Raw genomic sequence first — 121,896 nt, forward strand, 5'->3', positions numbered from 1 at the left:
AAGGTTTATATATTATGGCCTATTATAAATAATAGGCCATGTTGCCTACTTTTAATTTAAATACTTTTCTTTCTTTTTCATTTTTTTTTTTGATTTGCAGGACATTTCTTGCCAAGTTGCTAATTACCTTTTCAGTCCACGTTTTAGAGAGAAAAAAATAATAAATTATAATAAAATAATAAAATAGAGAGAAATTGCACAAATTCAGCAAAATAAAAAGTGAGGAGGGGAACATGGGTCCCCGGCAGCACTCACCGTTGATGACATGTTCCGGGGATATGGTCTTTTTGTCGGACTTGTTGCATATTTCATTGGCCTCTGAGGATATGAGATGGATGAACTCCGTGCAGCAGTTCACCACCAGCTCCCTGGCGTCGTTAGCCACCCGGACATTAGGCAAAGTTTCTTTAATCATCTTGTTGATAGCAGCTCTGGGGATGGTCAGGTCGTCGTCGTTTCCAGAGGAGGAAGCCATCGTGGCAGACAAATTATACCACAAAAAATAATAACTCTGGTTCTTGAATAAGTGGTGAAACGTTAGAAACAAGCGGTGTTCTCCAGTTAAAGTTTAACGCACCGCCAGAGTCAACGCAACACCAAAACCATCAACACACAAAAAAAGACGTTTCCTCAAAGTTAGCCGGTTGCTTGCTAACACAGCTAACAGCGACTTTTACGCTTTAAAACAAAGTTTCTGCAGACTGCCGCTGTTACACTGGATGTGACAGACAATTAAGGCGCCAATAAACGCAAAAAAAACCTCAAATTAAAAAGCACAAAGACGTCAATACTGTAAAAAGTAGCCGTGGTCCCCGTCGCGAGCAAACCGCAGCACAGAGTGCGAGGCAGAGAGCATGGCTAAAGCTAAGCTAACAATGAAAAGCCATTTGTAAGCACAGAGTCAGCGCGGTACACGCGGCGGGAAGAACAGAGGCGCCGCAAAACTGCAATTTACTCTTTCCAACATCGGCCAAAAGAGCCAAACACGTCAACCGAGCTTAAATCCAGCAGAAGTTCATTTAGGATTTTTGTGTTCTGAGCGACATTAGCTTAAATTCGTCCGGATACAGCGTCAAACAAAGACCCGGATGTGCGGTGTAAACCCAGAGGTGCTTGAAGGCGCCTGGTCGGTGATTACCGCCACCTGCAGGCCACTGGCAGAACTACACACTTCTGTCTCATTGCTCTCCATTACTTATAATGATATAACTTAATAATAATAATAATAATAAAAATAACTTATAATGACCGACATATTCAGATTCTAACATATGGGAATACGAAGTTTGCTCTTGAAGCGGAGAACAAAGAAAAATGAAAATTTGAGTATTTCATTCACAAGCGTCGTTTTGTCACCTTTTCTCAAGACCTCACACATATTTATTGTTTTTCCTAAATGAAATAAAACTCTTTACATGCAAAATAAAATGGGCCCTACATCTATATGAATATGTATGTGCCCCAGTACCCATACTTACATAACACACACACACACACACACACACACACACACACACACACACACACACACACACACACATCAAATATATATCTAAATAAGATACTAATAATTACAGTAATATACAATTCTAGAAAATAAAAAAATATAAAAATAAAATACAAAATAAAATTCTTAAGAATAAATAAATTAAACTATTAATTTTACTCTCTCATATCTATCTATCTATCTATCTATCTATCTATCTATCTATCTATCTCTCTCTCTCTCTCTCTCTCTCTCTCTATATATATATATATATATATAATATATATATATATAATTAAGTATATGCATGTGTAAAATTATAATTATGTGTAGAGGGTAAGTTAGATACGTCTGGATAACTCACACTGCTCTGAGTCAATTAACTAAATGTTCCACCCTGTTAACTCTATAATATAAACCACTCAGCATGTATGAACCATGTATTGACCAATACTTTTTCCTGACTGTTAATGTCACTACTCTATTTCACTGCAACTATAATGCAAAAAAGAAAAAGTAAAATCTACATTTTATTATATAAATTATAAAGCGAAAATGTTGCTGTGTAACAGGAATGACCCATTTATATTCTTAATTTATATATATATTTTACATTCTCCAGTTCTGTTGTCAGCCTACATATTAAAAACTCATCCTGATGAAGCGGTTTCTCTGAAAAAGTCCATCTGGTGTGAGGCTCAGAACAAACACCTGAATCCCAGATTAGGCCATGCCTAAATATCTCACATAATCCAGCATCACAAACACAACATGACTCATGCAACTGATCCACAAAGTCAGACGAAAAGACAGAAAGCTTCTTAATGTTTAGAGTGTCTTTAAATATTTCCAGTGGAAATTAATTAGGAAAACTAAAGATTGATATAAAAAAAATCTTGTTTAATGTTATGTACTCATTTAAAGAGAAGTTGTATATGTAAATCAAAGAGGAAGACAATACGCAGTACTTAAAAAACGATAATTTTATTATACTATATTATTTTACACACTAGTCACTTCTCTATTATTTTACCTATTTGTTTTATTTAATTTATTTAGTTTTCTTTTTTACTCTTTCTCATGTGTAGCTCCTGTTGTTCCACGTCGTATTACTTTTAAACTGTTATTTTTTATTATCATGGTCTACATTTTTTTGTAAAGAACTTGGTAATTTTGTTTTGAAAAGAGGTAATTAAAAAAATCAAATTCAAGAAAGAGCGTCTTAAGATATTAATATCCCCTCTCAGTGAAGCAGTGTAAGTATCTGAATGTGTCCTCTGCTGCTGTGACCTTGTCGCTGCCCTTCATAGTTTTGCTTACGACTTAAATATTGTGTAATAAAAGGCTTTGAGGCTTAACGAGTTAAGACAGTTATGGTAGACGGCTGAATGTAGCAGCGTGTGGTTTCAAATCTGCAGCTCACCAAAAAAGAGATTGCATGGATTATGTATGACTTTCATATGTTTATTCTGTCGCTATAATCATCGTTTCAGCTTTTTGTTACAAAGACACCTTACAGCTAAAAGTTCAATCAAAATTCAAATGAAATAAAATAAAAATGACAGGATGGATGAACGTATCTTCCCACGGGCGAGACTCTGTTAGTTGCTCTTGTCCTTATCCAAGGTGAAGCTCTTTCGACTTCTCCAGCGCAGAAGTTTGATGAAGTTCAGGCTGGCGTTGAAGACTTTGTCGTGCTCAAACACCATTTTGTAAAATGTATCGATAGGGAGGTCACCGTTGGGGTCAGCGTATTTAAGCGTGGTCATCGGGGTGTAAAGCGTGTTGGTCTGATGACGGAAAGGAGGATTTTCCATGGTCATGATCTTGAAGGTGTGCTGAGAGGAAAAACACAGAGCAAACATAAACCACACAGATAACGTGCACTGATTCAGCTCATGCCGTGCTTTAACCCTTTAAGAACATATCAAGACTTTAGTTAAAAACAAATCTGAAAATTTGTACAAAAACAAAACAAAAAACCCTAAACAAACAACCAAACCAAACCAAACCAAACCAAACCAAACCAAAACAAAACAAACAACCAAACCAAACCAAACCAAACCAAAACAAAACAAACAAACCAAACCAAACCAAAACAAAACAAAACAAAACAAAACAAAACAAACCAAAACAAACCAAAACAAAACAAAACAAAACAAAACAAACCAAAACAAAACAAAACAAAACAAAACAAAACAAAACAAAACAAAACAAAACAAAACAAAACAAAAGAGGAAAGTAAAATAAATTAATAAACAAACAAACAAGGAAATGACCTTAAAAACTGCTTGATGCTCCAGGTGTCAGAGGGTTACACACAAAGCACTAGATCTCTGGTTCCCAACCTGGGGGTCCCTACCCACACTATGGGTCGCCAGAGCTTTACGGGGGTCACAAGGCCTTCTTGATTTAGGAGGTGTAGGAAAACGTAATTTTTATAAACATACTGTATACCAAATCTCAGTTGTGATTCCGAATAAAACGTTCATTTTCAAAGTTTGTTATTCATGAACCATTCTGGGAGCTAAAAGAAAAAATGCTGCTGAAAACATGACGAAAACATCGCACTGTACCATTCAACGAGAACTGGGAAAACAACGAGATTCAAGAGCTCAAGAGCATGTTATATGTCACACTGGAGGAAAATACAGTTGCATCACAAGCCGCGTCTCTTTAGATTTTGGCGATATCGGCCCATTGTCTAAAATCACACACTGGAGAAGTCTGACGCTGCTGTTTGATTCTGTGTAAAAACGAAAAGGAACCAAAAAGAAGGGACTTCGTGACGGCTTTATAGCAAAATCTCTGTAAAAAAATGTCTAAAAGGATTGGTTTAGATGAACAGATACCTCTGCTATGTCCTCAGCAGTCTGCCCGAGGGTTTCAAAGATCTGCCCGTAGTTCTTCAGGTAGATGTTCTGAAACATGTCAGCAGTGATTTTGTCTGCTCTGCTGAGATCCGTCTTCATGCCCTCCTCAAAGACTTTACGCTCAAACTCTGTGATCACTGGACCGGGCTCTATCAGGCTGATACTGAGGGAAGAAAAGAAGACAAGCACATCACAAACCAGCAGTTAGGCCTGTTTTATAAAAGTCCCTGGATTTAAACATATAGGTTATTCAAATTTTACTGTACTTTTCATTTTACGTTATGTTCCAGTGTTGTTTATGCATTGTGTCTTTTCAAAATACACTTCTGGCCCTCTGGCGGTGAAAAATAACACTGCAACTGTTTCTGTTCGGCCATGTTCTCAACATAAAACCGTCTAGGTATCTGGCTTCTGCGGCAGGTGCCATGTCTCTGCGAATGGCTGTGTTGTTTCCCTGGTGACTCCGTCAACACAAGCACATGGCCGGATGATAATGCACATCAGTGGACATGGAAGGGGACTTTTGGCGTTGGGATCTTATGGCAAAAGCACTGCAAAAGCGCCGGAATTTGACGACTTCGAAATGAGAACGGGCTGGAAAGTTTGTGGGACACATTCACCCCCCGATAGCTCAACCTAAAGGTTAGCGCTGCCCTCAGGTGTTGCATGTAGGCGCACCTTGTGACGTCCGTCTGTCCACTGGAGTATCATAACAACGCCACTGGTTCTGTCCAGCTGCGTTCCAGTTGGACGTGGAAGGCAATGTTTGGCATCACGCACGTACACAGAAAGCACTCACAGCAGATGTAGAGGAGAACAGGCTGGTCCATATTACAAACTGACGCCATTCACCTATGTATTATACCACCATGAAAGGCGTCTGTTGGCGTCGGTGTTTGACGCCACACTCACTGACTGAGCGGCTGTAACAGAAAGCTACAGAGCGATACTTAAATATACTGTATTTATCTGGCACCACCCTGTACAGCTATTTCCTTTTAGATTCAGTTACTAGATGATGCTGTTAGGACTTGCCCCGGACCAGAGTGTGCTGTGGATATTTCTGGATTGACATACTGTAGCTGGCATATTTCCCTCTCAGTGGTGAGACAGTGGTGTGTATGACTGTGTGATGGAGGGGTGCAGATGTTGCAGACATAGATAAGTACAGGTTTGCAGGTATTTTCATGTTTGTTCTGAGGAGGAATGTTGCTTCTCTCACTGATCTCAGTTTTGTGAGCGCAGTTTGACTCTGAGCACCAAATGAAAGAGCAGAAAGTGCAGAAGTCTGTGTGTTCTGCAGAAATAAACCTTACTTGAGATTAAACCTCAGGGCTTGTACTGCTAGGCTTTCACAAAAGCCTTCCACTGCAAATTTAGATGCTGCATAGACATCGTTGAATAAAATTCCTGAAAAATAGAGCAAGAGACTGTTAGGACGATGTTTTATCACCATAAATAATTACTTTCATGTTGAGCAGATGTAACTATCCTCACCCTGAATGCCCATAACGCTGCTGATGACAATGATATGGCCTTTTTTCCTCCTCTTCATGTCAGGTAGGATTTCCTTCAGCAAACGCACAAGCCCAAAGAAGTTGGTGTCCATGACGGTCTTCATCTCATCGATAGACTGACACTCGATTGGTCCAATTAGACCCATCCCAGCATTACTGACTGTGACAGGAAGTCAGGCAAGGCGAGAAATGTCATCAGAGCATGTTCAGCAGTGATACTCAACATATGGCCAGCAGGCCAAATCTGGTTCTAATTGACAGTAGAAATAAACAGATTAAAAGTTGGAGTTGTTTTACTTTTAATTTGGTGCAGCATTAAAATAGTCAAAAAAAGTGCCAGTGGAGGATCCCCCGCACTCCCAACAGAGGTCCTAGCTAAGACCCTAAAGTCCAACAATCCTAGAAACATCCTAAAATCTGAGAGATGTTCTAAAATCCTAAAAACGTCCTAAAATACTTCAAATATCCTAAAATCTGAGAAGTGTCCTAAAATCCAAGAAAACGTCCTAAAATTCAGGAAATGTTGAAATCCTGGAAATATCCTTAAGTCCTCGAAATGTCCTAAAATACTTCAAATATCCTAAAATTCTAGAAATGTTAAAATCATAGAAACATTCTGAAGTCCTAGAAATGTCCTAAAATTGTGGAAAAGCCTTAAAATCCTAGAAATGTCCTAAAATCGTGCAAATGTCCTTAAATCCTAGAAACATTCTTAATTCTGATGAATGTCCAAACATAGAAATTTCGTTAAATCTGAAAAATGTCCTAAAATTCTAGAAACGTCAAACTAAATGGTGGACTCACTGAGAATGTCCACCCTGCGCTCTGGCAGACTGTCCACACAGGCTTTGATGGAGTCCTCATCACATACGTCCAGCCGTTTGATCTCCAGAGTCCTGCCCAGAGTCCGACCTGCGGCCTCCACCAGCGCCTCACCCTTACTGAGGTTCCTCATGGTGGCGTAGACTACAACAAACACAATTAGAATTTAAGTTTTCCAAAAGACATCAGACACCTAATTTGGCTTTGTGAAAAAGTGCACCTATCGTCACAAATCGCCATATTTTCTAACTTATGTGGTGGCACTTCAGATCAGCCCAGTCACAGCAGAGGAAAATGTTGGAAAATGTTTACGTTTTTGCGATCCACAATACATTTGGGTGTTTCTAAAATGACGCACTATGAGGCCGACTTTGTTTTCCGGATGTGGGGGGGGTTGTGGATGTTGTGACACCCACTTCAGACGCCTGCCGGGCAGCAGATCACTGTTTGAGACTAATCGTTGTGTTTCCAGCAGCTTTCAAGTCACCAAACATGGATGTTTTTAGAGACCCGTGGCTGTCTTTCCTCCAGGCATAGAGCCATGGAAAGTCTTCTTTTTTAGAGAGACATTGCTGCGTTGTCTGCAGGGACAGTGCCACACAAAGCAGGTATTTTCACTCTTTTAAACCTTGATTGACAAAAGTTTTATTGTGCTGCATTTAGACGCCTTTCAAAAGCATTTAAACTTCTAAAACATATGCAAATTGGTTGTATGGTTATGGAATTGGTTGAATGTTTTTCAAAAACATGAGGCAAAAGTAGATCAGCAGTATGGCAAGGAATGTCCCGTAAAATGCAGAAAATTAGTAAAAGACTACAAAAGAGAGAGGTAGAGATTATTAGAAAAACAAATGGGGAAAATGTCAAAAAAACATAGTTCTAGTTATTATAAATTATATATTTACAATTATTAAATTGTATTACAGAATGAATATATGTTTAATTTTAATTTTTATTACTACAGATTTTTTTTTTTTTGCACTTTTTTTAACCAGGTCATTTCCTCATTTTTGTGTTGTTCACTACATTTTTCCTATGTTTTTGAATGAAATCAGGCTGATTTGCTGAGGTTGTAAAAGGGTTACATTGCCTTTTTTCTTTTCCTAACCATAACTAAGTGTTTTCGCTTCTAAACTTAACTGCACATTAACCACAAAGTTTCAGTGTATCTGCTGCATAGTAATATCCATACATACATGATAAAAACCACGGAGCATAAAGAAATAAGAATGGTGTGCCGTTTTATAAAGTTTTCATCATTTTCATACAGTCCCTTTGCTTTTAAATCACTGATGTGAAATACAGACACTTTGAAATTTATTACATTAATTTAAAGTATTTTAAAAAAACTTTTACCCATGAACCTTTTCTTCTCATCTTTTGCGATGCGGGCAGCCAAGGCGAGGCCGATACCAGAGGAGCAGCCCGTGATGAGTACCACCTTCTGGGTCATCGTGCCAGGTTAGTGTTGGTCCTGCAGCTCCTGCAGCTCCTGCAGCTCCTGCAGCACAGAGTGAAGGAGGACGAGAAGAGGGGAGGTGACGGGGGACGTGGAGGGCCCTTTTAAAGGCCGCTCCTTAATCCACAAGTCTGCAACTCAGCAGAAGCTGTGTGCACATGGCCTGCAGATTACCATCAAGCACGGTGCTGATGCCTGGAGGGGATTTAGGTAACAAGTTTATTGCTGCAGTGAGTCCTGAAGACTCGATTCAAAGAGTTGACAGAAAAAAACCAAACCACATCTTCTCAGAAATGTTCAAAAAAGGTCATATTTTTATTGAAATCTCTCAACTGAAGTTTATTTTTGCAAACTGGGCTGTAAAACGGGAAATGTTCCATAAAAATATATATTTCTTTTGTTACAAATTGAATACATTCATGAGACTTAAAATGCTAGCATCTGCGGAGCCCTAAAAGTGTCAAAAACGGATGTTTCTTTTTTGCTTTCCTTGTATGCACACGTTAATTATCTGTGGGAACAAGTTACCTTTTTTGCACACACAAGCTAACCTGTGATGCCGTGGAAAATTATCTCCATCTGTGGAACTTCAGGGGCTCTGTAAGTTTCTTATTCAAGTCAAATATACATTTTCAAAAATTCCTTTAAGGCCACACTGAACTTGAGAAATAGTGCATCGTGGTTTTTATAACTGGATTGTAAACAGTTTATCATTTCACTGCAAAAAGAAATATGTTTGTGAGACTTAAAATGCATATATGTGTATGGAGCCACTAAAGTGCCAAAAGTTTTTTTAATTTTTTAAAATGTTTTACGCACAAGTTTATTATCTGTGGAAACATGTTACTTATCACACAAGCTAGCCTGTTACCTTGCAGATAATTATCTCTGATAACTAGTGTGCACAACATAAAAGAAATATCACCTTATGAGGTTTTAGGGGCTCCGTAAATACTTCAACCATATCATATGTCTTCAAAATGGACTTAAAGGGATAGTTCAGATTTTTTAAAGTGGGGTTATGTTGGTTACTTTGACGGTCTGTTATGTACAGTAGATGTCAGTCGGCACGCACCCAGTTTGGAGAAGCAGCTTGCAGTCTAACACAGAAGCTAAGCAATGTACTGCAAACATTAACGGCTTCAGCTTCCCCTTTATGCTCAAAGCCACCAGACTCCTTTGAGAAAAACTAATTTTGTTTTGCTGAAAACAGGAGCAGCTGGTCCACCGCTGACTCAATCACTAAGTCAGTTTGTGTTATTATGTGGATTTGGTGAATCTGAAAAAAACATTTTAAACACCAAACTCACACAATAACACAAACAAATTAAATGATTGAGGCAGCAAAAGACCAGCAGCGTCTGTGTTCAGCAATTTTAAATCACTGCTTTTCTCAATGGAGTCTGGCTCTGAAGAGAACGACATAACTGCGTCATTCTCCTGTTGGAAATCACGGTCTGACATTAAGGTAAAGCAGTGAAATTGCTCTCAATATAGCAAACATTTAAACAGATTTTGTTTTAGGTGTGACTTGTTTTTCGTGGCTGAAATGTGTTTTGTTGCTGAGCCAATTCACAACAGTACATTGCTTAACCTCTATGTTGGACTCCTGCTTCTCCAGACTGGGAGTGTGCAGACTGACATTTACTGTTTGTAACACGCTGTCTATGTATAAGTACTTCATACAACGGCACCTTAAACAACTGAACTGTCCCTTTAAAGCCACACTAAACTTGAGAGAAATAGTGCATCATGTGTTTTTTTGGGTTTTTTTTACAGGACGGAAAACAGTTTATCATTTTAAAAACATGAGACAGAATAAAAAGCTGCAGAGAAACTTCCAGACACTTTCCCAACAAAGGTTTGATTCGATATGTTTTAATTTTTGTGAGTGCAGAATCATAAAACTATTTTTGCCGTAATTTAAATTGTGTTTTAAAAAGTGTTTTATATTTTAAAAAAATACCCTCCTGAGATGGTAAGCACACCAGAGTTGCAGTATGGGATGTGAAATCTTTATTGCAGCTCCAAGCTAACGTCCACCAAGGCAGAACTTTAAAATCTGAAGCTGATAAAACGTTAAAGGTAATAATCCAGTGATGCATGATAAGTAATGAATCTTTGCAGGTGTTTTTGGGTGAAGGTTTTCTGGCACCACAAAAAACCTTAAGCTCATTTGCCTTATTTCTATTCAGTTGACCAATAATTGGGGTCCCAGGCATGGAACCAGCCGGTGAAGGAGCTTGGCTCATCCCCCTGCGTAACGGCGATGATGGGCATACCGAAACGGCCGCTGGGGTCGCTGAGCACATATTTATCGGCTGAAAGAAAAAAGGAACACATTTGTAAACAAAGTCACCTTTGTAATTCTCCCCCTCATGTTTTTACAGCTGTTTGTCTTACAAATCTCCCATGATCCACATCTCTCCTCCTTATTGGCATCCTTTCCGTTCCAAAGGAAGAGCTGGTGACAGAAATAACCAAAGGGATTTAGCAAAAAGGCAGCCATAATAAAATCTTAATATATTTTATATTTTAGCTGTTTTTAATATTTTTAATCTATCTACTTTTTTTTGGGATATATATTATTGTTTATTATTGTTAAAATGTATAAATATATATATATATATATATATATATATATATATAATATATATATATATATATATACATTTTATGATCTTTCTTTTATTTTTACAAATTTATTATTATTATTATTATTATTATTATTATTATTATTATTATTATTATTATTATTATTATCATTACCACCATTATTAAACATTATCATCATCATCATCATTATTATTATTAATTAATAATTAATTAATAAGTATTTGAAATTTCTATTTCTATTTTTGTTTGTCAAAGCGATTACTGATTACAGTTGTGAAGTCTTTTGTATATGTTAAATTGAAAAATGAAATAGAAAGTTCCAGTAAAAATAAATAAGTAAATAAATACATCTAAATGGGCTGCACACCTGCTCTCCGGTATCAAGAATCATGACATCATCAGGTGCCAGATCTGCCTGTGTGATATCACCGGGCACCTCTTCTCCTAAATATTTTGAGAGAGTACATGTTTACCAAAAAAAAAAATCCAAAAACACAACAACAACAATAACAACAACAACCACAACAACAACAACAGCAACAAAAACATTCATTTAGATGAAAACTTAACGATACTCACATGTCACTGTGCCAGTCTTATTTGAGCAGCCAAACAGGTCGTGGTTGCCAGACGGCGTTCCTCAGGGCTTTGTGTTTGCATTGGAATCTGTCTTCTTCCCAACCCAGATCGCTTTCCCGAAAATATCATCTGGCGACAAAGAAAAAAAGACTGCTTTCTTTACAGGGGACAATATTTACTTTTATACAACCTTGGTGCAGAGAACTAACCTTTCGGAATAAAAGTTTTGAGCAGCGATCTTAGTGTAGGAGCTTGATGATAATCCGTGTGAATACGGCGAGTCATTCATTATGTGCCAAAACTTACCAACGTTGCACTATTCGCGGAATCAATGCTGGACTCGTAGTCCGATGGCCACTAACAAACCTAGTTAGTCTCCTGCAGAGATCTTTTGGAACAATACTGACTGTAGTAAAACAGACCAAGTCTTCGCAGGATTGTTACTGAGGATAATTAATTAATAAGTATTTGAAATTTCTATTTCTATTTTTGTTTGTCAAAGCGATTACTGATTACAGTTGTGAAGTCTTTTGTATATGTTAAATTGAAAAATGAAATAGAAAGTTCCAGTAAAAATAAATAAGTAAATAAATACATCTAAATGGGCTGCACACCTGCTCTCCGGTATCAAGAATCATGACATCATCAGGTGCCAGATCTGCCTGTGTGATATCACCGGGCACCTCTTCTACCTAAATATTGAGAAGTACATGTTTACAAAAAAAAATCCAAAAACAAACAACAACAATAACAACAACAACAACAACAACAACAACAACAAAACATTCATTTAGATGAAAACTTAGATACTCACATTCACTGTGCCAGTCTTATTTGAGCAGCCAAACAGTCGTGGTTGCCAGACGGCGTTCCTCAGGGCTTTGTTGCATTGGTATCTCTTCTTCCCACCCAGCGCTTTCCAGAAATCATCTGGCGACAAAGAAAAAGACTGCTTTCTTACAGGAAATATTTGACTTTTTTTAACTTGGTGCAGACTAACTTGGAATAATGTTTGAGCGCAGCTTGTGAGGAGATGGATGATAATCAGTGATGGCGAGTCATTCATTTTGCCAAAATTACCACGTTCACTTTCATCAATGCTGACTGGAGTCAGAGGCCATAAAAACCTGTGTCTCCTGCAGAGTCTTTTGGCATTCTGACTGTATTAAACAGCCAAGTCTTAGCAGGAGTTACTGAGGTTTTTTGCACAATGGGAATGAAGCTGAAGCAAACTGCTCGTGTCGGCTAACTGCACTCGCAAACTTCACATTCCTGCCATCAACTAGCAGCATGATCCAACAGGCGAGACCTTACAGGTACTTTGCAAAAAATCAGGGCTGCATCTTTTTGGGGGAAACAAAACATTAGATCAAATCAACTGTCATGCAGCACAGCACGAGATTTTACACACAGCGTATTTTGTTTAATGCTTCGGAAGGTTTTTTTTAACATGATTTAAACAATAGCCAAAGTAATTTTGATTCAAAACTTTTAAAAAACATTCTGTTAATTCCAAAGCTTTTCCAGGCCTGGAACTTTTTTCAGGACTTTCGTGACCATTTCCACTGCGGGAACTCGGGGGTAGTTTTTCAGGGGTCTCGTATGTTGTTGCGTGTCTCCATCGCAAGAACCCTCCCCCAAAGGACAAATCTCGAGAACAAGCACCATTTTCAACGCTGCAATCATGTGATGCCTGAATAACCTGAATAACGACTTTCCCACCGGAAAAATTCACATGAACGGCTTCTCATGTTGTAAAAAACAAATAAAGTCAATGTTTGGTCAATGGTAAGAATCGTCTTTTATCAATTTATGTACTGAATATCAATTTTTGATCACATGCTAAGAATACTAAAGTATTTATGTTAACTGCTCTCCGTGTATCGTGACCTAAAGTAGTTAGAAATTCGTTTTTTAGCATAAACCCTGATAATAAGTCAGATAAATCTCTTTTTAAGCTATATTTAAGTATCTTTGAAATCATGGCTCATTGTATCCGTTGCTTTTGCTCTTCCTTGTCATGAAAAAACGGCTGTCAATCTTTTATTTAAACGCTTTAAAGCTTTGATGTCGTTCCCACATAATGACCTCAAAGCACATGAACACAACGAAGTCTGAAGAACGAATTCCCAACTCGGAAACTACGACCTTCTGACATCACACGCAGCATAAAACCCAGCAGAAGAAGAATGAGGAGGATTACATCATCTCCAGAGTACAGTGGGTAGCAGGATCCTACGCTGCGATGGAGACACAGAGGCTGAGAGGATCGACAACGAGGCCGCTCCTGTAAACGTTCCCGCCTCCTACATGTTACAACGAGCTCCCGCAGTGGAAACACACCTAGTGAGAATGTGTTACCAAGCAGAGGCCAATGCTCCTTTTCTTCAGCACTCACCTGACTCTTCGTTCTCATTCATCACTTTCAGTTTTCCAGCACATTTTTGGGTACATTGTTGGGTGACGCTGATACGTTCAACGACATCCTGAGCTGCAGCCTTCTCTTCAGAAGTCGCTCCCTTCCCGTTCCACTGGTACATGGAGTCACCGTTCTTCAGCACAAACACGTCGTTGGTGTTCAGTGAGGTGGCATCGGGCTCCACCTGGGTGAGCGAGACACAACAGAGAGACAGAACGGCGTGAATCGTTTATTATGAAGCGTCAGTTTGTGCACGTTCAGTGTCATAAATGAGGCTGACCTCAACAGCCCGCGTGGCTCCGGTGCTGCCCTGGCGGATGTGGAAGAGACGTGTGTTGGCAGGCTCTTCATCCTTGTCATCACTCTTGCGGCTTGTCCCACCCAGGTAAACCATCAAAGGTTTGCCATTAAACAAACTCATAAGATGATTTGGTTCTTGACCCTGAGTGACACGAACCTGCAAAGACACAGCAGTGGTTTATCCGACATGTACGACACGCACAGCGGTGAGAAGAATCTGAATAATACCAGTATACCAATACCATAGCAATACCATTCTTCCACCAAATATCTTACCTGGGTAGCAGCTCCACCCAGGCTGGAATCGTCCAGCTCGATGGCGAGAATGGCTGAAGCGCCCAGTTCATCACTGGAGCACTTCTGCCCTTGCCTAAAGACAGGAAAGCCGAAATGCGTTCATTACTCATTCAGGCTAAATCATTGCTGATATTCACGAAAAAAGAGCAAAAATGAACGAAAAGTGACAAACAAAAAGCAACAAATAAAAAGCAATGAATGAAAAGCAACGCTGGTTTACCAACAAGCTTAAAGTGATAGTTGTGGATTTTTGAAGTGGGACTATACGAAATACTTATGTGCAGTCAGTGTATTTCATACAGTAGCTGACGGTCGGCGCGCTCCCGGTTTGCAGAAACAAAGCCTAGAACATCCTAAAGTTTGGCAAACGTCCTAAAACGCTGGAAACGTCCTCAAATCCTAGAAATTTCCTACAATCCTTGACACCTCCTAAAATCCGAGAAACTTCCTAACATTTGACAAACCCTAGAAACATCAATTAATTCTAGAAATGCCCAAAAATCATAGAAATGTCCTAAAACCATAGAAATGTCCTAAAATCCAAGAAACTCCCTAAAATTTGCATCATCCTACAATCCTAGAGACGTCCATAAATCTTAGAAATGTCCTTAAGTCTTAGAAATGTACTAAAATCTCTGAAATGCCCTTAAATCCTAGAAATTTCCTAAAATCCAACAAATATGCTAAAATGCTAGAAACGTGTATGGGGCTGATGGCTCCTGTCATTTTGCAAAAGTTGAGTCAAGTTGAGTATTTGAGTCAAGTTGAGTATTTCTGGCCCTCGTGGTTACATTGCAGTATTTTCGGCGGCCTGTTCAGCTGCAGGTCTCTCGCTCAGTTTGTTGCTCTCACCAGATGTAGATGATATGCTTCTCTCTGCCTCCGTCATTGTAGGAGTACTGCACCAGGTAACAGTCACCTCCGTAAAACTGTCCGTAGGTTTGCGGGTCCACAGGCTTTTTATCATTTCCTTCCACGCGCCAAATCTACAGACACACACCGTTGTCACATCTACAGGTTTGATATCAGATAACGTCAGTAAACAGCACGAGAGCGGTCAGGATAGTGAAACATACCTGGACTTTCCCGGAGCCGTCGTCCACCATGCCGTGCTGGGCAGCCATGGTTTTGTCGTGGAGTTTGGAGACGTCGAAGGGAATCTTCTCCACCTTGGCGATTTTATTAATAGTGTGAACCTCTCCCAGGCCGACAGTCTCGTCCTTGTCCATCCAGTCAAGGAAAAACTGCTTAAACAGAGACGTCTCGCCCCACTGTGGCAAAATGTTGATCTGTAATAGGAGTAGAAGAGTATGTTCATAAACAGGATTACAAGATAGAAAGAATGAACTTTTACCACATTGCCTACTCCCCCCACTAGTGACCACAAACTTATTCTAAAACTGGTTTTTATATCATTTTGAATAATAAAAAAAAACAAGTGGATGCCTCTGGGTAACATACCCATGTTTTGCTGTTTACACATCCTTAATTATGTTGCAATCCTTTAAAACAAGAACCAGGGGCCCAGAAAAACCAGCAATACTATATTTATATTGTAACATGACATGATGACTCCCTTTTTCGGGACCTTCCTCGCGTGGTTGGGCTCCATTAACTCTCTCCAAAACAAGGTCTGAGAATGTCTTTTTCTGTAATTTTTGAAGTCTTGTAATAGATTCACATAAATGGATGAGTAAAGTTATTTATTTATATTGTTTAATGTGCTTAAATTGAAAATGAATTAACAGAAAATCACTTAAATGCAAAGGTTGCCTTGAAACACCTTTTTGGTTTTGTGTATTTTGGTTTATAGCATAACAGTCATCATAATTTTCTTTTTATCTCTGAAAATTAACCTAGAGAAGTTTAATAATTTTGAATTTTTTTTTTCCATACAGTATCGCATATAATTTTATTAGGATTTAAAATGTCTTTAAATTATGTTTTTCTATTTTATTTTAGTAACTAGCATCGTAAAGCGTACCATAGCGGGTCAATGGTGGTTTTTTAGTCTAAAATTTGTTTAAATCATTTATCTATTGATTTTATTTTTTATTTCTTATCTCTTTACTCTTTCATTGTAAATTTGTATCTTTTATTATGGTTTTTTTTTTGTTGCTCTGTAAATCACCCTCTTGTATAAAATGTGTCGTCAAAATAAAGCCGCCTTGCCTTACCTGAGTATTTGGGGAGTAACTCCTTATTTCGATGAACTTTTCTGCAGTGCACAGTGCTACTTTGCGTTCTTCTTCATTTGCATCTTGACCTGCAGTTCGGGGTGCAGCACAGTGGTCAGAGACTACAAACTTTGATCTGATTAATTAATTTGTCATATTTTCCCAGAAAAAAAGGGTGAATGCAAAAAAAAAAAGGGGTAATGGAAATGGATAGATGTCACGGTGTAGTACCTTTCCAAACAAATATCTTTTCGTCTCCTTTGTTGTCCAAGATGTAGCATTCAGACGAGGAGAGCATGTCTTGTTTGAACGGGGTTTTTTCAGCCACCAAAGTTGTCTCCATGGAGCCAGAAGCATCCGAAATCTGTGAGGTGGAGAGATGATCAAAACATCTACGTGGGATCATTTGAGTCCTTTAGATACTGTAACATTCATCCACAGTAATTCATTTAAAAGCTGTATATCTGATGTACATACCAAAAACAGCGAGGCCTCGTTCTTGCTTTTCACATCTGCGATATGATCGCAGCTTGCTGGTGGGAGGTCCGGTTTGGGTCCGAGCACCTGTGAATAAAAACAGGCTCGTGGACTGCAACATGGCGCTTATGAAACAATAAAATAGTCCACAGCTTCATAATATCTTTTTTGACATAAAAACATTTGTGGTCCAAATTAGATGTTGGGATCTATGCTGAATGTGACGTCTAAATAAAAAAAGAGTCTGATTAGTTCATGAATTCGCTCATACCGTTTTTAAGGATTATTTTTTTTTGTCTCTAATTTCTCTAATTTGATAGGACAGCTCAGACGAGAAAGGGAGAAAGAGTGGGATGACATCCAGCAAAGAGCCAAGGCCAGACTCAAACTTGCGGCTGCTGCAACAAGGACGTAGCCTCTGTATATGGGGTGCCCGCTCTACCAACTGAGCTACTGAGTACCCCCTTCACCACTTTCATCGTCCATCCACTCGAGTTGTAACAATTTTCAAAACTATCTTTATATAGTTATCGTTAACGTTCTTAGTGTGGGTGGCCCTTTAAGCTGTTCGCATTTAAAAGTTAGGAAGAAAAAATAAAAAATAAAAAAATAAACTTTTTTTCATAGCACCTTTCCTGCAAGAAATGCAGCCTGACACGCTTTACGAGAAAAAAAGTGCTTCACATAAAAAGACATAGAAGACAAAAACGAAATAAAACCTGCATGTAAAACTAACATAAGATCAGAATAGAAATCTTCACATGGATAAAACCCACTTTAAAATACTAGTAAAAGTACTGAAATACGATAAAAACTGAATGTACAACATAAGATGGGAGATAAAATAAATAAAATGAAACCCTAAAAAAAGCTCACTCCAATGACTTCCTCCGGCTCTGAGCCTTCGTCAATCATCTCGACAGTGGAACGCCCGTTTCTCTCATTGTCGCGGATAGCTTTGGCCACCTCGTTGGCTTTCAGGCGCTCAAAGTGATTGCTCTGACTGCCGGCCCAGTTGTAGATGGTCTGACATTTCACATCAACAGAGAAACAGAAAGTTACGGTGAAACACTGCAGCACCTGAAACCCTGTGCTGATTCACTCTAACATGTTGTGTTGGTCCATCTTCTGAGTCACCTTTCCGAAATCAATGATGAAGCAGTCGCCGTTATTGAAGCCGCTCCAGGACATGTCCACCTCCGTGGCTCTGATCATCCGACGACCTTTGACGTGCAGCAGACGTTTGACGTTCATATCGTTGGTCACCACGTGTGAGAAGCCTGAGGCCACTCCACCTTTCTTCAAAACGAGTACAACCAAAAAATAATCCTTAGAGCTTTTGCATAAAACCACAACTGCATGGTATGGAGATTTCATTTATCAAAGAGATTGTTTTAAGGTTTAAGATTGTTAAAGGGAAAAACAAAGCTGAACTTTACTCTCGATGTCTTTGATCAATGTTACTTTGTAAATATTGTTATATTCATGAACAATCATGAAATCCTTCCTACTTTACGACATGTTTTTTAATACGTTTTTGTTAATATTGTCATGTTTTATGTGTTTGCTCACTTTAGAAAATGTTATTCACAGAAACTTTCTCTTCCCCATCAAAAATGAAGAGGTGGTGAGAGAGGTGAGAGGTGACGCTGGTAATTATTCACATGACTCGTGTATTCATCACACCTGCGAACACTTGTGTGTCACTTGCTCTGAATAATATCACAGTAAAGTTCTTCGGTGTGCGGAGTTAAAATCTGTTTTTTTATTTATCAAGAGTTAACTGAAAAGACTGACATCACTCTCGTGTCAGACGGTAGTGTCAATGGTCTCATCTAACTCTTATTTTTGTGTTTGTACAACAATGAATTATCTTGCATGTCTTACATACAGAGCACTGTCTCGCTGCACTAGAGCCAAAGACTATTTGGTCCTCGAATATCATTACGTTAGTACTGACTGATCTGGAAATCAGCTTTTAAATATGAATCCCCACACAAGTGGAACAGCTCTTAAAATTAGACGCCCAAATTGCTTATAATCAATATACATTTCTTCATAAAGACTGACATAAAGCACAGTGAATGCGTGTTTTCTTTGGGTGATGCTTCCCTGTGTGTTGATGTTTTGGAGTATTTATGCAGTGGCTATTGTGTGTTTTTGCTTTTAATGTGTACTTGAGTATCTGCCACATTCCTCACGTTTTGTGTTGATGCATATTGTCGTGTGCTTTTGTTGTTTTTATATGTAAAGTAATGAGGGCATCCTTGTGAGAGAGAGCATGCTCTCAATCGTCCTTCCCTGTTTAAATAAAGATTAAATAAATTATAAAATAGTATGTGTATTTGAATAAAATTGTGGAAAGAGTACAAACATCACTCGGTACAAGAAGATGCACAAAAGCATTATTTTACAGAGCCATAAAAATGTAGTCAAATCTTTGTCTATTGATGCAGTTTGACATCAGTTGCTTGTATATATGCATGCTTAATATGTTTAAATTATACATATGCACGTGTGTGTGTGTATCCACAGAGACGTATATATGGATGTGTGTGTGTATGATTGTATGTATGTAAGTGCGTGAATGTAATTATGCAAGTGAATGTATACACACACGTTAGAGATGAATTTCATGAATAATTTAGGGAGTAACTGAAAAGGGTTGGGACATAATACATTTATACCTCTGATTCCTTTTCGAACATGTAAGATTTTATTTTTGTTAACTATTGTGTATGGATCATCATCCATTTCAGTTACTGTTATTTATTATTAAAATTTTAAAAAATGCTTGAACATTTTAATTTATGGCATGAGTCTAGAATAAATCTTTCACTTTCTTAAGTGACTGCTGGACAATATTGAACTTTTTCATAATATTCTAATTTTTTGAGATGCACCTGTAAGGTGCAATCATGAAAAGGGGGGGGGGGGGGCAGAGTCATCCCGCCTCTGAGACGGGATCAGAGGTAGTAACAAGCGCCGAAACGAGGTCTGTGTAAAATGTAAAGCCGGAAAGATGTGACCATAGGTGTGTTGAGTGTGACGTTTTGGTTACATTTCATGTTGACTACCCTGAAAACAACACGTGCGTGTATCATGTTTTACCTTGTACGTGACGCCTGTTCGCTTGAAGTATCCCATAAAGGATTTTGACTCATGGTCTTGATGCTCAGTGTGCTGCACTGCCTTTCCGTTCAGGCGGTCATCCAGCTGTACCATGTAGATGGCAGCAGACCCTCGTTCATCCTGGGAAGTTTCCTTACCTGTGACATAACAGATAACAATGAAGAGAATTAGATCTCACACGCCTCTGTGCGTTTGGAGGTGGGCACCAGAAGTTCTTCAGGCCAAAAACATGTTTTATGAGGTGACCTTGACCTTCGACTGTCAGAATCGAATCAGTTTATTCTTGATTCCAAATGTGCGTTTGTGCCAAATTTGAGGAAACTTCCTCATGGCCATCTTCAGATGCTGTGTTAGCAACAACAAGACAGATGCAAGCTCACCGTGACCTTGACCTTTGAACACCAAATTCAAATCAGCTCACTTGGTGGCTTTCCATTAACCCTCAACTTGCGCGAAGTTGAAATTGTAAATTGGAAACATGGCAATTTTGGCGATTTTTACGTTCACATGAGGTTGTATTTCGGGCAACTTGGCAGCTTTTTTCACTTTTATAGGTCTCATAAAATTCACGAGCATGATGCGGCAGGCACTAGAAGAGGTGTTATTGCATCACATAACTCTATCAGCTCCCAGAAATCCCTCACATGTGGACGCTCCAAAGTATGAGGGGCTCGCCTTTCCATTATGGCTCCAAAACACACCCATGTTGTCTTCGACTGGAAATAATAACAGCTAGTGTGGTCGCTGTGGTAGAAATAGACCTGCTAATGTTTTGAACACCATCACCATGGTTACTGGAAGTTGCGTAACATCACTCTGTGGAAACGCAATCAGCTCACAATTGTGTTTTATCACCATTTCAAAAACGTCGCCTAAGCTTTGCACAAATCTGCAACGGAAAGATGGTGTCCATACAACACTAAACAGAGTACAGACATACAAATTATGAATTAGTCAGAGCTTGTTTTGAGGTGTCAGCAGATGATCTAAGTCCATTACCAAACCACACGTGAACGTTGTAGGAAAAACCAGATGTGGTGTGAAGCACTAAGTAAGAGTCTCCGGTGTAGAATTGTCCATGGAGTTGAGGAGGGACGGGTGTCAATTCCATTTGCTCTATCCGCCACACCTGCAGGCCGGGCTCCTTCCCCGCATGCTCGAGCTCCTCGTGGTACACCATAATGCTCAGGACCTGAGGGGAGACACGCCTTCAGTAACGAGTAACCATCGGGCCACAGCAACGACAGTAAACACAGGACTGTAACCGTTTCATACAGGGCTGCAAGAATAAATCCATTTATCCACTGACAGAAAATAAACTGAAGAAAAGGTATTTTTTCAAGCATACATGTAAACCAATCTCCAGATCCAGCTTCTCTAATGTGAGATTTTTTTCTTTTTTTATGTCATCAGAAAATTATTACCTCTGGGTTTTGGACAATCAGTTAGAAAAAACAAACCTTGATTCATGCCTTGATGTTTTTAGGAAAATTACTGCCCATCCCAAAGCATTCAAAAGATGTGCTTGCTCTATTCTGTTTCCATTAAAAGTCCTGCATTTACTTTGCAGCATTTGTTGCTTAACCTGTAATACAGGCATCATTTGATTAAACAAAAGAGGCGTGTTGACATATAGAGGTGAAAAATCACCTGATGCACCAGGAAGTGTCATCTACACTTACTGCCAAACTGCAATCTAAAGTGTCAGTTTGGTATTTTGGGGCAAGAGAAGCCACACCCCACAGCTACAGACAAAACCATGAATCTTGTTCTGCAGTGTGTGATTATTATCCCACGGCAAGATGGATCATTTGGGAAAAATGAAGGTGATTTTGACAGGGACTATAACCCCTAATGCGTACATATGTTTTAAAGGTTTTGTTTTTGTGGTGGTTGATTGATTGATGGTGTGGTATTACTATGCATCCATATCTTATATAGTTGTCAGAGTACATCCGTGTAAAGCAATGCCTATTTTGCAGAATCAGGTAAAGAGTTCATGTTAAAGGGATGGTTCAATTTTTTTTTTAAGTGCGGTTGTATAATGTACTTATCCGTATACAATATATTTTATATAGTACGTGTCTGTCTGCACGCCCCCAGTTTGGAGAGACACGCTGCAGTCTCTCACAGAAGCTACAAAACATATTTAAGCCATGTAAAAAAAAAAGTCCTCCCAAGTGAAAAAACATCAGCCTGTCTAAGAGTATGCTATATTGAAAGTATTTTTCAAAGCTGTTTTGGATCTCAGGCAGTGATTTTAAACAGCAGGACGGAGCTGTTAAATTGCTGTCCTTTTAGCCAGACTCCATTGAGAAAAACAGCAATTTAACGTTATTGAACACATGAGCTGCTGGTCTGCTGATGCCTCAAACAGTTATTATATTGGTGTTACTATGTGACTTTGGCATTTAAAAAGGCTAGTTTAGATTCACCAAAGTCACTCCATAACACAAAATAAGTAACTGATCAAAGCAGCAGTAGACCAGCAGCTCTTGTGTTCAAAGAGCTAAATTTATTGTTTTTTCAATGGAGTCTTGTGGCTTTGACAAGAGCACAGATGGGAAACGGGCTGTGTGACGGAGAGGTAAAGCAGTGAAAATACTCTCAATATAATGTGCACTGAAACTGATATTGACTTTTTTAAGGTGGAACTTTTTATCCACGGCATTACATTGCTTAGCTTATGTGTCGGACCCCTACCTGCTTCTCCAAACTGGGGGCGCGCAGTCTGACATCTACTGTACACTGATTATGGAAAAGTAACCCATACAACAAAACTTAAAAAAAAAAAAAAAAAATCAAAACTATTCCTTAAATATGAATGTCTTGCTAGGATTTCATAATGAATAAGTAGCAACAAGTAGCAACAACTATTTAAACTGAATGCAATCTAAATAGCTATAGACAGTTTTTAAAGTATTCCATAACATTTTGCAGAAACATACAGATTACAAATAATTTTCCATTACCTGGTGAGGACAGAAGGTAGATGCTGAGAGTGAGGAAGCTGCTGCACTGCTGCTCTTCCAGGGTGCCGCCCAGCTTCTCTGCACGCAGCTCTGCTTTTATCCTGGAGGGACATCCGCTTTGTGAAGAAGAGGCGTGCCCAGTCACATCCCAGCCTAACCCAGTCTGCAAAAGGCCAAAAGGCCTACACAAATGGTGGCAGTGGACCAACACCCAAAGCTGGGGAACATTCCTGTAAGATATGTATATTATGTTATATATATATATATATATATATATATGTGTGTGTGTGTGTGTGTGTGTGTATATATATATATATATATATATATATATATATATATATATATATATATATATAGATAGATAGATAGATAGATAGATATATGTATATGTTATTTTTAAAAAGATCCATCCAAACTCTGCATGCAGCTGCCATAAATGCACAAAGGTTAATACAGCGTACTGTAGGAGTATTTTTTTATGACCTACAACAAGAAAATCAGGGTTCTTCTTCTCATCGTACAACTCTCAGGAGAAAAAAAGCTCAAAAGGTAGATCAACTTTCCAGAGGATATGAACTTAAATATTAATGCAACTACATCTGACCTGTGTCAGCACTTTGCTGTCTTGCAGAGAAACACCTGAAAAATGCAGGCGACGAACCTGTCTGTCTGCAGCCAGTTAGATTAGCTTAGCATAAAGACTGAAAACTATGTAATTGCAGGGACAGCAGGAAGAAAAACTGGTATTTAGAGCAGCAAAGAAAGCTACCTTTAACTCTTTGAAACCTGAGCTGATTTCTTTCAAAAACATGGGAAGGACGCAATGAACAAAGAAAGGCAAAATGAAATGTAATGATAATTATAAATAGTTTTCCCATAGCTTTTGCTCTTTAAATCTACTATTTTTTTATTAATCAAATTAAAAAATAATAATAATTGAGTGACCATTTAAAAAACAAACAAATAAGGAAATGACATGGATAAAGTGCTTTAAAAATTATGATAATTTTGCAACATTATTTTAAATATATAATAATATTTAATTATAAATAATTTCCCCCTAGCTTTTTCTTTTATACCTGGATATTTTTTCAGCGTTAAAATAAATTCAAATGAATGATTCTAAGAATTTTGCACTTTAATTTTTAAAAATATACTGAAGATAATTATAAATAGTTACCTTTTTATGTTTTTCCCTGGGTATTTTTCAGCTCTTAAAAATAATTTTCTAGTCTCTTTATTTTTTTTATTTATAAATTGGCCTACATTTCCTACAAAGTTGCTCACTTCCTTTTTTGAATACTTGGTTTACTAGGTTTGAATACTTGTGAAACGTGTCTGAAAGCAGCACAAGAAAAGTGATGAATCACAAAAACATAAGCCAAATCCAGACGAAGAGAAGACTGTTCCAGTTACCAAAAAAAAACCCCACCAACATGCATCACCAACATGGTGCGAGGAGCATAAAAAATGCACCTTATATGGTCTGATGAGTCATCCAGCTCAGCCTGCATGAGTCTCAAATGAGGACTAAACTTGTGCACTTTGATACACACTCTTCTTGTCCAGTCGGCTTTGCTTTGCTGGGTTTTTTTTGTGTGTTTTGGTGCGATTGTGTGGCGCTGGCCTGTCTGACCACTCTGACTCCCGTGAGGCAGCTTGACAGGAAGTGAAGGCATAAATCTCTCCTGTGAGCTCGGGCCGTCGCCTCAGGTTAGGGCTGGGTCCATCGCTCCTACTGTCAGAGCTGAATCAGCACATTCTGCCTCGTTGTGGAGCGTACGCACAACTCACACAGTCTGGGACACACACACAGGCCTCCACAAGACTCAACACAACTGCACACACAGTCCTAACAAAGAGTCTGCCAACAGGCTGCTTGTTCAAACTTGACTGAAGCACACTTCATGTTGCATAACTGTGAAGGATCATAACCAGCAGGGACAAAAAATTTCATATGAAGAAGCTGTGAAACATATGGCTCCATCGCACGTCTGATAACGGGGCGTCTCCCTCATTGAACGGAGTGTGTGATATGTGCTGGTACTTGCACAAGTGCGTCAAAACGGCCTGCAGATGCTTCTCACAAGTTTTAACTGCTTGCACTTGTTTAACCCTTTGAAACCTTAACAAAATGTCCTGATTACTGTCAAAAATACAGAAACGAGGCAAAGAGCAAGGAAAGAAGAAATGACCCAAAAAATTGCAAGAAATTACTAATAAGTACAAAAAAAACCCTGAATTTTATTTTAAAAACAAAAACTAAGTACAACAAAAAAACAAAAACAAAATTTAATTTTTCTTGTGTTTTTTTTTTGTTTTAAAACTATTTTATAATTGCTTTTGATCAATGTTAAGAGATTCTATGTACTTATTGACAGTTTTTTTTAAGCCCCTTAAAGGGGTTTTCTGAGTTTCCACTGCATGTCTCCTTTTCTTAAAATGTATAACAATGTCATTTTTAATATGTGCTAAATAAATCAAATCCATTCAAATGGCCTGGAAAACAGCCTTTAAATTACAAAGATTCATATGAAATTATGATAATCATCAATCAATCAATCATCATTTTTTTAAGGAAATTGCACTAATTTGTTTAGAGCTCAAATGGTTAAATACCCCTAAAAGGCGCCAGAAAACAGCACAAGATGAAGTGATTCAGGTTTCAAAGGGTTAAAAGCACATGAAGATCTTTTACAGCCTTCAGACAGATTTCACTTATCACTTCTTGTCATGATCATTGCTAATTAAGCAGTCAGTTTGATTGAGTCAGTTGATTGTAACATAATCACAGGCTGACCACAGCGTTGTTACAGACGTAATGTTTCAACCTACAAATGTAACGTTTCTGTAGTTTGCAGAAACGTTCAATGCTACATTTCCTCTGGTGATTGTGTTGCATAACTGCCTGTGCAATAACTGAAATACAGGTTCAGACAAATAAAACCATCAAAAGCTGCAAGGCTGCTTTTGATCAGAGGAATACTGTTGAGCAATATTCTGGGATTATCTGCAATCCCCCACAGAGCCCCTTAAAACAACCTGCCCTTCATTTTACAAGGTTTTCTTTTAATGTATGTGGGATTTATCCAGAATACAATAACCTGACTGGAATACTGTTTAATACTGCAAAGACAAAGGTATTTGGGTTTCAGCGTCCTGCAGCTGGACTGCAGGTCAGAAGTCGGGCTCTCTGTGTGCAGGTGAGTGTGATGGACTCGCTCAGGATGCTGCATCTGTCCGTCCTGGAGTGGAGGCAATGTGTGGTACACAGTATATTTGTGAAAGTCTTATATTTTTGTATTTTATACACTTTATACACTCAGCACATTATCCACATTTTAATAGAATATTCACATATTAGTGCTTATTGTTGTATTTCTTACATTTATATTTTCACAAACTTTCATTCTCACCATACTATAAATACTTTATTTTGAAATATTCACATACTGTGCTAATTATTTACTACGATTGTGTTTTTATATACTCGTGCTTGTACTTATTTCTACTTGCGATTATTCTCTATGCTGGCATCAGGGCGACTGTAGCGAGTCACCGGGATCAATAAAGTATTTCTGACTCCATATATATATATTCCAGACTAAGATAAAGGCATTTTGCAAATATCATAAAAAGAAATGGAGTTATGCAATGCAGTAAAATAACGTGAAAGCCTCAGCTGTTGTAAATCACTGATGAATGGTGCAATAATGAATTCAACATTTCAGCCAACGATCCTGGAACACCTGAGTACAACTGTTCAAGGCATTAAGATGAGTTAAATAGTCACGCAGAGTGCTACTGGGATCTGAGTACTCTGTGTACTCTCTGTGTACTCTGTGTACTCTGTGTACTCTCTGTGCTCTGAAGAGTGAGATCAAATCTGAGAAAATGAGCTCTGAGTCAGTAAGAAGGATGTTGTCTCAGTTTGCGGCTGTAGAGAGGAACAGAAAGCCGAGGTTACAGACTTTAGGGATGGGATTTATGCATATACTGCAGAGGGAAGGTGTGATGAAAAAAAAGGGGAAAGTTCAGTACAATGTTTTTGAAGATCGACCCAAAGGGGCAAAAGGGCAACACAGAGCAGCTGCGTCTGATTTGCATTACTGTCAGTCAGTGAAACTTATTTCCAGAAAATAAATTCAGTATTGGAATATCCTGCAACATATCGATGAACTTTTTCTTTGTCTTTTGATTTTCTTAATGCCTAATGCAATGTTTTCCAAATTTCTACAACATTTATGCATGGGTATAAATTGCGATTATGTCAAATAAATTATGGTTTGGTTGTGTAACTGAACCACCTAGGTGTCAGGACATGCTTAACCCTTTGAAACCTGGAGAGACATCACGTTTCTTGAGCTGCTTCCAGATGAAGTATTTAACCTTTGAACCCTGAGAAAATAGGTTTAATTTTGTTCGAAAACAAGGAAAAAAAAGGCAATGACCAACTTGGAAAGAAATGTTCAAAAATTTGCAAGGAATTAGTAGATTAACAAAATTAATAATTTTTAAAAATATTGGCAAAATACCCAGAGGGACTGGTAAAACTGTCTGGACATCTTTGCCATCGGGTTTATTTTTGTTCAAAAACAGTTTTCAGTGGAAATACCTCTACTAAAGAAACAGTTTTTAGGATCTATAAATATTTCCAAATCCAGAGACAATGAAGTCATGTCACCTCATTAATTGGTATGTTGCCCGTTTCTGTTTTGGCGCCAGTGAACGTTGCCTAACTGTCACAACAAGGACATCTGTCGACGCTCCATGATGTGTGTTTCTTTCTGCACATCGCAGCTTACACACACACACCTCAGACCTTTCATTAAACGTTCTGCAGTCGTGCCACCACAGCTTGCATAATCTCACTGTGGCTTCATTATGTAATAACGCATGCAAACACATAACATAATGATATGGCAGCCGAAAAAACGGGTGTGAGGAGGAGCTCACAATGCTCGTGGTGAACGTATAGGTGGTGCTGTAAAAAAGGCAAGCAGACTAACCTGTTTTCTCTCCCCGTTTCTTTTACTTGAAATTTATTGAGGTTGGATCGCAGCCATCAACCCTCATGAAACCTGGAATGACATCAGTTTTTTTGTGTTGTGTTCAACACGCCTTTCACATGCATGCGAACCTTTGAGACCTGAACTGATTTGACTTCTTTTAAAAAGCTACTTGGCAACAGATGTCCTACAAACTGCAAGAAAGAGAGAGTGGGGGAGAAATTATTGGAAGTTCATAAAAATAAAAAATTAGGAAACATTTTCTTTCAACTGTATTATTATTGTTATTATTATATATTTTATACATTTATTTTATTTAATTTACTGAATTTCAGGAAATTTCTTTGTCACTTGTAACTTGCATCTCTTTGTGGTTGTTTTGTGTGTTTTCGTAGTTATTTATTTCTCTTTATGGTAATTTTGAATCTTTAATGTCATTTTTTGTCTCCTTGTGGTTGTTTTGCCTATGTTTTTGAGTGGCGTTCAATAATCCATACACCAATGAGCATCTCAGACATCACAAGCTCACCACGGTCATCGTATAATCTTCATAATGTATCAATTATCGCTGACAGAGGAGAAGTGTGATTGTGTTTGGAGATGAAAGACAAGAACATTTGATTCAAAATCAAAGACAGGAAAAGTAAAGCTGAACATAATGAGTTTATATGACGCTGGCCTGTAATGGTGATATAACTGTAGTTAAATGTGCATGTCGGGGTCAGCGAATGAGATCCTCCCACGGCCTCGCAGCATGTGACGCTGTGTGAAACAAACTGTGCTGCTAAATTAAGAGCGATCACGTCTCAGCCACAGGGGAGGCTCAGATACAGCGTTCAGATGACTCACCGCAGTAACAGGCATCAGGCTGTTGATCCCAGAGGGGGTCCAAACACTGACTTCTCTCTCATCTGGGGAGAAATATACAAAAAAGACACACTAATGTGTTTTTCTCCGAATCTTCAGACCAGTCTGTAACACACCACTTAAAGCTCAAATCTCAGGTGGATTTATTCATGAAGTTCTGACAACAAATTATCAAACTGTTCATTTAAAAGATAAATCAGTGTATGTCAGTGCTGCAAATATATGAACCCGCTAAAACCTGGTTCAACGACCGTTTTCTTGTGCTGCATTAAAACACATTTGACAAGCAATTAAACATTTTGAAACCAGAGAAAATTGGTTTGATTCCTGTCAAAAACATTGTTAAAGAGCATTTCACTTTTAGTCACTTTTCCCATGGCATTTCCTTTGTTTTTACCTTTTTCTTGTGAAGATTTTTTTGATAATTTTCAGGTAATTTTCTCATAACTTCTTTTCTAATTTCTTCCTAATTTTAGGGTCACTTCTTCTTAAGTTGCTCATTTCCTAATTTCCTTTTTTTTTTCAAAGAAATCAAGCAACTTGCTCTAGTTTCAAAGGGTTCATCACATGCATCTTCTCTTGATATATCCACACACAAATTTAGATATAACTGTCCAAGAAATAATTCATACAACATGACAGTAATCAGTGGCTAAGAATTTATTACAATTATGATGACTAAGATAATGAATTTACAGATTTACATCACAAAAGACAACTGACATGTTATTATTTACAGGTAATAATTCATGAAATTAAACTTAGCTCGGAGTCTTAGCATCTACTAACATTTTACAGAGCTGTGCTGATCAGTGCGTCATTTCATGCTGCATTTCTGTTGGTTGGTTGGTAGACGCAGGCCGTAACAACAGTCACACAGAGATGGATGTCTCTCGTCAAAAACAGCCCAAATTGGCACAGTGGTTTTAGATGCATTGTGTCTTTTCAAAATAAACTTCTGTTTTCAGAAGTTTTTCTGTTATCAAAAAACAAAAGGGAAAAATATCCAAAAAACTACATTTGTAATTCTCATTATTATTAAGAAAAGTTTTTTTTGCACTTTCTTGATGTCAAGATTTGTTTTTTCATTCTGGTTGTTATTTGTTTAGTTTTCAGTGTTTGTTTTTAAGTCACTTGCCGCCCTCTTCCCATGAATTTGAAATAAACTGAGCCCATTTTAAAGGATAAATAAGAGCAGCGTGAAAACTGTGAAGAAAAGGAAGCTACTTTAAGTGTCTGCTGGAGGCGGGGTGTGAAATACCACAAATAAAGTCTTCTCCGTTAAGTCTCTGGATGCCACACAGTGGCTTCGAGTTAAGATGCTTAAGTCTCTTTCTTCTACGTAGGCCTATGGGTGCGGTCTTTTCCGTTAATTCTGCACGTCTGTTGGCAGGATGCAGGGCGTCAGATCAGTTGGTGAATTGAAGCTTGAAAAAGGTCGAAACCTTCACCTGAGTCCCGCCGCCAGCTTCTCCATCGCAACCTTTCTCTCCTCTGCTTTTTGCTGCGAGCGGCGCAGTTTGTTTCTCAGCTCCTGGAGGTGGTCCAGCGTGCCGTCCAGCTCACCTTTCACCGTCTTCATCTGGCTCTCCAGCATCTGTGTGTGATGGAGGGAGTTTCTCCTGTATCGTCGGCTGGAGCGCACCTTCTCCTCCAGGTCCTCCACTGCAACGAGCATCCAGAAAACAACTCAGCCACAGATTTAACACACAGGAGCCTTTAAAATAAGAATATTTGTGATACTGACCCATGTTGTCCTGGTAGCCCATGCTCTCTGAACCAGACTCCGGCTTGTTGTCCATTAGGTTCTTGGTCTGCTGCAGCATCTTCTCCATTTTGGAAAGTTCGGCGGCCTTGGTGTCGCTGTCCCGGCGGACTTTCAGTAAATCCTGCTCCCTCTGAGTCAGCTCACTGTTATATTTACTCATTTTACTCAAGTCTTACTTAAGTCTAAACAGCAACAACAGCACCACAGCAACGAGCGACACGACAGCCAACAACCTCAGTGAGCATAAGACTCACACCTCCAAGCCCGATGTGCAATAATGTTCCGCTCTGAAGCGCCTCTTCCTCCTGCAGCTCATGAAACGCTGGTTTGTTTGCAAATGAAATGGACCGCTGGGGATAATTGTCTCTTTATAGTTTCTTGTAACCTCAGCACATGTCTGCTAGTCATCTGAAAACAGTCCGTTCTCCGTTCACGCCATTACAATCAGAACAGTCATAAGACCGGCCTCACAGAGCCCTGCAGCGAAACTGATCATTTTTAAATTCACTCTGCAGAAACTACATTTCTAAGAACATAGCGAGCTCGTTCCTTTGGATGGTTTAAAACCAATAAAATCATTTTTATTCACAGCTTAAGGAAGAACTTTCAAAAACATGAATAATCTGAAACCAATTAGTGCACGTTATCTCTTTCACATCTCTTTATGTTTGCAGGATGTTTGATGACCCACTGACCAGCAAATGAGACCAGTGCAGCAGTTTATGCAAGATTTCATCGTTGTCGAGTGTTTGTACAGACCCGTTTATTCACAGTTACTGCACAGCTTGTGCCTCTAACGTTTGTCTCTTTACTAAAACTAATTAGTACATCTGTGATCTCACAGAGGGCCCTTTCAAAGCGGCATTTTCCGGACGCGCAGTGAGTCTGGAGCTCTGGACGGTTTGGGGTTTTGGTGACTGGCTGTGAGCTGCAGTGGGAGCAGAGGAGCAGCAGGGGGGGCGCCACCGGCCACCCAGCTGTGTTTCGCAATTATGGTGTCAAGATTTAGTGCACAGAGAGAGAACACAGCCTGCGTATAGTGAAAAGGTTGCTTGTAATCCCATAAATGTCTTACTATGCTGAAATTTGTGCAAATACATTTAAAACAAATCTATGATTAAACTTCAGAAAAGAGCTCTTCAGATATTACATTGAGCTGGCTATTATGATTCCACAAATTTATTTTTAGAAGCTCCTACATCTTAAAAAATTAGAGACATTGTGTATTTAAAAACATTGGAAATACTTTTTTGAGCCTTTCGGTCTGTGTCAATTTTTTTAATAAAGAGAAATAAATTATAATTTAAGTGGGTTGTTCATTTTGAAACATGTAAAGTGAGAATGAATGTAAAATATAGAAGTATTTCAGTTTTGGGAGTTAAATTTTGGACTGGACTCAGTGCTGAGTTGAAACAGTACGTAGATATAGATAGAGACGGTGTATAGTTACAGTGTAGAGCTCTATGTGAAGTCTAATTTAAAGAAAGGGCAGAGATGGCTGTGTGCAGTTACGCTCAGGGACGAGTGTGTCCTCTGGAGAGCGGCAGGTTTAACGCCGCTCCGGAGGACACACTCTTCATGTTGTGTGACCTCGGTGATGCTGAGAATGAGGTTCCTTTTTTGTTTTGTTGCCCTGTTCATGGATGACATGAGAATTGTACTTTTTACTAAAATGTCATGAGTTTATGCTGACTTCCTTTGGTTGGATGATTAGAAAAAACTTGAGTTGTGCTTCAGGAAGGGAACTTTTTTTGTTGCAAATTTTCTTGCTCGATTCTGGAAAAAAGGCAGAATATCTTGTTTTTAAGACTGAGATGTAAAATATATATTTTTCTATCCTCGTAATAAATGATATGTGATGAATTATTTGACTGCTGCAATGGCGGTTTTGGTGTCTTATAAACCCATAAGGGGTTGGGCACAATGTGTGCATGACACTCAATCAATCAATCATATTGATATAGATATTGATATAGAGGACTACAGTTTAGAGTATGGTTGTTTTTTTTTGGTTGGTTTTTTAGTAATTCGGTCATTTGTTTCTTTGGTGTTGCTGTTATTCTCCTTTGGTTGGTTTAGGATGGGCAAAAATAAAGTTAGGCTTCAGCCTCTTCCTTTTTCGGTTAGTAATTGAGAAAATTTGTGTCAAGTAATCTGTTTCTCATGCATGAGAAATGTAATGTGCATGTGTGCATGTTACCAAAATAAATTACTCATTCATTCATTCATGCTGCAGACTGGAAAATGTAAACTGTGGTGTCCAAAGACTGTCTTTTCTTTAGGTCCCTCTCTGCACACACACACACACACACACACACACACACACACACACCCCTCTCTGGTACAAAGCAGAGCTAAACAGAAGCTACTGACTGCAGTGATTGGATATACATGATTTGTGATAAAATACACAAACGCCACGCTCTTAGTTCTGGACTTCCTGTGTTATTATTTTTGCCTGCATGAAGGTCACTCACCTCCCGGGCTTCTTTGGCTTCTTTTGCCGCTCCTGCAGCGTGACCCTCTCGGTCTACGCCTCCCTCCTCCAGGCTGCCTGCACGCAGAGACACAAACATCATTTTAAAAACATAACATGAATCTTATGAAACTTTGGATGTCACATCTGAGGAGAATCAGGAAGAACCACGTGTCTCTGCTCTCATCAGTCGATCTCGCTTTCTTCACACACACCAACTGAGCCTCTGTTCTTATGTGGCTCTATTACAAAACAGTCAGATATTATAAGATCATCCCTTAGCCTCAGTCACATGTTTCCATATTTCAACACATAAGCAGTGCCATTTTTAAACAGAGAAGGAGAAACAGATCTTTTTCCTTCGGGCTGATCCAGTTTTAGGCACGAACCATAAAAGGCTGCTGTGTCAGACATTTCATGCACTTCTCTACAATGACTCTCTTGTTTGCAGAAATCTCTGTTCGTACACATGACAAAAGAGTGCATGTAGCATTTATCACATTTGACCCTTCTCTTCAGTATCCAGAGGCCTGACCATCACACTATTACCGCCGCCGCCGCCGCTGCAGTGTGTCCTGCTACCAGACAAGGCGAGGTCCAAAATCACAGCTATTCAAACATCAAACAAGTTACATAAATCCTAAACAGAAGATTAACCTCAGACTTGTTGTTGTCCCTAAAGATTAGAGAACTACAAACGAAGAATTTAGTTCAAGGGTAGATGACATCTTGTAATTTCTAACTCGGCTCCGACAAAAAGTCTAAAACACACTGTGGAAACTAAATGTTTACATTCAGACTGTTAAAAAATGTTCGGTTGAAACACATTCAAACTGCAGTTTTTGATCCCAAAACCATCAAAGTATAAAAACTATAATATTATAATATTTCTGGGTGTCATTCTGGACTTTTGACTTAAAAGTTTGAATATTTTCTACCTGATGACGTCTCTTTTACCAAATTTGGCATATGGAGAAAATACATGCTATTTCCACTTGGTGCACTGTCACAATCAATGTAGCTGCTGATCGCTGACGCATCCCAGGCTGTGATCATAATAATTAAAAAATAAATCAACTTTGCATGTAGTATTTTGAAAATAATTCATTTTTTTGTGTTCGTTTGTTTTTCATCTAAAAACATAGTGGCGTCATGACAAAAACCTGGCATTTAAAGCATTTAAATTCTGATAATCAATGAATATTTGATATTAATTATTCAGACTGATGTTTATGTATACTGACATTATGCATCCTGCATTTTTTGTTCTTTAAGTTTAATTTCATCTTTACCATAATATTGTCTTGCTTATGTTTGGCGTTCTGTTCTTCTGTTGCCTCAGAGTATCCAATTTTCTTTTTGTTTTTTTTTTTGCTTTAGCTTTGCTCGTCGAAACACTTTAAAGTCTGTTTCAAAGGTGCTGTATAAATAAAGCTTTTACAGATCTGCTTCAGTTCTGGTGTCCTGAATCCATCACATTAGAGGGAGGAAAGTGGGACATAAAAGGGTCACTCTAAATAATATTTCGCCGTCTCATCCCACAGACTCATCATGAAAACATTAGTCATCACATTTACATAAAACACACTCGAAGCGAAGCTCACCATCTGTTATGCAGAACAGCATATTTTCAGAAAAGCTGCTCCCTAAACAAATTTGTCTTTCCATATGTGGTGTGTAAAATATTTGGAGGAAACTGTCGACTTTTAAATAATCAAATCTACGTGGAGAGCATAGGAAGCAAACACAGGCAGGAAAACACAGCACGAAACCACAAACTGACAGAGAGAAAGACACACACAGAAAACTAATCACAGAAAAAAGACACCGCTGGACAAGGACACAGGGAGGGACACACAGGGACTGGCTGACAGTGAAGACAACGAGGACGTGGTGGGTTAACACAGAGCAAACAAGGCTGATAAAAGACAGGAGTGCAGGGACAACCGCGAGACAAAGAAGGACAAACGAGACTGACAGAGCAGCAGTGTGTGAAAAAAGGCCAGAAAAAGACAAAGCTGGAAAACGAGACGAGTCATGATACATGAGGAGAGTGGCCTTCAGAATAAAACAGGAAACAAGCTTCAGAATAAAACAGGAAACAAGCTATAATAAGCAGACACCCGAACAATTCACAGAATATAAGAGCAGAGTTTCGTGTGTGTGTGTGTGCTAGTGTGTGTGTGTGTGTGTGTGTGTGTGTGTGTGTGCGTGCGTGCATGTGTGCGTGTGTGTGCGTGTGTGTGTGTCAGACAACCCAGCCAGCAATTTTTCTGTTATAAAAACGTTCTGTGAATGATACAATGAAATGTGTTTGCAATGTTTTCGGAATGTTCTTCTTAAAGTTCGGGTAACACTCAATAAACGCCATAAAAACGTTAAAAAATGTTTGGTGTGTGTGTGTGTGTGTGTGTGTGTGTGTGTGTGTGTGTGTATGTGTCTATAACATGTTCTGAATGTTGCTTTGAAAATGTTCTTTCTTTGTTCTCAGAACATTTTAAGATCTGTCACCTCTCAACGTCACCAAAACATCCTCAGATTGTTGCAGTTAAATGTTATGTCTAAGTCAGCATTTAACCTTAAAGGAACATTATTTGAAATTATAAATATCCTTAAAATGTTCTTTGAACATAAACTAACATAACAAACCCATAACAAACCAATGTTGTGGGAACGTTCCCTGCCCGCTGGGTTACTAATTTTTATGCAGTTTGTGGGAAATTTCTCATTAACTTGCTCGTTATCTTTCCTCCCATGTTTTTTAAAGAGATAGTATTCATTTTCTCGGGTTTCATTAAAAGTGTGTGAAAGAAAGCTGACGTCGATCCAGGTGTTAAAGGGTTAAAGGTTGTAAAAGAGGCTTTTCCTCAAGTGTAATTTTTTTTTGTAATTTTTTTGTTTATGTTTGGAAAAAAACAATAATTTCCAAAATTCTGACCACTTTCTTTTTTATTAGCATGTACTTGTAATGGTAATAAGTACGTTTAATATCATAAAAATTCTTTTGATACTTGATATTTTACTTTATTTTCTACAAAAGTCATTTTCTGGTAAGAAATCTGTACTCAAGTGTGGCCTTCAGGTGCTTCATCGAGCACTGACTGTAATACAGGAGTGTCACCATGAGGGGGGAGGCTAACCTCAGATATTTATAACGACTCAAAGCAGATTTAATGAAACAATATTTCTCTTTTTTTAATATCTTTTTTCAAAATTGCACACCTGCTCCAGGATCGTCCTCGTGATCTCTGTTAATGATGATCACTGCGCAGGTGCAAAATGTTCCAGATCAGACATGTCCAACTGGTGGGCTAAGAGACAGATGTGTCCCGTCGTTGGTTACCATGGTTACTTAATAAGTTGTGATGGATGTTAATGGGATGACGAGGTAATGAGCAGGTGTGGGCCGCAATGCTAAACACAGATTATTGTGGTTAATGAAAGGTAAACCGGATTTAGACAGAGACATCTCTGCAGACGTCTCTGTGTTCATTCATCTGAGGCTGTTTGTGAAGACGGTTTTCATGATGTTAGACACAAGAAACGACAAAACAACAAATTCTCTCCTATTTTTGCTCATATCAAGGATTTGTCTTTCTCATCTTTGCTTTTCTCGTAGGTAAGAGAAAATTTTACGAGTGGTAATATGGTAAAACAATTTGATTTCATAGTCCACAAATTGTTGTCCAGCACAAGGAAAAATAAACTTTATATTTAAGGAATGTTTAAAAAAATGTAGTAATATCTTTGAATTAAATTTAAATAATATTTTAGATTGATTACAATGATTGTAATACTTTAATTCAGTGCTAAAGAGATACTACAATACTTGGTACATTGATCCCAATTACTGTAATTTCAGTTACTGTGCTGAATGTAACTAAGTACCTTTACTTAAGTATTTACTTTTACTTACTTTTACATTACTTGAGTATTATAATCTCATGCCACTTTCTACTTCTACTCCACTACACCTGAGAGGGAAATAATTTACTTTTCACTTCACTGCAGTAACTTCTTTAAAAAAATAGGATTTTTGCACACAATTCTACAATTTCATTTAGCAGACGCTTTTATCCAAAGCGACGTACAACACAAGCCAGAATTTAGACTTAAGGAAAAAAACCCTTAGTAAGTGCAAAAAGTGCTTCAGGTGTGATTGGTCACAGGTATTGCCGTCTAGTGGCAGCAGGAGTTCCCCCCTCCCCCCCCCCTTTTTTTTTTTTTGAAACCAAAGTAATAACCAGTAGCGATCTCAGCATCTGAGATTCAACAATCTCAGTATCATTACTTACGATGACAGTCAACATCACACAACTTTGTCAGTGCTAGATAATCATTAAGTGCTGGGTTTTGGACCATCTGACTTAATTTACCCCAAAGGGCAAAGCGGAGAAGTCAGGCTAAGTGCCGAGGTGTTCTCGGAACAAGAGTTTTCAATTGTCTCTTAAAAGTAGAAAGGGACTCAGCAGAACGCACAGAGTTTGGAAGTTTGTTCCACCATTTGGGAACAACAGAAGAGAAGAACACACAAACCCAAATATATTAAAATATACAAGTACAGTTTTATCGTGTAAGTTGTTTTACATGCAAACAAAACATTTCATGGTACCAGCTTCTCATATAAAGTGTATGTATGATGATTTGCTGCTTTTCTTTTAATTATTTGGATTATTTTGACTTTTTAAATGCGTTTAAACCTTTTTCCGTGTGTACTTTTACTTTTAATATTTGAAATCACATTTACTTCAGTTTCACTACTGCAGACGACATTTTTGTTGTCTTGTCTCTTGTTCGTGAGTCTTTGCACACGGCACCAAACCTGCCCTTATATGGTGTTTAGGGGGCGTTACCTGTGCTCACAGGTGACTCGTGATCAGTGGGATTCAGCACTGAACACACCGGTTCAGAGCAGATTTGGATGGTTAAGAAGATTTGCTGCATCCGGAGTTGACTTCTCTTCTATGGTTTAAAATTAAAAGAAAATAAAAGAGAAATTTGAGAGAATGTTGCTGTTTGACGCCCAGTGTGCATAATAATCTCTCCCGGTCTAAATCAGGCACCAAAGAGGACGACATCTGAAGCCCGTCTGTCTCAGTGTTTCTCTGCCAGCTTCTCTGAGCGCTCCAGTGGTGCCGCCGCCTTCGTCTCTGCAACAGCAAGGTTGCTGTTTGTTTGTTCTCGTATGGAAATAGAATTTTTTTATCTGCCCACTCAAAGTGCCTCAAGGTAATCGGCATTACATAATCGCAGGAAATACCTTATCTGCATCCAGTTTGTGTCCTCTAGGCTCCTGTAACTCTCCTCCAAACTCTCAGCTCCTCTGCCAGCAAATCCAATATCGCAGCCATTGATGCCAGCTTTGTTCCTGTCTTTTCTAAATGTTCTCTCTGTGCAGAATCACAGCGCAGCCGTGCCCGCTCTGTTGAATTTCTTTAGTCCTGTGCAATCAAATCTGTCTTTTCTAACTGTGAGGACAAATTGCATTTGTGTTTTCACACTTGCTAGTGCTTTTCTTTTTTTTCTTGAAATGCAATCACAGAAAGTTCGACTGTTGTCTGCTGTGACGGATGATAATGCACACGCTAATGTGCTGTATAACTGAGTGCCCATTACCTTTTGTTGGTGCAGCCACAGGAGACGCAGTCTTACAGTCTCGCATCTCTTCATTTGTAAGATGCCAGCCGGAGATCTCACATCCACAGCTCGATAAGTATGGAGGCCTTTTAAAAAATGAAGGAAGAAGAATTTTTAGAAATCTGCAGGTAGATTTACTCAGAAATTTTTGACAAATATTAAGATATTTATGTTTTTCATATAAATTCATTATTTTTATTTATGCTATTGTTTATTTGATTAACACCAGTATGAAAATAAAAGATTTAAATATGCCAGAGTAAAAGATAAATAAGAATGGTTTCAATGTATCTTGGATGAAACTGGGAAAGCATAATTACAACCTCTGCAATAAAACTCATTTAAACTTGATGTATGTTAAGTAAAAAAAAAAGAAAAAAAGAAATGACCTGGAAAAAGTGCTTAAAAATAATAATGATTCTGTAACATAATTTTAAATAAAATAAAATAAAATTTAGAAATCTTGCATTTTTCAAGGCAAATTTGTGTTAAGTTGCTCATAGCCCCTTTTTCCAATTTTTTAAAATTCAGTCACACAGCACAAGAAAAGTGATGTCGTTCCAGGTTTCAAAGGGTTAATGAATTCATTAAAGGAGTTAGAGCAAACCCATAAACCCTGTATACATAAAACAAGCAACATATATGTGTCGCCTATATTTCATATTAATGTGATCATTAATATGCAAATCTCTAAGCACATATAGAGGAGGACGCTCGGCACATGTCCTCTCTGCACCTGTCCCCTCTGCTCCTGTCCCCTCTGCACATGTCCTCTCTGCACCTGTCCCCTCTGCTCCTGTCCCTTCTGCTCTTGTCCCTTCTGCACGTGTCCCCTCTGCACCCTCACTGTTAAGTTTCAATGACAGAAGAAAACATGTATTTAAAGGATGTAGGCTGAACTCTATAAATTATAGTAAATAATATATTATAACTTTAAATAAAAATGAGTCATTGTCCATTGTCCTCCTGTGCATTGAAGCTGACAGCATCTTATTCTCCGTTCTCCTCCTGCTCCCCTCTGAACTGAGACACGTGTCCTCAAAGAACGCCTCAAAGACCCATCTCATCTCGCAAAGCAGTGTTTGTTTCTGTGTCAGTTTTTAAAACACATGTCAGGTTTTTCCTGAGGACAGTTTTCCTGAGTTATAAAGTAGGGATGCACGATAATTATCGGTCCGTTAATGGGACTAATGATGTCGTACCGATAATGTGTTGCCATGGTTTCACTCCTCCAGTCCTACACACACTACATTATGCTGCGTGTCAAACTGCTGCTGCTCCATCAGTCCACAACATGTCATCAGTCAGCAGCAGGGTTTAACCCATTGTTTCTTTTTCTTTTTAACTCTTTCCCCGCCATTGACCAGATTTTCCGTCAGTCGGTGTTTTCACTGTGGTGTAGGGGACACTGTTACGGATTTTATGCAATACAATAACATTTCCACATCCAAAAACAAACGAACAAGACGATCTAAGATCCCAGGGTGACGGGAGGAGAGGACCACTAACATGCCGACTTTGTCACTTTTTAGCAGCTTTCGGGCCCTCTCAGCGGCGCTGTTTTAAAAAAACGCAACAGGAGAAACATTTAGTGACTTATTTAGATCATCAGTGAACAAGGAGGAAGTATTCTGTCCAGGGTGAACCTTGGCAGAGGAGATATAGGAGGTCGCAGAGAGCGCCACACGCTGGAGGGGCAAAGTCGGGGATGAGTTACTGATGCTGACTGATCCGCTCTGCTATCATTGTCCAACAGTGTCTCCGAATGGCCGCACCGCTCTCAGTCTCTGCCTGTGTCTCCGCTGGTGTCCACTCAGCTCTCATTCTCCGCTGGTGTCTCCGAATGTCCACTCCGCTCTCAGTCTCTGCCCGTGTCTTTGCCGGTGTCTCCAAATGTCCGCTCCACTCGCATTCTCCACCGGTGTCCCTGCTGGTGTCTCCGAATGTCCACTCCGCTCTCATTCTCCGCCGGTGCCTTATTCAATTAAATTCTTAACAACCGATCAATCGCTTAATTAATTGTTATCATCTCTAGTCAAAACAAAGCCAAACTGTCTGCGACCTACTTAAAACCAAGCAAAACTATCTTCCCCTTTTTAAGGTTTTTGTTTGTTCTGTTTTGTATCTTTTGCTGATTGAAGTCTTTTTACTGCATGCCCTATTTTACTTTTCTTTGTTGTTTTTTCGGAAGAACCATGCAACAGCTTAGCTAAGAGACTGCAGATGGAAAATGATCCTATTGGCTTATTTGCTTTATGCCTTGTGTATTTATTAGTTTTTACTGTCCCTTAAATAAACTCAACTAAACCTAACCTAACTCTCTATCTCTTTTTTTTTTTGAGAAACCCTGTAGTGTGCATGTATTATACATGAACCACTGACGGTTACAAACTGTCACCGTCCTCCTCTCTAATTGGTCGAAACGCCCCACAAGTGATCCCGTCCAGCGTGAGTCTGACTTCGCTGCAGTCGACGGGCGCAGCTCAGTCTGCCGCCCCGCCGCGTCCAGACGCGCATCCCCGCCGCTGCCGCCGCCGCTGCTGCCGCCGATCAGTCATGTTTTACATCTGGAGCATTTCCAGGGTTTCAGTCCGAGAGGCGTTTCCTGACACCGTGTGAAGTGTGCGCAGAATTTCTCCCTCCAACAGCTTTTGTGAGATGTTCTTCATCTGCCATGGCGAGAGGTCTGTTTCCATGGGGGCTCTTCAGAAAGCCTCTGTACATCCAGGTAAGATGCTGGGAAATCCCTCTGCGCGCTGCTGCCCAACTGAGAATCACACCGGCTCTGTGCATGCTGATCTGGAGATGTTACCGGCAGATAAAAGCGACGACGCCACTGATTTTTATATTTATTATTATTATTACAGCTTTGTTCTACTTTATCATATGACCTTCATGTTGCACGTGCAGTGGCGGCTATTTGCAGGCTGTGCTTTTTTAGGCTGTTGTTTTTTTTGCAGACTGAATCATAAAGTCACTTGATGCTCGACGGCTCGACGGGAATCAACCGTCCTCCTGATCCCCGTTGCTGTAGCAACCACGTCCATGATAGGCTACATCTGTAGCTGGTACAGTCATGCATTCAAAAGAGGCTGCAAAACTTTATTATCACCCCAAATTACATAAGTCATTTACTGTTTCTATACAGTCAAATTAGGTAATGTGGGACACTTGTTGGTTTATGCCTCAGTAGACTTTAAAAAAAATGTTTCTGTAAATCATTTTAGGACTTATTAACATTTTAAATTGGAATGAAATTAGATTTTTTTAGAAGCTACACAACCCCAAACAAACCAACCATGCCCCCCTCAGGCAGCAGGCTGTGGTAATGTGGGACAGCTTGTTTGGTAAAGTGGGACAGTCATGCTTGGATTAGAAAACAGACGTTTTTGCTACTAAGTGAATGTCACACCTTTAACTCTAAAGTTAGAGCTACCATGTGTTTATAATTCGTCCATTGCATATATTTTTAAATTTATTTTTGGGTAAATTAATTTCTATCAACCCCTTAAAACCTGTGTTGATTATCTTGATTTCTTAAAAAAACAAAAAATAAAACATGGGGAGTAGTAAATAAGGGACCTAATGAGAATAAATAACCTAAAATTTAGCAGAAATTTGCAAAAAGTTACAAGAAAATTAGCACAAAAAAATGAGTTTAAGAAAAAAAACAAGGAAATTACCTCTAAAAAAGTGCTAAAAATCACCAAAATATGATGTAACATATTTTAAATATATATTTCTATAATGCGTACATGTCCCACATTACCTGAACTCACCAGAACGTGAAACGCTTCATTATTCTGTTGAATTAAACATGATTTCATGCCATGCAGGTAAATATTTAATCACAGACCTGCATCTGACGTGCTGCTGCCCTGGTTATCCTAATCTTGGAAGATGTTGAGGAACATTATGTAACAGTCTGATGTGAGTGAAATTAGGTGAAGTCCACGGTGGCTTTCCTCATAAATAAAATTAAACTCTGCCGGGGAAGCCCCTCAAGGACACCTCGAGGTCTCAGGGACCCACATTTACAATTCCACTGTTAGATCATTAATAGAAAGTCGACGTGAACACATTCCCCGTGAAGTGAAAAAGAGCCTCCCTGCACCATCCCACGACTGTGACTAAGTATTCAGGGAATTTATTCATCTTTGAGACATTCGGCCATTTGCTGTTTTTGCCGTGCGCTTCCTTCCCGTGTCCTTGCATGTCAGAGACAAAACCTGTCAAGTGCAGCGAACGGAGGGAGAAACAGGCAGTCTCCAGGGACAGCCACCAGCACCGCTCAGTTTTCTAGGCCACCTCAGCCTTCCAGTGACAACTTAAGAAGTGTCATTCAACGATCCTCGAGAGAGAAGCTATTTCCGCCGAAATACAAAACCTGACAAGTCCTGTTTCAGATGGAAATTTTAGGTCCTGTGCAGATTCTGGTTTTCAGTCACGTAGGAGATGTTGCAAAAACAAACAAACATGTTTGATGGAGCAAAACTTTCCTGCTTATTTAGCTTCACAGGTGATAAAAAAGATCATTTTGTCTCTTCCAGCTTTCATACTGCTGAGTTCAAACACACAGTTTACAGGTAACGTGTGTAAAAGCTTGTAGTGCTAATTTAATAAAATTTAGTGTCCATCAGTAAAGATGATGCTGTACAGCGACTTAAGAGCTCGGATATCGCTGAAGATGTTCATTTCTGAGTGCAATTCAACATTTTAACAAATTACCAATCCATGTGAAGGGATTTTTTAAATTTATATTCAAAGGTTCCTAGTTGTAGTTTTTCTCACAGATTTTCTGTATTTATGTTACAGACTATTACTATTTTTTTTTTTGGTAATCTCCCTGCATTTTACATTAACAAAACATATTTAATGGTAGGATTAAGGTGTGCAGGATGTGCACGTCCTAAAATCCTAGAAACGTCCTAAAATCCTATGAATGCAATAAAATGCTCTAAAATCCTAGAATTTCACTAAAATCTGAGAAATGTCCCAAAATCCTAGAAATGTCCTGAAATCCAATAAAAGTCCTAAAACCCTAGATATGTCTTTAGCATATTAATTAATACAACAACAAAAAAGTGGTAAGCCTCTTCATCACTCATTACCGACACGTTCACATTACCGACCGACGTTCACACGACACACGTTCACATTACCGACACACGTTCACATTACCGACACGTTCACATTACCGACACGTTCACATTACGACACGTTCACGACACACGTTCACATTACCGACACTTCACATTACCGACACGTTCACATTTACCGACACACGTTCACATTACCGACACACGTTCACATTACCGACACACGTTCACATTATCGACACACGTTCACATTACCGACACACGTTCACATTATCGACACACGTTCACACACACGTTCACATTACCGACACACGTTCACATTACCGACACGTTCACATTACCGACACACGTTCACCGACACGTTTCACATTACCGACACACGTTCACATTACCGACACACGTTCACATTACCGACACGTTCACATTATCGACACACGTTCACATTACCGACACACATTACCGACACGTTCACATTATCGACACACGTTCACATTCACGTTCACATTATCGACACACGTCACATTCACACGTTCACATTATCGACACACGTTCACATTCGACACACGTTCACATTACCGACACACATTACGACACACGTTCACATTTACACGTTCACATTACACGTTCACATTACCGACACACGTTTACATTACCGACACATTCACATTATTACCACATTACCGACACACGTTCAAATTACCGACACGTGGACATTACACCTGTTGGTTCAGATGTGGGAGGGGCTCTCACTGACAGGAAGCTGCAGTACCTGCGAACACGTGTCTGCTGTTTTTAGCGTGAACGCGATGCTCCGATGTTGGACTCACAGCGTCGAGAGAACAGCTGATGAAGTTCACACGTTAATGTCGCAGGATTGAGTCAGCTCGGAAATGCGTGCTTTGAGTGTGTGTTGGGGGGTGGAGGTTGTGGTGGGGGGTTGCCTGCTGTCTGGACTGTGATGAGTCAGATCTTTGTAGTGTGTGTGTGTGTGTGTGTGTGTGTGTGTGTGTGTGTGTGCAGACAGAGTCTCTGAAGTGAAGCGGCGTGTTGGACGGATGCTGGTGCATAAAACTCTGAGGTGATGAACAAACTGAGCAGCAGCTTTGAGGCCACTTGAGCCAAATAAAAGGAGGCCAGGGGCCGGTGGCAGCAGTCACAGACATGTTTCTAGGATTTTAGGACATTTTAAGGATTTTATGACGTTTGCAGGATTTAAGGACGTCTCTAGGATTAAGGACAATTCTGAGATTTTAGGACATTTGTCCGATTTCAAGGCTTTCCGGGATTTAAAGACATGAGGGGCTTAGCTGAAAGTAAGGTTTTACGACATTTCTGGGATTTTATGACACTTGCATGATTTAGGACATTTCTAGAATTTTTGGAAGTTTCTGGGATTTTAGGACTTTTCTTGGATTTTAGGGACTTTTGTCAGATTTAGGACATTTCTAGGATTTTTGGATGTTTGTTGGATTTGATGATTATGTCGTGGATTTAAGGACAATTCTTTGATTTTTATGACATTTCCAGGATTTTAGAACATTTTTAGAATTTCAAGACATTTTTATGATTTTAAGGACATTTCTTAGACTTTAGGACATTTGTAGGACTTTGGGATGTTTTTAGGATTTCCAGATATTTCTAGGATTTTGGGACGTAAGGGGCTTATCTTGGACTTCTGTCGGGTGTTATTTTGTTGTTTTGTTTTTGAACAAGCTCTATATTGACGCTGTTTTATGCACCTTATGTATACCAAAAGTACACAAACAATTCACAGTATGGGTCACTTAATTTTTCCTGTAAATTAGAAAACATTTTTTTGGCGCCAGATTTGGCCCGATGGCCATAAGTTGAGTATCACTGCTGTGTTATATTTGTCAGATATCAGGCGCCTCTTGATGAACACATCCTGTTTGCGCTCTTTTGTTTCTGTGTTTTCATGTCTTTCTCGGCTCGGAGCAGCAGCCCATTAACCGGCAGCCTCTGAGAGACCGCTTTATAATCATACATAATGGATGAATGGTGAGCAGGCTGCAAAAACCAAGTGTCAGAGCAGAAATGTGCCGCTCTTGATCAGCTTTAATCTCCTCTCTGCTGCCTCAGTGGCTCAAAATCAGGTAGAACCGTCCAGTATTCGCTCTTTGTGTCATTTCGAACGTTCAGGGTTAAAACAGTTTGAACACACAGGCGCTCTAACAGGGCCGTGGGCGGGTGCAGAGGAAGCAGCTCAACCAGATCAAGGCAGAGCGTTTCTTTCCGCCCACCTCAGCACATGGCCGCAGCTCCCAGTCCGTCTCTAATTAATAGCTGTCACAGCAGCCACAATCGATATCACCTCATTAGCCGTGTTTGTGTAACTCTCTCCCTTCACAAAGGGTCAATACATAATCCCAGAGACAGAAACGCATCGGCCAGAGCAGAAACGAAAGCCACAATTTTATCGATTCAGGAACCATACATTTGTCTCCCCGTAGAGTGTTATTTCCATAATGCTTCTGCTGTTGATGCATTTCACCTACGGGAAAATCGATAGGAGGTACGGGCAGCGCTTACTTGTGTGGTCAGTGCCGGTACGTTTGCTGCGGGCCGGCTCGCTCAGATTTGTAAGTAAACCAATCGATGAATAAAGCAGCAGAAATCATATTTAAATAGCACGAGTTAAAGAGCTTGTCATTGATGATTGGAGCGTTCATGGGTTCGGTTTGGTGTTTGTAAGATGATTTGTATGAACATTATAGAAGCAGCTGTCATTGGAAATCGTTTTATTGGCAGCAGAGTCAGCAGTCGGAAGAGTGATTTTAAAGGTACAGCATGTGCGATTTAGGGACATCTAGTGGTGAGTCTGCAGAAATGAAACCTGACAGTGATACTCAACTTGATTTGGTTTGGGGCCACTTTTGCAAAGTTACAGGAGGCCCCTACATATCTGGTGGATTTTAAGAGATTTCCAAGATTTCAGGACATTCCTAGAATTTAAGGACATTTCTCTGATTTTAGGAGATTTCCAGGATTATTAGGATATTTCTAGGATTTTAGGACATTTCTCAGATTTTAGGACGTGTCTCGGATTTTGGTCATTTCTCAGATTTTAAGAAGTTTCTAGGATTTTAGGGCGTTTCACAATTTGAGGATGTTTTTAGGATGTGAGGACATTTGTAGGATTTTGTAAAATTTCTCCAATTTTAGGATGTTTCTATCGTTTTTAGGACATTTTTTGAATTTAAGGATTTTTCTAGGATATTAGGACATTTCTCTGATTTTAGGACATTTCTAGGATTTTATGGAATTTCTAGGACTTTAGGACATTAGGGGCTTAGCTAGGACCGCTTAGCTATTTAGGTTTAAAGCCACAATATTATCAGAATACGCCTTCAAATTCAGTCCTGTGTAACTACAGAGTGTAAACTCAGCAGGTTATTAAACTCTTAAATTAGTTAAAAACACACACACACACACACAACCTTGGTGTCCTCAGCAGGAGCTACTGTCCTGCTGGTGATGGCAGAAAAATACTGATGCATTTTCTCCTCAGAACAAGAGGAAATATAGATGAACATGAGATTAAAGGCCACTGCATGGAGAGAAATGAGATTACAGAGTGACATATAGTCCATCTGAGAGCTGATTTCGGCATTATCTGGGGTGTCAAAAGCAGGAAATGGATGCAAAATCCATTTAGAGACAGATACAAATATGATCTCTGTCGATACTGAAAACAAAACCCTCACACATCTTGTGCTTCCAAGTTTGCTTTTTTTTTTAAATTAGGTAGGGTGTTTGGGAAAAGAGGAGTGACCGACGAGCAGTTTTCTGTTAAACTGTAAAGTTGGGTCAGAGCGATCCCGGAGGAAGACGGAGCACAGAGTGTGACAGAGAGACAAAGGGGGAGGAGGGGGGGAGATAAAGAGACTCGTGGCAATAAATAAAATTGGAGCTGAAAGGGGGCAGAGGGTGGAGGCAGGGCGAGTCCATCACTGTCGAGCACCGAGTGCAACGACCATTAATATCAGGACTGCTAAAAACTCTGTCATTATTTTTTCACTAATGTACTGCAGCTGGAACAATGCCATTATTGATCCGGGCAGACCGACCGTGTTTATCAGCTGGGGTATTAGAAAGAAAATCAAAAAACAAGGTAATGAGCCTGGCGCGAAATGCTCCGCGGCCGCCGTGCCAGATCACAAACAGCATTTATTGTTAATTACCGAGCACCTCTTTAGAGGCAATTTCATTAATGATGATACAACTCAGCGTGTCGCTCATTTGTATTCTGCTAACTGGCCAAATGACTTCAGCGTAAACATTCATTCAGAGATTGCTTTAATGACTTTTAGACTGTCGAGTCTCATGTTTATTTTAAATGTTATCGTACGGTCGACAGACTGAGCGCCAACAGTGTCCACTGTCATTAATGACAAATAAAGACGCGAGACAGAGAAAGTGTGACTCTTTCCATGTAGTTTGTCTCATTTAGATAAAACTTCACCTTCAGCTAATACTTCAGTTTTGTCTCTCAGGGGACTCGAATCACACGACTCGACTTACGTTTTACTTTGTTACTTTGTTATCCTTTCATTTTCCTTTTATCCACTATTGAGAGTAATTTATGTATGTGTGTATTTATTTATTTATTTATTATGAATATTTATTTCTTTTTATCTTTTTATCTTCAGGTCTCATCTGCCTCTGGTGTTTCCTCAGTTCACAGTTTTAATGAGTTCCCTTATTTTAGTTCTTCACTTAAATACAAAGTCTCGCTTTTCTACCCGTCGTGTGTGTGTGTGTGTGTGTGTTTTAATGCGCTATATAAATTCAGTCTGATTAATAGATTGATTGAAATAAATGCTATTGCTGCTGCATGTTCTCAGCTGATGATTAATATCCAACCTTTGCCATAATATCCATATTAGTGTGGTGATTTTATCTTAAAAACATTTCTGACACCATATTTGGGGTTTTGTTATTTCCCAGTCCTGCACCGTGCAAGTCCTCAGAATAGGACAGCACAAAAAAAAAACTCTGTATCGCTGAATAAACAAGTACTATTAAACTCAAAAACATGAATTACCCTGTAGCAGCACATTTTCTTGAATTTAATCACACTTTTTACCCTAAAATAAATTTGGATTGAGGAGGTTACACTTACCACAAAAGGAGGAAATCTGGATGTTTTCAGAGGGATTCGCCGTCTGTCAGCTCATGGACCTCAGTGAGAAAAAACAAACATTTTTAACAGAAATCTGGTTTATTTATGTGTATAATTGTGGTTTGTAATATTTTGATTAGCTGCAGCTCTGCTCACTGTTTTTTATGTTTTTTGAGTGTTTTAATGTGTTGAAGGCCTCCTGATAGTTTCTGCTCACCTTCATGCTGAATCACCACCAGGTGTGACGGGGGCGTGGCCTGTACTGCAGATCAGGTGCTCCTGTTTGGCTATAACTGTTAATGCTGAAGACCTGAGCCAAAAAGTCGTGTGAATCAAAGAGAAATGCATGTGGAGTCAGACTGTGCAACACTTGCTTCTCACTTCAAAGTGCCCAGACTTAACACTGCGTCTAAGAATATTCAGGTTCACACAAAGGTCGGTGCGATGCATGAAAAATGTTCACGGTAAGGTCACGCTGTGTGATCTCCACATGAAAGAAGAGACTGATGAACAACAGAGCGTGACTCTCATCCTCTCATTAATCTCCATTATGATATATGCCATTTTATCAGGCTGGCCTCAGATCGCCCGAGACAGTTTAATGCACTGAAGCATCCTCGCTGACTGCAGATCATCTAATGACTAAGAATCAGCTCTGAAGTACCGCTGAAACATTATATATGAGCTCATCGCACTGAAACTTCAACAGCTTTTGTGACATTTTCAAGCTTTTATTTTCTAAAAAGTGATTGCTCACCATATTTTATTGGCATTTAACATCATACAAACACAGTGAATCACAGTATTCAAAAAGTTTATCATCTGAGTAAAACTACAACACGCTCCTTTATACATATAAAAAACATAAAATTAAAGGTGCACATAACGAAGTTTAATGTGACTAAAGCTTAAAGAAAAACTGTAGGTGATGTTTAAAGCTTCTGCTGGTGTAAAGATTGCATGCCTGAGACTATTTAGTTTTGGACTAAAAAGCGATAAAAATCTTTGTATATTTTGCTTCCAACAGGCCAAATTTTCCTACCTGCACATGAAGTACCTGTTCTTCTCGTGGCTGGCGGTGTTTGTGGGGAGCTGGATCGTGTACGTAGAGTACTCGTCCTACACGGAGCTGTGTCGAGGGCACGACTGCAAAAATTCGATAGTGAGTATTTTATTTCACATATATGCATCAAGGCAGAAAACATACCTCCATGTTTCTTTCAACAATTTTGGCTTTTTTTTTTTTTTTATTAAGAATTTGTGTTGGTTTTTAAAGAAAACATTTTGGCAATTTGGGGTTTTTTTAAAATAATTTTGGTGATTTTTAAAGAAGATGTTTGGATTTTTTTTTTTTTAAAGGAGGCCTTTTTTAAACTTAAAAAATGCCTCTTTTTTTTAAAGAAAACATTTTGCCATTTATTTTTTCTGTAAAAATTTGGCGTGATTTGCATGTTTTTCTGAAAAAAATGTTGGCCTTTTTTCTTTTCAATTTTTGCCGATTTTTACAGAATACATTTTTGCAATTATTATTATTTTTTTAAATTTTGTTCCGATTTAAACTGATTTTGCAACACATGCGAAGCCCCAATTTGACATAACACACCATCCAAACCACAGAAATATATATATATAATATAATATTTCTTTTAAAATAACCAATAAAGACACAAGGTTTTTCATGAACCCTGTGCATGATCTTTCTCCAGTTTCCTTCAGTTTATTCATGTTTCCTTTGTATTTTTCAGTGTGACAAATACAGAAAGGGGGTGATCGACGGCTCGGCCTGCAGCAGCCTGTGTGAGAAAGACACACTTTACCTGGGGAAGTGCTTCAGCGCCAAACCCAACAGCCAGGTGAGTGCTGGTTCAGTCCAGCTCTGCTCTCCAGGCTGCTTGTTGTTCATCCAGCTGCACCTCAGGCCTGCGCTGCTGCTTTCAGGTGTACTCTGGGAGCTGGGGAGACCTGGAGGGAGTCATTAAGTGCCAGATGGAGGAGGCTCCTCATTACGATTTGGGAAGTGAGATGGAGCCCAGGAAGGAGGCCGCGGCCTTCAACAAGCCCACAAAGGGAACGTCTGTGGAGAAGTTCAGAGAGATGATCGTCAGCCACCTAAAGGTCAGAAAACCCTCAAACCTCTGCAGCTCCGCGGGGAGGTTTGAGAGTTAACTTTGTTTGACTTCTCTGGAAATGTTGGCGGAAAACGCAGTGAGCAACTTGGCACGAAATGTTCTGCATATCGCAAGCAGATTACGAGATGTAGAAAAATATTTTTTTTAAAAGTTAGGGAAGAAATTTCAAGAAAACTATTATCATCGTAATCGTATATTTAAAATTATGTCACATAATTAATATTTTGAAGCTGTTTTTGGAAGTAATTTCTTTGTTTGACAGATAGATAGATAGATATACTTTATTGATCTCAAAACTGAGAAATTGTTTATTTATTTTAGGGTTTTTTAATCTAATTTTTAGGCAGTTTCTAGTTTTTTTCAGTTTTTATTTATTCAACATAAAGAAAACATAAAACATTCACTACGGAGATGTTCACAATTAATTCAATAAATTCACAGACTAATCATATCTTTCCGTGTCCATCGTCAACATAATTAAGTAAAATAAAATAATAAAATTTCAGAGGTAATTTTCTTAATTTCTTTTGTTTTTAAGTTTCTTATTTTCAGGTAATCTTCTTGTAACTTTATACTAATTTCGTACGAACTGTCGTGTCATGTCTTGTTAAGTTGCTTGTTGCCTTTTTTCCACGTTTTTCCAAGAAATCAAACCAAAAAGGTTTCAAAGGGTTAAACTCCAGGTTAACTTAAACTGAACACAGAGTCTGACTTAAAGGCTTTGGTTTTTCTCTGCAGGCTAAAGTCGGGGATCAGGCTAACCTCGCGGACCTGGCGACGCAGGTGTTGTCTATAACGGACGCCAACAAGGACGGCCACATCTCGCTGCCGGAGGCGCGCTCCACGTGGGCTCTGCTGCAGCTCAACGAGTTCCTGCTGGCGCTGGTCCTGCAGGACCGAGAACACACGCCCCGGCTGCTGGGCTTCTGCGGGGACCTGTACGTGATGGAGAAGGTGCCGTACTCGCCGCTGTACGGGATCAGCCTCCCCTGGATCATCGAGGTGTGGATCCCTGCAGGTCTGCGCCGCAGCATGGACCAGTGGTTCACCCCCTCCTGGCCGCACAAGGCCAAGATCTCCATCGGACTGCTCGAACTGGTCGAGGACGTTTTCCACGGCACGTTTGGCAGCTTCCTCATGTGCGACGTGAGCGCCACCAGCTTCGGCTACAACGACCGCCACGACCTGAAGGTCATGGATGCGCGGTACATCGTCCCCGAAGCCATCTTCCAAGAAAGCATCAGGCAGCAGCGCTGCGACGTGGACGAGGACTGTCTCTACGGCGCAGACTGCCTCACTTCCTGCGACCTCACCAAGCACCGCTGCACCACAGAGGTCACCAGGCCGAACCTCGCCAAAGCCTGCGAGGCGCTCAAGGACTATACTCTGAGAGGAGCGCCGTCCGACGTGAGGGAGGAGCTGGAGAAGCAGCTGTACGCCTGCATCGCACTGAAAGGGACGACAGAGCAGATGGAGATCGAGCACTCGTTAATCCTGAACAACCTCAAGACTTTGTTGTGGAAGAAAATCTCTCACACGAAAGACTCCTAATCAAAAAATAACGAAGCACAAAGGCCGAGTTTTCAAATTCAACACCGGCCGCTCTTTTCACTGTGGAACCATAAGTATCCCCAAATATCCATGCGCACGTGTAACTGATGTTTCATCCCGAAACGGTTGTTAACGAATGTTTCTTTCATAACAAATCATATCCAGTAAATCTTCAAATAAAAGCCTCGACCCTTTTACAGAAATAAAGGCCTGTTTCAATTAGAGGCTCAGTGTCGTTACCATGCGGCTCATTTTTATCACAGATCTGCGGACGTATAAAACCTGCTGGAGTTAACGACGGTTAGCTGCTTAGATCACACACGCAAACATTCATGTTTAAACTTTTGTCGGTATGAAATGCTACACAATTTTAGCTTTGTCCGATTCTCAGTTTCTGTTGTGACACCACGAGCACCAAAGAAGACGTCTGATGAGCACAATAAACGAGACTGAACAAAGGGCTTAGAAAGAAGTCCAGCTTACTACATTTATCATTACATAATTAGTATTTAAATTATTTTACATAATTTCTAGAAGTTCTACGCATTTTTTCAGGTCATTTAAAAAAAAAATTTCTCGTGTTTTTTTTTGATGAGATTTTTTAAAATATCACAGCCTATATAATAATAATAATAATAATATCACAACAATCATTTCTCAATTTGATTTTCATAATTTTTTTTGTGTGAAGTATGAAATACTCACCCATATCACAAAACGTGTTTTTCAAAATCAGACTTTAAAATATTCATTAGTTTCTTTTCTATCAGTTCATTTTTTAAAACATCAACCCTAATCATAAATATTAATTTTCAGAATTTTAACCCTTTAAATGCCACATTTTTGTCACAATGACACTTTTTAGATTCACAAAAAAAATCTTAAAGTATATACTACATGCAAATTAGATTTATTTTTGATAATCTCAGCCTGGGCTGTTCCAAGGCAAAAACCCAGAAGTAATAAAATGCATGTTTTTATGCTTTAATGGCTGTGGGATCAAAAATTTCAGTTTGAACGGGTTTCAATGGTGCATTTTTGCACAGTGAGGGTTAATATGAAAAAGGGTAATGTGAAAAAGTACACGAGAAGGTTTGATTCTTTTTCAATAGATTTATTAGAACAAATCGTCTCATTTTCAACGGAGCAGATTGACGCCTCAATCGGCGTCCTCCTGTTCCTGAGCCCGGAGGAAGCTGGCCTTCTTCTGGGCGATGCGGTCTTTCCTCTGGGCCAGAGAGAGCTTGGCGCGGTTCCACCTGCGTCACAAAACAAAAAACTGTAAGCTTTTGCAGGTTTGATTTGAATAATTGCATCAGTCGGAAATCTTTTTGTGCCTTCCAAGTGTCTCGAGAGTCCAAAAACTTAGAGTCCAAATTAAACTAGACTGAGTCACCATGTTTCCCTCTGAGCTCAGACTGAGTGAAAATAACCTAAAACTGTTATTTTAAGAAACGCTCCACAAAGAGCTGAGTATTACACTTAGAACATTATTTTTAAAAAGCTGGGGGAAAAAAGATATAGGGAAAACTATTTATGGCAAAATATTGTGATTAATTCTTTAAAATTATGTTACAGAATTATACATTTTTAGCACCTCTCCCCAGCATTTTTTAAAGTATATTTTAATTTTTTAAACTTATTTTCAGATAATTTTCTTGTACTTTTTACAAAGTTCTGGCTAAGTTTTGAGTCATTTCTTTTGTTGCTCGTTGCTTTTTATCGTTTTCGCTCAGGTTTCACAAGGTTACGATGAGATGAGCCACTCAAAAGCACAACGGTATCGTTATTTTCCATCTCTGCAGCAGCTCGACTGGTGCTTTTAAGAGACCAAAATAGCAGTACGTGATACTTTTTTTTCTAAAAACTATTATTTTGGGACCTGAATCGTATTGCAATAACCCGAAAGCGCCGGCAGCCATAATTTAAAAACAGTCGTTTCTCACCTCTTCTTCTTGACTTCCTTGGCAGGCTTCTTTTCATGGACTGGGTTCTCACGGATGGAAGCATGAGCCTTTTTGTACATTTCCTCAATCTGAAAGAAACATCAACAGTCAGACTTCACCTGAAAAGTTTACTTCACATCTGATTTCTGGGGGAAAAAATCATTATTTACTTGCACAAGTCATGCCAAATAAAACATTTACACAGATGCATCCTGAAGATCCAAATACTGTTTTGTTGTTCAGCTGTTCTGTTTTTTAGTGAATTCTTTAGTGAACTCTGAGGTTATGGCGTCTGCAGCCGTGTGCTCATAAATATGAATTAGTGGGACAAAGTGACCCCCTGATTAGGGACTGTGGCTGAATTCAAACTGGTTTAAATGTCCAATATTCATTTTAAGTTGTACAAGACGCATCATTTGTTACGTGCATCGATTAAACCAAACACAGCCTTTTTAATTTTCCTGAGTGAAAGGATGTGATCGCTGCGCCGTGACCCCGAGATGCTCCCCTCGGGGGATAACTAACGGCCGTGTGATGTTCGCCACTAATGAGATAGTTGATAGATTAGACCGAAGCACTTAGACCACAAGTTAATAAGTTCACACAAGGGCAAGCCTCAAAACATTACAGATGTTCAACTCAACAGCGCCATCTGCCTGCTGTTGTGAGACACAGCAGACAGACAATTTCACAATAAAAGAGGAGGACTTGCCGAATCAGGGGTGACTCCGTTCTTGATGAAGCGGGAGAACTGCTTCTTGTAGGCCTCCTCGTCCTCCTCCATCAGGTAGCTCATGTACTCGGACACGTTGATGCCCATGATGTGCTTGCGGTGAACCTCAGCGTTGAACTCTTTGCTCTCGGGATCATACCCAGGGAAACGTTTGGTGCTGGAGGAAAAAAAACAAACAAAAGTTTCAGTAAAATTATTGAAAAAAAAATGTAAATTATCAAGCAGAAGCTCCAGATTTAACGTCAAAGGTTTCATTAGTTTAAGGCACAGTTACCCGGCTCTGAATCATGGCGTTCAGTCGAACTCATTTATTTCACTGCAGCGTCTCACTCTTTACATTCTGTCAAACTGTCAGCTGCTGTTTTCTCGCTTTTCTCATGATCACAAACATTTTTGCAGACAGCATTAAAACCTCGCTGAGACTATAAACCTTCATGAGGCCTCAGATCCTCCACATGCAGCTGAAATACAGACGGCATTTTAATGCAACGTGGCAAAAGTACGTTGAGGCAAATTCTTGCTAAAGGCATTTTTCTGTAAACAACTGGCCTTCAGTTCACTTCTGAAAACCACAGAGTGAAAACATGTTTCAGTATCGTTTCCTCAACAGATTTACTCAAATCAATGTGCGTTGGCCAAGTGAGTGGCAGATATTTTATTCACTGTACCACACGTGTCGGTACCAACAGATGTGAGTTTAAGACACGAGTTTTGCATTAAAAAAATCATTTGTCAGGCGTCTTAAAGCAACATTCAACCAGCTTCAGACCAATTCATTTAAAGTCCTTTTCAAACACTCCCTCAGCAGATCGGACTGAGGTCATCAAATTATTCCCATCCCTGAAGGTGCATTCAAACCAAATCAGACATCAGGTCAAAAAAAAAACCCAAAAAAAAAACAGTTCTGCTGTTCATTTTGATGTGGGTAGAAACAATCAACTTTTGGAGAGAAGCAACCCGACGTCGCGCTGCGGTGGCCGATCACATACGCACCAGACCAGAAGACGCCCGCAGTTTTTAAGTTATTCAGTTTCTGTCGTAAATATTAGTGAGTAAAGGAAAGTGCATCTATTTCCATCCTGCAAAGAGCACTGTGTGTGCGCACGTGTGGAAGTTAAAGGGATAGTCCTCCCAAAAATGAGAGCTCAGTCTTCATCTACTCCCCTCATGCTCAGGTGAAGTTTTATGGTGCACAAATCACTGCCGGAGTTTCACGGGGAAAAGGCGTTGCACTCACTCAAACAACTGAAGCTCGTGGTGACGAGGATTCGAACATTAAAAAAGTAAAACCACATTATGTCTCCATGCTGCTCCTCTGAAGTAATCCAAGCGCCCTGAAGCCCCGACGTGACAAGTTGTTTTGAAAACTGTCACTGCCGTCATGTTTTTGGCCTCGCTGTAGCCTGAAGCCAAAGGTACGGACGAGCAGTACGGAGACATTTTGTGGTTTTATTATGTTTTGGTTTTTTTTATGTTTGTTGTTTGAGAGTTGAGTGCAACGCCTTTTCCCCGTGAAACTCACCTGGCAACTTTCCCTTTAACTTCCGCACAAATTAACCATTTATGTGACACCCACGATGCAGCACGACACCACGGCGAATCACCACGATAACAAATTTAGTGTGACCGCAGCCGCACTGGTGATACCTCTTCACCATAGGTGGGCGGCGTCTGACCAGCCTCACGTGAGCGACAGTGGTCAGAAAAACATGTTAACCCATTCATAAAAAGTACTGGTGTGATTTTGAGCCCACTGTGGTATCTGCCTGAATCTGATCGACAGCTAACTTCAGCATTTAGCTTTTTCTTTAAAGCCAACATTTTAATGTTTCTAAACAAAAAAATCAGCGTCCGGCAGATGAGATGAAAGCAACCGTCACTCAGTATCTGACGCAGTCGCCTCAGGACACGCCGACATAAATAAACTACATTCTCTGACAGATGAGGACGCTAATACAACTTTATTCACCACGTTACAACTCCAACGGCAAACCTTAATGTTTCCGTCTTTCTGAAATTCATTTTGGTCGCCTGAACGCTTCAACTTAAGGAGCTCGAGGACAAATTAAAATACAAAACCAATTTAACTGAGAAGGCAAATAAGCTCGTCAAAGATCATTTGCAAAAGAGACATTTGAAATTATGAAAATCAGAGGTGTGAAGGATGGCGCTGTTTTAGTCACTTTTTTTTTTTTTTTTTACACACTGATGTTTTTCCTGTTGAAAAAGTATCAGCCATGAAAACATCCAGCCAGCAGAGCAAAGCACACAGAGTGTGTTAACATTCGGGCTGGACCCAAATATTCAGGTATTATTAAGCGGGAAGGTATTCGGTGTTAGTTTAGGCGTTCATTATTTTCCCCCCACTGAAGACAGATGTCCCGTCCGTGTTTGTGATCCTGCCGCTGCAGCCGTCTCACACAATGACAGGAAAACATTTCACTCAGCGTTATTAACGGGTTTATTGAGTCGAGTCATTTTTGTGTCGCTGTGAGGAGCAGCGGGACGAAAACACGCGAGCCCCCCGCAGCTCAGAGCAGATGAACTTTAATATTTTACATAATGAGGACACTTTTATTTCAGACGCACAACGAAATCGCACAGACCGGTTCAGAACCATTTTCACAGATTGTCGTACTGCCGAACTATCAGAGGTTTTTTTCTAACTTTACAAACTTTAAAGTGTCACAGCCGCCGTCAGGCAGACAGACACGCCGAGCTGTCACCAGTCAGTGTCCCTCTCTGTCCTCACACAGAGGACGTCAGGACGAGGACACGTTGCTCCCTCACTCATCAGGTGAAATGGTGACCGTACGTGAAGAGCACCGTCTCTCCGTCATCCAAACTGTGTGGCGCAAGCGGTCAGTACCAAGTTTTGTTGTTTCCTTTTAACTGATTTTTTTTGTACTTTTTACTGATTTCTTGGTCATGATTTAATTTTCTCGTGGCCTCCTTCCCATTTAAAAAAATAAAGAGCTCATTTTGTCCAGGTTTCAAAGGGTTAATATGATCATAACCTGGAAAAGCCTCAGTATCGGGTTATTCACGTCCGAGTGTTTATCATTTACAGACTTGAAAGCGGCTCACACTTTCAAAGACATGCATCACTCTGATCAGCTGCAGGGAAACACGTCGGGATCAAAACGAACAAGTGCGACAGGAAGTCTGGTTACCTGTGTGGGATGGACAGGCCTCCGTCCACAGCGCCCTTCAGGGCACCGAACACCTTGTTGCCTGTGGTGGTTCTAGCGAGCCCCGCGTCCAGGTAGCAGGTGAAAGCGCCCGGCTGACCGTCGATGCTCTCCACGTTGAACTCGTCGCCCGTCACCTCCACCTGGCCTTCGTACACCTTATCCAGGCCAAACTTGTTCAGCAGCTGAGGACCGAAAATTCAACCACCATCAACATCTGATTCAGCAGGAAACTTTTATCTTTGTTTCCACGAGTTTAAAAAGCAAACCACATTTTCTCATCTTTAAAGGGTTAAACCTGGATGAACCCAAAGCCATCAGCTCCACGAGGGAGCGGACCAACGTGCTGTACGTACTCTGCGGGCCAGCAGCAGACCAGTGCAGTAGGCTGCTGCGTAGTTTGTCAAGCCCACGGAGACGCCGTATTTTGGCAGCTCGTGTGAGTAGGCCGCACACACGATCATATCACCCTCGATCTTGGCGTAGGCGATCTGCAACACACACGAGAAATCATCGATCGTCAGTCAGGATTTCACAGCCGCTCACGTTAATATGAACTGAAAAGGTCTGATTCTTTACACTGTTGCACGAATTGCCAACTAATTCAGACTGAAGCAGTGACTCTATAACACGAGCAAAACTACAAAAATAAGAAGAACTCATGAACACGTTTATTTACACCACGTTTCCGTTTGTCTGAAAAGACGATCTATTAAAATTATCTTAAGATCGCCGTCAAACACTTTTCCCTCCTTTCCCTCATCCAGAGTTATATTTTATATGCACTCTAAAAAGCATTTACCGCATACCCGGAAGTTGTTTTGTTTTAATCATAGTGGTTCTATTTTTTCTCAGTTTTCTATTAGTTTATGAAAAATCTACTTGTGATTAATTTTGTACTTAATATTTCTAGTATTCTTGTGGTTATTTATTGAACTCTTGAATTTTCAAATGTAACATTTATATTAAAATTAGTTTTGTATAACAGACTTCTTATTTTTTTATTGTAAAAGTTCGGCAGTGCACCTGTTTTTTCATCTGCTAATCTGCACGATTTTGAACAGCTGATGGTGATTTAGCACAAAGCAAATCTGACGAAGTGATATGCAAAACACAGTTTTTAACGTCAGCTGTGAATAAAAAAGTGTCAGCCTGAGTATCCTGGTGTGCACTCGAACATGAGCAAAAAGGATCAAATACATCATTTGCCTCTGGAAGCAAATTTTATATTTTTGCATCACATAAAGTTCAACTGAGGTCGCAGCCTCAGACAACAGCAAAGGAGCAAGCTGGGTTTTCACACCGTTTGTTGCGGGCGGCCACGATTAAAATATCTGCCACCACATCTTGATTTTATATCTCTGAGCTGACCAGTTCATTCAGTGAGCTGGTGCAATTTATAAATACAATTTGTTTATTTATTGCTTCACACTCTCAAACTTTAAAGTTTATTCTAAAATTTTGCTTTCAGTTGCTTCTTCGCTCTTTGTCTCCTCTCAAGCTCGATCAGATCGAGTGATCAATTATCCTTTTACCTGCACAAACTCCTCAAACTACTGCGCTGGTAAAAAAAAAAAACACACGACAAGTTCCTCTGTGTTGCGTTCACGGACCTGCAAAAATGTCCCAATTCAGAGAGACACTGATTAAAAAAAGATGAGAAATAGAATGAAGTACATTTGCTCGTGTGTGACAGTATTCTATGGTTTATATTAGGAGGCGACTAATAATGGGTTTTAGGGCCGATACCAATTATTAGTAGTTGAGACCAATAACCGATATTTGTAATAAAAATTAAAATATGTCAAAATTTAGAAATCGAAATATAACAAACTCCAACAAAACTCTGTTTAAATGTTTTTGGCAAATATTAAAGCAAAACCAAAACTTCCAACAACACAAACAACAAGTTATCTATATTTTTTTAGAGAGCAAAGTAAAAAATTTAATTAAAAAAACTAATAAATAAAAACAACTTCCTGAGGTTTTACAAAGCAAAAGTTACTTTCCCGCTGACATGTTTTTTTTGCATGTATTGCCCTGGAGTTGGTAGAGTGTAACACACACAATTTTTTCTTTTTTAAATTAATTTTTATCGTCAATCATTAAAAGAAAACGCAGACAGATTATGAGCAAAATGCCAAATACCTAAAGGCGCTGATACTTGGGCGTCCTGATAATCTGTCGACCCCTAAGTTACGTATATAGTATTGAATCACTGTGACCTATATGAACATATCTGTCAGCCCGTCGATGTTCACGGGTTCAAACTGAGCCCCGTCTCTGCGGATGAAGTAAATCAGTGTGTCCTCACCTGGCAGCAGATGTCCCTGTTGGAGAAGCGGACGATCATGCGGTACTTGGGTGTGTTGTACTTGTTCTTGTCTTGTACGACCAGACGCTTACGAGCAAAGAAGTCGGTCTTTCCCTCTGCAAGGAGCAGGCACAGACATACATATTAAAAAAATAGCTGTGAGCGGTTTGATATTTGGAGGCCGATGGGGGTCAGAGGGGGGCTCACCTCTCCTCCTCCTGAATTTGACCTGGTACCTCTTGAAGTAGGCCTTGTTCTTCACCACTTTAACAAAACCCTGCAGCAGGACACGATCACAGTGAGCATCAGAGGGTGAACACACAATCACAACAACCAACACTTTAATTCACCGCAGCTGTCACTGCCGTCAGGTACCGTTACACCTGGCTAGCATTAGCAACCAAAGGAAGTGAACCACAGTTAGCACAACTGCTACTTCCAGCTAACGCCGAGCAAACATGCTGGTGGTAAGATCGCTACAAATAAAACTAAAGGGGTGTGGAGTTAAGGACTGACTGGACACATACTGAGGACAATAACACAATAAAGCAGTGAAGAGGAACGAGGAAGCAGCTAGTTCGTGAGGGCAGCCATTAGGCCACGTTTAGGCAGAGCCCGGTGAGCGTTAGCTGGACTGAATCTACCTTCATCTGAACACCGGCGACATGTTTTTAACGGTCTGACAGCACGCGGCACACCGTGCGGCTGTTAGCAATGCATGGAGACACATATTGGGACAGATTACCAACCATTTTTGCAGTCTTTTCGTCTCCTTATGAAGGAGCCCGGAGCCAAAGACTGACGCTTGACTCCGCTGCACTGGAAAAAGGAAGATTGGTACTGCGCATGCTCCGTAAGTAGCGAGGCGCAGGATGAGAGCGGAGCCGCCATGCTGCTGCGGATTCAGCGGTCTGCCCCCTGCCGGCCCGGAGCGCAAACCCACACTTCACTGCGCCTGTTAGCTGCGTTTCACGAGCCTCCTCATTTTTGGATAGATTTGGCTGAGTGCATGTATACGGCGTAAAGCGTGGCAGTAAGAGATGTTGGATGTTGAACTGTTTCAAGTTTTTTTCCGAAGCTTTTGGATAACCGAGCTCTATTTTGTGCTTTTTTTTAATAAAGATAAAGTGATTTACCATGTGACTTTTAAGATAAGATCATTCTTTATTGATCGCCAGAAGGGAAATTCAGGTTTTGCAGCAGTACAAGGGTAAAAGCTGAATGCATGAAAGGTCAAATAGAAAAACATATAATAAATAAAAGATCAATATACTGCACAAAAAATACAAATTGAATAAAAAGTAGAGGTATATACAAATTTCAGAAGTGGAGGAGTAAAGTGTCAAAGATGGAAGTTAAAGTGACAGTGATGTTACAAGGTGACAAAGTGTGAATGGTAGCAGCAGTTGTGTGACAGTACAGTGCAGCAGTGCAAATGTTATCATGAAAGTATACAAATGAGTATATATATATATAAGAAAGTAAATGATAGTGTACATAAGGTGCCACAGTGCATAAAATAGTATCAAAATAGAGCTTGTTTATCAAAAAAATATGACAGTGGAGGACCCCCACGCCCTGCGACAGTGGTCCCAGCTAAGCTCCTAATGTCCTAAAATCCCAAAACTTCTATCCTAGAAAAGTCCTAATATAGGAATGTCCTAAACCCTAGAAATGTCCTAAAATCCTGAAAACATCTTAAAATCCTAAAAAAGAAAAACATCCTAAAAACCTAGAAATTCTCCAAATAATATCCTAAAATTCTAAATATTTGATATTTATGATTAGGACTAATGTTGGTTTAAAAAGATAAACTCAGTGAAAGCAGAAAATCATATTAATGTATAGCCTGATTTTGAAAAGTAGATTTTTGTGTGCAGAGCAGTATGAGTGTGACATGAGTGAAAATGTACAATAAATAAACAAATAAATAATAATAATAATTATTATTATTATTAATAATAATAGTCAACTTTGCATGTTGTATATTGTAAAAAAAATATTTTTTTGTATTTTATTTTCTATTTTCTAATATATATATATATATATATATATATATATATATATATATATATATATATATATATACATGTATATATAATTTATTTATTTTCATTTTTAAAATTTCCTTTATTATAAAATGCAGTGATAAAATGAAAACAAGTGAAGGGACGGCACCCTATAAATAATATTTTTTTAAATGTATATTTTTGTCTCTGAAAAAAAACAGCTTTCTCCTGAAGTCTTGGCTCATTTTAAAGTGTCTGTTGATGGTGACAGTGATTGGCATTATTGAAGCGTCCCTTAATCACCTACTTATAGCAGAATCTGGCAGATTTAGTGATATTTAAAGATACCACTGAGTCCTCAGATGTCACCATGCTCTCTCAGGTATTACTGATTGCAGTACCAGTACGTGGCTCAGCCTCATAAACAGAGTATTTGGCCGTTAACTGGCACATTAAAAGCTGCTTCTGGGATCTGGGTGTGACTGCAAACAATACCAGCACAGTCTCGGTTAACTGAGTCAGTGAAATTTATGATGCACCTACCACTTTAATGATTCCCACCTTTTCTGGCTCACCGAAAACACATCCACTGCAGCACAGATCATCCTGCTTGTTGTTTTTCTGGTGATACTACTTTGCTGATTTACTTTTTATTACATTTTATTGTTTTGGAGGCCAAGTGAGTCGACGATTCTACGCCTGAGAATTACTTTTTCCTGTTTTCATGGTGATCTAATTATTCATGCCTGACAGACTGAGATGTGATTGCTGTGGCAGTTTATCAGATTCAGTGGCCTGTCGTCTCCATGGTGCTGCCAAGTCTAACCTGCTGCTGCATGTTCGAATGCAGACAGCACAACCTTCTAGCTACATGGACGACTCTTTAACCCTTTAAAACCTGAGCAAATAGGCTTGATTTCTGACAAAAACATGGGCAAGCAACAGAACAAGAAAGAGCCCCCCAAAAAGCCAGAAATTATTTTAAAATATACTAGAAAATTAACTGAAAATAAGTAAAAAATAAAATAAAATAAAAACAAGAAAATGACCTCAAGAAAGCGTGGAAAATTATCTAATATCTAATTATAAGAATTATAAATGTAGTTTTCTGGAGATTTTTTCTTAGTTTTTTGATAATATGTAATAACATTTCAAGTCTGAGTTCAGTTGGAGTCAACAATTTTGGATAACTGCATTATTCATTCGAGTCAGTCATCACTTTATGTACCAGTTTTCCTCTTTACCTCTTGTGTCTTGTTTGCAAAATATTGTAATTATAGTGTTTGTAGCTGTAATATTAGAAATAAAGGTGCGTGTAATCAAAAGTGAACTTGTCAATGTTGTCTTGTGCTTGCATTTAACCCTTTGAAACCAGAGCAAATTGGCTCAGTGTCCTTAAAAAACATGGGAGGAGCAAGGAAAGAAGATATGACCCAAAAATTAGCAATAAATGTGTAAAAAAGTACAAGAAAATTATCTGAAAATTATTATTTAAAAAAAAAAAAAGTTTAAAAAAGTGCTTAAAAATTAAAAATCCTGTAACATAATCTTTAATATAATATGTATTTATAATAATTTTAAATATAGCTTTTTTCCTTTTTCAAAAAGCATAATTATCCTTATCTATTTTTTGCAGTTTGTGAAACATCTCTTTCAAAGTTGCTCAGTGCATTTTTTTTTACGTTTTTGACAGAAATTAAACCAATTTGCTCCGGGTTCTTGTGAAAGGCGTCTGAGAGAAGCACAGGAAAAGTGATGTCACTTCAGGTTTCTAAGGGTTAACCTTCAAAGATGTACAAAACTCATAATTCAGATTAACAACAGTCATCAGCCTAATGGTCTCTCTTGTGTGGCCTCGTGGCCCTTACTTTTTTACGTAGTCTCACATGTCGCCGTACAAATAAATTCATATTTGAGAAGTGTGCATTAATAAATCATAATTTCCTCTTAAATCACGACACTATCTGAGCGCAGAAGTTTCTTCAGTGCTTTTCAGCTGCTTCTAAGATCACAGGAGTGTCTCGCCAACAAAAGAGGTGCGTCACTGCTCACATGTAAAACAAGAAAAGTGGGTTTTGGGACTGTTCGGTATGTGAATCTGTGCTGTCTGCTTACTCACATTTTCATCTGTGCCAGGATGTAATTACTTCATCGTGAGTTTCTGTTGACAGCTCTCGCTCAGTGATCGCCGGCTGTCGAACGAGGAGAAGCAGTTATAGTCACTTTACAGCTCATCATTGATGATTTAATTTTCATTTAGGTTTTGATTTTTTTGAGGAGTAAACTACAAAGTAAAAGAGAGATTTTACAAAGTGATTAATGGTATTTTTTGATACTGTGAGCACTGTGACGGCAGTGTTCGAACCTTCAGGCCGCTCCAACAGAAGTATTTTTCCTCTCAGCGATGAATCTCAGGTGAGTTACTGAAGACCAGATATGATCAGCACTTCACACAAAGAGCTACAGAAAGCCTGAAACTTTCTGACCAAAGCACTCAACGCGCTAAAAAACAAAAAGATCACACTGAAAGGTCTTCGCTTGGCTAATTAATATCTCAGATGAGGTGATATGGGATCATTTATGTCGTGAAAGAACATTAGTTTGGCAAAGGTACTTTTTTTTTGTCTCCTGTATATATTGTCTGATAATGTATTCTCCCTATTTATTTTTTTCTATAGAATTAAATAAATAAAACAGACTGAGGTCATTACAAAGAAACCTGAGCAAAAGACATTGCTCAAAAATCAGCAGGAAATTAGTTAAAAGAAAATTACCTGAAAATGAATAATGCAGGAAAAAAAACCAAACAAACAAGAAAATTACCTGTAAAAAGAGCTGAAAAAATGTTTTATTTAGATATATTTTTTCTTGTCACATATTTTTTAAAGAAAATATTATCATTATAAATATAATTTTGTGGACATTTTTCTCTATTTTTAGGGATAATATGATAGTAATAATAATCCCAGTCTGCTAGCACACAATGTTGGAAATATTTCAAAATTCAACATAAAACTTCAGATTCAAAGATTGTTTTGATAAGTGCCTAAGAAAAAAGAAACATCAAATATGAAACTTAAAATGGGAAATAGAAATGATTAGATGAAAATACTTATATTAAAAGTTGAACATAATTCATTTACATTAATTTAAATGAAAGCTAATTTAAATTTCAAATTTCACTTTTTAAATTTTAAATTCATTTTATATTTTCAGATTATTATATCACATTTTATTTTTTTTATTTTTTTCCCTTTCCTTCTCTTTTTTATTTAAATACGGCCTAATTATTACTAGTAGTGGAGAAAAAATAATAATCTTTTTAATTTTATATATTTTTTTATTATTCAAAATTTTGACTTTTAATTTGAATTAAGACCAAAAATATCTTCCATATATATCTAGTAGTGTAGTAAAATCATATTTTTTTTCAATTAAATCTCTTTTAGAATCAGAATCAGAATCAGATTTTTGGTTTTATTGCCAAGTACAAAAAAATAAAAATCCATCTAAGCACTTCCATTTCCCATTTTAAGTTTCATATTTGATGTTTCTCTTTTCTTCAAATTCATTATTCATTATTATTATTATTATTATTATTATTATTATTATTATTATTATTATTATTATTATTATTATTATTATTATTATTGAGAGGCCATAATTTAATTTAAAAAGAAAAATAAAGGGGAAAATAAAATGTGAAATGCTGATTTGAAGATGTAAGGGGCCAGTTAAAGTGCCGTCCGTCGCCACTAACACTTGGCGGCGGTGTTGTTGTTAGTTGCAGCAGACTGCGCATGCTCGGTGCGATGTAAACACTGGTTAGGCCGCCGTCTGTCTGCGCTCTGCAGCCGCTGCAGACTTCAGTGTGTACACGTATTAAACGGTTGCATGGGCTGCACCCGGAGACTCAATGGGAACTAGCTAGCTAACTCAGCTCTGGCTAACGTTCAAACTGGAAACAACAGCCATGCTAACTCGGAAAATATAGCTTCATGTATTCGGACAAAGCGATCGGAGAGCAGGCTTTTTCTTATAACCGGCGGACTTTACTCTCGTGCATGGGAAGCAGACGACGTTTGCTGCGGCTGGTTAAAAACGCTTCAAGGTAAAAGGATTGTTCTTGTTTTTTTCGGGCTCTGGCTAAGCACCGGAGTGAACACTAACTCATAAAAAGACTTGTAGTTATCTTGTATCAGTACAGGTGAACCGGTATGACATTATATTCAACAAATAGACGGTGTCAATGCTGATCTTTTGCGTTTATTTAGTCAAAGTATTAAGTTTTTATCACTGGCTGTCATTGATAGCTGAGCATAGTGTGAAACTAGTTGCTTTGCTAAGGGGTCCGGCTATCACCTGGAGTCAAACTATAATGTAACAGTGGATTTTTTGTCAGATTTGCACTGTTGAAATTACATTTGTATTTGATCGTAAGCCTCGTGAAGCTCAGAGGTTTCTGGAAGAAAGACGCTGTTGCATTTGATGCTGGATCTCCATTTCAGCTCACAACAGCAGCGAGCCATAAAAGGAGTCTCCAGTGTCCAAAGCATCCGTCCTCAGTTTACTGCCTGGAAAGCAACATGTTTCTGAGAGCTGGGGACACGGTGTGTATCCTAAGCAGAGGATTTAAAGTGCTCAGCCCTGTGGCGCTGGCCGTGTCCAGGCCAAGGATATATTTAACTCAAAGTGCGGAGAAGTGACTTGCAAGTTACAGCAACACCGCGGCTGTGAGGCCAGAGATGAGGGCGACTTCCACACCTCTGAAACTGTGAAAAATGGGACAAAGGATGACAAAAGATGTATACGCATGGTTTAGTAACGATGGGTATGATGAGGTGTTTCTCACAAATGAGAAAATGAACATTTGTATGTTCAGAGAATCGCTGCTTAGTCAGTATAAAGAGCTATGAGCTGGTGATATTTAGACTAAACCACAACTGCCAACATTTAGGGTGATTAAAATATGAATACAGGACTGAGAATGATCTTTTATACAACGTAAGTAGAAAGCAAAGATTCCTGTGTGCTCAGCTGAGATCTGCTATTGTATTATATTGCTAGATTACTTACCTAAAACAAAATTTTAATATTTAATGTGCTGAGAGGTGTGAAGCATAATTGTGCTTCTACATAAAAGCAAAAGACTACAAAAGTATGTTTTACCAAACAGAAACGCTCAGTGCTTCTATATTTCGCACATTACTTGACTACATTAACTCAGAAACACTTCTGTAACTAATATGCTTTTGATTAAAGGTTCACTGTATCAGGATTTAGGAGCATCCCAGTTAGAATTCCTTTAGTTCATTTTGTAGAAAGTTTTAATCAGGAGCCGAATTATTTGCAGAGGTCTCTTACTCTCCTAAACAAAACGACCAGGTGATTAAAACCAGTAAAAACACAGAATAATGTAGTTTCATGTAACAAATCAGTGTTTCAGCTTTTCTGTGTGCGCTCACCCACTTTGTGATCCAGGAGATTTTAACCGGGAAGCCAAAATATCCGCAGAGATCTCCTCCTCTCCAAAACAAATGAACCTGAGATGGATCCGGGAAAGACACTGAATAAAGCAGTTCCTTGTACATTTTTTTAAAAGTATTTTTTCCAGTACTGCTAGTGTGTGTTCACCTTTTTTTCTCTGATAACTGAAGATCCAGACGGAGCCAGATTGTCAGCAGAGGTCTCTGCCTCTTTAAAAGAAAACACACCTGGTGATTAAAACACTGTAGTAAAAAGTGAAAACACTGAATAAGGCTTGTAATTGTGGTAGCCGGTGAAAAAACACGACTGGCCCTATCTAGAGCCCGTGTTTGCTTTGTCCAATCTGGGCTACTGTAGGAACATGGCGGTGCATCATGGTGATCTCCTTATACACGTACTCGCTCCCTATGTAGATATACACAACTCATCCAAAAGTGACAAAAACACAACGATTCTTATTTCAGGTGATCATACACTGAAAAAAAAACATGCTATATTATATAGCATTTCTGCCAATATATTGATTAAAAAGTATGAGTACTCCTACCCCTAATTGAGCTCATTATTTCACTAAATGTTTTCGGTTTCGATACACCTCTGCAACGCAGATTAAACCCTTTTCTTCAGTTAAATGCCATTCTGCTACCAAAATTAACTGGCAGCGTCTGAATCAGCAGGTTTAGGCTAATGACACAGCTCCTATATTTTTAAAACGAGTTTCCTGGGAGGTGACTAACACTGAACTACACTTCACTTTTTTGGCGAGTGTTTTTTGCAAGTTGTATCTGTTAGACTGGAGATGTAGTTGAGAAAAGTTTTACTCTAAAAACCTCTGTACAGATGTAAAGGAACAGTAAATTAGAACATTGTAATAAAAAAGCGGCCAAACTCTAACAGAAATGTACCTTTTTTTAAAATTAGAGTAAAATTTGATGCTTTTTGGAGCAAACATTACACTATAAAACCTCACATTTAACTGTAGAATACTGTAGTAAAGTTAAGTAATTTACAGTATTGACTCTGTGACAGTTTAGTGATAGACTCCTCAGTCTTTTGGGACGAAGAAAGGAGCAGAAGATGTGCGGATGTTGTTTTTTTTTTTGCCTTGTTTCTATTTTGGGGTAGTAGTATTTTGAATTTATCACACAGAAATAGTTTCAGTTGGAGTGTATGAACAGTAAATAGAGAAGAAGCAGCTGAGTGATTATAAGACGCTGTAGTCACATCTGTCAAAACTTGTGGGCTAGTAAAAAAAAAAAAAAAGAGCTTTTCAAGTATCCTGCTACCACATATGGTCGCATCGTGGGGATCTAGAGGTGGTCTGTGGAAGACCATATGCCACACGGATGTAGACAATAGAGATTACACACACACATTTTCCCAGAATGCTTACTAGTTTACCATCACTCTCACTCCCACTAAAATAAACTAACCAGGCTGAGATTTATGTGCTGGCGTTATTGATTCAAACATTTAATTTCCTACACTTCCGAGGCTTCTCTCTGCAGCGCTGGTTTTGCAGGCCAAGTGTAAATTATCAGCCCCTGGTTGTAGCTCTCATTATGTGGCTGCATAATGAAGAATAGCCCTCAGCAAGACCATTGAAATGCTGATTGTACACTGGGAAAATCTGAGCTTCCCCTTGTGTGTGAAAGTGAAAGGCCTTCCTACCTCAGTGTGAGTGTTATTGTAAGTCGGCTCCGTGTTTTAACACCCTCACTCAGCACACGGACGCCATGTCTCCCTGAAGATAGCCGTGCTCTCTCCTGCTGGGCAGCACTATTTTCTTCCAATTCACCGCCTAGAAGGGGAAGGAAGACAGAGAGGTAAAAAAGAGAAAAGAAAGATAAATAAGTCTTTTTTTCACCTCAGATGATGATAAAGGCATATCAGGGTTTATACAGGCATGAAAAACCAGGAAAAGTAATCAAATTTGTAAATAGCACTTTCCAGACCTGGAAAAAATTTGACAAAGTAAATATACCCTGAAGGTTTTGGAAGAATCATGGAGTTTTATTTCAAAAACCTCTGTAATAACACATATTGCATTCAAGGACGGTCAGAAATGTGAAAATCCATCAACAATATCTATTTTTACAGTTTCTGGTACTAATAAATGGTGTAAACATGCCTTTATGGAAGACATGTTGGCTTTAAAATCACCAAAAACCTTCAAAGAGAGAAAAAAGTACCAATTTAATTTTTTTTGCCAAAATCTCTTCTTTGAAAATTGCCAAAAATTTGAAAGGAAAAAAAATCACAAATATATTTTCTTCAAACATTTTTAAAGAAAACCATCAATTATTCTTCTTTAAAAATCAGCAGTTTAACACAAAATACTCATGTTTAAAGTTGTATGTCTCTCCCCTAAAGCCAAAATCAGAAGCTTAAGTCCCTCCCTAGTGCTTAAAAAATTATTTAATGTGCCTCCCTCTTTTTGCACCACCTTATCACCTCTAAAAATTACAATCAGTTCCTCAGTTAAGCTCCTAAGCTACTGTTATTTAGTATATAGTTATGAAAAAGAAGCGATAAGGGGTATCGGTGGTCATTTCAGAGAATGTATGGACTCTAAAACTTGCCTCAAAGTCATGGAAATGTCATGAAAAACCTGCTTTACAGACTGAATCTCATAGTTGTACATGTGTGCATCCTTTTCTTGGTGCATTTTGCATTACTGTGAGTTACTGCTGGGTGCCATGTATTTTGAATTAGCAGAAAGGAAATGCTTCTCTGGTCTCTCTCAGTTCCCCAATCGTCTCGAAGTTGTTTCGCTGAGGCTTTCTTCTGCCTCGCTGTGGGCTTCATTAGCTATGCGCCCTGCATCTCAGGGCCCCTTTGAGTTCTTTGGCAAACAAAAGCAGAAACAATCTCTGTATCCAGGATTTATAGGGAAGCCCTGCTTCACTTGGCTGGGCTTGTAAGGAGGAATGTATTCTCAGGCCACCTGGACATTGGCCTTCTCCTGTCTCCACTACGTTTATTTTAGGTCATATTTTCTCCCTGAATTCAATATTCACGTCATTTTTAGTTTTATTTAAATAAATGCAATAAAGCACGCTGGCCTCTGTTTTTTTCAATGTTTCATTAATCAATAAATTAATTCGTAAGGTTCATTTTTATGAGGTTAATCATTAAACAGACCTAATAAGACCTTATCTCGGTCATCTTTTCTCTCCGCGGTTCGTTCTGTGTGGCATTCGACATTTGGAGTCTGTGAAGAACATTACATTTAATTATTATTTGCTTTCCAAAAGAAAGTTTACAGACACAATTCTTGCCTGAATCATTAGTGCAAAAAGAGTCGCGCTGGGTGACAGTAACATTTCATATAAGATAAAAAGTGCAGTTCTTCAGGGTCAGCTTTTGTTCCCATAAAACTGCTAAAATAATAATTTTAATAGCAGGTTTAACGGGCGAGTACTTTGCTGCTGACTGGCAGCGTTTAATGTACTAGTCGACCAATTGTGCACTTTCCTGATACTCATTTTGCTGCTCAGGTGAATTTACGCGGTGTGACCTTTAATTCTTTGCACTATGGATTGTATTCATTAACTGTATAACCATATATGTTTTAATTTTCTACTGTTGAAGTGGAAAATGTGCTGATCAACATCTGAGTCAGTCTGCACACACCCAGTGAGTTTCGGGCTCTGTGCGGGAGCAGGATGTGTCTGTTTTTGGTGTGGATCCTGTTATTTTGGTAATGGCAGTTGGAGCGGCTAAATGTAACCTGCATTTTCAGAATCACTGAATTATTGTTTGTGTGGGCAGTGTACGGGGTTGTGTTGGGGGGAAAAATAAAAACCATTGAGCTATTTTCTCTATTTTAATATCAAAGTGTTAGAGACAAATTATCTGCCATCGATGAATCAGACTTTTAATTGTTGGATTATAGATGTGTAAAAAAGTAATCCATGTGGTACTAAGAGGTCAAATTGGAACTTTTTTGGTAGTTTTTCAGAAATAATGTAGGGAGAAACCTGGAGAAATTACAATACACAGTAAAATCCCACAATACAATGGGAATATAATATATATATATATATTTTCTGGCCAGCCATAATCTCACTGCCTTTTCTACCTTAATTAAAAAGGACTTTATTAATAAAAGCACTGAAATAACGCTATTATTTTAGATAAATCTATTAAAAATAAATCCAAATCCAAAACGCTGATAATCGTGATTCACAAAAAAAAAAAAAAATCATTTATTTTTGTGCCATCCCTAGTTCATACACATATTTCTCAAAATTTAAAGGAAACTGAAACATTTCTATCAGATTTCATCCTAATCTTTAACATGATTTCCTGGCTGTCTGGCTTAAGGAGGGTTGCAGACTGACATGCAGGATTTCTCGTTTGAAAGCTTTGAACTTAAAGTTTGAAGTTTAATGACGATAACGACGATAAAATTTAGCCTGTATTTGCTTTGAACCATTAACATACAAAACAACAATGCGGCATATTTTAGAATGATATTGCATCTAAAGACATTTCACTACGATGTTGAACTGATCTCTGTGGTGACTGTAAAGCCACTCAGTGTTTCTGTCTGAGAACAGGCGCTTAAAAAATCTTAGCTAAGATATTTTCGGTCTTTACTGTAGCACATTCCTATCACCACATTTACCACAGTCTCCTCCTCATCCTCCTTTGTTTTCTCTCCCTCTCTGCTGTGTTTCTGATCCTTTGTAGACCTGATATTCGCAGAGAAATGAATCATCATTTTTTACTGAGTAAGATGCATGAAATGATTGGTTTCCTGCCTGGTGGCAGTATCCAGGCTTCCTGTTGAGCTGAAACTGAAGGCAAATACAGGTTTTGTTCAGGTGCGAGGTGAATTTCAGAGGGTTTTTTTTTTTTTTTTGCTGAGTGCAGAGGTACACTTTCCGTCGCAGACTGATTTCAGCAGGAGACTTTAAGAAATCCTATCGTTGGTGGAGCACTTTGACCCGTCCTGACGGTGTGATCAGCATATGACTACAGGGCAGTGTGTCATTAAAACGGTCGAAGGTTCAGAAGGGTGGATTACTGCCGGGATAGAACTTGTTACTGGCATTTAAATGTGATCGTTTTTTCCCTTTTGTAGCGTTCTCTTAATGAATACATGCTGGATTTTCTCATGGAGAGTGAAAGCAGAAGCCAGTGATTTTGGATTAATTGGAAAAGCAGGTAGGAATGTTAAAAAAATGGCCTGCATTCAGTTTTCAGGCTGTTACTGTTAATAGTATTTTTTTTTTCGTCACTATTGTTCACCAGATGGTCACATTCTCTCTGTAGTGTCCCATTTTATTGACAGCAGATTGGCCTTTGCTAATTCAAGTGCTTGTTTTTCATGCCGTGTCAGTGGGACACCGCATAATGTCAAACCTAGATTACGTTGTCAAAAGTCAGCAGCAGGTTATTGTAACAGAAAGTACTGTGGTTCATTGTGGTTCGTGGTGGTGGTGTGGTCTGCTGTGCACAAGAAGCTCTTTCTCAATAAAACTGAAATACTGCAGAAAACACTGCAGTGCATCGGTAAAAGTTACAGGTAAAAAAATGTGGTGGTAGTTATAAATGGAGTGAATTGACATAAAGTTAATGGTTTGTGAACGCAGGCAGAGTGGCCTCACCTCTGAGCCGCAAACGTAGGTAGTAACAGCCCCGAAACGAAGCTTGTGTAAAACAAAGCCAGAAAGACATGACCACGAGCGCGAGATGTTGACGACATGTTTGTGTGTGTGACCCATTGTGGGAGATTTGAAAAGCAGCTGTTAGCATAGCGGCTTATTTAAAGAAGAACGTCGGCGTTAAATGTCCATAAAATGGCAAAACAATGAAGCTCCTTACCCTCAGAGAAGAGGACGCGATCTGCTGCCATATTACAGAGACATCGTTTGCTTCTGTGTAAAAATGCAATGGCGGTATTAAGGGGAAACCTTTTGCTGCCCTATAGCGCGTTCCCTGTGTAAAAGTGGTTATAAACAACCATTCATGCTTTCATTGGTACCTACGGGCAATTTAGAGTCACCAGTTAAACAGACCTGCATGTCTTTGAAATGTGGGAAGCCAGAGAACCCGGAGAAAACCCATGTTGCCATGGGAGGAACATGCAAACTGCTCGGCAGCCTCGCCCAACTTCGCCCCAACTCGGGTTTGAGCTGTGGACCCTCGTACTGTGAGGCAACACTGCTAACCACTACACCATGGTGCCGTCCTGCAAGATTTTCCACAAATTCATTCATTTGTTATGGCCAGGTACAAAACAACAAAAAAGAAAAGAAAATATTGTGGTTTGATGGTGTTACAGAATTATTATTATCAGTCAGAATGACCCTTAAAGGAAGAGTTTGTTTTGGTTGAACAAAGGTTTTATCTCTAAAATTAAGACCTGGAACCATTTTTAATGGTAGTATGTGTTTAAGTAAGTAAGTTTTTAAAATATCATAGATAAGCGGATGGATGCGGTTCGATAATCTTGAGCTTTTATATCATGGTATACCTTAAAATCTCTGCAACCCTAATCTGCTGTCACATATTGAGTTTCTATTTTTTTGGAGCTGGACTGTCTTTATGAGTGTGGTTTGAATTGATGTACGGTTTGGTTATTCATTGCACCACACTCTCACAGTACAGAGCGTACTCCGGGAAGCAAAGCTCAGTGAATGTTAACCGCTTATTGTGCTGAGTCTAAAAGTTTGCTTTCACTCACCTCTGCAGCAGCTGCTCCTCTCATCCATTGATCTTATCTGATCTGCTCTGATCAGATAAACTGGTCATTTATCCATCCCCCGACTCAAACTCCATGAACTCCTGTTGTGGAAGAAAGATCTCATGAAGATTTATGCCTGAGCTACATTCACAGACCGACGAAATCTCTGAATTTAGAGACGGGACATAGAAATATACAAAAGAGCATACACACAAGAAAGAAAAAAAGAAAAGAAAATTTGCTGACTTGATCCAGCAGATGCTGACTGCCGGATTTATGCTATCATAGTTCAGGCAGGAATTATGTTTGAAAAAATATTTACTAAGTCAAGAAGTTGTCTGATTGATGTTGTCTGTCCCCGTTGAGGCAGGAGATAAATGTTTAACTTTTACTAAAAATAAAGACAAAGTTTTACTGTTCTTACTGAATTATTTTTCCTCCTCTGCAGGTGGCGACAGACAAAGTTGCTGGTAAGCTGAGTTCTACTCTCTCATGGGTGAAGAACTCGGTGTCCCACACGGTCAGTCAGATGGCTAGCCAGGTGGCCACGCCCACGTCCCTGCAGACCACCACCACCTCCTCTTCTACGTCTTTGTCCTCGCCCGCTCTCTCTCCATCCTCGCCGGCGCAGCTCAGTCCCGACGATGTGGAGCTGCTTGCCAAACTCGAGGAGCAGAACAGGTAAGCAGCCTGATTCTTAAGCTTCTCCCGCCCGTCATCTTAACAGTTTGTGATGTGTCGAGTGGAAGAAGGTAGACTTTGTTCAATGGTTGGCTCGATACCATGTGTGCTGTTCAGGGACAGAGAACTCAGTCTGGCTGATTGGCAGACAGTCATAAGTAGGGATGTACTTAATGTCTTTTTACATTTAAAGGGATAGTTCATCTCACCCTCATGCCGATGGAAAGTCGGGTAATACATTTTATTTATAAAGCGTTTTTCTAGTACTCAAAGACACTAAAGATTCAGTCATCATCTACTCAACCTCGCACTGATAGAAAGTCAGGTGAAGTTTTACAGTCCACAAACACTGTCGGAGGTTCACGGGGAAAAGGCGTTGCACTTATTTCCCAAACAATAGAAGCAAATGGTGACCAGGATTCAAACATTAAAAATAGTTAATTAAACCTAACTTAAATCGTGCTGTCATCTACTGTAATTTTATTGTTTTTTACAACATCTTTTGCACGTCTGTCTGTGATCCCTCCTGACTTGCCCCGATGCGCCAAGTTGTTTTGAAAAACGTCACTGGCGTCATGTTTTTAGCCTTTTTGTAGCCTGTAGCTCCTAGTGTGAGAGCTGCAGTCATGCATGTGTGCTTGTATCTGCACGCCAGTGTTTACATGCTACCTGGAAGCCTCCCACACACATAGCAGTTTTAAATCCGACAAAGGGACTTGTTGCTCGCTGCTAACTCCAGAAGTCTCTTTCTGTGTGTGACGGAGGCTTCCAGGTAACGTGTAAACACTGGCCTGCAGATGCGGCGAGCTCTCTTTTTTAAACATTTGAATTCTGGTCATTGAAAATTAAGCACAGGACATCACACTTTGACCCAGTTTGACCTGGTCCGTGATCGCCTTAATACAAGTCCTGAGGGAAGACGCTCAGACTGCACTCGAGGAGGACAGAGTAGATAATCACTCTCCTGCTTAAAAATGTGAGACAGGTTACAGCCTGTGATACAACTGGACGCTCATTATGTCGTGCAGCTCGTTCTTGTCGGTGAACGCATTACCATGCACAGAAATGTGAGAGCTGTAGGGTATCTCACGCCAAACAAGTTGAACTTCCTCAGGAAGTTCAACTGCTGCTGGCCTGTGCAGGATACAGCAGTATTTTCTCTAAGCATTTACTATAACTGTCAAATAAAGTTTAACTAACTTGGGCTTCGTATTCAAACCTTTTAATCATTATTTTGTCCTCGCCATATATTCTTTGCACATCTGCACGGCTCTCACTGCAGCAGAGTCACTCTACATGTCCACCATCCCCCTCCGACACACACACAACAGGTCGTGACATGCCAGCTAGGCAACTGCAAAGTACACAGAGTGAAATATCGCTAAAAGAAGATTTAACAATCTCTAGTTTGTTGGATTCTGGATTTTGGTCTTTGAGTGGTTTAGTTAGTTGGTTGAGTTTTTGTTCTGCTTTTTGTCATCGTGTGCTCCTCACATAAAGAAAAAGTTGTGAGTTGGTTTTAAATAACTTGGTCACTTATTTGCTGGATCAAAGAGTGCTTGATCCTTCTTACCTTGGCTCTTGGTAACGTGAACACAGCTTCAGGGGGAAGAGGCTCAGTGTGTACGTTTTGGATTGGCTGGTTTGAAGATGTTCCCTCTGTGTTTGTGCTCATTTGGCTCTGGCCTGGTTTGAGACTGTCTCATCCACTGGCTTAACAAAAGTACCTGGAACAAGACGTAAAGGTTAAGATGTGAGTGATAAACTTCACACCCTGCAGTTTAAAGAGAGCGAGAGAAAGAGAGGATAAAACAATTACACCTCTATTAGAGGCCAGAATTGGCAGGAACCTCCTGTTGATTCTTAAGGTGCCAGTTTGTTATGCATTGTGACTCTGAGCAATGCAAATTTGATTTTTGGTTCCTTTTTATATGCTACACTATGCAGACAAGTCAAGTGATGTTTTGAAGCATATTGTATAGACCAAACTTAAAAAACTGGTAAGAAGTAAAGAGGTTCAGCTGCAGACCGTGACAGAATTATGAGACATCTGAAATGACTAATGGATACTAGTGAACTGAGTTTAAATAAATCTTGACTTAATCAATATACAGAATAATACAAAAAATCTTAACTTTATATAATCTGATTAAATAGGTGTTGACAAAGTTTTTCTTTGGTGACATAATATGCAGTTAAAAAAAACTTGACCTTTATATCTGATTTTTGGTCAGAACTGGTAACAAAAGCCACACATTTCACAGTCTTTTGTAAATTAAGATGTATTCTGTGTGCTGCCTCTTAGCTGCTCTTGTTCACATCAGATTTCGGTCCTGTTAGAGGGTGACGTAACGCCCCTCTATTGCCAGCTTTGTGAATTCTTCCTCCGTTGTGACTCTCTCCCATGGCTAGCGCTCTCTGTGTCAGCATGGAAACCGAGCGTGCAGTTCAGAGTTCGGGATTGTGTCACTGTTAACTCCAGTGAAGACGGCGGAGCTGAGTTCAGCTCTGTGACTCATCGGTACGCCTACAGCTCCTTCAGCTCCTGAATGCCAAGTGACACTTGTTTGACTCATTTGGGGAGATCAAAACTAACCTGGGAAATGTTAAATTTTCTCCCTAATTTCCTTTATGAAGCACAGAGCAGAAAACCCATCTGGTGAACAGAATTCAAAGTGTCGGGGTTCGTAGTTCATCTGCTCTTTGACCCCTGCCTTCACCACAACACACATCCGGGGCCCTTTCACAAGCCATTGCACATGTCTCTGCCACGCTTTGCTTCTGAATGACAAAGGCGTCTCTACTTTCTAAACCAGCCTGTAGAAACAAACTGATACCTCCCAAACACGCAGATTTTATCATTTTGTCACGAAGATCTTTAACAACAGGAAGAAGGACTTTGGTATTTGTACGTATGTGACAGATACTACGATGCGTCCTGCACTTGCGTACCAAGTGTTTGTCTATCTGCTGAGGCCTTTGTACCCTGCAGAGCAGATAAAAGGCACGAGCATTCGTTCAATAACGCCACAAAGACGAGGAAGCCCTGCGCTGACAGCTACAATCTGTAAATCAGACATGCCATTGGTTCAGAATTCCTAAAAACCGGAGACATGAGGAGAACATCATGAGTTTATCTTGGTAAGGTTTATTGAATTTTAGGCTTGTTCTCCTGCTGTAATGAACGGTAAATTGACGTCATGATGACATTGTAACAGTTAAACTTTTTGCCTTTTGTTCTAGCTCAAAATTTTATAAAAATCTCCTTTTATGTGCTGTGTGCTGTTGATTTTTAACAAATGCTGAGTAGTTTTTTGTTTTCATAAAGCTTCAGACTGGTGTTTGACTGCTGGTGAATTATTAGCAGAGGCCCGAGTATGTTCAGGTTCATGGCCTGTCAGTGCAGTGTGTTTGTGACAGACTGACTAAAACACTTAAACTGGAAATTCCTGCTACATTCTAGCTATGAAACGTTTTTTTAAATGAACTTTTTAGCTCTTTGTCAGAGCTAAATACAAGTGAAGAAGCTCTGTTGCAGGCTGGACACTGTGGTCGTCCATTTCACTCCTTCCCTCCCACACGACCCAAATTTGGCTGTAACCCTAGCCATTCTGGGAGCACCCTCAGTAACGTCACGGGCTCCAGTAAAGAGGCCGGGGCCTTTTTCCGAGATCAGGTGTCTGAGCCTTTGTGTGTCTGTCGTGAGCTCCTCATGACCGCACAGTTTGGGAGTCACAGCTTCTTTTCTCTGCACGCTGATCTCTGATTGGGTTACTCTGGCAGTAACTCCAGTGACAAACTGAGAAGAGTGATACAGTACAAGATTAACCAGCTCAAAAGCAACTTTGCTTAAGCTTTCAGGGCTTGAAATACTGCATGTATATGCATTTTAGTGCATCATTTCAGCTGTAGGTGTAATTCTCAGCTTAGTGTGTGTGTGTGTGTGTGTCCCTTTGTTTTATCATTCTATGATAAAACAAAGTTAAAAATTCAAAAATTCAGGCATTTTTGCGGGTCAGAACTAGAGGTTAGCTCTTTCCTCCTCAGCAGCCTAAGTTTCGGGGTAAATAAATGCTCTGCCGACTGCGTCAGAGCTGATCAGATCAATGGATGAGAGGAGCAGCTGCTGGTAATGGTGAAGTTTCACTTTCACTGTGCCTGCTGCTCCGTTTGAGCCCACAGTACACTCTGCGCTCCAAGAGTGGTGTCATAATTTAAATAAATTAATGATATATATATATATATATACTCTAAATGAACTCTTAGTGAACAGTCCAGCTGTAAAATACATGGCAAAAAAAAGACAGCAGCAGATGTTTTAATCGTGGTGAGCCGCCACAAATAAATTAATGTGTGGGAAACCCTGGACTGATCTGAAGAGAGGATTTTGGACAAAGCTGTCATACATCCATGCAAAGTGGCTTTTTAAACCAGGTCTCCATTTTTAGTACAAACCTCGAAATGTGGGCAGCTTTGATTTCAACACTGGATGTGGTTTGTCTGTTTGCCACAATCACAGCTTGCAAATCGTCTGGCACTGATTCTAGATTTAGCACAGATAAACTTTTCCATCACTGGTCTGTTTTTTCCCAAATTTTGGTAAAGATCTTCAGTGGAGTTAATGTCTTCAGATTGGTGAGGAGGGAAGCGGTGTAACTGAGAACGTATTGCTCTTGTTTGGGTGTTTAACTGGTTAAACAAAAGGTGTAGTTGTGTAAGGATCCTTTCCATAATGTTGTCAGACACTTTGAATAACAATCTGAGCCTGCCAGTGCAAAAGCACTTCAGGACAGAAATGAATGGTGTGAAAATGCCTGGAGTGGTTACATTGCAGCCTGTGTGACTGCTGCTGGCTGCAGGACTCTCACTTCATAATGAACCATTTTCAAAACTTGTTGTTCATATAACAGAAGAAGAGACATTTGATTTATTAAGTTTTTCCTAAACATTTTTTGGTGTGGACTTTAAGAACAAGAGAAAATGTTGTGTGAGTACAGTGTTTACAGCACATCCTACCTCATACTTTGACTACAGGCTGCTGGAGACGGACAGCAAGTCGCTGCGCTCCATGAATGGCTCCAGGAGAAACAGTGGCTCCTCCCTGGTGTCCAGCTCCTCTGCCTCCTCCAACCTCTCCCACCTCGAGGAGGACTCATGGATCCTGTGGGGACGAATCGTCAATGAGTGGGAGGAGGTGCGCAAGAAGAAAGAGAAGCAGCTCAAGGTGAGGCTGGTGCTCGGCACTACCTGTGAGGTGACAGCCGAGTCTCGTGCAGACCTGCTTAAGAGCTTACTGAAACACGACTGCATTAAAGAGCTTACCGGGACACATTTGACCCGGCTGCTGAAAACAAGGTTAAAGCAATCTTAGAGCTATAAATGTGCTAATTTTGTCTGCATTTTTTTATAGTTGTCTGCTTGACAAGAATAACCAGAGTCCTATAATGCTGCTTCTGTATGGAAATGCCTTTAAATTTGATAAGACAGTTACAATCTAGGTTACACAGTTTCTCTCGTGATATGTTTGTTTCGCAGGCGTTTGTATCAAGCGCTGGCCTGAATGCTACTATGGTCATATCTGTCTGACTGTTTACTCGCTCCAGAAATAATTTCTAAGGCTATCTTTGTTCTAGTGGATACTCTAGTGTTGTCCTTGAGCTTGTTGTTACAGTTCTTGACATTTGAAGCTAATTTTAGGTTGCTTGTTTCTACAGTCACTCTCTGAGGTCTTGTGATAACCATACGCTCGGTCACTGTCGATGGCAGTTTGGTTTCAGCTGCACATGTACGGTGGAAAAATAGGAAACTCTGTTAAGTGCTTTGCTGGATAACATTTTGATAACAGGCACCAGTCGTGGCAGTGACTCAGCTAGGAGCCTGTAGTTATATCTGCCAGGCGTAAGCCAGGAGGGGATCATGTGGTCGACGGTGTGTGCGCGCCTCCTGTGTGTGTCTGTCCGCAGCTAACCTCACATACTACTGGAACCATAAGTCTGAAATTTTGTGAGCTCAGTTATGACTGTTTGCTCAAGGACCTCTCGATGCAGTTACTCAGTATGTTTGCATGGTGTTACAAAAGGTCAAATTATTGTGTTAGTCTGACTGAAATATGACTAAAATGACTCTCTTGAAATCGGACTAACACACCCAGATAATGAGATCGGAAGTGTTTCTACTAATTAGGTAATTTTCTTGTACTTTTTATTAATTAGTTGCTAGTTTTTTGGTCATTTCTTCTTCGTTGCTTATAGCATTTTTCTCGTACTTTTGATATAAATCAGGCAATTTGCTAACATTTTAAAGAGTTAAATAGCAGAACTCTGAAAAAAGTGCTTTTTTTTGGAAGGGAGAGGGAAGTAGGAGGGGTTTTATTGGACATTGTGTCCGAGGTTTGTCTCCATGTAGCCTGACTACTCTGGTTACACCTTGATTATGTAACCTACATATTGTCTCCCTATAATAGGACTTCTCTCATGTATACATGCTGAACACACAGCCTGCCCTGCACTTCCTGTTCCCTCCCACATGCCCCCAGACACACCTGAGGAAGATCTGCCCTTAACTGAGTGCACCTTTTGTAGTTTCTCTGTGTACAACTGCAATTGTGATTGATTATTGTGACCAGGTCCTTGAAGTCATGTCACCTGAACGGCCCTCCTGGATCGTTCTTTCACTGTAACACTACATGCTTTTGGCCCAATCATTGCTCAGCTTTGAAACTGCAGCCCAGCAGCTCCACGCTCGCAGTGACGACACTCAAAACTGCACGCTCATCACACATAATTATTGCTTTCTCACAGTCAGTAGCACTTAAATTACATTCTCTGTAATCCACATGGAAAAAAGAAACAAAGTGTGCACATGTAGTTAATGTTGCATGAACCTGTTGATGTAGCCACACATGTAAATGGTGTGAAACATCGTCTGCGGGGTTTCTGTTTTTCTTGCGATTGCGTGTGTGAATGGGGAAGTGTTGTGAGGGAGCTGCGGACATGGAGTGGTGTCATTATGTAATTTAACAGAAGTAGTAATGACCAGATGGTTGCAGCTAGTCTGGGCTGTTAATCATAAATGCTGAGGCCTCCACAATTGATGTTTTCTTCCCTCTTGGCTGTCAGAGAAACTCAGTTTCTGTTGCACGAAGGAAGGAACGTTGACTTTTCTGCCAGCGTCAGCAAAACCCCTGATGTGTTCATGTTTTCAGTATTTTAAATTTACTACGACTGAGAGAGAGAAACTTATTTAGTTTGGTGGGAATCTGGTTATCTGATATATCTGACATATTTCGTGCATATCAACACCAGCTGTTCAGATACAAATAGATGGGGCTGAAATTGAAAGAGTTCATGCAGATAAATTATTTGGGGGTAACAAGCGATGATAGAATCAGCTGGAAGTCACACATTAAACATGTTCATGATTAACTTTCACGATGCATTTAAGCAAAGCAGGTTCTGGATCAGCAATCACTCCACATTCTCTCTGTGGAGTGAAGCTATGAAACAGTTTTTATGTGGAGCTAAAACAATTTCCAAACATAAACCAGCTTAAAATAATGTATAAAAACAGGATTTTCATGAGGTACAGGGATGAAGAGGGGGTTTGATCATCACAGTAGAGGGTTACTGTTTAGTTATGTGGTTACACAATATTTATTTTTTCCTAGTTTATCTTCCTCTTTCTTCTGTATATAATACTGAAAAATGGTAGGTATTTTGATTATGTGGGTGTGTGCATATATGTTTAAATAATTTAAGTATAGGTTTATATTCATAAAAAAGCTGGTTAATTAAAGTTCAAGGACTAATGGAGAAGGAATGGGATTAAATAAGTTAGTACTTTTTTGAAAATTTTTCTGTCTGACTCCTCGTTTGTAAAATCATTTCTCGATTTTCTTTTTTACATGTTCAAAATAAACCAAACTCTGAAAAGCACAGAACATTAAAATCATTGATGAGATCTACATTGGAGCCTGTCACAGAGCATTATGGGAAAACAAAGGGGCGGTGAACGCAGTGGTGACCCTCAGAAAGCTTCTCTCAGACACAGTGAAGATATCAGGCGGCGCATTGTTTCAGCACAAAGCTCGGTTTGTCTCGACTAACCTCTGAGAGGAGAGAGGGATCCCCTGCTGAAAGCCAGTGTGGGTGGACCTCTGCTCCAGATGCACCCTGCGCTCACCAGATGTACACACACACACACACACACACACACACACACACACACACACACGATCACATCGCAGCAGGAAAGACCAGCGTTCCCTGTCAGCACAGGAAATTGCTTAATCAAATTGTATCAGCAGTAAAATATGGAAACAAATCACACTACAGAAAGCCCCACTGACAAGATTACATTCATCAGTGGAAATCATATTATTATGAGTTATGGGATGCTCACGGTGCTGAAATGGGAAAATAAATACTAGAGAACAAAGCATGCCCATGGCTGCATCCTGTTGTGAGAAATGCAAATGTCAGTTTTTTTCCTGCACAGAAAGCCTGTATGTTTTCTAAAGGTCTTTTCAAACCTGGATTTAACAAAAAAAACAGACACTAATTTGCAAGATCAATATCCATACTGTTGCATGACGGTATAAAGAGAATAATGACACTAATGTTCAATAAAATCTATTGATCATGTGAGTAAAAGTCATTATTTTATAGGTTATAGGTTATTGGTTATTTTTTGGTTATTCAAAAGTTGCAGATATTGAAAGAGTTGCAGAACAAAACAGCACCGCAGAAAAGTGTTAAACTGTATTTGCACGGGACTAATATTACGACCTCCAGTGATTTGTAAACATTGCAGAGGATATCTGTGATTTTAACTCTGTAATCTGTAAAGTAAAAGTTCCACGGTAAATTACCTACGATATTAATACTAGTCCTGTGTGAAGAGGGCTTTAGATAGCGTGGATAGGCTCATAGAAATAGCAAGCTTAAAATGTTTTAATTGACATATGATTTATTTGCCTGAATTATTCATGCTTGGTGTGAAAATACCTTTACCCTCTTACACATTTCCCAGATGCTGGTTAGAATTCCTCATTAATGTCTTTAAGATGCAGCGAGATAAAGTTCAACTTCACTAACCCTAACCCTAACTATTTATTGATTTATTTTTCCACAGGACCTCGTCAGAAAAGGGATCCCTCACCACTTTCGGGCGATAGTGTGGCAGCTGTTGTGCAACGCCCAGAACATGCCCATCAAGGATCAATACTCCGAACTCCTGAAGATGACGTCGCCCTGCGAGAAGCTGATTCGCAGAGACATCGCCCGCACTTATCCCGAACACGAATTCTTCAAGGAGAAAGACAGCTTGGGTCAGGAAGTGCTCTTCAATGTCATGAAGGTGATTCTCCGTTTGTGTTTGAGGAGTGAACGCAGATGAACCGATAATAATGTGTACAGATAACAAAAGAGGCATTCAGCTCTCACTAAAGTTTCTGGGTTGAAATGGTTAATCTGTTTTTCAGGCATATTCACTGGTCGACCGGGAGGTTGGCTATTGTCAAGGGAGCGCGTTCATTGTAGGACTGCTTCTCATGCAGGTAATAATCCAATCTTTAGCCCGGGGCGGGCAATTTATTAAATTTACTCAAAAATTACAACATATATATGACTATATGACTACATATTCAGCTTTATCATATGACAGTCGCTCGTATTAACTTTATTGTAAATGCAGTTCATTCAATAATTTTGTATTTTAGTAGTTAACCTTAGTCTAAAGGACATTTAAAAATATAGATAAATATATATTGTGTGTAATATTGCAATATTATTGTAAAGCCATATTGCCCAGCCCTACTTCTACCAAATGTTTTACCAAATTTTTGAGATTTTATTTTATTTTGTTTCTTCTTCTAGATGCCAGAAGAGGAAGCGTTCTGTGTGTTTGTGAAGTTAATGCAAGACTACAGATTACGAGAGCTCTTCAAACCCAGTATGGCTGAACTGGGACTCTGCATGTACCAGTTTGAGTCTATGATCCAGGTAGACGCCTCATACTTGGTAGTGAAACTGCAGCATCGAGTGGTGATGACAGATTGTAGGGATGTTGTGAATTTGTTTGATTTTTACCCGCAGGAGCATCTCCCAGAGCTGCATATGCATTTCCAGGCTCAGAGCTTTCACACCTCCATGTACGCCTCCTCCTGGTTCCTCACCATCTTCCTCACCTCCTTCCCTCTGCCCGTCGCCACGAGGATCTTTGACATCTTCATGTGTGAGGTCAGTTTAAAGGGGCCGTGCTCTGTTAAAGATGAGAGCGGGAAAAATTGCATTGTTACAGCAGCTTAAGGGATAAAACAAGAAGCACCAGTTTAAAAAAGAAAAAGTAGACAGACAGAATGGCTGAATTCACATCATAAATCATTAAATGATTTAACAAGTTAGTTGTGTTGCTTTGCAGAGCAGACAAAAGTGTCATGACATTTGCATAGGATTTGTTTTCTCCTAACAGATGATTGGATTAATGATGGATGATTTCTGTTTTTCTGTATACAGCCTCAATAGTGGGGATATTTCCATAGGCTGCAGCTGCAGGATGTACTCGTAGTGGACTTTAAAGTGGAGGCTGGCTGGTGGTTTAGGAGGTGCTTGGTATGATGTGCAGAGGAGTTTTCTATGAGCGGAGAACGCATTTTAAAATGACAGTGTTGCAGCTGATTATCTTCATTTAATTGCAGGAAGCCAAAATTGCGATTGTGATTAATATTCAAATAACTGTGTGGCCCTAACTTCAGAGTCGTCCACTTGTGATCGAATCACCCATCGTGCACGTTAGTACCAGGTGCAAACAGGCTCAAACATCTACTCAAATGTATTGGTCTGAGAATAATTTCTGTTTTTGCGTGTTTGTTCTTTAGTTTATTTAGCTTGCATTTTTCACTTGAGTTCACTCTCTGTAAGAAATACTTTGCATTTGACCCAAGTACTTTTTTACTTTTGCTTGCCTCAAATGTTTGTGATTTAATGGTTGAACATAATTCTGCTGTTACACTAACTTTATGTCACTGTGGCTAATAAAAAATGTCTAAAATGCAGATGTAACGTCTAAACAAAGGAGCAGTAAATCCACTTAGAGAAGAGCTTTGAGAATGATTACAGTTGTGGATTACTTAAAGTTAACATCATAAAAAGGTTATGGATTAGCACCACCTGTTGGAGAAAACGAAATACTACAATTGATTTTTAATAGCTGGTGTGAGTTGCCATTTTCTCCCACATGAGCTGTTGTAACAAATTCTCAGTCCACTTCAGAAGAGACTTCACAGCATGCTGTGCAGCGTTTGTGTTCTTTGAAAAGACTCAGTGATTACAGGTGATCTCTGTCTTCAGGGTCTGGAGATCGTTTTCCGTGTGGGACTGGCCATCCTTCAGATGAACCAGACTGAACTCATCCAGCTCGACATGGAGGGAATGTTACAGGTATATGACCATGACCTCCGCATAACGTTTCACTCGAGCAGCTCAGATCTCTGGTCTAAAAAGTGCGGCACTCTCAAGGGAGGAACCTCCACCACACCCAGATAATGACTACATGTGTCCTCCCTGCTTTACCTGTGTTTACGCTGACGTTTGATGTAGTGCTGTGAGGTCAGAGAAACACCTGACAGGGACGTCAGTTGTTTGAAAGCAGCTGTTTTTTTGGGCGTGTGGCTCTGATCCTGTCTCTGTTTTCCTCACTGTGCTGCAGCACTTTCAGAAGGTCATCCCGCACCAGCTCGACAGTGGACCGGATAAGGTCATCCAGGCTGCCTATCAAGTTAAATACAATGCGAAGAAGATGAAAAAGTAAGTGCAACTACAAGATCAGCAACACTTAGCAACCTCTCCCTCCGCTTCTGCAGTTACTTTTACACAAAACCTCAAAAAAAATCCTTATTTTTGGCTTCTATAATGAACACAAATACTCATAAAAATAGGATCTAAATCCAAGGCGATGCCAGAAAAGCCAATAAAAGAAGTGCAGAAACAGCATCGTAGCTCCAACAAAAGATTAAAAAAAAAAAACGAAGACACAAAAACAAACAAGAAAATCACCTTAAAAAGTGCTAAATATTTTTATTATATTTTTCTAAAACATCATTTTAAATATAAAATTACTGTATTTACAAGTATAGGTTTCTAGACATTTTCTCCCTTATTGTTGATAAGTTGTTCATATCCTTTTTTCTCCACGTTTTCAAAAGAAATCAAACCAATTTGCTCAGGTTTTAAAGGGTCAAACAGCTTGTGAAAAGCATCTTTCATGCAACAGAAGAAACCCGATGCTGATTCAGGTTTCAAAGAGTTAATATTAGTTCTAAAAAAGAAAAAAACTGAAAACCTACCCCAACAAACACGTACCCAAAATATATTAATTATATTATATATTCGGGCCCAGCCCTACTGGCTTTTTTTGTTGCCTTCACAATTAAACTCATGAACTTTTCTGCTACTATTTTTATCTGTTTTTATTGCTGCATTTTTTCCAGTAGTCCAGTCCATGCTAGAAAAGCTTTTATTATGTTTTCTTTTCATATGTTTTACTAATCTTCTCGTCTTTTTCAGGTTAGAGAAAGACTACACTACAATCAAAACGAAAGAAATGGAGGAGCAGGTGGAAATCAAGGTGAGTAAAAATTGTTAAATGTTAAAGAAACGCTCTGAAGTCTCCACTATTTTGTTTCATGTGATGTTTTTTGTGATTTCCTACAGAGGCTGCGGACAGAGAACAGGCTGCTGAAGCAGAGGATAGACACACTAGAGAAAGTGAGTGCAGCAGTGTTTGTTACAGGTGCTCCGTCACCACACTAACCACCATCAACATCACGTTAACCCATTCAGCTGTGTATCCTCATACATCATGCATCTCCTCTTAAAGGGATAGTTTGGATTTTTGAAGTCGGGTTGAATGAGATTCTTATCCACAGTCAGGGTTTTACAGACAGTAGATGACGGTCGGCATGTCCCCAGGTTGGAAAAGTGCAACCATCGACGGCAAGGAATTTTCTGCTGTGGACGGGTCAGCGGGAAAACAAATTTTAACCACACAAAAAAAATCTGTATCAGCTTAAGTGTTCTCTACATTCGAATGTTTTTACAGCTTTACCATGCTGTCAGACAGCCCTTTCTGATGGTCAGCTGAAGCCATTATATCACTCTCTTCTATGCCAGACTCAGTTGGGAAAAACAGTACTTTAAGATTGCTGAACACAGAAGTTCTGCTGCTGCCTCCATAAGTTAGTTTGTGTTTTTGTGTGACTTCAGTATTTAAAACTGTTAGTTCAGATTCACTTAAGTCACACAATAAAACAAACAAACACACTGATGGAGGCAGCAGAAGACCAGCAACTCCTGTGTTGAGCGAGCCAAAAATACAGTTTTTGTCAATGGAGTTTGGTGGCTTTTACAAGCCGGTAAAGGCTTCCCTTTGAGAAGGGGATGTCTGTGGCAAAAAGAAGCATTTAAACCGACGCTGATTGTTTTAAGTGGCTAAAAGAAATTTTGCTGCTGCCCCCTTTAACAGCAGTACATTGCTGAGCTTCAGCGGTGGAGCTCCTATCTGCCTCTCCAAACTGAGGGCATGCCAACTAGTTCTGTCATGATACTGCAAATTATAACTTTGATATTATCCCTTGAACAATATTGATATTCAAAACCATTTTCAAAACTGCAGGGAAAGATTGACTTTACAGTCATACATTCAGGCTTTAACACGACAACTTTGGCTTTCCCTCTCTTGATTGTGGTAAACGTAACAATAATTAAAACTTTTTTACATTTATTAAAAAACATGTTTTTTTACTCAAAGTAGTGCTCATGTTGAAAAGCCACTGAGATTTTCAAACATTCAAAAGTCAAGTGCAAACAAACCTGTATTCCAGATGAGGCGGGTGACAAGAAGACAGCGAAGGCGGGGCGATGTGGGTGCTGCTGCTGCTGTGTGTGTGTGTGTGTGTGTGTGTGTGTGATCTCGCTGTTGGAGAGAAGAGAGAGCGAGAAAGTTGTATCAGTATTTAGGAAAATTATTATGAAAACCATTTCAAATATTCAGAATCTGTCTTATCAATAAATCAATATTTTGACAACATCTACTGTAAGTAACACACTGACGATGGAAAAGTACCAAACATAACCCCACTTCAGAAGATGCAAACCTTGGCTTCAGTGAAGGAGTCTCGTCTGTCACTAACTGGGCTGTTAGCTGGACGCTCTCATGATAAACCATCACTGGCTGGTTCAGTGCGTTCATTAACTGTAGATGAGGATCCTATCAGAGACAGAAGGCAGATTTTGGACTTGAAGTTGCCTTGTTGTCATGGTGACTGTCTGAGTGGCTCCAATAACAGACACTAACAGAAGCAGAGACTGTAACAAGCCTGTCTGGAATGTGAACGTGGCTGCTTGATGCGATACAAAGCGCTGTTGTATCATTCTGCAACCTTTTCGTGGCGCCATGCATGAGGTCTGCCACGGGTGGCGAGGGCTGCGGTGCGTCCGCCTGCAGGGAGAAACACTGTGATCTAAACGAGTCTGATACTCAGAACCAGCTCGAGGCTGCTGCTCTCTGAGGCGTCTCTGTCACGTCACTCCCAGGACCTTTTTTTTAACTCTTTACTAACTGAACCTGTTGCTGCTCAGATTAACCACATCAAACCCGGAGCTTCTGTTCGGTTAAACACACAGCTCCTTACTGCTTATCACGCTGTTGTTCTAAACGTCACTTTCTGCTTTTACTCGAGCTGTCTTGCGCTGCTTCTTCCTGTCTGAAACCTGTCACTGTTCTCAGCACCGCCTCATTTTTCACTTTGTCACCTAAGTGTGTGTGTGCATATTTGCACCTCTTTTCACCGCACCTGCATGCAATGTTCCTTTTCTACCCCTGAATGTAAACACCATTCTGCAGCCTGTAAACAAATATTTTTTTGGATGGGAAATGAACATTGCATTTCTTCTCTCAAACAATCAATTGTTCTTTTTTGTGTGCTTTTAACTGTCCTCTGGATTCTCTCTCTCTGCTGTCGATATTTCTGTTTTGTAGGAAAGTGCTTCCTTGGCAGATAGATTGATCCAGGTATACTCCTCATTTTCTCTTTATCCCTCTCACTCATTCCTTCTTCCTTCTCTCTCTTTAGCATTGCATGCTTATGATTAGCACAATGAACAGCAGTAATAATGCAGATTTGATTGAACTTTGATGATTCTCTGAATTAAAACCACATTATGATAGCTGATTACATTGTTGAATAAGTGCATGAAATAGCACATTAAAGCATGCCAAAGTGAGAGAATCACAAATCATTTTAAAGAAAGCAAAGGAATTACAACATAAATCACAGAGTTAACCCTTTGAGACCTAAGGCAATTGGTTTGATGTCTTTCAAAAACAAAGGCAAAAGGCAATGGGCGACTTTAAAAACAAATGACACAAAAAGTAGCTTTTTTTCAGTACAGGAAATTTCCTCAAAATTAGAGAATAGAACCAAGTAAAAACAAGGAAAAGACACAAAAAACATCAAGGAAATCGTCCCAAAAAAGTGCTTAAAAGATAATATTGTAAACTAATTTTAAGTATATTGTTATGAAAATTATAAATGTTGACACTTTCCCTTGATTCTTAAGAAATCATTCGTTGCAATTCTTTTTATTTGTTGTTAGTGTTGTAAAGTGACCTTGAGTTCTTGAAAGGCGCTTTATAAATCCAATGTATTATTATTTAAATTATAATATATATAATATAATTATTTTTATTAATTTGCAGAACATCTCTTGCAGAGATGCTCATTGCCTTTTATCTTATGTTTTCAAAAGAAAGCAAACCAATTTGCTCAGATTTCAAAGGTTATGCAGCACAAAAAAGTGATGTAGATCCAGGTTTTAAAAAGTTAAGCATGTCCTTAGAAAACCCATCTTCTCCTCTAATGTGCCCACCCATTCCGCCCTCTCGTTTCACTTCCTGTCGTGCTCACGCCACCCTTCCCTCGGTTGGTTTATGTCCCAAGGGACAAGTGACTCGAGCTCAGGAGGCAGAGGAGAACTACCTGGTCAAGCGGGAGTTGGCCACAGTCAAACAGCAGAGCGAGGAGGCCAGTGCTCAGCTGGAGCAGGCCAAGACAACCATCAGGCAGCTCCAGCAGCAGCAGCAGCCGCCGCAAGTGGTAAGGAGGGCCGCAGAGTCCCCGGCCGGCAGGCTGCACAGATCCTGCGGTCTGTGACAGGAGCTGTGACAGGGATGTTTCTCAGATGACCTTGTGTTGTGCAGATCTGAAAGCTCAATTTCAAAACTGTGTGGCAGTAAAAATGAGTTTCCGTTCAGATGTGTCACCCCTCCTGCATTGTTGACGCACATTGCCAAGCAGCAAAATCCAAGCAGCAGCATTTCTGCTCTCACTTCGCACACCGGCTTCTGGTAATGATCTGTTTCGGCATGCATGAATTCAAATTGGGACACGCATTATGACACAGCTCAGTTCATGAATTTGAAAGCAGCTGTCTCACAGGCTGGCAGGTTTCACACGTGGTACCCTGTTCACAGAGTCCTCTTGGTGCATATCTATTGACCTAACATCCTTAATTATTGATGGTCGGATTCCAGATGATAATGTGCAGGCATTACAATGTTTTACATAATTTGCTGTCTTGCTTCTCAGTGAGCAGCCATGAATCATTTATGTGAAAAGTGAAAAAGCAAAATGGTTGGTGTCAGCTCTTATTAAGGTTGGCTCTGTGGAGAGACACAGAGGTGTGATTTCTTACAGGAGAATATATTTATAATATCAGCTGAGCAAATCTGATGGACTGTAACTATTTTGGGACCCTGGAGGTTGAATATTTTGAGGACTGTGCAGACAGACATTTGAAGCTCTTTGTTGCCGTCCGTACTCACACACGTGTCCTGTTGTAGAAGGGAGCCCCTCGGTACTCGGAGGAGTCCGTCCTGCAGCTGGAGAGAGAGCTCGTGCAGGCCCGGCTGAAGGAGGCGGAGTCTCAGTGCGCTCTCAAGGAGATGCAAGACAAGATCCTGGATATGGAAAAGGTGTGTTGTCTCAGACATGATGTATAGCTTAAATTTTAGCCAGCATACAGTGTTATTATATGCCGAGGCTGTATTACATGTTTTTAAAACATGTAGAGATTTAAGGATTGCAAACTTCTTGAGGAACTCTGATTTTATTAAAAGGCTGTCATGCCGATTAAGATTTTCTTTCTTTTTAATAACTTCAATTAGGAGCTTACACTTTTTTCTCTAATGAAAACTTCACTTGTGTGTTTATATTGAAACACCGTCACATAACTTTTAATTTTTTCTAAATCTGCACCAGGTTACAGGCCTTTCTTTTACCCAAACTTAAATTAAAAAGCTTTCCAGGTTAATGAACAGAGCTATTTTGTACAAATAAAATCCAACTGGAAAGTGAATTGCAGTATATCCAACTTTATCCAACATGTGTCGCTTTACCAAAAGAGAACAGGTGCAACAGATCTATATATACTCAAACTTTACTGAGACAGGGGCGCCTGGTGGATCAGTGGATAGAGCGGCGCCCCATGTGCAGAGGTTGTGTCCTCGCTGCAGCAGCCGTGGGTTTGAGTCTGGCCTCGGCCCTTTGCTGCATGTCTCTCCCTCTCTCTCTACCCCTTTCACGCTCACACTGTCCTATTGATTAAAAGCAATATAAGCCCCCCAAAAAATCTTAAAAAATAAAAAAAAACTTTACTGAGACTGACTGGCTGGTACCAATCACGATAAAGCTAAAAATTGTCCGATTGTGATCGCCAGCTGATCGATGCATCTCTTTAAACACGTAATTCTTACCATCCTTAGAGGAACACGTCGCTACCAGACGACACCAATGTGGCGCGTCTTCAGGAGGAGCTGATAGGGGTGAAGCTGAGGGAGGCGGAGGCTCTGACGGGCCTGAAAGAGCTGAGGCAGCAGGTCAGAGACCTGGAGGAGCACTGGCAGGTGAGCACCAGCATGTCGACATCCTGCAAAAAATGCAACATGTCCGTGAAATGCAGAAAAAAGTTTTAATGTCAGTAAATTCGTTTAATAGCGTCACTTGGCACGCACCGCTGGTCGCTGGAAGGACAGCCCGAGGAAGAACACCACGAGCGAGCTGCAGGACGAGCTGATGAGTGTGAGGCTGCGTGAGGCTGAGGCGCAGGCAGAGCTGCGGGAGACACGGCAGAGGATGCTGGAGCTGGAGACACAGGTCAGAAATCACATTATTTTAGTTCTTATAATACCATTAACCCTTTAAAATCTGAGCACACCGCTTGATTTCTTTCAAAAACATTAGAAGCCAATAAGCAACTTAGCAAGAAATCAGAAAAAGGTTACAAGTGAAAAAAATAAATTAAAAAAACAAAAGCAACCAAGAAAATTGTAATATAATTATAAGAGTTATAAATGTAGTTTTCTGGATATTTTTTCACTAGTTTATATATATACATGTAATAATTACCCTCAGCTAAATGTGAGGTCATTTCTTTGTTATCTCTTACTATATTTCTGAAATGTATGGGACATTTCTTGCCAAGTTGCTTATTATGTTTCCCTCCATGTTTTCACCTCAGTAAGTAAGGTCTACTTTCGGTCTAGTTAACAGTAAATGCACTGAAGAGGTGATTTCTCTGCCTGTATTGTCACACGGTTTCCTTCAGAGGGCAGCAGTCTTCTGTTCCAGCAGACTCACAGACCTCTCTTCTCATCATCAAATTATGTAACTCAGATCATTATGGATTAAATTGATCATTTATAATACTCAAAATACGTTTTCTATGCACAACCTTTGCTCAAACAGAATCAGATTCACAGTAACCAGCTGCGACGGGCGGAGCAGGAGAGCCGCTGTCTCCAGGAGTGCGTGCAAACACTGACGGTGCAAAATAAAGACCTGCATGCGCAACTGCAAGAGATCAAGCGGAGACAGGCTGAGATTGAATGCAAGGTAAACCTCTGCAACACTTCACACGGCGCACGAGACAAACTACCACAGATCTGTTTCGCAAACATCCGAATAAAAAAATACATTTATAGTTTGTGTTGACATGTACAATTGGACATTATGATTTTTTTCATCCGTTTTGTCTGGCAGTATTTAATTTTGATGGGTCTACAGATGCTGGAAGATTTCTTTTTTATCTCCACAGTTTTGGTTTTTGAAGTTTTCAGGGCAAACATGAATCAGTAGTTCAGTGTCTAAGTTGAAATGCCCAAGCAAATGTAGAAAGGTGAATAATTCCACACATGGAGATAGAGTGAATTAAGACTTCATGAAATAAAAAAAAGAAAAAAAATGGAATTGAAAATGTTAGTAAAATTAATTAATTATAAATAACAATTCTAAAAATAGTTAATAAAAGAATAAAAGAACAACAAAAGATAACAGGGAAATTTGATGCTGCTAGATTTTGGTGAAACTGTTTTCTGAAGAAGAGTAACACATCCCATCTCTAAGGAATTCCCCCCGCAAGACTGACTCATACACAAATAGAAAATACTCTTATGTTATACAGTACGTTTTCATCCTGGCCATTCAGCATCACGCCTCCCTGGGACTTTGCTAAACTGACCTTTGCTTGTTTTTTTGTTTTTTTTTTGTCTGCAGAGTAAGGAGGAGGTGATGGCAGTCAGGCTGCGGGAAGCTGACAACATCGCTGCTATGGCTGAACTCCAGCAGCAGATCTCAGAGCTTGAGATTCAGGTAAAGTCCCAACTCACTCCTGTAACATCACACTCCTGCCTCTGCAGCAAGCTTTGGATTTCCTGCGTAAACCATATTTTACATGCTTGACTTTTACTCAAACACAGATAAAGTTTCCTTCAGGAATGTGTGGAGCGACAAAAGCTCATGTTTTAATTTTAGGCGGGTTTAAAGTACAGATTTGCGCAAAACTTATTTTTAGTAGTTACTTACTTACTTGTACTTATTATTTTTGAAATGTCGATAAAACACAATTGCGAGATGACTGCGTTTCCACTGAATGATGTTCTGTGGGTTCTCTTCTCACAATAATATTCCAGTAGGCGTTTTGTGTGAGCGATAACGGAAAGGCGAGCCACTCATATGTGGGAGCGGCCATGTATGAGGGATTTCTGGGAGCTGATAGTCCACAATTTCACAGAGGAATTGTGGATTCAAAACTTCCGGATGATCTGCTCAACTTTCTCAGAGAGAAATGATGCAATAACAGCTCTTGTGGCTCCTGCTGCATCATGAGGGAGCCAGTTCCTCCTGACCAGCACACAGACACAGACATGTGACCTAGCAAAGACTAAAAAGTGTTTCCACTGCAGTTTTGTGAAATATGGCTTTTTCAAATTGCCTGAAATACCACCTCATGTTAACTTTTTTGCAACAAAGAGGGAGGTTTTTTTTTTGTAAATTGCTGAGTTTGCATTAGGCTTATTTTATATTTGCAGTTTCAATTTGCCCAATTTAAGGGTTAATGAAACCCCTCCCTGGTGTCTTGCTGTAAGTGATGGGCTTCCTACGTATCTACGTGAGAACTAAAGTGGTTGTTTCACTTGACAGATTTCTGTATTTTGTGGTTCAGTCTGAACTCCTCTCACCGGTTTAAAATCTGATCAGGACTCTGATGAAAGGATGACTGGACGGATTTCCTTCCAACCAATCAGAATTTCACATTAAAAGAATCTAATAGCAGTTAATGTGTTGTTTGCTTGCGTTGCCAAGGCAACAATTAAATCTGATCAAACCACCTACATGGTCCTGATGACGCAGATTAGCTTTAAACGCAGTAATTTCTTGTTGTTTGTACCTTTGACTGTTTCCTACTCAGTGACGAATGTGTGAAGATTTCAGGTACTTTCAGGCTCAGACATTAGACGTGTGGTTTAAGGTGAACAGTGAATTAGGAGATGGTAGGCTGGAGAGTGTTCAGTACAGATTTGTCTTGTCTTTTAAAACAAATTAAGTTGTACGTCAGAGCTACAAATGATTTATCTCCATATTCTTTTTGAGCAAATTTAATACATTAATAAAGCGTAGATTCGATCAGTGGATAAAGCATAAATGAAGCTGGGCAGACTCACACATTAACTTGCTCCTCGTATAAGCCGGTGAATCCACCTGTATTTATCCACAAACAAATGTAACGCCACACACAAGGGTGACGGAAACAAATACAGGCCTGTTCATACTCTGCCAACTCTCAGCAGTTCTGCCTGATAACAGATTTGAAGATTTTGATAAACCGTCAGCGATAGTTTAAAGCTTGTTTGTGGGCTCAACATTGGAAACAACTCACCTTAAATATTTAAAGCTGTGCAGCAACAGGAAGATAATGTTATTGTGTGTTTTGGTTACAAAATCTGTCAGTTTATTTGCAGTCCATTATTTTGGAGTTTTATTGTTTTACATATATTTTTATATATTTTATAAAATACTTAAAATTGTATATATAATCTTTTAAACATTTATAGATTATATATTATTTTACATGTTTTGAAAAAATGGAAATGTGTGCCTGCCAGTAAAGGCTGTTGGAAACCACACTATAGTGCGTTATAAACCATTTATGTTGAAGAAGTTTTTTTTTCTTACAATTTCAAATAGAAAGCTTTATTTTCATTGTACACGATATAATGAGGGTTTTTTTCTTTGCAATTTTTTTGGATCATGTAGAATTAAAGCTTTCTATTCTTAATTATGAAAAAACAACAACTGATTGTTCATTTTTGCAAACCACAGACGTGTTACGTTTGCAAGTTTTTATGTGGCAGATTCTTAGAAAGTTGCGCCTTGGTTAATGTGTGGTTAGTTTATGGAAAAAAACACTTTTATGTAACAAGGTTATGGTTGGAAAAAGATCAGATTTTGGCTTAAAATGCCCAGTTTTTTAGGGCACAGTCCTTGCACAAAAAGCAGCAGTGTCTCATTAAAAAACAACAACTTTTCATGACACTAACACTAACATTTGGGGGCTAAAACATGCAGGAAACAGCTACAGATAACTGAAAAAAATCACCCACATTCAGTGACTAAAAAGCTGCTGGAAACAGCAGTGACTTGCTCAAAAAACCAAGTGGGCTTGTTGGTGTCAAAAGTGCTCTGCAGGCGTCTAAATGTCTCGCCATCCACCATCCCCTCCACCTCCTGATGACAAAATCAGCTCACATGCGACGTTGCTTTAAAAACATTGATGTGCGTGAAATTCATAAGTGTAACGTATTTGTGGTTTGTAAAAACAGAAAATGGCAACATTTCTTCTAGGGATTAGGCTGGTAAATCCAGGGGTTAGAGTGAAGTGTTACTGGGAAAATATCAGTCACTTCAACCAAAAGATTTGGTCATCTTTGATTTTCAGACAGACATTTCCAGTGCCGGAGACAAATGTGACTTTCGGTGGAAGAAGTCTTTGTAAAGCACCGCTGTAAATTTATCCCTGAGGTTAAGGTGTTTCAGAGAATTTAACCTGGAGACTGGGACTATTTATAAGTATAAACGAAAAAAAAAACTCCCCCTCTTCCCCTTCACAGGCGCACACACAATCACACTGTGTGGTCTGAGGTTTTGTTACTAAGTGATAGAGCAAAAACATGCAACACCATAATTTACCACTACCGCCCTCATACTTTTCATATTTGCATATTGAGCTCCCAATAACACGCAAAAGCCCCCTCATTCTTATCTGACGTCCTATCTCTCTTTTATTTTGTTGCAGACAGTGCTTTAGTGTGATTTAATTTTGGAGGGAGCGTTAAATCTAACTTGTGTCTGAGCTGAAATGATTGTGCCACTGCTGGCTTCTTGGTCTGTGGTTTGGTTACTTGCTCTATAAGTTGTGGGTGAAACAGGTTCAATTACAAGAAAAAGTTAAAAAAAAAAAAATCAGTTTCTTGCCTTCCTCGTCAGATGGTGTGACGCATGTTGGTGGTGAGGATTTGCAGCTTGCTTTATGATGTGAGAGGTCACCGTGTGATCAGATTAGCTTTGTGTGAGTCAAAATAGTGAGTGTAGAAGAAGAAAGGCTGCAGCAGTTACCAATGAAGTTGCATTGAACATTAAAGTTGATGCACTGTCCTTCATAACAACACATACAATCCTGCAGAGATTTAAAACAGAGATGCAAATGAATGATAATGATGGAAAACACTGTGAGTGAAACTAAGATATCTAAAGAGGTTTCTGTGTAGGACTCTTTCACTATCACAGTCATGGCCCCGGCTCAGCGCCGCAGCTCCTCAGTTTCTGGGCTGATAGGAAGTGGTTTCTCATTTTGAAGCAGAGACTCTACCAAAGGTGACATGCATGGTTTATTTTGAGGTTTCTATGACATGCTCAGAGATTTATACTAAACGTTTTAGCCTGTTAAGGACTTGTCGTGTCTCATGTTTACTCTGCCTTCATCAAATGACGGGGAACCATATCTGCATCATTATTCTCACACGTGTTTAATATAGTATAGAGAAGTATGAAAAACTATTGACACATTTAGAAATGTTACTGTGACGCTTTTATACAAATCATATCAGTTCTTTTCTGATGGCAGCCAATGATTTGTTGAAGTTTTAATCATAGAAAAACTTGAACTTAAATTCTAAATTTTAACAAATCCTTTGCAGACGTCTTTGCAGATTCAAAATAAGCTATTTGTCGTTGTCACAACAGCGATGCACAGGAAATGTAATGATGCAGTGGATGTGCTGTAGAGCTCAGCGATCAGTCATTTAACCAATTAGGGGATTGAAATGAAATCAAGAAGCAAATGTTTTGATTTTTTAAACAAAAAAAGCGAACATTTTTTGGGGACCCTGTAGCCATTTTTAACGTTTGTTTCAGAGTGGGAATTTTTGGTAGCCGCGCCTTTTGATATTTAAGATACGATCGCAGAATTTATAAAACCACGGGAGGTAGACAGGACCATGGGCAGGACAGGTGTGACGTTTTGACGGCATGTCATGTGCGACTCATCACAGGATATTTAAGAAGTAGCTGTTAGCAGTTAAGCTAACTCAAAGAATGAGGACAGCGACTGTGGCCACTGTTGTCTGATTTGGTGTAAAAATGCAAAGGAGGCATCAAGAATAGTGTCCCTTTGCAGGATCTCTGTGTAAAAAGTGTTTTTGTATCATTCTGTGTCCCCTCTCTAAATTAAGATGGTCTGGGGGTCCATAAACGCAGTGAGTGGGACTCCTCAAATTAAATGCTGCTTGGTTTGCTGCACATTCACAGGAAACAAAGTAAATGTGCCACACTTTTTTTCATTCATGTCATTATTCGTAGTTGACTTTTTTACAGCGAAAGCCCATTTCCCTCTCTTACTTTTCCTCTTCTGTTAGAGCTAAACAAAGTTCAGCAGACTTTGAGGGTTATGAAGCCTTCAAATATGAAGACATATTTTGGAGACCACCGCCTGACACCTGTTGATTCACACAGCTGAACACCAGGAAGTCTCATTAACGGCCTGCCCCTTATCGCTGCACTGTTTTGAAACGGTGAAACCTCAAAAACAACAGACTCTTGGAATAATCTCACCACCATAATCAACCCCACCTTACCACAGGAATAAGAAGGAAAAAAAAACAACTGTATTTTGGGGTGTTAGCCAGTCTGAGAGGACTCACCTCGACACCCCACCCCCGCTGTTTGTACACGTCTTCCCTTTTTTGTCCCGTGCTGCAGCCTGTGGTTTGAACTCCTGTGTGCGCCCTTTACTTTTAAACTGGCGGGGTGTGATTGATGTTTGAAATAGAGTGTGTGTTTGTCTCCAATGCCTGCAGATGTCTTCACTGAGGAAGGTAAACATCACATGGGCTGTTTAACTGTTAGAGCCAACAACCTGCCTCATCCCCAGGGCCCCGGGAGGAAATCAAGCACAAATGACACTGTTTTTGGTTTCCCCTGACATCTGTCGCTTTGTGATGCTGCTTCTTTAGCAGAGGGGCTCTAGTATCTGCAAGTGTTTGTCCTGCTTGCTCAGTAGTTCACAACAGTTAGTCCCTGGGTATTTAAGTATTTTTACATGTGCTGCGTTTACTTTGCTCAAAATATTTCTCCACGTGCATCACTGTTGCTTATTTTTAAATGTGTGTCTCTTCTACTTACAGAAGGAAGAAGGAAAGGTCCAAGGCCAGCTGAACCACACAGACTCGAGCCAGTACATCAACGACCTCAAAGACCAGATAGCCGAGCTCAAACAGGAGGTGAGACTTAAAAACAAACAAAAACAAAAAAACACTTACATTAGGAATCACACTAATGTTTTTTTCTGTAGGGATTCAGATTTTGTTTTTGCCATTTCTTTGATCTGGAGTTTCAGAAGATTTTACAACATTCCCTCAGATGTATTTTTTCTTTGAAGCTCACAGATTCGTACAAGTGTTAACTACACCCAGAGACTTCCTGTGCAGCGTCGCACTCCTCCTGCAGACAAAACCTATACATGTTTGTGCTGATCACAGAGCGGAGCAACGTAGATAACAATGTACATTTATAGCTTAAAAATTACATTAATTATCAATCATTCATTTGCGATTAATTTAACTAACATCAGAGAAGTCATCTCCCCCTATCTTTTTTTTTTTTTTTTTTACTTCGTATTGTTTGTGATGTATTTATTACGCAAGAAGGTCCAAAGTAATGGGTTGAAAATTGTAACCCTCATGATGAGGGTCTGCTTAATAAAAATTCAGAACCGGAATGTGCGGTTTATTGGAGAATATTTTCTAGGTTAATTATTATCTATCGGTTAATTTAATTTAATTTAATGTCATTCAGTCATTAGTTTACGGCACTGAGCACCACCCGATAGAGTTCAGCCGGTGTAAAAATGTTCAAACTGGTTTTCATTTTACCACGAAGCGTTTATTCAGCAGCCACGTGGAACATAATGACACCGTGACCCAGCAGAAAAACGGCCGTTCGACTGTCATGTTTGTATCTTGTAACATCAGAGCTCTCTGTCAAAATTAAATCTGTTAAAAATGTGCACTTCTGTAAAAAGTAAATAAATAAATAAACACATTAACCTCAGCTGTGCACTCGAGGTCATACTGGAGAAGGAACCACTTTAAAGATTGGCCAACACTTCTTCCTATGTCAGTTTTTTATACACAAACATTTCATGTTTTAATATTTACTGGAAATGACTCACAGTATAGCCAACAGCAAGTGGCCTAGCTTGTGATTGGCGACGTCATTTACCAAAAACTCTCAGCTCTCTGAATCTCCCTCCAGCCAGCTGACACCGTGTTTTGGTTTTTGTGATTATGTTAGGAGTTATCGTATAGATGATTCCTTAATTTAGCTTTATGAATCGGCCGATCCTCGTCCGCTGTGCTTTCAAAGAGAGCGACAGCAGTAAATAGAAACATGGTGTCCAACAAAAGTTCAAGTCAAAACATCATACTGCTGCAACCCTTTCATCAGCTTCTAATCCAAAATGTTGCCATCTTGTCACAGCTTTAGTTTTCTTCAGAAACTAACGTTTCGTCACCCCGAAAAACACACAAACCTTCTTGTAAATGAACGTGTGCCAATATGCCTTCTCCCTCCCTCTACGGAAACGCTCAGCTCGCAGCCTGTCAGAGACGAGTGGCTCTTCACTCGGTTTGCAAACATAACATTTTGTTAATTATGTTGTCATATTGCTTATTATTAATGAAATACAAATTGGATTTAGCACTGTGATGTCGTCAGCACCAGGCTTTTTTAATTTGTCAAAACTTGTCAGAATGATAAATGTAAGTTTAGCCAGTTTGCATAAAATCAAAAGTTTGATCTTGAAATCTGGTCCTAGCGGCCATAATCAAGCATGAGCGGCGTTGCTATCTAACCGAAAATAAAAGGCAAGATATTTACATCACCAAACATTAAAACGCATCCTCTAATTAGATAGTGCTTTGAAATGTGGTGCTAAAGCTCACTGTGGAGCACAGTGTTTGTTTTCTGTTTCTCTTAAAAAAATAACCAGTTACTACAGCTATTGGGTTTCTGGCTATTGTTAGCAAAATTAACCAAAACTGAAATCCCTAATTCAGAACCTCATGTTCTTTAAATAGAGGTATTTGTTGTCTTGCAGCAGATCAGTAGTTTACAGGAAGAATATAACACGCGAGAACAAACAACTTGACCAGTGAACAAACAACTTGACCAGTGCAGTTGTTGACCTTTGGTCGAATTAATCTGCATGTTTTAGTTAAATCTGACTCAGTATTAAGGTGGTGCTGTCACAGTCATTTCCCTCTCACTTGGTTTTGCCTTGTGGTCATTTTGGGTTAAAAGTAGCCTGCTATGAATCATGCTAATTTGTCTGCAGTGAGCAAACCTGAAAGTAGTGTGTCTCAAGTCCCACCGTCGTCCTCCTCCTCACTTACTGTTAAAACCTGCAAAACGTAACTGGAACTTTTGACTGCTGCCAGACAGATGTTGATTAGATCACAATTTCCTTTTTCGCATGACAACAACAGGAAGGCAGGCCGCCAAATTTAGACAGGTGCAGGTAAACGTAGGCTTATTTTTTGTTAATTGTGCATTGTGCTATGAACTGGTTTCTGAATGCGTCTCTTCCCACATGTCTGTCTGCTGCTTGGCAGGCTGACTCAGGTGAGTTGGCACAGATGTGTCATGTAACCTCCACAGACTTAAACCTGACCATCATGTAGCCCAAATCCTACCCCCACGTGGGTCTGTTTAATTCACAGAGTGGAGACAGTCCACAGCCAAGTCACCAGAAGAAACTCTACGTGTATGTGTATTGTACATTTCTGCAGACTCAGGATATGTTATATTTATGCGTCTGATAACATCAAAGTTCCTAAAGTGACGCAGTTCTGATTACGTTTATGAGCTGAGTTTCTCATCAGGACGAGGAGGAAATAGTACGACAGTTTGACATCAATAAACAAAACTGTTTTGTTTTCTTCTGCGAGACATCGGCAGCATTTCCTGTTTGCTGTAAAACGCAGATATAGTACAATTGCGTGCATTTTCTTTACCCTACTTTCATTGGAACTGCAAACACCTCCTCAAGGCTCTTCAGAAAGCCGAATTCCCACCTCTTTTCCCCTACTTTCCTTTTAACATACAGGATGTTTTCATTTTTAGATTGTGGCACCAACACTGGGTATTTAAGCCAAAACGTGATCTTTCCTAACCTTAACTTACTGTATTTTGCACCTAAACATAACCACACTAACCACAGCATTGTTCAGAGTTAATAAATGTTAAGTGTCAACATATCTGCTCCAAAATAACATACAAGTATGACCTGTTCGCAGTTTGCAGAAACGTGCAATTCCAGCTTTTTACACTGGTGGTTTTGTTGTGACCGTGGATGCTTTCGAAAAAAACTTCGGAGAAGTGACAGTGTACTGCTTTAAAGTTGGAGTTGGTGAAGGCAACCTGATGTACATTAGTCAGACCAACAGCTTAGTCTTCATCCTTTCTTTTCACTCGTAAAACCATAACACGCTGTTAGAAAACACTTCAGATAAATCTCATCTTTGTCTGATTTAAGTTTGTCTTTGAGTGCAGTCAGAATATTCTCATCGATTCTCTTTGTAGCTGACAGAGTGGAAAAAATCACCCGTCACAACAGCAGTTCAACATAGTTTAAATGAACTTTCCCCCGATCTGCCGCAAAGTAAGCCCATTCTGCCATGGAGCAACAGAAGGAGGCTGCTAAAAAAACTTACATGAACAAGCCACATAAAGGCACGATTTATGCCTCATTAGAGAGAAAAGAATTACAAGATGAAGACTAACTGGTTTGTTTTGCAAATAAACATGGGGTTAACGTCCATATCTGATAAACATCAGAAGACTCACTTCTCTGAAGTTTTCAGTTGGATGCATTCAGCACTGTCACACACGCAGAGCTCGCCATCACCCATGAGTCAATTCTGTAAGAGCTGTGTCCCAAATCCATACTGCACACTGATTAAAAGGAACGTTTGAGTATTGAGGTCATTCACACTGGAGTGCTGATGACTGACACTGTTTTCCCACCATAATGTACAAAGAAAATGGCTCATAGCTGACAAATAAGAAAACAAAAAACATACATAAAGTGCTGCATCTTTCCCTTTTTTGTATCATTTGTGAGTACAGAACAGTGAATAATATTGATTTCTTGTGTTTAATTGCAGAAACAGAATACTATGAAAGTTCATGCTAACTGGCCATGTTTGGCTGCACTCGGTGTGTGTTTGGTGATCCAGAGTGCTTCAGATGTCAACTGATTTGCAGGATGTGAGCAGAGTTGATGGATGAGGCTAAACTGATTTGTCTGATTGCCACGTCAAAACAAAATCCAAAAAACCCCAAGCAGACCGCCTTTCCAAAAACAAAGGCTAAATCAATCGGGCGATAAAAAAAAAAGATCAAACAATTAAGGTAAGATTTAACCGAAAACACGGCTGCTGAAGGCTGTCTTCTCCTGGTATCTTCCCTGCTTGACTCAGTTAGCACACCTGCCTCTAATGAGAGGACCCTGAGATGCCAGGCAACATTAAGGGGCCCCAAAAAGGGAAATAAAAGGGTTTACAAGAAATGACCCTAACAAGTACGTACTGCTAAGTGCGTATACTGTTGGTATGTATACTTAACAAAAATTTAAATGCAACGCTTTTGTTTTTCTCCCATTTTTCACAGATTTAAGTTAAAGATCTAAGACTTTAAGGTCCTCGTTTGTGAAAATCCATGTTAGTGAGCACAAGTTAATCCCTCCACCTGACAGGTGTGGCACATCGGGATGCTGATTAAACAGCATCATTACTACACAGCTGTGACTTGGGATGAAAACAATTGAAGGCCCTCTAAAATGTTAAGTTTGATCACATTTTGCACAACGCCACAGATGTCCCAAGTTTTGAGGAAGCGTGTGATTGGCAGCTGACTGTAGGAATGTCCTCCAGAGCTGTTGCCCGTGAACTTGATGTTAATTACACTGCAGAAATGTTTTTATGGTAACGAAACAAACAGTCTTGGAAAGTCTTACACCTTGAACACACTTCATGAGTGTGACAGGAACCTCAATCAGTCAGACTGTGACTGCTTTAACCTGTTAACGTGGCACTGAAAAAAAAAGTGTAGTATGGATTTGAGACACAGCTCAGTATCATTTTACATTGTTCCCTTATGGTTTTTGGTTGAATTGCTGCCTGCATGTTAGATTTGTGTCGGTGATCCTGGTTAAAATCCCTGACTGCATCCTGTTGTTTGATAGTTTGTACATATCTCTCGGACTGTGTTTTCTCCCTCAGATGATACATATGTTTTCAGCTCATTTTTGCATGCAGGATTAAAGAAATACTGGGGTGGGGTACTTATCCACAGTCAAAGCTGTCGGCATGCTCCCAGTTTGGAGAAGCAGGCACGAGTACCACCACGGAAGATAAGCAATGTACAGCTTTAGATGGCAGCAGTGAAACATAATTTAGCCACCTAAAAAAAGTAATCAGTTCAAGTGTATGCTATATTTAGAATATTTTCACCGCTTTAACCTTGCATTCGGACAGCCTGAAGCCTTTATCGGTGCTCTCTTCAAAGTCATCTGACTCCACTGACAAAAACAGTAATTTTACCTCATAGAACGAAGGAGTTGCTGGTCTACCATTGCTTTGATCGGTTAGGTTTTTATTTCATTATTGTGTGATTTTGCTGGTTTAAAGGGTTTCAGATTAAGCTAACCTATTGAGTCAGCAGCAGACCAGCAGCTTTCATGTTTTGTGAGGTATAATTACTGTTTTTGTCAAAGGGGTCTGGTGGCTCTGAAGAGAGCATTAATAAAGGCTGTAGGCTGTCTGACGTCAAGGTAAAGCTGGGAAAATAATCTAAATATATTACACACACTTTAACTGATTTTCATCATTTTAGGTGGTTAAAATACACTGCCCCCATCCACCGCAGTGCATTGTGCATCTTTTATGGCGGTGCTCCTGCCTGCTTCTCTGAAGAAATGCCAGTTGCCATCTGGACTATCCCTTGAAACAGTTAACCCTTTAATAACTGAGCAAATTGGCCTTATTTCTCATGAAACCGAGGGAAGAAGGAAATTAGCAATTTAATTAGAAAGGGCCCAAAAATTCTCAAGAAAATAGTAAAAATGTATGAAAAATTACCTGAAAAAAAGCTAGAAAAAAGGGTTTTTAAAACAGTAAATAAATAAATAAATAAACAAGAAAATATATAATTGTAGTTTTTGCTGTAACACAATTTTTAAAATTATAATTAAAAAAATAATAAATGTAGTTTTCTTGACATTTTTCCCTAGTTTTTGATTGTATCTAACAATTCCCCTGGCTTATTTTCAGGTCTTTTGTGTCATCTTTTACTGATAACTTGCAATTTTCAGGACATCTCTTGCCAAGGTGCTCATTGGGGAAAAAAAACAGTTTTCTCACATTTCAGAGGTATAAATGCTTGTGAAAGATGTCTGAATGCAGCACAAGAAAACTGACTTCAGTCGTGCTTATTCTCACAGATTTGCTGCTTAAAAGGACAGAGGGGATTGGCCAATCAGCCCACTTTTGATGGGATCCACATCATTAATCATTATGCGGGGGATGATGGGTCTTACCAGTCTTCAGATGAAGATGGAGTCAAGGGCCCCTCCCTCCAGGACACCCAGCAGAGGAGCGGGGGCCGAATCAGACTGCGCCCCAACCTAGGGGACACCGACAGCGAGGAGGACGACGACGAGGAGGCCCTGCGACTCTCTGTGCCTCAGAGCGGCAGCCAGAAGTCCACCACGGTGTGACGAGGACAGGTGCTGTCAGCACTCACTGAGGGGGAGGCGGAGAGGGAGGAGGTGGAGGAGGAGACGGTGAAGGAGGTGTTTCCTGCAACCATTTCAGGGGAGACGTCTGGATCTGCAGTTTCAGAAAGGAAACGCATCATCATTTCATATCATGAGAAACACACTTACAGATTTAGTTGATTTAGTTTACCTCCATTTTTGTAGTTTTTCTTCCTGAGGGCAGCAAATGCCACTGAGAGAAGCAGATCTTCAGCGTGGAGCTCAGCGGAGAACGCAGCGGATCAAACTCGACGGGGCCGCAGTGGGGAGGGTGAGAGGGGGCCAACCGCCCCTGTAGGTACAACACAGAGAAAGAGACTGTGCAATAAAACATTTTATGCTATATTACACACTTCATTCAACATGTTTTTATACTTTTAAAGCATTTTATAAATGAACATCAAACATGTATTGATGCCGTTACTACTAAGTGTCCATCGTGCAGAAGCAGAATTGTATAAGTGCTGTGTGTGTGTGTATATATATCTATTGTCTTGAGCTCGCTCAGCGGCCCGCGTCTCATCAGCCGGCGCTGGCTTGTTGACTTTTTGGCCTTAGCACATGCGGCATGCCTTTCACCGGGGCCGGTGAACCACGAGGTCAGTGTGACATCTGCATTACTTGTAGATATGTAAATGTGTATTATGTTTTTCAATTCCTTTTGAACTTGAAAATATGTATCTATTGCATATCCGATGTTTAGAATATATTGTAAAATTGAGAAAAAAAGGGACATATAAGTTAGTCTAATATGGTAACACATATGACAAATCCTGTTTTTGAGATGACTTCCTGCTAAGAGAAGAAAAGCTGCTCATTAGAGGACTTCAACACGCAGCTTCAGAGCAGTTTGTTAAAATCAGTGCAGTTTTTTGTAACACTTGTACTGACTTCTCTGAAACCTCACTTTCAGAATTAGCCCCCGCAGTTAGCAGAACCAGCACGCAGAAAACTTGCTGACGAGTCAAACGTGTCTATCAGAGGTTTTGTGTATCACAAATTTGAACGGAAGCGGTCCTGTGGAAACTCAAACTGGGAGATTAAACTGAGACAGTAAATTTTAGAAACACTCTGGGGAGGAATCAGGAGTTGTCAAGTGTTACCAAAGTGAGCATCCACGGGCCACATCCACTCCATTTCACGCACGAGGACCTGGATGTCTAAGAATTTCTCTGAATGTCTGTATTGAACACTAACTCCTGTATTCAGTGAAAGACGAGGCAGAAGTGAATGCAACGGTCGCGTCCAGGAAAAAAAAAGATTGACTTTGTCCCTTTGATGAACAAGTGTTGTTTGACGGGAGAGGAACACGTTATGGCACTTTTTGAGTCTGTGGTGCAGTAAGGACACACATGGCAACACTATGGAGCAGTCGGCACACTCTGGAGACTAAATGAGATTGGTGTGTGTGTATGTGTGTGTGTGTGTGTGTGTGAGTCACAATAAAACGTTTGATAAACTCCTTACTGAAACTGATGTCTCATTTTCTTTTATTTGTTTATAAAGCTCCCTACATCAGATCTTTTATTTCAGTTTATGGCCCAGCATGATCATTATGATCATCCACTGCCGTTCTTTAAAATGTTGCTTATGTGTCTTGATTTTGTCTTTCTTTCGAATATGTAAAATGAAACAAAAACATTAGTTAAAAACCTGGGAGAAGTATAAATGTATTTAATCCTGCTGCTTTATTACATAATTAAACTGTTAAACTGTCAACCCCCCCCCCCCCCCTTTTTTTATATATGTGCCAAGACACACACACACACACACAAACCTAAATATTTACAGTTCTGACTATAATATACTTATTACACAGTGGTGTAAATAAACTCTCGCCTATTTTATACCAAAAAAATCTTACAGTATTACCAGTAGTATCTCTAATACATACATATGTGTATATATACATGTGTGTGTGTGTGTGTGTGGTGTGTGTGAATGTATATATACACACACACACATATATATATATACACACACACACATATATATATATATATATACACACACACACATATATATATACATATATATATATATATATATATATATATATATAGTAAGTTTCTGCCCCTAAACTGTGGAAGTCACTGCCTGTGTGAAATGGTAAGCTGTATTCTTAAAATAAAATTAAAGACCTATCTTTGAAATCTGGATTTTAATATGGATGATAAAAAGATAGATGAATTTTGATTAAAGTTAGTGTAATGTTACAGCCTTTTTTTTTTTTTTTTTTTAAAGTTTTAACCATTGGTTTTTTTAGTTTTTTTCTAAATTAAACTTTAAAACATATGTCATGTTACTTTAACCCTTTGAAACCTGGATCGACATTAGTTTATTTAACTCTTGGAGTTCTGAGTTAACTGGTTGATTTCTTTTTTTTTTTAATTTAATACATTAAACTCTATATCATAATTAAGTGACTAAAAATATGTCACTGAATTAATTTAGGAATTATTTTTGATTTTTTTACTTTACTTTTTTGTGCTAAATTTCAGGTAAATTTCATGGCTTTGTTTTTCACTTTTCTTTTTTGTGCTGATTTTCAGGTACTCATTTGTGCAAACTTCTAGGCTTTTTTAAATTTTTTTAAGTAACTCATTGCTTTCTTAGCTTTTAAATAAAAAAATATATAATTCAAAACAAATCACTCGGGTTTCAAAGGGTTAAGTTAGAGACAACTGTATTTTTCTCAGCCTAACCACATGTTTTATTGCCTTAATCTAAGGAAGCAAACTTACAAGTTTAACTACGTTGTAAGTTTATTTTGAAAGAGACTGTATGCATTTAACAAGCAGAAACTTTACATTTCCTGTGAAGGAGAAAGTCTATTTGAAAAGACACAATGCATGTAATACACATAAATTAACATGCCATCCCTGTGTGTCCAAAACTGATGCTGGAGGGGTATCTAGTGCGTCATATTTTGACATGTACAGCAACTGACCAAGTATGGATGACCAAATGAGTGGGAAGGTGTTCATTTTCTTTTTTTTTTGTGCATTAAGTGTCTAAATGGAACATGGCCCATATAAGTAACAGGAGCTTTCAGCATGACCTTCAAGTGGTCTAATAAAACTATCTTTGGAAAATAAATAATTAACATATAAGAAATCATTTAGGTAGCAGGACTCAAAATACAGAAGATAAAGCAAGAACACTTGGTCCTGCCATGGCCTTCAGGAGACCCGAATGATGTCATTTCCTGTTCATCATGTGACTTGCACAGCACAACGCATTGTAAATTTCCAATGACATCCATTTATTTTGTATCTAAAATGAAAATAGAGTTCCACAATAATTTTAAAAAAACATTTCTGAAATATTTTAATTATTTATCATTGTCTCTCACAACACATTTGTGACTTTACTGACCTCTCACACTTCAAAACCCACCTGTTAAAAACTGCTTTTAATGTGTAATACATGCTATATGAACATTAATGTTGTGTGTATTTATTGTGCATATTAGTGTATTTTATTTTATGATCTGTTTTTTTTTTTTTTACTTTTGTGAAGTTTCTTTTACTACCTTGAAAAGCACTCTATAAATTGTATTATTTTTTATTACTATTATTATTATTATTATTATTATTATTATTATAAATGGTGTAGTGTTGTGTTATATATATATATATATATATATATATATATATATATATATATATATATAAATTAAAGACTATTGTGGGGGGCTTTTTATGCCCTTAATTGATAGGACAGACTTTGCATTAGGGGGGAGAGAGGGAGGGGGCGACATGCAGCAAAGGACCTAGGCCGGAGTCGAACCTGCGGTCGCTGGGGAGAACACCACCTCTGTGTGGGACGCCCGCTCTATCCACTGATCCACCGGGCGCCCTTCCAAAATAAAATCCTATAATTTTTTTCAGTGTTCATGTGTATCTTATATAGTGTACTATAGTATACATAATGTGTCTTTAAATTGCAATTAGGACAAAGTGCAGGGCACTTTGATAATATAGTGTACTTAACAGATACTTATAATGCATATTTATGCATGTCATCACATGCTGGTGTGGCTTTTAAATTTTTTTTTTACATTTATTTAAAAAAAATACTTTGCTGTTGTTGAAATTTTTAGGATTCCAAAATGTTTTATTTATTGCTACTATCGTTTTTTGTTTTTTACTTTATGTTTTTGCAACGTGCAGGACTTCAGGCTGCATGATTGTATTACCGGTGCTGGAAAAATAAAGTTTGCAGGCAGCAAATGATGAGCACATGGGGGGTGTTGTGTCTCAACTTTGCCTTCCTCTGTGAAGATTCTTGCTTAGATTGAGTGCTTTCAGGAAGTGATTTCTCGCGGTTTTCAGTGCTGAGCCTCAACTACCAATCATTTCATGCAGAAAACCACATTTTAAAAGAGCATTTTTCTTCGGGGCACGCTGAAACATTAACCAGGTTTGTGTTATTGCCAAATGCTGATGAATACGAGTTTATCAGACATTAGTGCAGTCTAGCTGTGAAGGTCAGAGAACTGTAAGCTCAGTGTGATTTAATATTTCACATGGCACTGATTGATGATTTTTGATGGCGCAGTGAAGGAGTTATTCAAATTTTAACAGGCTGTGTATAGAAACAGTGTAAAGGAACAGCTTCAGCTCAGCTCATGTTTGTACCTAACGAGCAGATACTGACTCAGTGTGTTGTCACATAAATGTATTTTGGATTATGATTTTGGATTTAACATTAAAAGCCGAATTTAAGTTAAAATCCCATTTGTTAAAACAGATTTGACCCAGACTATGACCAACGTTACTACTACAACTTTTTTTTTTTAATACTTTTCTTCACTAACCTTACTTTTGTCCAAATTGGATGATATATCCTTCAGCGCTGACCATAATAGGAGCGCATTTAAGTCACACTGCGGTGTAGTGAGTGTGGAGGGGCCATGAATCATCGGTGTTTTCATATGAGGAGGAGGCGTTTTTTTTTCTATTTGTCATTGAATTCCAAAAAAAGGACGAATATTTGAATGTATTTTGCAAAACGCAACGAGGAAATAAATTTAATATATGCAGTGTTAACACACTCATACACGTACGACAAAAAATCGATCCTACTATATAAGATACTGGCTTCTGCAGAAAAGGTAATTAAAAGTTTTTTTAAAAAACAAACATTCTTGTTATTATTATTATTCAACATTAACATACAAGCATTATCGCATTTCACTCTTTATTGACTTGACAGGATGCCAGTTGGCAGCTTTTACGCAGCGCTCAGAAAGTTTTCTCTGCCGGCCTATCGGCTCTCTCCAGCGCCGGCCTGATTCTAATTTTATCGGTTCGAGCTTCATATCTTCACCAGCTGTGTGTCCGGATGCAACGACCGCGTGCTGTCTAATCGAGCCGAGGCATGTGGCGCTTTGATTTCCTGTCCTTCGTGTACTGATATAGGCTGTTTAGCCTGTAGCCAAAAATTGCTGCTCTGCCGGTGTTCAGTGCGATCTGCGGCGGTTACAGAGGTAGATTGTGTCCTCATGCTGATGAGTCTGGGTCTCCGATTTTTGGGGTATAGTGGACGAAATCTCTATAGTTAAGGACTATTTGATTTGAGCTGAATTAAATAATTGTGAGTGGAAGATACTAAATACAGTGTGACTAAAATAATTCTTTAAAAGTCATGTTAATTTTGAAACGCATTAAAACATGAAATTATACGCACAAAAAATAGACGAGTAGGCTACTCACAGACAGTGCTGACCAGTAACATCACATTGTAATGATTTGATTTATTTTGATGATTTGCGATAATCAAACCTCCCTTCACTGCATCACTGTAACAGTTTTGGGATTTACTCATTGCACCTGCACTGGATAAAAAGCACCAAGACGCACGACTCCGTCCCTTTGTTCGGTGCGTAATGGCGCTTAGCCGTGCGCTACAATCTGGCCGAACAGAACACAACTTGTCTGTTACCGGCTCTGTCCTTTTGAGCATAATGCCCATAGTAATGTGAAACTGTCACCGCAGGCGTGAGCACGGTGAGTGTCTGTCACATAATGACAGCCTATACAGCCTGACTGACCACTGGACCGGGACTAAGCTCCGCCACACTGTGACGTGCTGGAGGTTTTTAATAATAATTAATGTGCATTTCATGTGAGCTTTTAAACGGAACAATTGCAAAAGACTGTACTTGCTATTATTATTTTACTCCACTGAGTTCCAGGAAAATCCTACCAAATGCACTCCTGGAAAACATGCAGGATACGCAAGCGATAATTGTGTTACTGTGTATATTTTTAAGTGATCATAATGTAAATAACGCATCAGAGAACCCTGTCGGTTCCGACTTTCAGACTTTCCCCCGCCCTTTTATTTCACCCAGGCTGTGTGCAGCAGACACCCTGAGGTGCGCCTCCGTGTTTCCTCTCCTGTCAGATTGAGTAAGTCGCTGATAAGGCCTGTATCACTTCTCCTGATTGCCACGAGCTCCTTTGGAGACACGAGCTGCAGTCTGATCCGAGGGGGGGGAGCTGCATGGCTCCACGCTGTGCAAAAATTCCGGATTCAAAAAGTCAACTCTTGGCTGATAAAATTAACTGCTGTTAATTCCACGATTGTTTCTCGAAACAAGAGCAGGTCAAAGGCGAAATAAATAAATCTGCATTGAGGTAAAATCACGTCGCCAACGCTGCGGACCGCTTTTCTAATACCTGTAACCCCCCGCGCTGAAAACACTGCGGACGGATATTCTTTGCAGCGCAGTGAGCGGAGGAGTCTCTGCAGAGACACCTGTCCGCGCAACACCTGGCAGACGGGACGGGCGCCGTGCGCATGCTCCGTGGTCAGGTTGCAATCCTTAAAGCACTTGGACCCGCACCTCCTCTCCAGTGGAGACCAGAGCGAGCAGCAGCGTCCACCTGAGGACTCCTCTGCAGCTGGATTACTGTCACTGATTTGTCTGCTCTCAGGTCGGAGATGCCTCGCTCCTTCATGGTGAAGTAAGAGGGCGCACAGTTACCACCAGCCCCGCAGTTTGGAGGATGACTACAGCAGGCTGGACACTATACTGGCGCACATTTGCTCAGGTGGGTGCAAAATTAGTCGTTTTTTAAATATTCTTTACTGCGTAACATGTGTGTTTGAATGTCCCATTTTTATACAATTTCCCAGTTTTTTAAACATAATTTAATAATAATAATAATAATAATAATACATTTTACATTTTACTTATAAAGCGCTTTTAAAGGGAACTGAAAGACGCTGCACAGAAGTAAAAAGCTATATAAACAAAATTACATAAGCACGCGCAAAATAAACAGTAAGCAAATCGGTAACAAACAAACACCTGAACAATCACACATTAAAAGCTTGTTTAAAAAGGTGAGTTTTTAGGAGGGATTTAAATCTGGATGTGTCGGTGCAGTCCTGAAAATGTGTGGGGAGTAAGTGCCAGAGTGAGGGGGCAGCTTTGGAGAAGGCTCTTTATCGATATTATTGATGTTACAAAAAAGCGTATCAATAAGGAAAACTGCATGCACACAACTTTCACTGCTTTGAAGGAATGAGCATTGTAATACTGAAATAGCCTTTTAGTCATTATTTTTTCTAAAATTTATGAAGCAAAACTGTAATATAAAATATAATATAAATATTTTAAATAATTCTACACAGGTTTATAGTCAATCATTCTCTTCTCTGTTGCATCACTATAATGAATTTTTATTACATTATAACAAAGCTTACTGCTAGAAATGAAGTAATATTGGCCTAGCCAGTTTGTTATTTGTCCAACTCATAATACTGTCAAATGTCTCTGCAGAGCCATAATTGTAATATATACGCGCCATGCAAAGACCTTTTTTATAATTTAGTTTTGGTCGTTTTTAAAGCTCTAATAACAACCTCATTTTCCAGCAGAGTGCATTTTAAAAACATCTGAATTTCCTTACTTTTCTTTACAGATGCTGAGTCTCCTCCGTGCGTCCTCTCAGAGGCAGAGAAGCTCCAGGATGACACCGACATGTCGGTGGACCGGTACGACCTCTCTCCTGACTCTAACCTGGCCGACGCTGCCGATTTCTCTCCGAAGTCGCCGCTGAGCTGCGCCGACAGTCTGTGCGGCCGCTCCCCGGACTATGAGGACTTCTGGAGGCCTCCATCCCCCTCTGCATCTCCGGGTACCTACACACAAAACCACAAGTTTCTATTTGTGTTTCTATCGCATTTCTATTCAGGCACATCACAGACACACTTCAGCAATACCTTTTTTCACCATCATCTGAAATTTGCGTAATCTCCTTTTTTTTTTTTTTTTTTTACACATTTTGGAAAAACGATACTTGTTTGGTGAATTAAGATTGATAAAATCACTTACAAAAATATAAGGGGCCTTTGTGGTTGACTAGAGCTTTTACACATTTCGTTTAATGTAAAAATGATGTCACATTTTACTTCTAATTTGGATATATTTAAGATACTTTTCTCATGAGTTCACTTCTTTATATCTAAATGCTTATATAGAAGTGTGTTGGCCTTTAAATAACTTTACATGTCCCCGGTCTCATTGGCGTATGATAGTGCGCTCTCTAACCTCCAGTCTGATACTTTTCACATTATCATCATCTGGGAATTCTTCTGAGAGAACATTGCATGACTCCTTGAGCCCCGTCGGGTCCTGTGGGGTCCTAAAAACGCCCCTCTTTAACCAGTTTCATTAAAATTTCATCTCCTCTCTCCAGTGGACTCTGAGAAATCCCTGTCTCCTCTGGTGCATGAGACGCAGCCCTTCACGGTTCCCTTCCGGCCGTACGCCTGGAGTAGCTACTCGGGGCCGGGGCTGAGGTCGCTGGTCCAGCCGAGTATCCACCCCGGCATGGAGGTAGACAGGGGCCCGGCGGCGTTGGCCTTCTACGGGGACAGGAGCAGCCACTCAGCCCTTTATGCAGAGCGGACTCTGGGCGAGGAGACGTACGGGGACTACAGGACGCATGCAGCGGCTCTGCTGTATCCGGAGGGAGGCCTGCATGGAAAAAGCCACAGTGTGAAGACCCAGTCTGACCTGCTGTGCTCCAGTCTGATCCTCAACGGTGCTTACAAGTGCATCAAATGCAGTAAGGTGAGGATGGAGATGCAAGCACACCATCTTTTGTAGGGATAAATAAATGGTTTAACTGCAGATGGTGATCACCTAAAATAAAAATGGTACCTGCAAAGCAAATAATGTGACTTAAGTAAAACATACACTGGATACAGCTGACCTTTGACCTCCATAATTATCTTAGAGTAATTCCGTAACTGGACGTATTTATTGAGCGAAAAAAAAAATCAATTTTCAGCTTTATTACTTACCATATTTCCATGACATATTACTCTCACCCTGCAGGTATTTTCTACTCCTCACGGTTTGGAAGTCCACGTCCGCAGATCGCACAGCGGCACCAGGCCATTTGCGTGTGATATCTGCGGCAAAACCTTCGGGCACGCAGTCAGCCTGGAGCAACACAAAGCCGTGCACTCTCAGGTAACTTCACACATTTTTTAACCCGCATCCTGCGTTTCGCACCTTCCCCGATTATGCATGTTGTTATTGGTATAAAGTCAGGATGAGTGCGCTGCGGACTTGAAACCTAAACCTGCTTCTGCTCACGTTGCAGGAAAGAAGCTTCGACTGCAAAATATGCGGTAAAAGTTTCAAGAGGTCGTCTACTCTGTCGACGCACCTACTCATCCACTCCGACACAAGGCCGTATCCCTGCCAGTACTGCGGGAAGAGGTTCCACCAGAAGTCAGACATGAAAAAACACACGTTCATCCACACAGGTAAGAGGTAGAAAACAGATAATATTACAAAACATCTGTCTGAGTTTGAAGTGATGTTGGAATTTCTATTGTTTCTTCAAGAATCTGCGCGTAATTTGTGCGTAAAACTCCCAAATCCTCCTGAACAAAATAAAAATCCAAACTAATATGTTCTCTAAATGTGTTTTTCAGGTGAGAAGCCACATAAATGTCAGGTGTGCGGGAAAGCGTTCAGCCAGAGCTCCAACCTCATCACACACAGCAGGAAACACACCGGATACAAACCTTTCGGCTGCGACCTCTGCGGCAAAGGTTTTCAGAGAAAAGTGGATCTGAGGAGACACAAAGAGACGCAGCACGGACTGAAATGAAGCACACAGCGACTGCACACATCATGTCATAGAATCTGATTTAAGTCTTTAAATAATTACTCTTGACAAAGAGAGGCAGAAGACGTTTTCGCCTTTTCCCCAGTCGCTCTGCTGGGGGACATTTGTTGGATCAAGATTCACTTTGATCCAATTGTCGCTTTGTAAAAAATGACTAGAAATATATATATAGTTATCTCAGCCGACAGGCAGATTATTTATTTATTTTTTAATAAATCACGAATAAAACAAACATTTTCGGACATTTTGCAGAGTGAAGACATCGACACTAATTCTTCTCCCATCCTACTGGAGATAGTTATAAAGGTCCAGAAAACCAGAGATAAGCTGTGAACTGTGAGAAATGCAGATGTAACGAAGCAAATAAATGTATCATGTTTGTATGTCGACTGACATTAATTCAGTAAGCATAAAAACCCAAAATATTTGTACTCAAAGTTAAATAACCTGATCGACAATAACGCCAACAGAGATGCAAATCTGCGCTCCTCCAAAGAACCGAGGCTCTTTTTTTGTTTTCAGAGACATGCTGGCAAAACAACCTCCTCACACAGTGTGATTTAATAAACAGGAGGGTTACTGCCTTACTCACGACATCTGCAAAATTCCCATTTTGTGCATTTTATTGTCGTTTACACGTAATTATAATTATTTTTCAGGCAATTTTATTTCATAGTTGTTTTTTAACCGCATTTCTAAATGAAATAAAAACTAAAAATGAATAATCTATGGAAACTTCTTCTCTAAATGAAGGATATGGGAAAATCTCTTCAGAGTGAGTGAAATTAGTTCAAATGTAAAACAATTTAATTCAGGTTTAATCACCAAAATTAAATTTAAAGGTCACCAGAATTTATGCGCTATTTTATAACCATACCATTTAGGTTCGAAGCAGCACATTTCGCGTAATTATCTTTAATTTCAATGCTTTATTATTATAAATATTCCAACTTGAAGAAAATAAACAAACAAACATCACTTTAACCATTGAGGTGTAATAGACCGACAAAAAAGGGCGCGTCTCACCGTGTTGCTGCCGTGATTGTGATTGCCCAGAGGCCACTGCGGCTCCTGTTTGTTTTGACCACATGTTTGAACCCTAAACAGTCAGAGCAGATTTTAACCGTTAACCAGATGCTTTTTACCCTCATGGCTGTTATTTAAAATGAAAAACAAAAACGAGTTTTGGCAGGAAGCTGGCAGACAAGGCTCCACATGCAGCAGCTGTGATCCTCTGAGGGATGCAGTGTCAAATGTATTTTATAAGAATTCAGTTATGAGCAGAAATTTGTTTAATCTGAGGCATCTGGGTGATTACGGGACATTTGAAATTAGGAATTATTTTCTATTCAGGGAATGACAACAAGGTTAAAAGAAGAATTTGAAAATAAATTTCAGAAGAAAAGCGACACAAAGTATGGTGGTAAATAAAGCAGCTTGGATAACAATGATTTCCACTGAGTTATTATTAGACGGTTGAAAAATTATTTTCATATAACTTCTATCATGTTTTGCACTGATGCTTTAGACTACAAAAAACTGCTGGTAAAGTGAGTTTATACTGCACCATTTGATTTTTTTTTACTTTTCTAACTCTAGCAAGGCAAAAGTCAGGAGAAAAAAAGAGGAACAATCAGTTAGTTGTCTTCCTTCAACATTGATTGAAATCACTGACTCACAAGGATTTTCTATGCCTCACTTCCCTCCAAATCGTACAACATCCAGGCCTGCGAAAATACTGAATATTTTAAACCCCAAGATGAACAGACTGAAGGAGAACAGGAAAAAAAAAGGCGAGCTCATTTAAAGCGAGACTTAATGGAGCTGTGCACCTTGGTGCTACATATGGTGCACAGAGTGAGCCGCGTCACATATTCTTTATTAAATACAAATACACTTCATGTGCAACAAACTGAAATTACTTTATGTTAAAAGTATTAAAAAGAAAGAGTGGCTCACTTTACAGGAAATGTGCAGGTTATAGAGGAAATTACTGAAGTCACAGATAAATCACTGACATAAATACTGCAGTCTGAAAAGGGCACACACTGTTCAGACTAATATGGTTAAATATGGCCTCCTGTTTGAATGAAGATGAATTTAAAGGGACACTTCAACCCCAAATCAAAAATCCATATTTTCTCTCCTACTTGTAGTTATATTTATGAATCTAGATAGTTTTGGTGTGAGTTGCAGAGTGTTAGAGATATTAATCATAGTGATGTCTGCCTTCTCTATAACTGAACTAGATGGCTTTCGGCTTGTGGCGCTCAAAGTGCCAAAAAATACATTTAAAAAACTAAACAGCGATGTCTCTTTCCAGAAATCATGACCTGTTACTCAAGATAATCCACAGACCTTGTTGTAAGCAGTTTCATGCAGAAACTATTTTCCACCGAATTACACCGGCTAACCGAATCATCACACAGAAGGAAGCATGTATCGATCATACGCATTATACCAGCATTTCTAAAGTGACATATTATATGAGCTGACTTAATCATCTTGAGGTGGAAGAGATGGTGGATGGCATGTCATATAGACCACTGTTTGAGTCCAGCAAACTAGTTGTGATTAAGCAAGTCTCTGCTGTGTTTTCACTGGCTTTTTAGGAATGAAAAGCAGCTGTTTTATTGCTTGAGAAACAGCCGCTTTTCCTGCCCGGATGCTGGTAAAAAAAGTGATACGGTATACCGAGACAATATTGCATTTCCTGCTGGAATATTGTCATGAAAAGTGTTTTTTTTTTTTTAAATCAAGACATCGCTGTGTCTCCTTCCAGGACAGTAGCACGAAAAAGTGTTATGGTTTTTTTTTTTATACCAAGCCATCACTGCTATTCCTGCTTGGATAGTGGCAAGAAAAGTGGTTGCTTTTTACACAAAAATCACTGCATTTCCTACCAAGATAGTGGCACGAAAAGAAGGGCTGTAGGCTGTAGTGAATTCAGTGGGCGCTGCGGCGAGACCACGCCCACTCTACCAGGTGGTTTAAAGGACCCCAAACCAGTTTTTTTAAATTTTTTTTTTACCAAGACATATCTGTACTTCCTGCTGAGATAGTGGCATGAAAAGCAGTGTTTTTTTTTTAAAAAACTCAGACATCGCCGTGTTTCCTGCCAGGATATTGGCAAGGAACAGCATAAATGACACAGGTGAAAAGAAACAAATATTTTCTGATTTTTGACGTGAACTGTCCCTTTATCACTCTAAGGCAGCCTAAAGCCACCAACCCAACCACAACTCTTTGAAGTAACAGACAAGTGGTTAAGTTCACTTCTGTTGTGCAGCTTTCAGTATCAAACTCTGTATTTGTTATTAAAAAACTGAATCATTTGTGAAGTTTCAAAAGGTTTTGCATGACTCTCTCACAGAGACGCTCCTCAAGCACAATCACAGAGAGAAGCTTTTCCAGCAAAAATCTTCAAACGAGCCATTAGGCTGACCAGATTTCCTCCAAGGGCACGGGTAGATTTTTTTTTTTAAGACATTACCCCACTGCCCCGAGGCATATCAAATATGAATAGAAAACGGCTCAATCGATTCGAGTGGGCGAGTAATCAGAGCATTGCAGTCTGAGGCTCAAATCTAGGCCTGCATCTCAGCCCATAAGTGCAAGAAACAAACACACATCTGTGCTCACAACCACACATGCATCCACCCAGAGGTATGACCGGATTAATTTTTCCTGACAGACATAGTTGTGCAATTAGAAAGTTCAGCAACTGGGTTTGGTGGTTTTTAGTGATTCATTATTGATGTAAAATTAAACATGAATAATAAAAGAGAGATTTTAGTGGCACACTTTGCTGTTTGATTTTGATTTTTTTTTTGTGCACTTCTTTTACTGTTTAAACAAGATGGATGAATTCTCAGTCTGGGTTTAAATGAGACTATCTTTTATGGGTATTAATATCGGATAGAGAAAAGAAACCAATGTTATGTTCCAATCCTGTCTGTTGTCTTGCCAACTATTTGATGAACTGCTGCCTGTTTGCCGCCCGTCCCATCCTGTCCTGTCCCCCACCTTCATCTCATGCACCTGTATGGAGGTGGGAGCCATAATAGGTGGTGTACCAGTAGTCCTGGCCTCTATAGTCAT

The 121,896-nt window shown here is 39.5% G+C and overlaps 8 protein-coding genes and 3 long non-coding RNA genes across 16 annotated transcripts in view; 3 read left to right on the plus strand and 8 right to left on the minus strand.

Moving 5' to 3' along the window:
• Positions 1-1,094, minus strand: part of dr1 (down-regulator of transcription 1) — a 6,429-nt gene extending 5,335 nt beyond the window's left edge. The window contains exon 1 of the mRNA XM_042514302.1: positions 256-1,094. Within this exon, the coding sequence (XP_042370236.1) occupies positions 256-475 (220 nt within the window). The 5' untranslated portion in view covers positions 476-1,094. The remainder of the gene's footprint in view (positions 1-255) is intronic.
• A 1,873-nt stretch (positions 1,095-2,967) lies between these two features.
• Positions 2,968-8,151, minus strand: zgc:109982 (uncharacterized protein LOC553564 homolog). The gene is made up of 6 exons (XM_042483725.1): positions 8,055-8,151; positions 6,681-6,842; positions 5,857-6,036; positions 5,676-5,769; positions 4,339-4,522; positions 2,968-3,324 (listed from the first exon to the last, which is right to left on the minus strand). The coding sequence occupies exons 1-6, from the start codon at positions 8,149-8,151 to the stop codon at positions 3,088-3,090; spliced, it is 954 nt and encodes a 317-aa protein (XP_042339659.1). The 3' UTR covers positions 2,968-3,087.
• Positions 8,152-8,212: 61 nt separating this feature from the next.
• scinla (scinderin like a) lies at positions 8,213-23,225 on the minus strand. 2 transcript variants are annotated; one of them, XM_042483724.1, is made up of 17 exons: positions 23,127-23,225; positions 21,154-21,346; positions 20,134-20,291; positions 18,160-18,321; positions 17,899-18,048; positions 17,023-17,109; positions 16,777-16,909; positions 16,546-16,634; positions 15,445-15,657; positions 15,221-15,354; positions 14,348-14,441; positions 14,052-14,228; positions 13,751-13,955; positions 12,167-12,282; positions 11,967-12,044; positions 10,517-10,621; positions 8,213-8,352 (listed from the first exon to the last, which is right to left on the minus strand). In XM_042483724.1, the coding sequence occupies exons 2-17, from the start codon at positions 21,332-21,334 to the stop codon at positions 8,296-8,298; spliced, it is 2,139 nt and encodes a 712-aa protein (XP_042339658.1). In that variant the 5' UTR covers positions 21,335-21,346; positions 23,127-23,225; the 3' UTR covers positions 8,213-8,295. The 2 variants fall into 2 exon arrangements, with proteins under 2 accessions (XP_042339658.1, XP_042339657.1); XM_042483723.1 differs by lacking the exon at positions 8,213-8,352 and adding an exon at positions 10,159-10,478 and having other exon boundaries at positions 10,561-10,621.
• Positions 23,226-30,067: 6,842 nt separating this feature from the next.
• si:ch73-389b16.1 lies at positions 30,068-32,003 on the minus strand. Its single transcript, XM_042484177.1, has 2 exons — positions 30,750-32,003; positions 30,068-30,667 (listed from the first exon to the last, which is right to left on the minus strand). The coding sequence occupies exons 1-2, from the start codon at positions 30,928-30,930 to the stop codon at positions 30,450-30,452; spliced, it is 399 nt and encodes a 132-aa protein (XP_042340111.1). The 5' UTR covers positions 30,931-32,003; the 3' UTR covers positions 30,068-30,449.
• A 25-nt stretch (positions 32,004-32,028) lies between these two features.
• Positions 32,029-38,950, minus strand: LOC121941389. The gene is made up of 3 exons (XR_006105741.1): positions 38,863-38,950; positions 33,248-33,324; positions 32,029-32,546 (listed from the first exon to the last, which is right to left on the minus strand). It is a non-coding gene; the product is annotated as an uncharacterized LOC121941389 (long non-coding RNA).
• A 2,475-nt stretch (positions 38,951-41,425) lies between these two features.
• Positions 41,426-53,124, plus strand: LOC121941386 (divergent protein kinase domain 1A-like). The gene is made up of 5 exons (XM_042484176.1): positions 41,426-41,611; positions 50,153-50,287; positions 50,871-50,978; positions 51,064-51,240; positions 51,993-53,124. The coding sequence occupies exons 1-5, from the start codon at positions 41,558-41,560 to the stop codon at positions 52,803-52,805; spliced, it is 1,287 nt and encodes a 428-aa protein (XP_042340110.1). The 5' UTR covers positions 41,426-41,557; the 3' UTR covers positions 52,806-53,124.
• On the minus strand, positions 49,119-51,030 carry LOC121941388. 2 transcript variants are annotated; one of them, XR_006105740.1, is made up of 4 exons: positions 50,943-51,030; positions 50,168-50,271; positions 49,343-49,435; positions 49,119-49,184 (listed from the first exon to the last, which is right to left on the minus strand). It is a non-coding gene; the product is annotated as an uncharacterized LOC121941388 (long non-coding RNA). The 2 variants fall into 2 exon arrangements; XR_006105739.1 differs by having other exon boundaries at positions 49,142-49,435.
• Positions 53,125-53,903: 779 nt separating the features above from the next.
• Positions 53,904-61,828, minus strand: LOC121941120 (60S ribosomal protein L5). The gene is made up of 8 exons (XM_042483840.1): positions 61,739-61,828; positions 61,197-61,266; positions 60,990-61,105; positions 59,032-59,166; positions 58,658-58,860; positions 55,464-55,641; positions 54,752-54,840; positions 53,904-54,064 (listed from the first exon to the last, which is right to left on the minus strand). The coding sequence occupies exons 1-8, from the start codon at positions 61,739-61,741 to the stop codon at positions 53,965-53,967; spliced, it is 894 nt and encodes a 297-aa protein (XP_042339774.1). The 5' UTR covers positions 61,742-61,828; the 3' UTR covers positions 53,904-53,964.
• Positions 61,829-65,130: 3,302 nt separating this feature from the next.
• On the plus strand, positions 65,131-109,101 carry evi5b (ecotropic viral integration site 5b). 4 transcript variants are annotated; one of them, XM_042483728.1, is made up of 21 exons: positions 66,689-67,109; positions 67,507-67,608; positions 75,631-75,863; positions 80,898-81,087; positions 84,996-85,220; positions 85,345-85,419; positions 85,739-85,864; positions 85,958-86,101; positions 87,212-87,301; positions 87,570-87,667; positions 88,427-88,487; positions 88,574-88,627; positions 90,900-90,932; positions 91,861-92,016; positions 92,763-92,894; positions 93,684-93,824; positions 93,916-94,074; positions 94,666-94,812; positions 95,473-95,568; positions 100,938-101,033; positions 107,315-109,101. In XM_042483728.1, exons 2-21 carry the CDS (start codon positions 67,585-67,587, stop codon positions 107,588-107,590), a joined length of 2,556 nt encoding a protein of 851 aa, XP_042339662.1. In that variant the 5' UTR covers positions 66,689-67,109; positions 67,507-67,584; the 3' UTR covers positions 107,591-109,101. The 4 variants fall into 4 exon arrangements, with proteins under 4 accessions (XP_042339661.1, XP_042339664.1, XP_042339662.1 ...); XM_042483727.1 differs by lacking the exons at positions 66,689-67,109; positions 67,507-67,608 and adding an exon at positions 65,131-65,413; XM_042483729.1 differs by lacking the exon at positions 67,507-67,608 and having other exon boundaries at positions 66,690-67,109.
• On the minus strand, positions 75,920-80,933 carry LOC121941030. Its single transcript, XR_006105722.1, has 3 exons — positions 80,880-80,933; positions 77,437-77,590; positions 75,920-75,972 (listed from the first exon to the last, which is right to left on the minus strand). It is a non-coding gene; the product is annotated as an uncharacterized LOC121941030 (long non-coding RNA).
• Positions 109,102-111,974: 2,873 nt separating the features above from the next.
• LOC121941029 (zinc finger protein Gfi-1-like) lies at positions 111,975-118,888 on the plus strand. Its single transcript, XM_042483732.1, is given in 8 exon segments — positions 111,975-112,054; positions 114,577-114,606; positions 114,608-114,693; positions 115,570-115,785; positions 116,347-116,723; positions 116,991-117,128; positions 117,262-117,427; positions 117,599-118,888. Coding segments are annotated over 7 exon segments (1,185 nt in total). The 5' UTR covers positions 111,975-112,054; positions 114,577-114,583; the 3' UTR covers positions 117,778-118,888.
• The last annotated feature ends 3,008 nt before the right edge of the window (positions 118,889-121,896 follow it).

The sequence above is a fragment of the Plectropomus leopardus genome, chromosome 3 (assembly GCF_008729295.1).
Source record: "Plectropomus leopardus isolate mb chromosome 3, YSFRI_Pleo_2.0, whole genome shotgun sequence".
Lineage (NCBI taxonomy): Eukaryota > Metazoa > Chordata > Actinopteri > Perciformes > Serranidae > Plectropomus > Plectropomus leopardus.

Bases quoted from the DNA above. Each gene is read 5' to 3' on its own strand.
- scinla (XM_042483723.1), bottom strand. From the start codon at position 21,334: ATGGTGTACCACGAGGAGCTCGAGCATGCGGGGAAGGAGCCCGGCCTG. The intron at 15,658-16,545 runs GTAAGGCAAGGC...CTCCTATTACAG, and splicing joins GTTACTCCCCAAATACTCAG to ATCAACATTTTGCCACAGTG. The intron at 13,956-14,051 runs GTCAGCCTCATT...TCGCTCACCCAG, and splicing joins GAGCCACGCGGGCTGTTGAG to GTGGAGCCCGATGCCACCTC.
- LOC121941386 (XM_042484176.1), top strand. From the start codon at position 41,558: ATGGCGAGAGGTCTGTTTCCATGGGGGCTCTTCAGAAAGCCTCTGTAC. The intron at 50,979-51,063 runs GTGAGTGCTGGT...TGCTGCTTTCAG, and splicing joins GCGCCAAACCCAACAGCCAG to GTGTACTCTGGGAGCTGGGG. The intron at 51,241-51,992 runs GTCAGAAAACCC...TTTTCTCTGCAG, and splicing joins TGATCGTCAGCCACCTAAAG to GCTAAAGTCGGGGATCAGGC.
- evi5b (XM_042483727.1), top strand. From the start codon at position 65,318: ATGGTATTTTTTGATACTGTGAGCACTGTGACGGCAGTGTTCGAACCT. The intron at 81,088-84,995 runs GTGAGGCTGGTG...ATTTTTCCACAG, and splicing joins AGAAAGAGAAGCAGCTCAAG to GACCTCGTCAGAAAAGGGAT. The intron at 85,221-85,344 runs GTGATTCTCCGT...TCTGTTTTTCAG, and splicing joins TGCTCTTCAATGTCATGAAG to GCATATTCACTGGTCGACCG.
- si:ch73-389b16.1 (XM_042484177.1), bottom strand. From the start codon at position 30,930: ATGAGTAAATATAACAGTGAGCTGACTCAGAGGGAGCAGGATTTACTG. The intron at 30,668-30,749 runs GTCAGTATCACA...TGCTCGTTGCAG, and splicing joins GGGCTACCAGGACAACATGG to TGGAGGACCTGGAGGAGAAG.
- zgc:109982 (XM_042483725.1), bottom strand. From the start codon at position 8,151: ATGACCCAGAAGGTGGTACTCATCACGGGCTGCTCCTCTGGTATCGGC. The intron at 6,037-6,680 runs GTGAGTCCACCA...TTCCTGTCACAG, and splicing joins GCGCAGGGTGGACATTCTCA to TCAGTAATGCTGGGATGGGT. The intron at 3,325-4,338 runs GTATCTGTTCAT...TTTTCCTCTCAG, and splicing joins CTGCTGAGGACATAGCAGAG to CACACCTTCAAGATCATGAC.
- LOC121941120 (XM_042483840.1), bottom strand. The intron at 59,167-60,989 runs GTGAGGACACAC...TGTGTGTTGCAG, and splicing joins ACAGGGACATCTGCTGCCAG to ATCGCCTACGCCAAGATCGA. The intron at 58,861-59,031 runs GTACGTACAGCA...TTCGGTCCTCAG, and splicing joins GTCTGCTGCTGGCCCGCAGA to CTGCTGAACAAGTTTGGCCT.